This window comes from Mytilus galloprovincialis, chromosome 4, assembly GCF_965363235.1.
Source record: "Mytilus galloprovincialis chromosome 4, xbMytGall1.hap1.1, whole genome shotgun sequence".
Classification (NCBI taxonomy): Eukaryota; Metazoa; Mollusca; class Bivalvia; order Mytilida; family Mytilidae; genus Mytilus; species Mytilus galloprovincialis.
In genome coordinates this window covers 96105449-96228007 of record NC_134841.1, presented here as the reverse complement: position 1 = coordinate 96228007, position 122559 = coordinate 96105449, and the positions used below count along the sequence as shown (strand labels likewise).

The following is a 122559-nucleotide window of genomic DNA, read 5'->3' as shown; positions in this document are numbered from 1 at the left end:
TTACATACTGGTTCCCAGTTATGCTCTCTGTGTTCCATATCGCAGAGACAGAACTTGGGAATGTTACCAGTAAATAAACACGTGCATATTGTTTACATTGAAATCTGTGGTAACCTTTCATTCGAGGTAGGGGTAGTTAAGAAAATTAGTGTAAGTTTAAACTCTGAGAAGTTCAGGGCATATAAACGTTGAAAATATGCCGCACAGCCCTATATTTTGACCTTTGAAAAAAATTGTGGTGCATATGAACTTTCAATTCTAGGATAAGATTTTTTTCAAAACTTCATAGTAAAAGTGGTACAGTTTTAGCCGTAAAAGGAGTTCCTATGGGAAATTGCATTGTCAATATCTACAGAAATGCAACCTATATAGGGTGAAAAAGGGGAACATTCAGAATTAAACCAAATTTGCTTTATTTCACAGATTTTAAAGAAATTAACTCAAATAAGAAGTTTTATAAATATTTAATGAAGATTGATAGAATCCTGGGCCTTAAATATGATGACTCAGCATAAATTCACAGTTTACAGTATGCATAGTTTACTTAAAGTCCTGGATACAAAATTAAATCATAATATTTGCATATTTGTAATTTAAATTGTTAAGAAGTGCTTATATTTACTCTTCGCAGTCATTGAAACTCATAGATCCTTCCTGAATATTACTTATGGGGTATTTGTGTCCTTTCGATAACCTAAAGTAAGCCGCAACACCTAAATCTGCATTTTTGTCACCACGGCATAATAAATACAAGCTAGGAAAACAAAAATATCTCAAGAAAACTTACAATAGTGTGTTCTATCCTGAATATGTACTAAATATTCCAAATTGCTAGAAACAACAGAATGATTTAGGAAATTTGAGGCCCCAGGGGCAAAAAACATAGAAAATTGCCTACCCCCTGGGTCATAAAACAAATAATTTAACTTGTAAATGCTATGATTTTATGATTCTAAAGTTCTTGATATAGAAAACAATAACTTTGCTTGGAAGTTATGCAAAAATCAGATGTTAGCAGTCATCTATACAACATTTTAAGTGAATTTATATCTCAGACTGGTATCTGCATGCATACAACTATTGCAAATATGGCTTTGTTTGAACACTTCTATTATATATAGTAGCTAAATTGTGTCAGATATATGGTTACAGAGGATACTGTTGTGACAAGAATTCTAAATTGACCATTTGAGGCAGAAAATGTGTTCTTTAATTGACAAATAGGCATACAGTAAGATGTGGACTGGAGATAGAGGTTGGATTGGATACTTTATATAATCTTGAATGTTGTAATGATTGATTGCTAAACATTACATTTCTGATATTCTGATATGCTTTCAATATGTTATCAAAACAGTTTTTAACAGGTTCTAGGCATTTTTTATCAGAAAATATGCAAATAGGGTAAGCTGGCAATAATTAAAGTCTTGTTTTCAAATTCTTTAAAAAATTGAAACAGGGGAGGGGGCATAAAATGTATAGTAAAGAAAAACTTAGAGTATACACAGTGATTTCGTTAAGACTTTAATTCTGATAAATGAGTATTAATGTGAGAAAAACTGATTTTAGAGAGTTTTCTATTTGAATAAATGTCTGTATAGGTTGCACTTTGTAAATACAGCTGTTTCTCAAAACACGCCTCTTTTGGGGAGTAATAGAATATTCATAGAAAATTAATTTTGTTTACATACTGGTTCCCAGTTATGCTCTCTGTGTTCCATATCGCAGAGACAGAACTTGGGAATGTTACCAGTAAATAAACACGTGCATATTGTTTACATTGAAATCTGTGGTAACCTTTCATTCGAGGTAGGGGTAGTTAAGAAAATTAGTGTAAGTTTAAACTCTGAGAAGTTCAGGGCATATAAACGTTGAAAATATGCCGCACAGCCCTATATTTTGACCTTTGAAAAAAATTGTGGTGCATATGAACTTTCAATTCTAGGATAAGATTTTTTTCAAAACTTCATAGTAAAAGTGGTACAGTTTTAGCCGTAAAAGGAGTTCCTATGGGAAATTGCATTGTCAATATTTACAGAAATGCAACCTATAAGCAGGTGTTATTTCCTTGTATTCCAGTTAAGTATTTATTTATTTATAGAGACAAATTGTTTCATTTTTTAATTATCTCAAATAGGACGTTCCTAGAAAATACACTATGTAGTACCTCCCATACGGTCCTGTTTGAAATAATAGTGATCTTAGGGGTTGTGTCGGTTTATTTACTATGCTTAAGTCTGAATTATTATAGTGCTTAATCTGAATTAGTTTAAAACCTTCAAATGATTCCAATATCGAGTGTCACTGATGAGTCTTTTGTAGACGAAACGCACGTCTAGCGTAAATTCACAATTTAATCCTGGTATCTATGATGAGTTTATTTCTATCAATGGAATAGATTACCTCAGCTGTATTTGGCAAACTTTTAGGAATTTTTGGTCCTCAATGCTGTTCAACTTCGTACTTTTTAACATTTTTTTATTCGAGTGTCACCGAAGAGTCTTTTGTAGACGAAACGCGCGTCTGGCATAAATACAAAATTTAGTCCTGGTATCTATGATGAGTTTGTTTATATCAAATGTCTTTTATAACATACTATGCATTTGTGTTTCGTCTGTCCTGTCTCGCTATGCATTATCTCATGTTTGTTAATACATTGTCCTCTTGTACACCTATATGTGTCTGATGTTATGAATAAAATATTGTAAATCTTGTAATCAACAAATATTTCCGTCCAATTTTTCTCAGGTACTACTGAGCAGATTGACGTCATAGATTTTAGCAACTTCAGTGATGAGTTGCGATTCGTGAGAACTCTTTGTATCTGCCAGACACCTTCTTCCTGTTTGCCAATACTTTAATGTTGTTTTCGGTATGTTGAATGACTTTAGTATTGTGATTTCTGATACTTCAAATGCTTTAAAAAAAAACTTATTGCTTGCATTTAAAAACAAAAAGTTAAGACATTCAAGATAGTAACGATTTGGGTCTAAGTGTAGGCAGGTATAGCAATAGGGTCAACTAGTATGAAACTAATAGTGAATAGTGTTCTCTTTAAACAAACATATATCGCCGTAGTTATTAAGGTCTTTCAACTTGTCTATGATGCACATGTTTTTGAATGTTCACATGCTGCTGTATCACGATTTTTTACATTTTTACCTATTATGTGTTTGTTTTGTTCGCACATCGTTGTCAATATAATGGAATTTTATGCAACCGTCACACATGGGAGAGATTACGCAAGCTATAAAAGCAGGTTTTATCCATCGTTTTCTGCCTTTAAAAAATGCCTGTATCATCTCAGGAATATGACAGTTGTTATCCATTCGTTTAATGTGTTTGAGTTTATGATTTTGCCATTTGATTACGGACTTTCCGTTTGGAATTTTCTTCTGAGTTCGGTATTTTTGTTATTTTACGTTATGATGAAGCAATCAATAACAAACTGATCCAATCTTTCTACGAACTCTACCATTAGTTTCCGACACAACTTTAAATTTATAACAATAAACAACTCAAACCTACCAGAAAATCGCAGGGAAAAACTAACAATCAAATAACGTTGTAATTGACAGATTTTGGTAAATAAACGTTCAACCACAACTGTGTTTACAATGAAATGAGATGAATTTCTGATGTAGAAAATGGTGGATTAAACCTAATTTTATAGCTAGGTAGACCTCTCACTTATATGACAGTCGCATAAAATTCCATTATATTGATAACGATATGTGAACAACACCAACAGACATAAAAGGTAAAAAGGTAAAAATGTCAAATATTAGCAGTCAACATTGTGTTATAATCTTAATCATTAAAAAGAATAAAAATATGAAGCAAATAAGCACAAAATGGAATATGATAGACCAAACATATTAGCAAAAATTAATGAGAAGAATACACACATTTGCCATAGTACATTTTATACCACAATAACGAGATGTATAAGTACAGAGCCACGTCATTTTTGTAACAAAGAAACATAAAAAGGCATATAGACAAAGCACAAAGCAAAAATGAAAGACAAGCAACAAACAATTTTGAAAATAGACCATTACGGGATGTATAAGCAAAGAGCCACGCTACATGCATCGAAGTAACACCAAATTGCATACAGACAAAGCACATCAGCAAAAACGAAAGACAAGAATACGGGAATATCTCAAACAACAATGACAGGACGTACAAGGACCACAAGCATCTTAATCGCAACAAAAACTTAACAAAGTAGCACAAAAAGACATATATCAAATCTAACAACTTCGCCCATCGCTTTCCTATTTTTGAATTTTATCTATGTATGCCAAATCCACCCATAAACGACTGAAAGACTTTAAGAACTAAGACCAAATAGCTAGACCAATATTGATTATAACGTAGAATCGCGCGTTGGATGGCAGAATGTAAACGTCTCACATGTAGAGATATAATATTATATCACTTAATTTTCCGTTTAGAATAGTTTGAATAAAAATGACTAAATGAAGTAGTACACATGTTTTTATTTCAGTCATATTTAACCGGAACAATAATTTATAACAATAATAAATAATAACAACTATACAGTAACAACTATGCAATAACAATAAGACTAGAACTATTGAGCTTGTTTGACTAGAAAAGACGTTGTGGGCATCGTCTTCGTTCTCCGGAAGCCCACGATTTGGACTTTGATCTAAAATGGCGTACCTCTATAGTATAGTCTTCGTGTAACATTGGTATATAATTCCTTGGAAGACATAATTCCTGCAATAGAAAAACAGAATATACATGACCATGTGACCTGTATGGTAATAATTCAAACTTAGTATTGACATATAAAAATAAGCAGATGCAGTGTGATTGCCAATGAGACAGCTCTCCACAATGACACAGAAATTGTCCGGCAAAACAGATCGTGCCGTACGGACTTCAACCATGAGTAAAACCACTACCGCATGGTCAAATATAAAAGGTCCCGAATTGACAAATGTAGACAAATTAAAACGTAAAAACCAGAAGCTTATGTATATTAACCTTGAAACTCAGAGTTCTTTTTTATTGTGGGAAAAAAATAAACAATGTGTAACTTCCAAATAAAGGAAACATTAATACTGATGCAACATATAAAGCCCTTAATGCAATACATTATTTATGAAACTTCTAATTTCTAAACTGACATAAAAATAAAACATAAAAATAAATGGCTGACAGTATTTACCTTGTCGTTGTGGTAAAATTCTTTATAACCACCATCAAGAATGTACACTTCTGGGTAATATAACTGAGGATATCTTTCACCATTTAGCTGTCTATCGGTATTTCTGAGAAATCTACATCTGTAAAAAAAATATAATATTCCTTTTATGCTTTAAGTACAACAATGTTAAAAGTTCCAATACTTTTCTTATTTCTTTGTATTTGGACTACGATCGGCTCTTTATACACAAAAAACTAAATTTTAAGTTTCTCATTATTTAAAGGAAGGAAATTATTTTCGAAAATATTTCATAATGAATCTAACAAAATGGTGCTTTTTTAAAATGTATAAAGGGAAACGTTACCAGCTGTAGACTACAAAAATAATAACAATGTCCCGGTAACCATAATGTAAGCTATACTAAACTTTGACATATTTTATTTACAGAAAATTGCTTCCCGTATGTATTTTTTTCTTTTGATGTTTATGCCTTAATGCATTGCGTGACATTTCGTTGTAAAAATAGACATTTTATCTTCACACACAGTATCAGTATGTTATCGGTACGGGTATTAAACTTTGCAGTAAGCTCATAGTGCGTAAGTACTTACAACTTTGGTCCTCTTTCAGATGAGAATTCGCAGTGAAAAATGAGGATCTGTGGCCTGTCTGATAACTGGGCGTTGACAAACTCTGAGATCATTTCTCTGGTTGGCAAATTAATTGCTCCCTGAATAAGAATAAAGATGTATATGAATTAACTTATTCAGAATCGATATGTACTTTAAAGGGACTACATGAGCTCTCCACAAAGTAGGATTTACTCTTCAATCAAGTATTACGTTGCTAGCACTTTGTTTATTCGTACTGTCTACCCCATAATTTTATTTGTATTGGATTCGGTTTTATATGATTCATTTCTTTTAAATTGATAAAATATATGAGTTCCCGGTTTTACGTTTATATGCACAAGGTTTCTTTTCAAGTGTTATTGATTTCAAATTTTAAAATATTACATACATAAGCCCGAGGCGGTTAAAGATTGAATTTAAGATAGTGTCAACTTCAAAGAGATAAAGTTGCTAACAAGTTTTGCTATGTTATTTTTTCCTTTTTCCTTGTCTATATCATAAATAATAATATTTATTTTAAATGTTGACTTTTTAATTTTCAATTATGTAAAGTTGCCTTACCTGTATGTGTCCACCTTCGTATTCAAAGGGGTACCGACAATCAATAACGCAATAACTGTTTATAATGCCGTCATATTTTCCTACCAATATATTTTTCATCTGGAAAAAAATAAACAAATTGTTACATAATGCAAATTTTGAATATACCTTTTAGGTATATATTTTTGTGTGCTTGTTTGTGATTTACTTGACCTGAGAAATACATTTAAGCATCGTTTTCTCGTCAGTAGCATCAAAAAGCTTTGTGATGTAAGTATATATTTGAAACATTCAAAAACATTAAAAATAGCCTGCGTGAGTTATGGAAATAGCGTGCAAATGTTCCAAGTTAGCTGTAAACCAGGTGCTTTCTGGATTGTTATTCATACTACCCCCGGGTCAAAAGTTTGGGCAGTCAAAGATATATAAATATAAAGATTGATGTTACCAAGAGGTAGACAATAAGTAGAACCAAAACCTTTCTTAGTTAAACTTGTCCTAGGAAATTGTGTGTGCTTTTTTCGATATGTGTGTGTCTATTTAAACTTCAAGCGATACAACTATGGAAAATGAATGCTTACTGTTTCTGAGGAGATGCTCTTGAGATCAGAATGTTTTCCTTGAACAGTTGGTAGTGTATAGTGTCCTGTGCCATCGGCGATTAAGTCGTCTCTGTCTAAAGCTCTATTAACTGTGGTGTAGACATCCTCTGATGATACAAACTGTGGTTCATCCTGTTAATTTAAATTAAAAAATAGAAAACATTGGTCAAGAAACATTTAACTGTTGTAAAAGTGTTTCACTTGTACAAAAAAAAATGTATAACGAAATTTTGTATTGATACTTTTTTAGAATCTATCATTTTGTTAATGGTATTTTTGTGTTGCTTACATATACCCGACATCTGAATTTTCAAAATGCTGTAAATTGAAAAAGGATGCAATTAATAGTTAATCTTTTCAGAAAACTGCCGCTGTCGGTAAGAATATTATTGTCCTTGAAACCGACAAAAAGAGAAATAACACATTTAGTTGAGAAGTTGAACTTAAGTCAAAAGATATTTTGAGCATTCATCACATGGAAACTTACCCCAAAAGACAACGACTTTGTGAATGGTTTTCGTCCATCAAATTTAGGGCGTTTAAAGGTGTTGTCTTTAGCATCATATTCCCTTTCTCTTTTTATTGATGATGTATTAGATTGACAGCATGTGTCACTTTCGTGGAATAACTGAAAATAAAAAGAGGAATTTACATATCTGAATGATAAGAAACATCTACCTTGTCAATGTCGTTAATGGTGCAAATACATTTAGTTAATAAAACTAATAGAAAACAGGGGTATGGAATATCCATTCTTGACACAAAATCAGTCCATATACAGCAAAAACCACAACAAGCAAAGGATCAGCGCTTTTAATGCTGTTCTCATGCAGCATCTCAAATTTACAGTGAGGCCTTAACATTTCAAAACTGACTGCTTTACCTTATGTTAATTTCCTTTACTTATACTCTCTCAAAAACACAAATATCTGTCTTCAGTTTATAAAATGATATATATCTATAAACTTACATTTCTAACATCAGAGTTACTTGGATTGTCATCGATGTCGAACAGGTCATGTGAAGTTAGGGGACGTAACTCGCAATTCTGTAAAATAAAGATGTTGACATGAAATTTACATACAAATGTAATAAACTTTATTTCTTGAAGGGAAAAAATCAAATATATAAATAAAACCAAATTTAAACTGTTTTCCAAGCATTAAAACTGTTACTGATAATTCACTGATATCTCACTAAGGTTTGTTTGTTGTATTATTGAATCTGAATCTGAATTTGAATCTGCTTGATTACAACAAAGTGGTTTTTTTTAATAAAAAAAAAATAAGATAAAGCACGATATAAACTACATTTTTACAAGGTATGATAAAAAGAGTATCATGTTTTGTTGATTTTTATAGACAAATGTCAACATAAAGATCTAGATTGCGTTACTCGACCTTCTCTGTGAACGGCACAATTGAACCTTTTAATTATTTACATGTATATACTTTGAAAAGTAATCTCTTACCAGCTCTGAGGGGCTATCATATTCTTCAAAGTCCATGCCAAGGCCAGAATCATCATCAAAGGAAACACTGGTCAAAACCATTTCATTTAAATCCATTCTTTCAATTTTCTATACGACAAAAAAGGAAAAACTTAAGTATATATAAGAAAAAGGTAGATCGGAACGCGCGCGCTTGTTGCTGGTCCTATTATGAAGTTGTTATCCCCTATACTGTGTCATTTTAATTTGTGAAATTTTATTTGACAGCTTTTTAAAGTGAATTACAAGTTTGGTTCCTTCTTATAAACCGGTCCAGCAGGTCAACGACATGTGGATTGTCACCAATTGACATGGTCCGCGCGACACATGTTTTCACCACATCGTATTTCTATTGTAATCGGGGATTTCAATGATCTTATCAGTCCAACACGCTGACAATTTATTGTTTTATATTAGAATATGTTCTGTTCCAATATAGTTGTAAATTTATCAAATATTAAAAGAAGTAACATTTATATTAATTTAATGGCCGTGTCATAAATTTATATTCTTTTAATTAACTCAGAATGAGATAAAATCATTAAAATGATTTGTCTTGAAACTGCAAAAGTTAAACGGGTAATTTTTCTTAATTGACCGTTTTTCGGAAAACATTAAAAAAAATCTACAAATTCAGAAAGGTCTCAGGAGACGGATTTATATAAGTAAAGTTTTTCCAAACTTGTTTCCGAATCTCATATTTGAACTTTATGTAACATTGTAATATTGTATCTTGTAATTTTTCATTTATAAATACTGTTTAAACTGAAATGAAATGCGTTGAAATTATTTAAATAAAATGGAATATGATGTTTTTCTAAATTCGATCTTACCTCTTCTCTATACTATGAAACTATATACAAATGAAAACAGGAAAAATTGCATTTATACAATTCCATCGAATTATCTTGTAATTTTCACGCCTAAACCTGTGAATTATTCCTATTAACCAAATTTTATCTTAAAGTTATTTTGTCGCCAAAAGCGTCATAGAACGATTTCATAATTCGTTAATTGAATTTAACACGAATTGGCATATTATCTGTAAGTGCAATATGGTCATACAAATTATTTATATATGCAATTAAAATTATTAAAAGTGTCTCACCTACTATAAGTAAAAATTATCAGATTTTACACCAATTTTCTCCGAGTAGTCATTTTTGACAGCATAAATGATATTTATTTTAATTGGGAGTAATCATATAGTAATATCGATGGAAAGCGTTAATACATTTTAACAACTGATTTTCAATTAAAAGATAAATATAGCTATTAAATTTATATGAAATGATTTTTCATCATTGCTGTCAGCAGATATTGTTTTGTACTGTACCTTAAAAGTAAACGCATAATACACAATATCCATTACGCAATAAAGTGACAAAAAACATATTTTAACTAAGCATTAAATTTTTGATAAAAGGAATTTATAAGAAACATAAAAAAGAAAACTTACAATGTGACTTTTCCTCTGCAGTCAAAATATAATGATAATTTTTCCAAGCAAGTTGTTCATATATCATAGTTTCATAATTGGCACTAATTCGCTTGGATGTTGAGCGTACCATCAAATAAGAATTCACATGGATATGACAACAAATTTTTCACGGTTTTATATATTATTTATAGGAATATGATATTTAGTCAATGCCACTTTCTAATGTTAATAACTGTGAGCAATTCATTAGTTAACAATAATTATGGTTATAGGTTTATCACAATTAAGTAATTATTGATGTCATATGAGAGCGAGAGTGTTTAAGCTTGCTATTATCAGTTGTCTTTTCGACCGAACATTTTTTCACCTCCTTTGCTTTTACCAGTTGCCTTTGGAGCTGAACATTTCTTCACCTACGGACATCAGAGTCATTAAGCACACTTTTATTCATGCCCCTCACAAATAAATAGATTATTCAATATATAAGATAAGAAATATAAAATACAAAGTTACTGATAACTTTGAGGAAATTTCTTACTTTCAATCAGATTTTCATTTGAATCAACATAAAAGACAGAACTAAAGGAAACTAACGTTTTGAAAATATGTTATAAGTTAATGTTAAGAGTTTTCAAGATATTTTTTCATCTTCATCTACCGTATTTTTATTTAATGAATAGCATGTAACAAGAATTATTATAAGTCCCACAAAAGTCGAAAAAATCTTGCTGTATTTAGGACTATGTTACTAATCTCTGAATAGTCGAAGAGCTTAAAGCAATGTAAAGATGTAGATAAAGTCGACCAACTCTATTGGTTGCTTCGACTTGCGATAAATTTGTACAGAGATAATTTGAAAATAGAAAATCATTCATAAGACTAGTATTGTAGCTTTAAAATATGAATTGCAGAGCTCCTGTGCCGCTTTATCCCAGTGTATCGTCAATCAATTATCTGGCGTTCATTGTTCAGTGTAAACTTATAAGAATGAACGAATGAATATTTTTTTGTTAAAGACATGATAACATGTGTAAGCAACTACTGTATTTTGTGTTCTGTTGTTTGTCACTGTCTATTTCTTTTTAGCCATTGTGTTTGTCCGTTTATATTCGATTTATGTGTTTGAATGTCCCTTTGGTATCTTTCGCCTATCTTCTATATAAATACTTCATTGCTTTTCTCAATCTAAAATAAAAGGCACTGTTAAGTAACTGTGTACGGTCGAAACAACAGATGTCCTTTACTATCGCTGGTTTGGAAGACTCTTCTCTGAAAACATATATAGAAACTTAACCTAGACTGAGCTCCCTCTGTTCAATTTCTCATCAGACCCCTCTTTTAGTTCGAGTATAAGGAGATCTTAGTTCATGCCGAGTAGAAAGAAACACAAAGACAAAAACAAACGTAGTCAAACATTATCGTTTCTATCCAATACAGCTATTTCTGCGTTTGTTCATTAATTAAAAGAGTTAGGTAGGGATATGAATAGGATGATCTTTTAACCATTTGTTTTTTTTATTGTGTATTCAGTATTTAGTTACTAAATACATTCTAAGGTCCAGACCATCAATCATGTTAAAAGTATATGCACGAAATAAGGCTTGTTCAATTTTTTTATGCTACAACTTGTTTTTTTTCAAAATTTGAAGGATATATTAAACCTTTATCCAGACTCAAGTTGGTTAATGAAATTAAGATCGACACTAATTGTATAATTAATGTCACCATAGCCGAATTATTTCTACATGCAGTTTCAGACAAAAACTAGTAAAGTAACGCGTTCTTTCATGTTTCCATAAAATATTGAAATACACTTTATTACGGTTTGGTTTCATTTGAAAATTAAGATTTAAAGATTAAAATTTTAATTTACAAGAAGGCATTAACCCATGCCTGAGATCATCAAAATAATCATAACAGAAATAACATTAGTTATCTTGAGCAATAACTGAGCTAAAAAAAATTAATACTTATTATTAAACATAAAAGGATTTATCAGTATTTTGCACTATTATGATCATTTTGAGTTATATTTATCAAAAAAGGTGTAATTTAAAGTGATAATAGGTATGGATATTTATTTGTGTAACATATTAAACAAATAGTTATGTAAAGGATTTAGGAAAAAGTATATAGAAATATCATAATCTCAGAAATAACTCATTTATACATCGTATTATCAGGACTTAACATGAGTCAATTTAAAAAGAAAGACGGTAACTTTGCTAAACTTTATTTAATTTAAGTAACCTCCCTTCGCCGCCATTTTTCGTTCAGAATCACCCCATCCCCCTATTTCTCTTGCAATTTTTGTTTTCTTTCTTACGTATGTTATTTTGTAATATCAAAGGCTGCATCCAGTTCCATTATTTGTTTTTGTAATTATATTTTGTTTAAACTACAATGCTATATACCCTGCAAAATATTCTGCCGTCTAAAGGAAAATATATTAAATTGTTTTGTGTATTGAAATGTTCTGCATGCGTATTGTTTCGACTGAAATTGGAGATTTGCATATGTTCCCGGTCAGCTTTTGTCCTTTACATTTTATTTGACCAATACAGCAAATGTCCAGTGAAACAAGGTGATGTTTCGTAAATCAAAATTTGAACAGTCTGAAATGTTGTATATTCTTAATGAGGTGTTATAAAGCATAATCGAAACCTGTACTTAGCTTTTTCGGTTGAAAATTTATACTTAATTTTGATATTTAATACAAACTGGTGAAAAAAATCAGGTAAACAGAATTAAATTAACACATTTTACTCACATGACTTAAATATTTGAAAACCTCATTCAATCTAAAATAAAAGTGAGATCTTGAAATTAAAATGAAATAATTAATTAAACTGAAAGTAAGTTATTGTAATTTTAATATGACATGTATGGTTTCTATAACATGCAGGGTAAAGGATAGTCATTCATTCGAATAACGATTTATGGTAAGTTACTCTTATTTCTGGTTTCAAGACAATTTGATGTTTTCTTTTTGTTACAGACATTATTGGAAACTAAACTGTCCTCAGTATCGGCCAAGGTTACGGATTTGTTTGTGGACGACTAATAAGACTTTCCAAAAAGACTAAGTACTGTTTTCTTTTTTAAATAACCAATTACTTGTTTTCAAATTAAAAAAAATAACGTTTTGTTAATTTAGATAATTATGTATGTGAGAAATTAGATATTTTTTTTCTTTTAAGACTAGTGTCTTCAGTAACTGCATTATGTTTAAAAAAAAAACCTTACGTAATAACCTTCAATTTCAATATCCCCCCAAAAAAGACTAATTAGCGTAAAATTACTCTTTAGTTAAAACAACCATTGATTGTACAATAGAAGAGAGATTAAGGTGCAAGCTGTCGGTTATAAACAAATAAAAACTTTATCAAATTTCCAAAACAAACAGAATCTCGTTCTTTTCTTATAATCAGCTGCGCTTGTATATGCGCTTGGTATAACAATTGTGCACAAGAAGGTGTCGGCTGGGATTATAGGGACGCGGGCTCGTGCCAACACGCCAAATGAATACAAACAAGTCAATCAAGTATTTAGTTTTCATAGAAGTTGACCGATTACAACAATTATCAGTTTAAGTCATTCCAAAACATATCTGTCGACGGAACAAGACGTGGAACAAGTTTCTAATTTTACATGGTACAGTAATATATTTATTTATTTAACATTTCTATTTCAAAGCGAAGATTTTTTTACATTTTTAGTTATTTATTCTATTGAATTCATTGTGAATGAAGTCATGAAAATTATTTGGATTTTTTTTGGGTGTAAAACTCAGTTATCACAGTTTTTTTCCTACTGTAGGATATGGACACATTCAACTTTGCAGATGTCAGCTTCACTTATGATGATGAGAAAGATACAAGTCTTGAAGAGGTAAAATTTTAAACCTACATTAAAATCTTATATAATTTATTGTGATTAGGAAAAAAGTCTCAAATAGATCGGAAGTTAATTTATGTTTGTTTGATAATATTCGATTTTCCTATCTACGTTTTTGTTAGAAATCAAACATTTTTTTTTATAAGAAAAGATCGTTTAGCTGCCCGAAGGTTTTAATTGATATAATTATATGCTTAAGATCAAATATAAAATAAGATTCACTTAAGATTATCTACAGTCAGTGATACAAAAAAGTACAAACATAAAATTTGGTTAAAATTGTCATTTTACTATTTCACAAAGTTTACATGTGTATTGCAGTTGAAACTTAAAGTCGATATGGAAATATTTGTTACTTACGATCTTAATTGTTTTTCAATAAAAATATTTATTTATGTTTGCCTATTTTTTTGGTTAATGCTCATCGGAAGCTCGATAAGTTTAGATTTATATTTGTTTGTTAATTATCTTGTGTATTAACATTGTCTTTAATGATGTTATTATCATAATATTTACGGATTTAAACTGAGTGTTATAAAAATCTTTTGAAATTATCATCAATTCTTAAGTTGTCTCCCTTTTCTTTCTTATATCTTTTATTTGAAAAAGTAATTTTGATCTGGTAAATCCGAGTGAACCTGTACTCGGTGCAGATTAAATAATATTTAAGGGAAACGGAGGATGTTATAGTAAAATGTCATACATTGTTGATTTTTTACTTTTGCATCAAATTCTGAATTCCAGGCGATTATAAGTTATCTCGCTTTCTAAGAATATCATTATTCACTTAAAAATGGTGACATTAGAAATGTAGTCTACTAGATGTATCGTTAACTGTTAATTTCTGATTACTGAGGATAAAGTTGTACACTGAATGACTTTTTAGTTATTACTCTATTAAAAAATACTGAAGCAAGACATTTCTTACCACAGGGGCTTTGGGTTTTGGACCCTCTTTTTTATTTCAATTCTTCATTGTACTTATTTTATTGAGTAAATGTTTTTTTAACATCTCAACTTATTTTATCTTATTTATTGTGTATTGGCTCGTATCCATACGATATTATACTAACAGTGGTTCAGTCATTTTTGCTGTCTCTCTCTATTCTTCTTTAACAAATATATATAATTACAATGAGAATAGAGGGACAATGTAATAATTAAATGTCGTTGTTTTATCATTTGTATAAGAGCAAGGACTCTTTAGGTACAAAAAAATAAATTAAATTAAAGAATATTTTCTATAAAAAGTTAAATGCAAAAAAAAGGGGGGGGGGTCTATGTTTCTTACGAGAAACATTTTATACCATAAGTAAAGAAGGATGTTACTCTTTAATATTTTGTACAACCAAAAACAAAAACAAAAACCTTTTTAGAAAAATATTGGTATGTGATGATAATAATATTATAAAGACTATTCTTTTTTCAAGATTTTACATTTTGTCGTTGTTGCACGGTGTCTCAGTTGAAAAATGTATTTTCATGAATGTTAGTTTGAGACTGAAATTTGAAAATAGTTTTTAAATATTTTCAGCTTCGTGGTTCATTGCCAGTATTCTCACCACTAAGATTTACAGAGACCGATAAACGCATACGCACTCCACATGACACCCACTGTACCAAGAGACCAAGACACGCTGGTGGAATCCATAAATCTTTATCTTTTGGGGTTTGTATGACAGTTTGGCAATCTTTCCCATGCATTTTATGCCCCATTTATGGGCATTATGTTTTCTGGTCTGTGCGTCCTTCCGTCCGTCTGTACGTTCGTCCGTTTGTTCGTCCGTTCGTCCGTCCGTCCGTTCATTTGTCCCGTTTCAGGTTAAAGTTTTGGTTAAAGTTTTTGGTCGAGGAAGTTATTGATGAAGTTGAAGTCCGATCAACTTGGAACTTAGTAAACATGTTCCCTATGATATGATCTTTCAAATTTTAATGCCAAATTAAATATTTTATCCCATTTTCACGGTCCACTGAACATAGAAAATGATAGTGCAGATGGGGCATCCGTGTACTTGGGACACATTCTTGTTTTAATTTATTTTTTAAAGCACATTTAAAGTAAAAGATGCATATGGTTTTAAATTTGTATTTTGATAAATACTTTCCACAGAACAGAAATGGGGAAAAAATAGTTTTCAAATGACGTTTGTACAGCATTTTTAATAAAATACGAAAAGTTAACTTAATCCTCATTCAATGTTAAATATCACGAACACTACGGTGGCCTATAGTTGCTCAGTTCCACTTCATTTTTACTCTGGTGCTGTTTATCTCATTGGCAATCATAATACATTTCAATTTCCAACTAGTAACTTAAAACTATATCTATACTACCAATGGAAAAGACCGATTTCATTGAGCCGCATCTCCTCTGAAACCATACAAAGCAGGAAATAATTGTGATATGACGTATAAATGTAGAGTTTTGAACTTCCTAAATTTGTCTTTGAAAACAATCTTTTTTCGACAGAAAACGTCAATTGTTATCGATCTGTGTTTTATTCGCTTTGTCGAATACTCCATCGGCGTGTTGCCCGCGAAATTTAAAAACTCTTTGTTTCAACACTTGCCCAATTGTATCGGGATTTCGCAGGTATCTTCTATTATATTTTAAAGAATTGTTATATAACTACCTCATAAGTTTGCGATATTTTTATATTTTTGAAAATGTTTGTTTTGAAATAAACCAATAACGTCTCAATTATGTTTTCAGGACCATCCAGTTTATCAACCTTCACCCTCAAATGGTGTCAAGAATGCAGTTAGTCTGCTGATGGACGTCGACAATGTCATTGGTGACGGCACTGCTATATTCTCTTTACCTACAGTCAAGGGCAAGCACTCTGACCTGAAGAGTATTGACAGTAATACAGTATGTATCTTTTCTGTCCAATCAAAAAACATTATTATGTCAAACGTTTTAGACAAAAAAGCGCCCTTAGAATTTTTTACTTATTGATAAGGTGTGGAATTTTTGGCTCAATTTTGAAAACTGATAAAACATGAACAAATCAAACAAAACCACAAATATTGAACCACACGATAACACAACAACCCGGATGTGCCTTTGGATGTTTCGGAATGTTAAGCAGTTCCTGCTCCTCTTTTGACACCCGTCTTGTTGCGCATTACAAATAAACTAATGATGTATTGGATGATTAGCCGTGTTTTTAATCTTGCTGATTTTGATGTAGTCCACATTTTTATGTTGCAACAAATAAACATTGAACAAGACCATCAAATCGGTTTATAAAAAAGTTTTTGCTCTCTGTGTCACCTTTGTCCCATGAATATTTTGAACATGTTGATCATCTAAGATCCCGATGGATTTGATATTGATTGTTGTTTATTTTAAATTCAGAGGATACTAATTTAATTAAAAATCGGGATATGAGCACATAAACAATAAATTCAGTTTCTTTTCTGTAGAATAAACTGTCAGAAAACATGTAAAATTGGCAACATTTGGTTAATGTCATTTATTATTTTGCCGATTGAATAATATTTGTGGAATCAAACATAGTTGCTCAATTTTGATAAGATATACTAGTAGTCAGTTGTATATTTTGTATTAAATTTCTTTTTCATGTTTCTCAAAAATCAACTTATGATGTTATTACAAAAATCTGCTTGTTTAAATCCAGATAATATATTATGTATATTTTTGTAGCTTGTTGGTCTACAGAATGGATTGTATCAGGATACAGTCAGTGGTTACCAGATTATAGATTGCCGCTATCCATACGAGTACAATGGTGGCCATATAAAGGTTTGTCTTACTCATAATATCCAGTGGCCCATCTTAAGAGACGAGGCAAATCTTTGATAGTTCTTTTAATGTTTCAATATTAAGAATTTGTATTGCAAAGTTTATTATTTACCTATTGGAATTGTAAGCAAATCTTTATAACAAATACTGTGTTGTATTCGAATTCTGACTTAAACCCTGATAGTCTTTTGAAGAATTTTGGTAATTTCTTATTTTTAATAACTTTGTCTCACTTTTGTTCTGTGAAAACAGCTGTATTTTTTTCTTTATCATTATTATTTTTTTGTTTGAAAGTATTTTTATTATACATGCACTGTAAGATTAGACTGCGGGGATAGTTTTACTGTTTATTTGGTCAACAAACCAGTTTTCAAAAAAATGCCTTCAGCTGTTTGAATAAAAAAAAATAAATGCTAAGAACAAGTTCGATGAATGACATATTTATCGTACATGAAAATAACCAATTTGGAATTATTCGCTTCATTCAATTTTTATTTACTTTATTGACGATCAAGTATTTTGTATTTCTTGTAGATTTTTTGTAAGCTGTTAAATGTGTGAAAGTAAGAATCTCAAGTAAGCAAGTTTTTGAAGTCTTACGTCAAAAAATATTTTATCTAAAACATATTGATTAGATGACTGATCAATTATAGATTTGGAAGATTTAAATTTTGTTTACAGAAGAACTTAAGGGAAGATATTTAGGAAGGAGCAGGTTATTTTATCTAGTTGTCTATCTTTAGACAGAGGATTGGTCTTGGTGATCTTTTTTTTTTATTTTTAACAATTTTTGTATCTTCACTTTTAATTGATCCATTATCAGGATGTAAATTATCTCAGAAAGTTGAAAAAAGTCAACTAGAAAGTGCAGCTTCCATTATCAAAGCGTAGGACAGCATTATTTCATATCTGAAGGTTAAATACTTAAAAGGGTGGGGTTTAGAACTATTAAAAGTCAGGCACCACTCTATTTGTTATCGTATGTTAAAGCTCAATGTTTTTGTTTTAAATTGAGGATTTGATTTTGATGACAAATATTTGAAAGTTTCTTTTTATACCTTAAACAAATACACTGTTACTCCGGCACACGTTTATGTTAATGTCTTCAGTCAGGTACTTTATCAATTAATAGTTGTCTTATGCCATACTTTAAAAGTGTTTTGTTACAAAGATTTACATGAATGTGGTGTTGATGACAGATGTTTGACAGTCTCTTTTATTCATAACATTTTAGAGTTTCGGCGATTTAAAGCTCGATATATAGTATAAAATTTGTCTTTTGTTAAAAACTATTATTCTAGATTCTTTTTCTTTAGTTTGGTTGTTTTCTCGTTGATGTATACAAACCATCATATTGCTGTCTCCATGCAGCGATATTCATACAGATTATTTTAGAAACATGTGTCCAGTCTGCAGAACTCAGTACCATATTTTCTTTTTTTTAGGGAGCCCATAATATCTATAAAGAGGATGACATCTTACAACTCTTACAAGCATATCAACCAAATACACAACGAGACATACTCATTTTCCACTGTGAGTTTTCTTCAGAAAGAGCACCAAAATTGTAAGTACTCAAAAGTTGAAATAAATGTTCTCATCCATCGTTAGAATGAAATATAAATTGTGTCATTCAACATGTGAATGAAAATCTATAAAAATCTTTTTAATCATAAATTTAAATGCAATAGACAAAACAACCATACAACTAAAGCTGCTTTCAAAAGTAAACGGTGTTGGAAATCAATTTGTCGACGCCAAATTTGCATATAAAGCTGTTAGTGTCAAATGATGTATAACCCCTCGATTGATTGCCTAAAGCATAATTAACTGTTTAAAATTAAAAAGCACAGACTATCAATGTCAGTATGCATGTCACGAGTTTCTAAATGAAACCTTATCTACTTTGCTTTGTTACTGATACGTAAGGCTTGTGTGTATGATACAACCGTTAGATTTTGTATGTTTTATAATATCATTTCGATATGAATCATGGTGGGATGGTATGTTTCAAAAAATCAGAACGAGTTTTTCTGTGATGAATGAAGTTTTTTCACAACGCTTTTATTGAATTTGAGCTCAATCCTCCTATTATTACAACCAGGAAGAAAACGTTAACGAGAGGGATAAAATAGAATAGATTTATTTAATATATATTTTTTGTTGCTTAATGTCCACTGGCTATAATTTTAAAAAGCTGGATGTGAGCAGGGACTTTCTATACTAACAGAGATACGAAACTTAAGTTAATTGTTGGGTAGTAGCTTTAAACAGGCGGCTTAGTAATCAGTTAAAATCAATAGAGACGAGTCCCGTTAGTATAGAGAGTCCCTGATGTGAGGTATATAATTGATAAACCTGTCGTTTTGTATATTTTGTGTTTTCACCACTTTGTAGTTTTGTATTGCAAACTTTATAATTTAATTTGAAGATGCCGCTTTCTCCGGAACAAAGACCGAGAGCTGAACAGTGAAAAGTATCCATTTCTGACTTTCCCAGAGTTATATATTCTAGATGGGGGTTACAAGAGTTTCTACTACAACAATAAGGTATTTAAAAAAAATATGAGAACAATACCTTATAAATGTCATGCGTCCGAAGCGATTTTCTGGGTTTAACGTCATCAGGAATACTAATAAAGCAGAATAAAATAAAAAAAAAAATTGCGAAATCTATCTTAAGTCAACTTTGTCTGAAGGATTTAAAATTTTAGTTGCTAATGATTTCAAAAATCTAAGGACTCAGTACATTTTGGTCTTGGATTACACGAATTGATACCCAAAAATAACTGAAAGAAATCAAATTTAAGTATTTATCACGCGATGCATTTATTAACAGACGAATATCATTTGTTACAAAGTCTATCTTTGCTCAAGGATTTCTTTATCAAAAGTGTAACATTAATGGGAATTTGATATGTTGGACTTAGTTTTATATTTGATATATTTTGTAAGGCTTATACATGGTATTTTTGTCGTCTGCAGAAGTAGCCTAACGTTCTTTATTTTGTAAGCAAGTTAGTATGATGTACAGTATAATATCGGAATAAATCTTAGGATCGGAATCTAAATTTGTTAAAGTACCAATTTGTAAGGTTACATGTACAACAAAATTGATTTTAAATGGTTATACATTCACAAAAAAAAAAATACACATGGGATTGCCAGAAGTTGTTTTTTCTGCCGATACGTTTTTGTTTGCTGAAAACATTCTTGTATACTGCCACGGCCAAAGTGCTTAAATAACTTACTACTAATCACCGAAATATTTGATTTGCCGTAAATTAATTCTCTATGTTTAACATAGGTCACTATACAAGATTATATTTTTTCTCCCATTTCAGTCATACTGTGAACCAATCAACTACGTTCCTATGCTTCATCAGGACCATGCAGCAGACGTACGCCACTTCCGGTCTAAGTCCAAGTCTTGGACAGCTGGTGAGAAGAGGAAAAGTCCGCAACGGTTATTGTTCTAAAAACGTCTATGAAGCAGTTAATACCTCGACATTGCTAAATGAACATGTCCTTTGAATGGTTGTGTTATAGAAACAGCGAAAATGTTTCGAGTTTTAAGATGTGTAAAAAGTTTACAAATATTTATTTTATTTGAGTAGTTAAGTGTTTTAGTGCTGGTCACAACAAATTGAATGTTGTTTAAAGTTAGTGCTCTATATTTGTTCTTAATGCATATGCAATTTTTAAACTCTACAGACAAAAAGAGGAGTTTTCTTTGCTATATATTTTTTTATCTTGTATACATGTATGTTTCTGACATTTCTTTCTTTCTGTAAACAATTCAAAATATCACTTCAAGGTTTTTATGAATATTTACTGTTTTTGTAATATTTATATGAATAAAAATATTAAATAAAAAATTGCATTTACTTGTGTCCTTTTAAAATCCCATTTTAGAATGAGCTAACACACTTAGAAGACACATGTATATTTTAAGATAAGTTGCATCTTTAGAGGTTAACGTTTTGATTATTTCTACTAGAAAATAAAAGCAGGAAAAAAATACCACAAAGTAAAACAATATAGATATTGCAACGACAATTTTCTGACAAGTTGACAACACTTTCTGGGAGGAAAAAGTTTTTTATATAAAAACATTGAAAACTCGAACAAGATGCCGTAGAAAAAATATGGGTGGCGCTGTTTGTGGGCCTAAACATTTTTCATAGGGGTACTGTTTGTGTCAATAGAGTGACCTTTATCTGTCAGATGCAGGCGTTTGTCGTTCAACTGAATAGTAGCTTCAACATGACCTGACGACCACTCTGTTTAAAATCGGTAGTCATTGAATATTGTCGGAAATATTTTATGCATATACTATTGTAGCTTTCTGACATTTGACTATGAGCATACTGTTCAGGTCACCAAAGGGACCAGTGTGGAGATCCTTTTGTCATTAATCAATTATCATTTTACTAGCACAGAAGCCTCGCCTTGCTACTGTCTTGTCAAAATTTGCTTTTATATACAAATTGAAATTCTTTTATATTAAGGAATGTATCTCCCTCATTCACAGCTCTGACTTCTTGTGTTGGTTTTTCTTTACTTGGCACGGGTAAATTATGGTTTTCTAAGCTCTGCCACTTTTGTATGAGGTTTTGGATTTGAAAATAGTGTTTGACTCGAGCTTCATTACAGAGACATTACTTGCAATAAAATACATCTGGCACAGTAAAATTGGTACCATTTATATAATCATTATTACAAACTTAGGATGTATGATATGATTGAAAACGAGTCAACTATCCAACCATCCAGAGACCATGTGACGTTGATGGAAGCAGACAAAGGGTGAACAATATTGTCTTCGTTCATTTTTTGTACTTAAATTATGCCTTTAGTTTTCTCATTTGAATTGTTTTAAATTGTCATTTCGGCGCCTTCTATAGCTTACTATGCCGCGGTATAGGCTTTGTACATTGTTTAAGACCGTACGGTGACCTATAGCTGTTAATTCCTGTGTCATTTGGTCTCTTGTAGAGAGTTGTCTCATTAGCAATCATACCACATCTTCTTTTTTATATTCAATCATCCGAAAAACAAATATGATCAAAATTAACTAAAGACAACCACTGAAATACAGGCTCCTGACTGACTTAGTTCCAGTAATATATAGACTTAAGTTGTTAATTTCTCTGTCATTTGGTCCCTTTTGAAGAGTTGTTTCATTGGCAATCATACTACATCTTTTTTTTATATATATATCAGAGGCGATTATTGAAATTGATTGATTGTTATTCACATTTATGTTAGCCCAAATGGCTGACTGAGTATTAAAAAATGGTCATATCTAGTGCTCTCCAATCTGGAAGTTAAACCCAATGTGGGACGTCCTATCCACGTTAAATAAAAATGCAGGAAGTCTCTAATTGTTCCGAAAGTTGCCTATTAGAATCCTATAATTAGACTATTTACCGGATTTGTTATCACACAAGCAACACGACGGGTGCCACATGTGGAACAGGATCTGCTTACCCTTCCGGAGCACCTGAGATCACCCCTAGTTTTTGATGGGGTTCGTTTTTGTTTATTCTTTAGTTTTCTATGTTGTGTCATGTGTGCTGTTGTTTGTTTGTCTTTTTCATTTTTAGCCATGGCGTTGTCAGTTTGTTTTAGATTTACGAGTTTGATTGTCCCTTTGATATCTTTCGTCCCTCTTCTATAAGAAATCCCATTACACCCTTTTCTCTCATCTCTCTAATTTAACAAAAATAAAGGGCAAGTATTGCATGTACAAGGCAAAATACTGTTTATAACTGTTATCGTAAAAATGTCAAGGTTGAATAAAATATACTATTTTAATTAGATTGTTTTCTCACCATTCGATACCATCATTGATAAACTCTATCATCGATAGTGGCCACTGTTCCGCACAGTTTAATTAGTTACAATTTTGTATTAATATTTTGTAACAAAAAAACAAAAAATAGAATAAAAATGTTGAATCGTCAAAAATGATTCACTTCAAGAAACCTTTTCAGAAAATTAGCTATTCATTTTTCATTATTTTTTCATAATAACGACTTATGGCTCTTTTATCTAATTTTTCGACAGGCTACATAACAAATGGGGGGGATATGGGGTTGGACATCCTGTTACTCGGTCATGTATAAGCAACAAAAAGAAGTAAAATCATCAAACACATAGTATGTGCAATTTTGAGGAAAGCTTACTGTTTTTCGATCATTTTGACAGTACATTTCCCCCAAAATTGTACTGATTGAAATTAGGATTTTTCTTCTTATGTTGTTCTTGCTTGACCGCGTACAAGAATATCCAAGATAACCTGTTAAAAAATATTAAAAAAACTTCGGAGTGAAAAGTCGGTAAAATAAAAATGGTTAAAACAAACTGTTGATATGAGAATCTGTATAAGCTTGTTTTTCTTTTCAAAATGTCGTATACTAGTATTGGTTTTCATATACTTTATTGTCGCATAAAGATCAGTAATTTATGCATAATGTTAAGAACATTGAAAGAAGAATATTTTATTTCCTAAGCATTGCACTTTAAACATACTTAAAAATATGAATACAATGTAACTTTTAAAGTGAAGTTTTATAAGAATGAGTAATTTATCAGATACACAAAATCTCACAAGATATTACTGTACCTTTGGTGACATATAAATACAATTCTTTAGCACTGTACCTTTTACTTATAAAACTGTTTTGAATGGTATTTATTATAAATATAACCGTTAAGTGTAATTCACTTTATTATATATATTTGATATTGACACTTAAATAAAATTCAATGCTTTGTACACGAGGAACTTTGACAGTATTAAGAGGTAGTATAGGGCAGTAATTATCTGAGGAAGCCCATATTGAGGTTCTACTGGCTTTCAAATAAAATTAATTTACAATGGAGGCGAAGGTGTTTCAAAACTATTTTAAATTTATCTCATTGTAACATGTGTAATATCTCATCCGGTTAATTATCAAAATCTATTTTCGGAGAAAAAGCATGATGAAAAATACGATCGTACTTTATCTTAGAAAGGCGATACACCATTCATATACAGCTGATATTATTCTGAACGAATCCATGCATACACCTTCCGGGATACAGTCTCATTATGATAAATATATATATACTGTTAAGAAAATAATTTAAATTAAATAACTATGGCATCTAATCATCAACATCTAAGTCATATTTTCTCCTGGCCTTTTCGAAAATGTCATCCATATCATCATCATCACTGTCGTCATCAAGGTCAAGGTCCTTCATAGAAGGCGTCTGCGATTCTTCTTTTTTGGCAACATTCGAAAGTTTTCTTGTCTCTTCTGAAAAGAAATAATAATTTTAAAACTTATTTATTAATTAAACAAGTTATAGTCTTTAAGCAATTAGAAACTAGACTTATATCTGCTTTACTATGCCACATCAACACCAATCATTAATAACTTGCACATAACACACTATAGTATACCAAGGAAGTAAAGACTTGAATAGTATCAAAGCCACCGTGTCTTAAAGGAAACATCAAAATCACAAATATATGAAATTCTTAACCTTTCCTTAGATCACCAAGTTTTTGGTGTTATATTTTTTGGTTCAGTCTATGATGTGTTTTGTGTACTGTTGTTTGTCTTTTGATTGTATTTGTTTTTTGTCTTTGCATTGTCTGTTTGTTTTCGACTTATAAATAATTATGACTGAATATCCCTTTGACATCTTTCTTCTTTCCATTAAGATAAAACAAGTCCCTTGCAATAGCAAGAATCCTCTCATCAACCCACACACACAATATAAAATGTCCATGTCACTAGACCTCAGACCCCGGAATTAACAAATTAACAATATTCATAGAAGTAAGTCGCAATGTTACTTCTCAAATATCTGAAAGTGTCTTTATTGTTATCTTATAGTTCGTTTCAATGTATAGTGTATTGTCGTTTCTTTTTTGTTGTATTTCAGTGTTTCTGTTGTTTTAAAATTGAGAATGGAAATGGGGAATGTGCCAAAGAGACAACAACTCGACCATAGAGCAGACAATAGCAGAAGGTCACCAACAGGTCTTCAATGCAACGAGAAATTCTCGCACCCGGAGGCGTCCTTCAGCTGGCCCTTAAACAAATATATACTAGTTCAGTGATAATGAACACTGTTGTTTTCCTCTTATATTTGGTGTGTTTCCCTGGGTTTGAGTTTGTAACTCAGACTTGTTATCTCTCAATCGATTTATGACTTTTGAAAACCGGTATACTACTGTTGCTTTTATTTATGATGATTCTTTTTTTAATAACCCTTTTTCTAACGATTTGCCATAAAATCATTTAATCTGTAGCACGAAGAAAGAAGTTTTCTCTTTTGTGTCAAAAACCTGAAAATCCTTTTTAAGAGAAAGTTAGAGATTTTATCATAGTAAACAAGGAACCAGCTAAAGTACGCCACCGGGTGCGGGTGTTTCTCGCTGCATTGAAGACCCATTGTTTGACTTCGGCTGTTGTCTGCTCTATGGTCGGGTTGTTGTCTCTTTGAAACATTCCCCATTTCCATTCTCAATTTTACATATGAAGAGATTCAAAAACCAACCACAAACAGGTCTGCATATTTCAAAATGGTAATAGAATGTGCATTTTGATTATAAAGATTTATACATGTATCTAGCATTGTGATATAGTGTTTAACATGCCCTGATAGGTTTAAAACATACTTTTATTAACTTCAAGTTGTTTTTCTGCTGCCTTTATAACCTCTTTAACCATTCTCTTTCTCTCTTTCGTATTTCCTGAAAGTAATAAAAATATGGATGTCACTTAAAATAAAACATTGTTTATTATATATACAGGGAAACATGCATCTGAGCTGAATGATCTTTGGTATTCGCTGTACGTCCAGTGGTAAGTATTTCGTGCTTATTCCGGTTGATTAAAATGTAATGCTATGAATTATCTGCATGATGAAGCATGTAAAGAGGTAAGGACATGCTCTCTTGGCATTTGTTTCTTTCAAAGAATATAATTAAACAGTTGTTGAAATTTAAAGTAATTTACTTATTAAGAAGAGTGTTGAACATATGTAAATATCTACATTAACTAAAATATTGTCTTGAGCACTGCGATCGCAAATTTTAAAAACTTTAAAAAATTGCATCACAAGACTTTAATTGAAAAACAATAATAAAGTTGTACTTCAAATAATATAACTTTAATTCTAGGTATGCGTTTCCTTTTCATGTTTCTAGGGGGGGGGGGGGGCACTTGAAATTTCCTAAATCTATCAACATTTTAGTTTTGAGCAAACTTTATGAGTATTCATGATTTGATCTTATATTTACAAATATACGACATTATTTGAACAACAAGCTATGATACAGAGAATTATGTAGCGGAAGTTGACTGGGTCTGGAATTTTAAAATGTATAAATAAAATAAGTTTCGGGTAATGCGTTCATGAGACAGCAACCCTAAGACACAAAACACCGACTTGGAATGTCTACTGATTTAAAAATATTACAAACATACAAATAGAGACTTATAGCTGCTAATTTCCATGACATTTTAGTCTAACTGACAATCAAACCAAATCTTATTTTGAATAAGATAAAAATCAAAGCCTAAATAAATATCCATCTAATTTATGATTTTGTTTAGTTTTGTCAGCTTATTTTAACATTCAATAGAAGAAAGAAATAGAGTGGAATGTATTAAAATATTGTCCATTGAAATCTTTTGGAAACGGGGCATATTTTTATTTTATTTTTATTAAATACCTTCAGTTCAATTTAAACATGTACATATATATATATATATATTGTATATGTGAACATTATTTATTCATTAAAACAGCAAGATTATACCATGCGGGCTTCGTATATAATTTATTTTACATTTTATATAAAAGAGCATTCATTTGAATATAATTGATTGACTTTTGGATTAAGTTGTAAGAAAAGGGTAAACTAGATGATCTAAATAACTTAAAACCAGTTATAATAGTTCAACTGTAAATAACATCGTTAATTTGTTAATGCATAGATATATAAAACACGAAAGATGTGCTCAGTTGTGCCGAAAAAAGGCATAGCAACTCGCAAGAAAGTGATTGTAGCTATAACACATAAAAAAATACTAAAGCGTTATTTGGAAGAGAATGAGGCCAGAGTTTCCATATCGTTACTGAGGCAGAAATAGACAATTATTATTATTTGACTGTCCCATGAAGTAAACAAGATTATCTAAACTTGGGTTTTCTTAAACGAAAAATACAGCACAACACATTAAACAAAAATTCGAACATTTTACTTCATAAAATAATGTGGGACAATCAGAACTTTTCATGTGGGACAATCAGAACTTTTCATGTGGGACAATCAGAACTCTAAACTATTAAAAAGTGGGACAATCGGAAATAAACCAATAATCTCCTCTCCTGGATAATAATCTTTATTGATATGTGTATCTGAGCACCCTAATGTCATGCAGACATCCCAACTGTCTAGAAAAAATATATTAGATAGTTAGTTAGTTTGGCTGCCGTTAGCTTTAGATTAGTTTTTATATTAAATGCACACCAGTTGTAACACATCTATACCAAGATTAGTCTGTGATAAATGTATATTCCACGATATTATGTATTAATAAAGTTAGTTCTACCAGAATACCACAGTCCTAAAATAGTTCAAGTGTAGGTGAATAACAAGTAACTAATATTGGATAGAACTTTTATAACGTCTTATAATTGTAAACCATAATGCAATGTCAGAAGCGGCAGTTCAACAGCCGGTTCATCAATTCCGACCAATGTCGTTAAACATTCCCGTTACAAGTATAAGAACAAAATTGTTCTGACGATTGAAGGCCCTTTTTGGATTGTGTCTCCTGACGCCTCATGCCTAAAGCAAGTCAGAAAAAGACAATCAGACGTTGATGTGTGGTTGTACAGCCCCAACCAGTCACGAAATGCTTCAAAACTCAATGCAATATCGGACTATAGATTCATTTACAATTTACAATTGTCCCTAAACCGAATTATCGAAATACAAAAAAAAAAAATATGTTAGATTTTCTCATGTATACTGCTAAATGGGAGATTTAGACCATTAAAAAAAAGTCAACTATGATGGAATTTTAAAATTAATTTAAAATAAATTTTAAAGTTATTCTGAAAGACAATAATTGACCAAAATTGTCACTTAACGCATAGTGAGAAACAACCTAACCAAATGAAAATTTGAATCGCTTCAACACCCTTTAAGTGACGGTCTTGTCACAAACTGTCTTTAGGTGGCGCTGATTTGGTTCCAATCAAGAAATTATCTGTCTAGCTGAATAATGATTTAGTACATATTATAACTCCTTTTTAATTCAAGAGACAAAAAGTGCCTACATAAGTTTTTCATAAACACATATGAATAAATGCTTACTTGTAAAAGTATAAAAGATATAAGAAGTTCGAATAACAAACAACTGCATGTCTAAGTTTATTCCCAGACACACATATATTTGTTTAGAGAGCTACAAACAGAAATATTAAGAAAAAAGGTGAGTTCATAAGCTAAATGAGAGATACAAAATAGATGTATTTTTATATGTCCATACCAGAACCCTGTATACGTGTAGGTTGTCTCTCAATATCTATCAAAACAAATAATTATACATGATCTATAAACATAATGAAGTACAATAATACTTATTTCTTTAACTTGGATAATCAAACGAAAGTTTTATTACAAAACTTGTAATGCCACTTCACAGCAAATGTAAAAAGTGCATACAATTCATTTTGATCAATGACCCTGACTAATGTTGTTTGTGTACTTCCAATTTCTGTATAAAGGTTTTGTTTGAAGAATCACTTAAGTTCATTTATTACATGTAATTTCAGTTATAAGTTTTCCTGTTTTAGGTGAAAAATTCAAGTATAAAGAAGAAAATAAAAGTTTGTCCCTGAATGATTACAGAAAAAATTTTATAGCCCATTTAACGACCATGAGAGAGGTAAATTTGAACATTTCACTTTAGACGAATAAAAACACGTTTGGCTAACAATTTACAAATTGAATTTTATAAAAATGACATAATATGAAAACCAACAATTCCCGAGTTTCATGTTTCCTTTGTGCAGAGAATATTTATGAAATTGACAAATTTTAAATAAGTATCCATTATAAACATTTATCGTTGTTGCCTTGTTCAACACAGCTTACTTATTACGTACATCTTTAAAATAAAAAAATGTGTGAAACTATCGTAAAAAGTTTTACTACATTATTATAAACTTAATATGATATACATATATATGCTTTATTTTTGCAATCCTAAGGAAACATTAGATGTGTAATACAATCTTATTAATCTCTATCATACTCTATCGTGGATGTTGGAAAGCTCATCACACATTAAACATTAAAGTGCGCTAAGAGCAGAAAGGGCTCAAGTAAAATAAGAATAAAAACGTCTCCGGTAAACCTTTGATGGGGAAGACTCAACCATAATTTTAAACAAGCATACAGTTAAAGTGCATAATACACATGTTTAAATATTACGTTCCACTTAACAATTAACACGTATTATTATTTCATTTCCGACTTTACCTTTTTTGTCCGTCTCTTCTAGTACAACTGTATCGATGCCTTCCATTTTTGGTGTTTTCGGTCGTCTGCCAAGACCTTGACCTTTGTTGACATCGAAAATTTTATTGAATTTCTTTTTGTAAATATCCTGAATCATATCTTCTGTAATGAGGGATTTCGGTACTACTTTTTTCCTTTTAATAAATGTTCGTTGTTCTTGGTCTTCTTCGTTGTCTTCTGGTAATCCATATTCATCGCGATTCATCTTCTCGTGTTCAAGGACGCGAGAAGTGACGTACTGCGTATGAAAACGGTGGTATGCTTCGTCCTCGAATCGTTGTCGTAATTCATTTAGCTGTAATACTTGTCTTTCTTTCGTTTCTCGTTTTCTTCGGTCTTTTTCCAACAATTCTTCCCACTGTTGTTTCGCTTTATATACCTCATACTCGGCAAGTCTCTGGACGAACCTCTGTTCTCGGTGCTTTTTAGATTCACTGCCGTACGCATTGGACATATTTCTATATATACCGGCTTGTCTCCTATTCAGTACATACTCTTTCTCATACCAAGGAGGAATTTTGGACCGTTTTTGAACAACTTTATTGTTTTCCTTCGGTTTAGTCTGACCTTGTTCCATTTCCTGTAGCTTAGCTGCCATTTCGGCTTCACGAATAGACTCTTCACCAACATAGGCTTGCGAAATTTCCTCAGGTCCATTCGTTGATGGTTTATAAGTTAATTCGGCGGGCTCCGTATCCCAAGCACTTCTTTTTACCGTTTTACTTCGGAGAAACACAAATGATTGCGGCCGTTCTTTCTCTATAATCACATCTGTGTTTTTCTTCAAAATTTCCTTTGGTTTATGTTTAGGAGACGATGTTAATACCGTCTTTCGCTTTTTTGATCGCCCGTATAAATAAGAATAAAAGCTTTGAACTTGAGCACTAGGTTTATACTGTTTTAATGGGGGTGAGCTTGATTTGTCAGTGGCTTCGGGTGAAGTATTCCGTGATGGGGCATTCCACCGGAAAGTAAACTCTTTACTCCTCCCTCTGGACTCAGAACTAGTTCGCGAGTTTGTTGACATTTCTGTTTTTGGTGACATGGGTTGTCCATTCACTCTTTGGTTACTCCTTGGATTTTGAATTCTATATTCTGTTGTGTCAGTTCTTGGCGATGAAACTTTATTCCTGTCACTGGTCGCATGAACTCTATTTGAATTATTACTCCCAACAGACATTCTTTCTGCATCACTACTACAAAACAGGAGAAATTTTACCATTGTGTAGCGATGGATTGACAAATGACATACAATAAATTGAGAAGATTTAAATCCTTGTATTATCAGCTATTTAAATGCACATTTTATTTGCATTTATTAACTCTTAACTATAATGTTCAAAGGACTAAACGAAAAACCTGTTATTTCTTAATGATCATGGCAATATGGTAAAATGTTCGGTAGTCATAACATATGGACAAGATTTTCAGCATTAACAAAGGGATTTGTAAAGTAAATGGTGTCATTATGTTACGTAATTTCATTTTGGTATGCATTCAATTATCTAGAAAACTAAATTAACTTAAATGCATGTATACGCAAATTACAAAAAAGTGTGATCAAATAGTAACATCAGTTATCTTGCCAGGATAAATGACGAAAGTGCGCACCTCTGATTTATTTTAACTGTGAAACCATAAGATATCCACATTTAGCAAATTAGTTTCATCTCAAAACGCATCAGATACCAAATATACCAGGCTTTAATGTATATTGGGTACGCTAGACAAAACCTTATCAAAGATACAGGCTTATAGTTTTGTACGCTAGACATAACTCGCCAGTGCCTCTCGAATCAAAACGGTTGCAATGCCAAATAGAATACTACAAAGTTGAAGACCATTAATAAACGAAAATTCCAAAAATTGTGCCAAATACCGCTTAGACGATATATACCTGGGTGTAGAAAATATAAGCAGTTAGAATATTACAATATATTAGAATTATTCAATTTACAGAAAATAAACAAAGCAATGACATTCCATGTGACTACTTACTTTTTCCCTCTCGTTTGGCTTCTGTTACTTTGAGAAGTCACAACTGAAATAAAAATAAAAAAAAAACAACCTTATGTTTAAACTCTATGTTATTGAATTAATGGATATTTGATATATTTCTTTATATGCAAAGTTGTAAATCTCGGTTGTGCAACATAAAACTTATTATTCATTTCTATTGATGCAAATGTTTTTATTACATATCACCGGCTGCATGCAATAACTAAACGTTTATATATGAATATAATTGGCAAAAAAGTTACGGTACACGACCATTCACACAATGTTGGCAAATAATACTATGACATTTATGTTCAGATATAGTTTGTAAATTAGATGTCGATTCAAAATTAATATTTTTTTCTCTCAATGTTTAACATAATATCTTCTTTCAACACTTAAGACACGCATAATTTTCAAATATGTGCATTCAATGATGTAAGCGAATATAATCCACCATACAGCTTTCAACAATAAGCATACTCCACACCGAATGCCAAATGTGAAATAATTCAAACGAGATAACTTACGACCTGATTTATGACAAAACAAACACACCCAACAAATTTTTTGACAGAAATGAACCGACCACCACTGAAATAATGGCTCATGACTTGGGCCAGCTTAATATACTTGCTTAAATTGTACTTAAATTATCGAAGAGAGAACAATAACTTGAGAGAACACAAAGTATATCTTAAAGTTCCATTTCTGAATTATTAGTCAATTGAAGTGAAGCAATCGCAGCTTAAGGAAGTTCGCTTGTCATGTTTTTGGATTTTTGTCAGATTTTTGGAATCCTCTGGTTTTATCCATTTGAATGCCTTGAAAAAATTGCCCATTGACCCCCATTTTTCTGTTTATAAATCTTTTACATGTATAATCATAAGCCATCTGTAGGTTTTGATGATAAAGCTATGAAAAGTCAAGAGAGAATATTTTCCCGCCAAAATTTCAATGGCTAATATCTCGAAAACAAGCACATTGGCCTATATTTTTTTTGCTCTTTTGATTCCTTTATGAATTCGTTATAAATATAAACTAGTGTTTTAAAAAGTTAAATATTTTGAAACTGAGAAGCGAACTCCCTTAATTAACTATACATATATTTAATAAGTAACCAAATTCATTTATTTACCCTCCGGTTTATGTATCGAAGACACATGTTTCTCCTGTCTTCTCTCATTGTTTTTCTTGTTGTTATTGTGCGTTATATCACCATTTGGTTTTCCTACTAAACTTTTGTTGTTGTTAGCTGGTGGAAGGCGGTGGTGATTAATATCCCCATTCCCAACTAGACTGTTGTTTTTGCCTGTTGGTGGAAGACGTGTTATTGTTGTTGATTGTTTATTTTGCGGTGTCTTTACGTCCGCTCTGAAAAAGAGAGTAAAACCGTGAGAATACATATGATCACTTAAGTCAGAAATTTTATTCAATTTTTGAAAAATGTATTTGGTAACAAAATATTTAATTATACAAAAATATAGAAACTGTCTACAACCGTATCCTTTGGTGACAAACGAAACAACAAATACCAAGAAGAGAACCCAGAACTTAAACACGAATGTCATTCCATGATTAAAAGAACAGATATTCTCCCCGGGCACGTTATAGTTAAAATATGTTTTACAATTCCAAATCTCACACTTGTATACAACTGTAGTTTCAAAATCCAACCAACGCAGAACTGTAATACAAATAACATTCAAAGCAGTGTGCACAAATTGAATATATATTTAGAAAAATATTTGTGTGCGATAACAATATCAGAATCAGCGTCAATTAATATTTAAATTCAAATTCAGAATAGTAACTAAATAAGCTACTAGTTTAACTGTATGCAAAACAATAGAACATTATAAAAGAATTGAAGTAAAAACTTACAAATAATAAACAAACGGTTTAAACTCCGATGATCTATAGTCAGAAATACAAGTATGACTTCGTTGTAAAACAACCCCACTTCTATCACATCGTGACATTGCCTAATGTAATTCATGTAGATATCAAATGACAATAATTACTTGGAATTACACACAAAACGAAACGCATTTGACATGTTTGAGTCACATTGGATTTTTTGGAATTGTAATTTACATTGAAACATCCATGGTGATTCATAAACTATTATATCAATACGACATCCTTAAAAACGTATTAAGTAATTATTTACAAATGTTTCTTATGATTTAAAATAGTGGAGTGGTTCGAATGGTTCCCGTTCCCATTGATGAATGAAATAATTTACTATATCACCCTTAAATGACGTTTTAATCCATATTAATCCATAGATTTCAATGCATATAATAATTGAAGATTGATATTTTGACATATCAATCAAGAGTTTGAAAAGGAAAAGAACAATGCCAGGTATTACTTCACACGGGGAATTATAAGATGGTATACAATTTAAACGTCAGGATTCGACATAACTAGGCAAAATACAAGTCAAAACTAACTAACCGGAAACCTGTGAAACATTAAGAGATAGTTGTAATAAGTTTTTATTTTGTATATCAACTATTTAGTTTAGCACTTTGTCATTGTTTTTGCTATCACTTATTTGAAATATCTCAAGCACAATTGCCCATTGAAAAATTGGGATGCACCAGAATTTTCAATAATAATGTTTTGGTGTTGTAATTAAAACAGTTCTCATGGCTCGCTGAGTACACATTTTCATTCAAAAACCTCAATACAGTTCAATACCAGGATATTCCATCAATATATATAAAAAAAGAAGTAAATATATATACATATAAAATGAACAGATAGTGTGATTGAATTTTTCTTAACGTCCAGCGACAAATGTTTCAATGCATATCTAGATTTAATATACAAATTAGACATGTTCTGTAAAGTGGGAACAAAAAAGAAGGACGGTAACATTGTGCTGCCATTAACATGGGGTTAATTGTGAAGATCAGAAGTCTAACCTTGCAGTAGTTCACTTGTAAACATGTCCCAAGTACAATCATTGCAATGGTATTAATTTGCAAGGAGCTCGGTATTTTCCCAGCAAGATGGAATAAGATATGGACGTAGCTTCGTATTTATACATCCTGCGTAAACTGACACCCCTTTAAAAAATGTGGGACGGAAAAGTCTAATATGATCAGATTGGTTGGTAGATAAGGCGTGCAGTTTAGAGCATTGTTTTCGCAAATAAATATATCATGGGCATTTTCTTTAGTCTTTCGTGATTGTAACAAAGCACTGCTATTTGAGTATAGACAATTTGTTATATTTCCTACTTTGCAAATGTCGTACTTGACTTTCAGCCTATGTCGTTTGGACTTTAGCTGGCCTGGTAAAAACGAAGAATTCCAAAATAACTATATTTTATTACAACTGAAATCAACATCGGTGACCCCAAATTTGTTTTAGCCTAAAATATTGTAATAAGTATGATCTGTCTACATGCAAAACTTCAATGAATTATTATTATTAGTATAAATAGTGTGATTTCCCTTTAATAAAAGAAAGTTTGCAAAGCTGTTATATTTCCTATTTTGCAAATTCGGAACAATTTAAGATAAAGACGTTTTCATAATCTCATTCAATTAAAAATTCTAATATAATTAAAAACCAATTCTTCAGAGAACAATTGAAGGTCTTCCCACCTCGATAATAAGAATGCAATTTAAAAAAACGATGTGAGAAAATGTTACTCCGTGTTGATGTAATGTAGTTAATCAAACTGATAAAAAAAAAAAGATTAATAGGTTTATGCAGAAGACTTAATTGTTTTATAATGAACCAGAAGGGAAGAAAACTCCTATAAGGGTTAACCAAAACACTTCGACTGAAATAGGTTGAAGTTGCGCCTTATTGTAAACAGTAATTTGGCAAAAAAATCATATCATTAACTGTCACAGTTTCTTTTGAATAACGATAACAAGCAAAATCCAAAATTTATAACATGACCTTGACCTCAATTTCAAGGTCATAGGTCAGTGATCTCAAATCGGAAGGCCCGAGGTCAATCACTTGTATGGTTGTGGAGAAATACTGATTTCAAATACAAAAGGGGAGAAAACTCTTATAAGGGTTAACCAAAACTCTTCGACTTAAATAGGTTGAAGTTGCGCCTTTTTGTAAACAGTTATTTGGCAAACACATCATATCATTTACTGTCACAGTTTCTTTTGAGTAACGATAACAAGCAAAATTCAAAATTTATATTATATTACATGACCTTGACCTTTGACCTTTAGGCCTCTACGACTTATAATGTGTGAATTGATCCAACAAAACGCCTATCTTAAATTTTCAAAGGGAAACAACTCCCATAAGATGTCTTCCGATCACTCAAGTCAAAATTAATCAAATCATTCTTAAGAGTAGACGAACAATTTGGTGAAAACAGTTTGCTAATATCTTTTTCGGTTTTAGAGATATAGCGATAACAAGAAAAGGGGACGCTGGGAGATAACTTCTATAAGAATGAATGTTCGGTCACACAGGGTGAGTTTTGAAACCCTCATTACTGTACAACATCATTGGCCAAAAATCCATTCGATAAGTTGTAAGACAAAAAAAGCATCTCAGACGGCAGAAGAAAAAAATAATAATCAGAAGAAAAACAAAAGGTCTTTCCACGAAATGCACTGGAAGGTTCATTAGCTGTAGAATCGACTTTAGAATAGTCAAATGCATAGAGCTAAGCCAGATGATATTTTTTATGAATTGTAAGTGTTCAACACAGGCGAGAACGCTTGAATTTTAAAACTGACTTATGTGAACCAATATTGCTTTTACTTTTTGATGAGGCAACTCTTAAAAGTCAAAAGATTGATAACAATATCGCATAAAAAATTGATACAATACACCAAGTGCTTTGAAAATGCTTTAAACGGATTCAAACAGAATATGATGGATGTATAAATACTCAGCCACGTCCGTTTAATCCTATCACAGTAAATCTTGCTGGTAAGGTACACGCTTCTTGCACGTACATACCCATTCAAGGGTTCTACTGGGGAAATGTTAGTGGCCTGTGTTGGTATATAATTGCTTACATCCACTTTATTAAAACTTTGGTGGATTGTTGTCTCATAGGCAATCATACCTTATCTCCATATACATATTTTTTTTATATAAATCCCCATATTTATAACACCAAACTGTCTGTGAAATGATATGGGTGTGATTGTCAGAGCGTACTGCACTCTATATTAGTCCATGTACACAATAATGTCGACCTTAAATCATCAATATTCTAATATTGTATATTGCAAGGTATGGATACACGTCTGTCGACCCTAAATCATCAATATTCTAATATTGTATATTGCAAGGCATGGATACACGTCTCACCTTATTGAGAATCATTTGTATATATGTATTATCATTCCACAACCCTTTAATATATGTTTATTGCCAACATTAAATGCTTGTCCTTTGAAGACATTAAATTTTAATAGGGTCACAGTGTGAAGATATGAAGCATTGGAAAATCTACTTCTCTTTCAATAATATTTACCGACCACAAGTAACAAGTTTTGTTGGAAATAATTAAACGACTAAGGTTCAAGCTGTGAATTTATTGAATTTCTGAATATTTGCAATTTATTTACACTTTTTATAGCATTATCAATAGATGAAAAACTGAAACGGTACATAACGTCTGCGTTCAATTGAACCAACTATTATATATCACTTATGTTAGTTACCGAATGCGAATTTTGTTATGATTCAGCTTCTGGCATGAATTCTACAAAAATAAAGAACTGAGCATAAAAGTAGATAAGGGATATAATATGTCAATGAGACAGTAAACCGACACATTCTACTGTATTTACACAGCACGAGTAACAAAACTCGTAGTCAATATATCAGTGCCAATGAGATAACACTCCATCCAAAAAATAAAAAAATAAAAATACCGATGAATTGAACATGCAGGTACCATCAATCGTCCTTTATTTCAAATAAAATACCCTTACAACTGTTTATCATGCCCACTACTTGAGACAGACACACGGTCATGTGGTGTGGTTCACCTAGTTTTTGAACTCCCAACCGGCCTTCCTTTAATCCTTCACAGTCAATGCAATAACATACGGCACAGGGATAAATGTACCACTGTCGTTAAAAAGTAAAGTAAGGAGATGTGGTATGATTGCCAATGAGACCAATATCAACCCTGTAAACATCTTCCTGCCATCATAGATCTATGACCGAATCAACAATGTTGACAACCTATTTCGTATGGGAAGCCATCAAAGGCATCGGAATCTATTCAAAACCGTTGTAGTAAATGATACTATTTAAAGACTGTTTGTTCAGAGAACTTATTATACAACTCTTCAGATTTCTTCCACGTGCTCAAAATTGTTCTCTTATCCAAATTTTTGTTGATCAGAAGAGGTTTTTAAAATAGTCAAAATAATCATAAGATAAACAGTAAGATCTTTCCAGTTGGTAACGCATAGGTACAATCAAAATAATTTCGTTTTAAAGACGTGAACTTGAATGTACTTTCCTTATTAAAAAATCTTGCACGTTCGTTGAGAGATATTATTCTCAAATTTGTAGCTTCGAATTACAACCCCCTTGAATGTTTTGTCCTTTTATGCTTGACAAAAAAGTTCATATGTATACGCCAATAACAAAAAATTTAATTTGATTACTCATTTTCGTTTACGTCATAAACAAATTTAATGGGTAGTTATAATAACTTTGTGAATAAAAGTATTTCCAAAGGATGTGAACGCTCGACCATTGGCTAATAACGTGAGAAAACTGTAAAAGAAAAGACTTTTTTTCAAAATTAATTTGAAATAATTTGGGAAAATTGCGTACAAAATGATCAATCCAAGTAACGGGATGATGATTTTAAACCCATACTCAAATTTATCTCTTTATTTTCTTGACTGCTTTTCTGTGAATATCCCTATTTTGTTTTCTCTCTCTCGTTTTGTTTGAATGATCAGTGTCAAAACAGGTCACCCACTATGCCTGCTGGTTTGTCTTGGTAAAGATTTATTATATAATATAAGTATTAAAAATCTCATTTGTCTTCTCAATTTAAAGACCAACCGATATCTATATAACATTTAACCTTCATCTATTGTACATTATATAAGTAATATTCTTTTTCACAGTTATTTGGACAAGTTATATCAAACCAATCTATTTGAGAACAATATATAAATACTTAGAATTTTAAATACTGATATGCCAGAAACAACAAAGGGACAGGACGAATGTATTCTGCATTGAATCATTACTAAAGTGGTAAACATGTCAGACGTCCCCACAAACTGATTTACATATAAATGGTCCCCAAAATGCAGCCATTGACGATGCACAATAAAACGTTTACAATTTAAAAACACGGCAAAAAAAGCAAAATGTCACAGTGTTGGTTTATGTTCACCGTTTTGACTAAAATAAATTAAATCTGGCAACATAAGAAGTTACCATATAATTGAATTTTAAGTAAACCTATCCATGTTTTGTCTGGTTACGGTAGGAATAGAACTATGTGTGGGATGATGGGAACGAGACTAAAATAAACGACAATGGACGTACTTTATGCAACATGCATGAATATACAGATGTAATTTATGAGGGTCTGGAAGGGTCAATTCTGTATTATTGATCTTTTAGGCCAATTTTATCCATTCTTTATACTGTTTGCCCATTATCTTCTACTGTTATATTTTAGCATCTCGTTATTCTCTATCTTTTTGAGTAAAATTTTCTCTTTTCTTTATATTTTTTGACCATTTTACTCTTTTCTGTAAACCATAGCCATATCCTAATTCATTGGGCTCCAGAATAAACTACAGGTCTTCCGACTACAGAAAAGTTGTTTGATTGCAATTGTTGAACATTTCTAAGATTGTCAATTCTAAAAGAAAAGCACAAAAAGCATGGACAACAAAGGCGACAAGTCAGTGTTCCATTCTTTGGATAGTCTGGTTTTGGTAACAAATATTTTTAGGGCCGAGCTTATTTTTTATTGTAAAGTAAAATAAGCCAAGACCGTTTCCACGGTTAATAATAAATAGTAGAATTATTCTAATTATAGGGTTCAAGAAATCTCTAATAAAGGCCTGAATTTTAAATGTGTAATAATTTGACCGTTGCTATTTTCAACCATCCTCTGATTTTTAAATATGAATGTGCTAATTAATCTATGTATTGAATAATAAAACGCCTTTGTAAAGTACAAAAGCATAACAGGTTTATAAAACAGGTATTGATTTGTTTGTTAAACTCATTAAAAGCAACAAAGACAGGAAAATATAAAAGTACACACAACAATAATTCCTAATACATTTAATTCAAATTTATAATACTAAAATACACATGATTGGAAGAAAACAAATACTGGATATTAAAAATAAATGGAGTAATTCCAACGTTCAATGTGTTAAAGGGCTGTATTTTATGAAAAATAAGCGCATACCTTTCGTTATATCTTTACTTTAAATATTACAACTAGCAGAGTTTGAATGGACAACTTAAAAGTCGTTGAAAATATTTAATAGTTCAGCATTGATTGTATTATTCACCCAAATACTTGAACAGTCTGAAATGTAAAGAAAAAAAACTTAACAACACTTGGAATTTATGGTAAACCATGGGTTCTGAAAGCCCGATTCAAATGGTAACAATTTACACGCGAGCATGAAAAAATGCATGAGTGCAACGCGTTCAAATGGCTTTTATATCATCAGTGGTTTGTGTATGCGACTTATACACATCAGACAGAAACAGAACAAATACATTTCCCAGATTATATTCGAAAGTCGAGTCGTATGATATCTGACATACGAATTACTTCCATTTTAAGGAGGTAGACCTAGGTCAAGGGAAATAACTCTTAAAATCATCAGTACGTTTTTGTCAACCATTTTCAAAAATATATTCTAAGCTTCTAGGTTACATAGATTATTTTCAATCTGTTTCAGGTAAATGCTTAAAATACATTGATGAACTTGACTTTTACAAACGCTTAACTGATTTAAAGAGTTATCTCCCTGAACCAAGGTCTACCCCCTTAAAGAGCTGCAGACGTAGAAAATCGGGTAACGAATTCATTTTGAATTGTGTATAATGCATGCTACTAGGCAAAATGAATGGACAAATCATTTATAGAGAAAACAATATGAATATAACTTTATAAATATGTATGGGCCCGCAGTGATTTCCTGGCTTCACTTTGTACAGAAACACTCAAACAAAAAGTTGAATTGTAAGCAAAAGATTAAAATAAAAACCGAAGTTCTAAGTATAGATTCAGTTATGCGTCAACTAATAATTTACCTACTCTGTCTAATTCTGTTTTACGTCGTTCGAATAATGTTGACCATTGTAATTTATGTCGGACGTTCTTACAAGATACGATGTTTCATCCATTTCAAAATGTTATTTTTACTGACTATTTAATAAAGTGTTTGAAAATCAACGCAATGTTTAAAAGGCCATGATAAAAGGTAAAAGTATTAGGCCTTTTTGAATATATACATGTGTAATGACTAAAGATAATAAAGATCAGTCCGAATTTGGGTTAAGACCTAATGTATGCAAAGGTTTTGCAATGTTTAAAAAGGCCACGATAACAGTACACGGACGTATGAAACCGGTAACTACGGCCAAAATACAAACACCATAACACGGGCATATGAAACCGATAACTAGGGCCAACAAGAAAAACTGCATAACACGGGCATATGAAACCGATAACTAGGGCCAACAAGAAAAACTGCATAACACGGGCATATTAAACCAGTATCTAGGTCAAAAAGACAAAGTACATAACACGGGCAATTTAAACCAGTATCTAGGTCCAAAAAGACAAAGTACATAACACGGGCATATTAAACCAGTATCTAGGTCCAAAAGACAAAGTACATAACACGGGCATATGAAACCAACATCTCGGGCCAAAAGGCAATAATGATTTACAAAAAGTATGTAAGATGTCGTTTGTCCGTATCTAACCTATTTTCAGACCTAATAGACACATGACTTTAGACGGTGATTTTTAGGCAATCCGTTTATATACTGTGTATATATAATAAATGGATTCACAGTTACAATAATATTATATAATATAAAACTGACCTTCGTAGTGTTAACATCATTTACTGTTGTATACATCAAATAAAATGGTTTGTTCTTTGATTGAGTAGTTATTAATATTCCTTTTAAAAATTTAAAATCCGTCTTTCTCTTCTAAGGAAGATGTACAAAAACTATATATGTCCCTGCCATACATGCTTGTACACATATTTGGATATTTTACAATCACATTTTAAAACATGCCACATCAATGTCGACTTAACAAAATAAAAGGAAAAGCTATCTCAGTATCTGTCACAATACTAATAACTTGATTAAATGGACTGTTTTTGTTTACGTATTTGGTCACGGTATGTTGGTCTTTATTCGTTACTTATATTTATTAAATATTCCAAATTTATTACCGAGTTTCAAATAGCACTTGAAGAGTGTGAGAGTGGCAATGCACAGTACACTTCAGTAGCCGTTATCTCAATAGGAGATACTTTGGAAGTATGAAATACAAATTAATGTCCCTTGGGTTGTACAAACCACGGAGGATCGTCTAATAACTGTTTGCTTGTCCGAGATATATGTGATGTGAGTGTTTATTAAAACATTCAAATTGAACATGTAGATTATGATATATGAAACTTGTCAATAAAACGATCGACCGCTTGGTTTCTGTTATTAAAACCATTGTGCTATCTTATGCATATATCATCGCATGATTCATTGATTCTTTCAAGATTTTGTTTATAAAAACATAAAATAAAAACCTACAACGCTTACATATATTAAAAACTTCAACGCTTACATATATTAAAAACTTCAACGCTTACATATATTAAAAACTTCAACGCTTACATATATTAAAACCTACAACGCTTACATATATTAAAAACCTACAACGCTTACATATATTAAAAACCTACAACGCTTACATATATTAAAAACCTACAACGCTTACATATATTAAAAACCTACAACGCTTACATATATTAAAAACCTACAACGCTTACATATATTTAAGAGAATGCAAAACAAAGATTGACGACAAAACAAAAGAAACATAAATTAGGACAAAATCGACACACAAAACTAAAACCCCGCAAAAAAATAAACTACTTTTTTATTCTCAAATATTATAATTCATTTGCAATGATAATGTTTTCGATTTTACTAACTTTTAGCATATTTATTAATTTTTGCCAATGAGCCTTATCAACTGTTGACAGAGATGTATTGTTAGAGATAGATTATTTACTATTATACTGTTTCGCAACATGGAAGTCACATTAACAGTTTTTGGATTGATGATATGTTGATAAACCCTTAGCGTGCTGCTCATACATGGCATGTAATTAAATCATTGAACTTTCTTCTACCAGATTTTATCTGCTGCATTTAAAGTTATTCAAATAAAATCATTCTAAATATGAGGCTATTATTGATATACCTAGTATACAATAGTGTAAATCACTTCTCATCAATGTTAATATCAAAATTAACATAAGCTTATACGATCAAAATACCCGATAAAATGTTAAATAATGGTTTATATTTATCAAGACCAACTTAGTGCATATTTAATATAAATATATAATGATTTAGATTTGATATCTAGCTTTAAACTAGTGCTAATGCTCGTGGTTCTGGCATAAACATCAGATTCGCTGTAGTCAACGACCCGTTTTGAAGCCCCATATCTAATGTACAACATGGTTTGGAATATAAGTCGCTTAACAGAATAGCTAAAACCACCCAAGGTTATATATAAGTTGGCCTGATGGAGTTGGAATTTGTTGTAGGTAAATTGCATAATATATGAACTGAACCAGTGGCGGATCCAGAACTTTTCCTAAGGGGGGCCCGCTGACTGACCTAAGGGGGGGGCCCGCTCCAGTCATGCTTCAATGATTCCATATATAATCAACCAAATTTTTCCAACGAAAAGGGGGGGGGGGCGGGCCCCCTCTGGATCCGCCTACATTATGTCAAATTCAAGCAAACGAGATATACATTCTCTAATACTGTAAATCCACCATGAAAAATTGAAATAGAATACTTTTAAGAAATAATAAGTAAAACAAAAGATAAATGTTAAAATAGTTCGTTAACATTCTGTTTCCAATACCACAACACGAGGTACTCTTTATAAATTGAATTTTACAGTTTTTCTCATCATGATATGCTGTCTTACTCATGTTCCATTTACAGAGTGATTGAGCGCTCGTATCTTTTTGTCTAAACACGTCTTATTCTGTATATGAACCTGTTTCAGAAGTCTGGTTTTCAGTTGTTGTCATTGGTTTCTGTATATCATATACTTTTTCTCGCTTATTGTTCTGTACAATAATAAGACTGATGGATTTTTCCTTTGAATTTGTTTGTTTTACATTGTACATTTTGTTATGTCAGGGCCTTTCAAGCTTACAAGACGATATGTCTTTTGCTTATTGTTGAAGGCCGTAGTGTTACCATCAACTCGGTATCTGGTGGACAGTTGTCTCATTTGAAATCATGATACCACAACTTGTTATTTATATAACGTCTAATCTTATATATAAGAATTCTACACAGCAGGTACATAAAGATTAACAAACCATGTTTAATGAGTGATAATCTTACCCAAGCAACATTTAAGGTCAATACAAAGTGTTTATATTATTCGATTTATTGGTTTACTTTACATGCCGTCGTGTGTGTCCCCATCTTTAGTAACGTTTAAATTTATATCCTTCTTTTTTACATGAATAAGTTAGTTTTAGCTTGAAATTGATAAAAAAAAAAAAAGTTGGATGAAGCACAAAAACTAAATTGTTTTATGTAATTTTATTTCGAACGACTGATTCAACGTGGATTCATTGATATCCACATAAACTATGGTAACACATATTTCAGTAAACTTTTAGCTCATACAAATTATGTCTGATCTCTATCACAAAAATTATAAAAGCTGTCATGAATTATTTTATATTTGTTTTCACTTTCATAACCAAATACGTCGCTACGAAATTTCTCCTTTTTAAAAATAATCATTGTGATTAAGCGAAGTTATCATAATTATCCTCATTTTTATTAATAAACTTATTATTATTATTATTTATGATAACGGTATCAGTGTTTCGTATATTTTATCGGGTGTAGTTTTGTATAATTAATTAAAGTAAAAATATTTATTTTAATAGAAAAATGAAGTAATAGACTTATTTTATCAAATAGAAATTAGTCAAGTACTCACGTTTGTTTAAAAATTGGTGGGAGAGTCTCGGGTGTCATACTACAAATATGTTAACTTATTTGTGGTCGATTATGAAATTTAAAAGTCTATCATAGTGTGCGCTTGAACTATTCCTGAATATTGATAATTCAAATCGAAGGGCGAATTGATATTTAAATCCAGACTTTGTATAATGACAACGTTTTCTAAAATTGTTGGAAAGTAGCGAAGTAATTAAACAAGGTGGTAGATCTAAATTCGTTGTGTAAATAAAAGAATTTACTCAAGTTATAAATGACGCGGACAACTGTACTATAAGACTTCAATGAAGTCCTGTAACTCACAAAACTGGCGTAGGAAGTATTTGACAAAAAGATATTGGGGAAACCTAATCAAACAAAGTTTATATTAAACTAGTAATCAATTAGTAGTTAGTACTTGAGTTCTAGTAATATGATTGACAACATTTTTTTTAATTGTCCGTTGATAAATTTATAAGTCATTAAGAAACTGATGTTCCACAAGAGACCAAATGACACCAAATTCAACAGCTATCGATCTCAATACGACCTTCAACAATTAGCAAAGCCCATACCGCATAGTTAGCTATAAAAGGCCCCAAAATCATAAATATTCAACAATTAAAACGAGAAAACTAACGGCCTAATAAATCAGGCGTTATATATATGTACAAGAAAATGAACGAAAAACAAATATGTAACACAGCAACAAACGACAAATATGTTACACAGCAACAAAGTTAACGACAACCAAATTACAGCCTCCTGACTGCGGACAGGCACATAGATACAGAATGAGGCGGCGGTAAACACGTTAGCGGGATCCTAACCCTCCTTCTAACCTGTGACAGTGGTGTGACAGTACATTATAAGAACAAACTATACAAATCAGTTGAAACAGGCTCAACTACATCTATCAACTCACCAGATGGATACAAATAAAAATACATAACAAAAACATGTGGAGCTTTTCCATAAAATTATGTTGAAATGATAGTGAAATGTTTATGTAAAAGTTCAAGAAATCAAATATTTTTGATACTATTTAACAATAAGAGGAACATAGATCGTATATACATACATTTTGATTTTTTAAGGGTACTCATCCGATTCATTTCATCCAAAGAGAAGAATGTTTTACAGTACCCTTTAGCCTGGCTTTGATAGATTGTTTGTTAGTTATTTAGAATAGATATCGTTGTGAATTTGGAAGACTTAGCAGTATCGCGTTGCTTGCTAGAACATTTAAAAGATTTTTCAGGCTAGGACTTTTAATAGACTGTATCACTGATATTCAACACCGTCTCCTTATTTAATACTATCAAGATTTCTTTATTACTTAAGCTTTATCTTTTTGGTATGTGTTGCTTAAGCTTCAAGGAATCATGTGAAATATTTCACAATCTATAAGTATGTCTAAATGGAATTACAAATTCTCTCTATCAACTTGTTTATTATTCTCTATTTGTTTATTTGTTTGTTAGCGACTTCTATTTAAATCACAAAAGCAGCGGATTTATTTGGTTGTGAAGATCAACAATAAAATTATGTTCACCCTCGGCTAAACGAATGTTTATATGACTTATTTAACGGAATTTAAAGTCTACGTGAGATACTGTAGATATCTGACAACCTGTAAACTATTATACTTCCGCTTTGACTGAATATAACGGGATGTGTATGTACACATCAATCATACAGCAATACCACGACACAAGTAACCCCAAACACATCATTTAGTTTCTTACTCAGTTTCATACTTCGAGAGTTGTCTTATTGGCATTCATTCCACTTTTGTTTTTATTATATGCACTTAAAATGAATTTTGTCATGACATTTCACATTATTTGACATAAAACAATAATATGTCGGTTATTAAAATAAACAAACAAAAAATCATACCAAAATTTTAGAGAAAAAAATTATTTACACTGAATGGTCAATCAGACAAATAAACAAGCAGTTTGACACCAATTTAAATACAATAGTGTCCTAATTGGCCTAGCATGGTACTAGGACAAGAACATTTGGTGAGTGTTCAACGGATTTATCATATTAAAAATCATGCTTATCATTTTATACCAGTTAAGCAACCAAAAATCAATCATTAATGTTATACCACCAGTAAACGTAGAAGACAATCCCATCCTCACTCATTACAGTACACAAGAAGATACAGTCAAATGAGTTTATAAATATGCATACAGCCAGAAACCGAATTTTAACTTTTTACTAATATGTAACTTAAAAATTCAACATGTTTTAATTAAGTATCAAACTATTAAAAGAAAATCTTAATCACACCAAATATTTAAATCCCCAAATGTATATAATTAACATAAGAAAACGTTTAAATGAAATCAACCTTATTTATTTGACACTAAGGGCAAACATAAGACTGTTTTTATTTCGTTGTAACAGACACAATCATTCAAGGTTTCTAACATTTCATTAGAAGAGAGGGTCTATTCAAGGCATTTATAATTTTTTAATTAATTTTACACATATTAAGAGGAAAAGTGTCGTCTCTAATTTGTACGTGAGATGAATGTATAACTGCATGTGTATAAAACCAATGTAAAACATTATTTAATTCATATAAGGATGGGTAAACAAATCACTGATTGTACAGTCAAGCAGTTATTGCCTTTTGTAATCTATATATATATAAAAAATTATATATATAATTTTATAGTTGAAAATCCTAGCCAAAATTATAGGAAAGATGTCGTTACCCTCCAACCCCCAACTACACCGTACCAATATGTTGACGGAATAAGCAAAGCTATACATAAAGTCGTCAGTAAAAGTCAAGAAAAACACATTCAGAAGTGGGCCTTTTTTAGCATTACGATTGCTATCACTTTTAAAATGTGGTCATTCAAAAATTAAGAAATTTGATAATTATTTACTTCATTTGTATAAAACAAAATCTTTTATTTTTTAAATACGAGGTTTTAATAAGAAATAATCATGAGTACACATCTTTATCTATTCATTATATATTCTCAAATTGTATGATGGAAAAGATATTCTAAAAGTTTATATCATGTTGTGTAAGGTTAAAACCCATTTCTTCTGAACTGTATATCATTAATAAATATAATACAAGACAAGACAAGACAAATACTTTATTAAAGTCTCACCACTTGTTATATATAAAATATACAGCTTTTTAAAACACAAATTAACCACAAGAGCCACTCTATAAAGAGTTATGAGAGACTATAAAACAATTTTTCTTAAATTATAATACAAATACAAGTCAACTATCATGAATATAAAATACATTTTCGCTTTATTAAAATTTCATAGCAGATTTTGGCAGTATAAAATACCATATTTTCATTTGTAAAAAGAAATCTAAATTTCTCATTATCAGACATATGTAAATAGTACATAAATGTCTAGAAATTTAGATGTAATGATCGACAACTAATTGACTAAATACATGTATAGAGGTGAGACTTAAATAAAATATTGTCTTTTCTTGTCTTGTCTTGTATATAAACCAGTTCACCCACAGACATGTACCCTTTACCCATTTATAATTCAAAACATTTGTATGGCATATAACATATAGATTCTGTGCACGATTCACTACAGCAACATATACTATAGATGCAGAAAAATTTAATTTAATACAGAACATTTACCTTTTAGACATCATTTTGTACTGAGTACACTAAAAAAGAAGATGTGGTATGATTGTCAATGAGACAATTATCCACCAATGATTGATGAAGTGCATGTAAGAAATTACAGACAACATCGTTTAACAATGAGGAAACCCCATACGGTATAGTTGGCTATAACTATCAAGATCCGAATTTCCCGGAGTATAAAAACAAAAGGATAAATTGTGATTGATTTCGACGCACGCTTCTTAAAATCTATTATCAAAAACCAATTGATGAATATTCATTTAAACAAATAAAGTAAAATAATAACTATGCAGCTTAGTGTCTAAACCATTCGAATGAAAAATAACTACCAGTATGCCGTTCTGCCAGTTTTGTTTTAGATTTTAAATTCTACTTAGTTACATTAGCGACAAGTGTTTTTCTGTTAGAATATGGAAGTTAGTAAATAGATAATTTGACACACAAATTTTAAAACTTACTTCGATCTGATGTCTCTCTCATTACCGCCAGACATAAACTGGACTTTCCTTATTAATGGTAAACTTAAAGCAGCCATTCAGAATAGTCCATAACTATCACAATTCAATTCAATTCAATATTTTACATATGTACACTCAAAATCATAATTTCATTGTTTCAGTTGAAAAACATGTAGGCCACTATTGACATATTGCCATAATAAATAGTATTGTATTTATTGTTAATCCCACTTAAATGAAAGGTTATTAAAACGAATGTTGTTGATTAATGAATTTCGCTTGTGTTGATCTTAATCTGCTTCGTTTGAAAAGTTAATCCAAAATTATATAACTTTATGCTTGAATTAGTTTATATTTTAGTTTATACAAACTGTGATTTGTTAATAAAGAATCACTGATGGATCAAACTCATCATTTAAATACGTTTTATACTAGTAGTCCGATTCAGGGGGTTGTATCACAGAAGTGTGTTTAAAACACTTTTGAACCTATGACCTCTGCATTTAATTTCTATTTTACATGACCAAGAAATAGTAAAACTTAATACCACGACACTTGTGATGACTGAAACATTGAAAATCAAAATCAATACCAATAAAACATAAAACAATTTTTCGATCCAGAATGGATATATATTTGATATTATTATTTAAATTGAACATCTAAATTATATAGATTTTCCCATAAACATTCTTAAATGCAGTCAATTGAAGCAATTTGTTAACTTTTTATGTAGATACGTAAATCCACTTGACGTTTTAAACGCAGATATTCTTTTCCTATTGGTTACAATGGCAAATACTATAATACCAGCTATATGTAATATCTTCCTTGGATCACAAGATAATATTATATAATATGCTTGTTTAAATATAGGATATAACAATTTCTCATATACTAGTAGTTAGTGACAGTATAATGAATTGACTGTCATACTTTCAAAATTCTATTTTTTTTCTGGAAGAGAACGATTTTAATGACTTCAGAAGAGCAGTGGATGATTGTAATAGTACATTACAATGCAAATATCTGGAAATGTATGTATACATCAAGGTTTTTAAAACACAATCATGTATTCTGCCACTGTATACAGAAACACACCAACCCTTTTACAACTTATACACTTCTAATTATGAAGTATGAAAATACCAGAAAATAATCAGCCAATATATCTTTATCAGACTACATTAAAAGGTATGTAAACATCATTTTGTAGTTTATGGACCTATGGACACAGATTTATTGTATACCTATACATTTTCCACATACAAATCTTAAGAATATTCCCCCCTCAACCGGGCTTAAATTTATTTGTAGGGTTTGTTTTCAGAACATTTACAAATCCACCTCACCCTTCACACTTACAGGTTTGCTGATACTAACTCGGTATTTGTCTTACAAAATGGAAGTCGTTTCATAAAAATCACCAATATGAACAATGTTAGTCGAAAAATAAGTGATATATGATGGTATCTATCAAATTCTGACTAGTCTTGGATAATTTTAGAAAACATAGAGCGTGTTTTTATCTATAAATTTACTGTTTGCAAAAGTATGAATTATTCGAAATACTATATAGGCCTGGTACGTTTGATTTCTACGTTGTCATTGAAAGACCTTTCATATATAGCTTTGTGGTATAGGTTATGCTTAGTGTTTAGACACATGACACCACATATTATTATTTTATCTTGACATGTTTGTTCAGAATTTTGTAGATTGTTCAAGACCGCATGTTTACTTTTGATTTGCTAACATATAAATGTTTACAAAATTTTGAATTTTTTGAAATACTAAGGCTTTTCTACCCCAGGCATAGATTACCTTAGCTGTATTTGGAAACACTTGAGTTTTGGATATCTATGCTCTTCAACTTCGTACTTTATTTATTTAAAACTTTTTTTTGATTCGAGCGTCACTGATGAGTCTTTTGCAGACGAAACGCGCGTCTGGCGTGTATATAAAATTTAGTCCTGGTATCTATGATGAGTTTATGTACCCTTTTATTATACAAAATAAAGTAATTCGGTTAAATATTTTTTGTTTTGGAATAATTAATGGTTAGTGTTTTGCATTGTTTTTGTATTGTCATGATTTATGACGTAACAATTGTTCTATTTTGCTTTTCCTTTTGTACTTTTGAAAAGATATGTAGTAATTCTTTAAGTCAGTTCAATGATTTGGGTCTGTAAAAAACACGTTTTATATAATAAGGAGATATGATATGTTTGTCAATGAGACAACTAACCACCAGAGACTAAATTTTAAAGTACTTCAATTTCGCTGCATTTAAAATCATGGATTTTAGTTTTATCGATTCTTGCCGAAACTCTTAATATATCAACTAAGTTGCCAAGTAAGATTACGTGCATTCCCCTTGAAACATTTAATTTTTCCCTGAGTATCTTTAAACCATTGCAAGGATTATCGAAAATAACTCAAATATGACGTGAAGCATCCAAGTATCAAAACATTACCCAAAAGACGCTTATTATTAAATAAAAACAACCAATAAGTTTAAAGGCTCTATATATTTTTTATGGTCTTTAAATACTCATAGGGTGAAAAGGGTACTCGTATAGGTTGAGTGTCACGCTGTCTGCATGTTTAAAAATCATTGCAGCAAATCATTTAGGGCTTCGTGGTTAATCTGTTGCTATTAGTAATGACCAACCTTTATCCCTGCGGTCCTAATTGTCTCTTGCAGAACTGTTTGTATTAATTGTTAATAGTTTCGGCTCGTCCTGAATATGTATGAAATAGTTGTCACTAGACGTTTAGCAAGGAAAAGCCAATCTACCAATGGTCATTTAATAATATTTTTAGTGTTTCCCCCTTAATAACTCTGTCAAGTTAGATTTTGCGTGTTGGTAACATCAGCGTTGTAATCAAATACATTTTTGCGACTGTCATATAAGTGAGAGGTTTAGCGCTATAAATTCAGGTTCAATTTACCATTTTTTACATTTAAAAATGCCTGTACTAAGTCAGGAATATGACAGTTGTTGTCCATTCGTTTGATGTGTTTTATCCTTTGATTTAGCCATTTGATTAGGGACTTTCCGTTTTGAATTTTCATCGGAGTTCAGTATTCTTGTGATTTTAGTTTTTAATTATTGTTGATGTATGTCGACGGACGTAAACCCATCTCAATTATCCAACTTTCATAGAATTATTGTAAAACTCTACATAATAACAGTTCTATTATATAGCTGATTATGTTGATTAGTATAATATTGGTTTCTTTGTTCAATATTTCACAAGTTCAGAGACATTAACATGTTTAATCCTATGATTTTAAGATCAAAGCATTGACCCGACAAACCATAGCCTTAGTCCAGAACCTAAACGGTAATTTTACATATAAAATAGTGGAGCAACTCGACTTAAACCCAATACAAACTTCCTTTAACATATCAAGTAGCAATTACTTTTCAGAACCAAAACGGCCATTTACATAGAAAATGGTGGAGCAACTCGACATAAACCCAATAGCAACCACCTTAAACATATCAAGTTGCAATTTCTTTTCCCAGTTTTGCCCTATTTCAGAAATTAATAAGCATTACAGAATCTAACCAAATAGAAATATTATGAAGTCTCTAATAAAAGAGAAAGATACAAAAGGGATATTCATAATTAAAGAAATAATAATTGATTCCACATACCTCCTAAGCGGACGAATTGTTTCATAACAAAATGTTTTGTGTTTTTGGATGTAGGGTAAAACTTCGAATGTGTCTAAAAGTCCAAAAGAATTCCAAGATGAAAGTGTCGGTCTGTAAATAGTCGCCATTTTTGTCACGTTATGATAATGACTGTGGCTTCAACATGATAGTACAAATCTAAAACTTCAAAAACAAGTATTTCGTGATAATTAGTACCACGATAGAATGTCACAAAAAAACTAAATTGACCGCTATAATTAGTTCACCCAATTTTGTAGATAAGTGGAAGACTTTAAAGACCTTCAGATTCTACTGGGAATATTTGAACGTCCCTATGACTTGCATTGTTCAAAACCTTTTCATATAATCATAAATGAAAAAAAAAATTCTTGTTTGTTCTTATAACTATCATTATGAAAATAAAACAAGAATCAAATCTGAAATGAATTATAAACTATTATTATATATATAATCGCAAAGAAATATCTTGAAAAAAATACTGGCGAAATTAAATATTGCCAAATAATCAACGGTAGTGATTCAAAATGCAGAATTTCTAACGATATTAACGAGAACAAATGATTGTCTATTTTTATGAAATCCATATTGCTAAAGTAAAAAGGGAAAGCATACAATGATTGTTTTTCCGAAGAAAACATATACTAGTCAATCGTATAATTAACAGCTGTTTGTGTCCCCCGCTTCTGTTTTGACCAAGTCGTACCTAAGCAACATCTGCTTGTCTAATATACAGCCGGTTGTCATGCAGGTCTATCTTGAACACATTTGAAGCAAATAAATAAACAAAAAATTAAATCCAGTCAGAATAAATAAAAGTAAAACGCCTTATGTTTACTCAGAGTGTATTTTTTCATAGTTTGTTTTGTTGTTAATGAAGTACTCCAAACGGATTATTTATAAATTTTAAAATCTAAAACACACCTTAACTTTGGTTAAATCTTTTTAATTGAGAAAGTCTTGACATTTTTATAAAATGGTTTATGATTTACTCCTACTTATTGACAAATAATGAGAAAATCAATCCAAAATTAGATGCCGCGACATATTCAAAAATCTATGATACTTCATTAGTTCCTAACCATGAAGATATATTATGAGGTAACTCCATAATAATGATTGAAAGTCATAAATTTTTCAAATTTGTTTTAAGTGGTTTAATTTTTTAGGAACAATATTGAAAAACGACATTGTTTGACAATTTTAGATCTTAATATAACCAGGAAGAATTTACACTACACTTCTACACAATGTTTTCAAACAAACGTTTTTCTTTTTTTTTGAAATGGTCGTTTGAAAAATCTGATTGCTTTATTTGCTTCAACTCACATAAAGCCTTTTCTCTAATGAGAAAGGTAACTATGGTAGATATACTTCCTTGGGTTGTGAAGAGTTGATTTAAGGTTTACATTTTTCTCCTTTGGCAATGACGTTTATCGACAGATTACAATCATGTATTCCCATGGGAGCCAATTGTGACCCTTTAATAGCAGATTGGTTTTTATACTGTTATAAACTGAGTGTATGACCAAACGATTTATGAATTTAGACATGCAAACTCCATAAAGTCCTGTCTAAATTCCATTTAATTGATAATTCCAACAATTCTTATCGTTATATTGCCTCTATTTTTTCGTTAATTAAAAGAGTTTACTAAAAAGGGAACTTACTTTAACAGATCAACTATTAACAACAACTGTTCTTTCCTAGATTTTGATATTACAGTTTTACATCAGAAAACTCTACTAAAAGAATTACGACACAACGGATGAGTTTTCTTTTCCTATTGTTGATGGTCCTTTAAAAAGATAACAAGGGTAACATCACAAAAATACTGAACTCCGAGGAAAATTCAAAACGGAAAGTTCCTAATCAAATCGCAAAATCAAAAGCTCAAACACATCAAACGAATAAATAACAACTGTCATATTCCTGACTTGGTACAGGCATTTTCCTATGTAGCTAGCTAAACCTTTCACTTGCATGACAGTCGAATCAAATTCCATTATATTAACAACGATGCGGTCTTTACTGGGTATTTATTCCACATCAAATAACTTGACTTATGATTCCACTTTCTCTACTTTAAATCTTGAATTAGAGTGCGCTGAAAAACGTTGCACGATTAACTTGGGAAACGGTATCAAATCGTGATGACGATAGGAAGGAAAATGAACTCAGGAACCGTGGAAACGCAGCTTGAGTTGCCGACTCATTAATTAGATATAGGAAGATGTGGTGTGAGTGCAAATGAGACAACTCTCCATCATTAAGTCCGTTTTCAGAGACAAAAAGGCTGTGCTTGGAAACGTCTATCATCTCTTCTCGACAATTATGTTGTTGTTCCTTCGAACAAAGCTTCGAATAATAGTGTCTTTATATCTAAATCGTACTACTACGAGTGTCTTTTAAAACAATAAGAATACTTGACCACTCATGTAATCTCAGGTGTCAGTATTCACCTCAGAAACTTACAAAACCTTTAAATAGACTTATTAAGAAGGGATATAATTACGATACTGTTGTCAAGTCATTAAAGATTGCATATTTTGGCGTTAATATTGAGTCACTGATAAGGTCTTTGCATCGAAACACATTATTTTTTTAAAAACAGTTGTTGGCATGACACGGGTTATGTTCTTCTCATATATGTTATGATGGTATGATACTAAACCCCTAACGGGAAGGATTGTGCCTGATGTTCATATGATGAAATCATAATCTTTCAGTCAGTTTAATTGAAGTCTGGAGCTGGCATGTCAGTTAACTGCTAGTAGTCTGTTGTTATTTATGTATTATTGTCATTTTGTTTATTTTCTTTGGTTACATCTTCTGACATCAGACTCGGATTTCTCTTGAACTGAATTTTAATGTGCGTATTGTTATGCGTTTACTTTACTACATTGGTTAGAGGTATAGGGGGAGGGTTGAGATCTCACAAACATGTTTAACCCCGCCGCATTTTTGCGCCTGTCCCAAGTCAGGAGCCTCTGGCCTTTGTTAGTCTTGTATTATTTTAATTTTAGTTTCTTGTGTACAATTTGGAAATTAGTATGGCGTTCATTATCACTGGACTAGTATATATTTGTTTAGGGGCCAGCTGAGGGACGCCTCCGGGTGCGGGAGTTTCTCGCTACATTGAAGACCTGTTGGTGACCCTCTGCTGTTGTTTTTTATTTGGTCGGGTTGTTGTCTCTTTGACACATTCCCCATTTCCATTCTCAATTTTATCACATACAAAAACGTATCTTTTGACAAGGATGCTATTTTGGCGAATTATAAGTCCTTTACGGACTCAATGAATATAACATTGAACAGTAAATCGTAGGACTTACCTTGCTTGTATTGGATATATAAGCTTCACGAAATTCCGTACAAGCAATGGTACATTGCCGTCTCATCAGTATGTTAGACTAAACAAATATCCTTTACATTGAGAACGATTCTGTCCGCAGTGGAAGAGGGTCTTCAGAACTACTCTGAAACTGTTTACTCGCGTAGTGGTATTAACATATGTGGATTCTAAAAACTATACAGAACTTCTGGAACTTCTTGATAATTTTAAGTCTTGATCGTTCGCTAAAACTAGTTGTATTAAAACTTATGTTTTTTAATCTTGTATACCACATGAAATTGAAAAATCGTCGAAAAGAAATATTCCACAAAACTTTTCAACATGAAAATGGTAACATACGCTATACATTTATTACTTTGGGATACCGAACGACATATTTTGTAACAAGTGAACAAAAAGGCATAACAAGCTACGCAGAGGAGTAAGTGATCAGTAGGATGGAGTTTCTCATTTACAACATATTTGTTGAATTTGGAGGTAAACCTTTTCAACAAATTGTCGGTATTCCGATGGTAACGGACTATTCGCCTCTACTTTTCGACCCATTCTTATTTTTATATGAGTTGGAGTTCCTTCAGACACTTGTCAATAACCAGAGGATCACAGAAGTCAGATCATTTAATTTTACATTCAGTTATATTGATGATGTCTGTCTTCTAACAATCCAAACTTTTCTAAATGGGTTCCATTAATATATTCTCCAGAACTAGACATTTAAGAAACAACAGACACGACTTCCTCTGGCCCTTTTTTAGATAAAGATCTCGAATTTGACATAAGCTTTCATTTCAGTACTATAATCTATTCAAGAGCTTGCAGCTGCTCCTCAGACTATTATAACGTCACTAATGTCTGAGCAGACAGTTGATAAATAAAGGCAACAGTACTATACTGGTGTTTAAAAGTCAAACATCGATTGAGAAAATACAAATCCGGGTTACAAACCAAAACCGAGGGAAACACATCAAATACAAGAGAAATGGTGTTGATTTATATATCATAATTACTTTTATTTTCTGAATAACGTTATTGTATTTGTATTGTTTATTTGTGTATTTCTCTGTCCTGATTGTTCTTGTATTTATTTGTACTGTATTCCTGTCATTTAATGATTTCATTTTAGTGTTACATTTAACATTGCAATAGAAGCGCGAGGTTCGGCTTGGCACAAAACCAGGTTCAACCCACCATTTGGTTCTTAAAATGTCCTGTACCAAGTAAGGAAAATATCAATTGTTATCTTATAGTTTGTTTCTGTGTGTGTCACATTGTTATCTTATAGTTCGTTTCTGTGTGTGTTCCATTGTCGTTTTAGTTTCTGTGTGTGTTACATTGTCGTTTTGGTTTCTGTGTGTGTTACATTGTCGTTTTGGTTTCTGTGTGTGTAACATTGTCGTTTTGGTTTCTGTGTGTGTAACATTGTCGTTTTGGTTTCTGTGTGTGTTACATTGTCGTTTTGGTTTCTGTGTGTGTTACATTGTCGTTTTGGTTTCTGTGTGTGTTACATTGTCGTTTGATTTCTCTGTGTGTTACATTGTCGTTTGGTTTTTCTCTTATAGGTAAGGTGTTTCCCTCGATTTTAGTTTGTAACCCGGATTTGTTTTCTCTCTATCGGTTTATGACTTTTGAACAGCGGTATACTACTGTTGCATTTATTTATTGTATACTTTCATTCGTCTTTGTAAATTATTGCTTTTATTTTTTACTTTTTTTTGGCAATATCCATTTGACGTGGATCGATACTTGAACATCCCGTCATTGTGTTATTGCAATTTGGTAATTTTTGTATTTTTGTCTTTCTTGCTAATTTTACTATTTCTACATGAAAACGTCCTATGTCCATTTATGTTTTTTTTTTTTCAATAAATCAGATGCCGTGAAATGGTCATGAAAACCAAATTTAAGGGACAAATCAGCTCATTTGAGACGAATGTCACCCCACATAAAATTACTTTTTTTTAAAACTTAGATAAATCTACATATTAGTTTTCAAACTATCGACTTACCGTTGCTTAAGCTTGACAAGCGAAAGCAATCTATTTACAGATAATAGTTAAAAATTTAAATATACAAATAAAACGATTTAGTTTGGTATCTTTTTTCCCCGTTTAAATATTATTCTTCTATCTCATCTTTGGAAAGACGATAGATTTAAAAGCATTTTATAATATTCAAGAGATTTATTTTAAGGAACAAGCAGGAACGGAAAACCGGAAGCTAATATAGCGTAGTCTTGCATTCAAAAGAGGGAACCATATATATCATGTGATAAATTAAGAATGTGTAGTTTAAGTAAATCTCATAATGTGAAACAAATAAAAATTTATGTAACATACTGACTATGTTTGAAGTCCATATTAGACATTTCAAAGGTATGTAAAATTGAAACAAATTGTACACATATGAACCACTTCATTTTAGTCTCATGTAAATATGCTTCCCTAGATTTTGTTTAAATAGGATATATATTTACATTTTCACATAATACTTGAAGTGATATTACCAAGTGAGATATACGCAAGTTCATTTAATATCAAATATAGAAACGTAGATAAATAAATTTTCTATGTACGATTATTTTTGTTACGACAATAAAGAAGTTACAAAAATAATTTAAAGCAATTAAGAACAAACAAAAGTGCATACGCAAGTTGTTATAGTCTTTGTTAAGACCAGGAATTCTATAGTGTACTTAAAGTGCTTGGATTAACGTTCAAATTGAAATGTTGTCAATAAGAAAAATCTAATATATGAATCTTGTGTGATGACACTGTTTTTATATATCATAATAATAACTTTGAATATGAAATACGACTCTTAATTGAAGTGAATTTGCCATGTTCGTCCGAAATGAAACTTGTCTCCTCTGCAAACTAAAATAGTTTAATGCACAAAGTATATTGATAGATGTCACACATTGTCTTTAAATTATATTTAGTATTATTCCGACTTTGGTGATATGTGCAATTTGCGTCTACTACAAAATATGAGGACTGGTAAAGATTGAATTTGACCTTTAATACCATTCTCGTAATGACTCATAAAAGACTGATAGTATGGCTAGTATGATGTCAAGAAAGCAAAACAATCTCTCAAGCGGGCGTTGGATTGTAAGTTTACAATGTTTACACCGATCTGTAAGGATATTGCTGTTATGCGGAAGTTACCAGAATCAAAATACTAGTGATCAACCCTCATACATTGAACTTCAATATTACTGAAACCAGCTGACATCACAATAAAACTATTCCTCTACCAAGGACATTATATACTTATAATGAACAACATGTATAAACCTAACTGAACCACACCGGTTACAATATAATTTTGAGAATGCTTTCATTATCACTGAACTAGTATACATAGTTGTTTAGGGGCCAGCTGAAGGACTCCTCCGGGTGCGGGAGTTTCTCGCTGCATTGAAGACCCATTGGTGGCTGTTGTCTGCTCTATGGTTGGTTGTTGTCTGCTCTATGGTTGGTTGTTGTCTCTTTGACACATGCCCCATTTTATCAATGAATGTCTATAAAATTATCGATAGTACATATGACCGAAGATTGGGGAACAACAAAATACACTTTGTACACAATGAACCAGTCATACAAGACTAAAACAGATATAGTTTAATTAAACACTTAGTGATAAAACGACGTTTATGCAATTATTCACGATTCTTTTCTATCTTTGTATGCTAGATTTAAACAAAAAAGAGCGTACTTCAACTGGACTAGATTTAGAATATGAAAACCGAATGAGATACATTTGATTTTTAGTTTGAGTGCAGTTAGGAAATTTAAGTAACCAAAGTCCAAAGAACATGCATGGAGTTTGTTTGATGTAGCTTTGTTATAACTCTCGAATCAACAGTATTAAGTTAAGCAAATCTCACTATTTAAAATAAAGCAAGATTTATGTCCCTTATCGTCATGCGGTATAAGAGTTAAAGGTACGGACAATTCTTTCTAGTGTCATGTAAACATGTTTTATTGGATTTTATTTAAATATGGCGTATATATTTACACTTTGACGATGTACGAAAACACATAATGTATATTAGTAATATTTGCAAAGATATATATACGAATGCACTTATTATAATATATGCACAATAGTCAAAAGTACGAAACTTATTGTAATAGAAATTCCAAAAAGTATCTAAACAAATAAGACACATGTGCATGTAAGTGTTCAAAATTGAAGTATGTCGTTGTAAAACTATAAATTGTATGTTAATTTAAGTGCTTGTCTCCGTTCAAACTCGTAATTTTCAATTTAAAATTTAATGTAAGCGTATTTTGTAAAGACGTTGTTATTTATATTATATCCTTGTTTGTGAAATCCGAATCTACATTCAATCGAAACTTCAGTTTTCGTCCAAAATGAAACGTGTCTTTACTGCACATTCGATTAACCAAATATAGATACATTATCTCAAACACATCTAGTTGGTAAATGATGATTGACAATAGATCAAATCCATTTTGCACTAACATGAGATGAGATGTCAACGTTTTGTTTAGTTGATTGTTATCTCTTTGAAATTCACTCGCAAAACGTTTATATATATTTATAAATCAATGTCATCATGATTGTGACATGACAGCAATAAAGGGTGGAGGAATTTAACTTATCACTGAAAACATAGTGTTGAGAAGGGACACATTTTGATTATTTTCACCTTCGTACCACTTCAAAATTATTACTAGGCTTCTGTTACTCATAAAGAAGTTAAACATTCACCCGATGATGATTCCAAATGGACGTGCTGTAGATAGGTGAACTTTGTTCACGTAATATATTTTATGTAGTACTTTCCAGAGACAATCTTAGTTTAAAAATGCTATAAAACCCAAAACATCTCCGAGTTAATGTACACACCAAGTCTGGAAGATTACTGATATCATCATCATATTTACATGCAGTTCCTAATATGTTATATATATTTTTAATTATTTTAGACTTAGTAACTTTTTTTTTATTGCCTTGGAGATATTATTCTCTTTATACTATTATTGTTACCTATATACCTCGTAAACATGTCTAATTGACGTTTAGTAATAAACTGTCAGTAACACTGGAAATAAGTGAAGCTGATTTTATAGGAGTTATTTCATAGGCGTTATAATTTGTTATACGAAGAATGTAACCAAAAGGTTAACAAACTCTTGGAAATGTTTATGGACGCCATATCACAGGTTGGTTAACGTAATGGAGTACACTATTATGTGTGAATAAACTCATCATTGACACCAGGATTGAAATTTTATATTTACGCCAGACGCGCGTTTCGTCTACAAAAGACTCATCAGTGACGATCGAATAGATAAATGTTAAAAATGCTAAATGAAGTACGAAATTGAAGAGCATTGAGGACCAACAATTCCTAAACGTTTTGCCAAATACAGCTAAGGTAATTTATTCCTGATGTAGAAAAGCCTTAGTATTTCAAAAATTCAAAGTTTTGTTAACACTTAATCTAAAAGTATGAACATATCAATGATAACTTAAGTTAACACAGAAGTGCTGACTACTAGGCTGGTGATACGCCCGGTTTTCCACGAGATTACCACAGATTTGTTCCAATTTTCGTAATCCGACCACCGTCTCCTTTTTCATCACCAAGAGACTTATCCCTTGATTCGCAATACAATTAGCAACATGACGGTTGTGTTTTCTTTTCTTTTTGGAGCACATAAGATCACCACCAGGTTTTGGTCCGGTTCATGATGCTTAGTGTAGTTTTTATATTTTGTTGTGTTGACATTTTTGTTTTTTCTTCGTGTGTCATATTTGCTATGCTGTTTTCAGAATCCCTTTGCCTTATGCGTTTTGAGTGCAGACGGTACGAGCGTCTGGCGTACGAAATTGTACACATTGTATCTTTGATGAGCTTTTACATTTATTGTCAACACCCTTTAAGAATATTCCATTATTAGAAACACATACCAAATCGCTAACAGTGATCATCATTTATATCAATAAGAATATCATGTTATGGGAAATATATTTGGCTCTTTTTGGTCTTGTGTTTTACTCAATTTCTATTCATCAGTTCTATATATTTAAGAGGAAATAATCCAGCAAATATAACTTGTGTGTTTTTCTAATCGTAGCCTGTGTCAATGTCTGTATGATTATTATGTGATAGACTTTGTTTTACCCGAGTGTGTATTTACCTTTAGATTTTTCGCAAATATGATTGTTGGAAAATTTCTGTATGTTTTTGTTTTCAATTTTAATTTTTGCACAAAATATAACTAGGTACTGTGTACCTCACACAGCTTAGTACTATATTTTTAGTCTTATATATTCTTTAGGTCTCTTTTATTTGTTTCTATGTCGTTTATTTTAAAGAAAGGGAGTTGCTTTCTCAGTTCTTATGTTATATAAGAAGGATTAACATACCTTTGCTGATAATTTAAGCCAGTCACATCCACGTCTACAGAATTTGTTTCATGTTCATTTTCTTTTTCAGGTTTAACTTTATTTGATTTGTCAGGAGACAAACCTCGTTTTGAATTGTTCTGTAATTTCAGTGCACTTGCTGGTTCTTGCTTTCTAGAATTTCCCAATGCATACTCCGTTTTAATTTGAGGTAGGTTTTTAGTTGAAACTCCTTGCTTTGCTGGTGATATTGATCTTGTTTTTTCTTCATTTTTAGTCGTTTCTTTGCTTTTTCGTTTCTCGCCAGAGGTTTCGTTCTGATTAATTAAAACGTGATTTTTAACTACTGGACGTGACGGTGGTTTAAGCTGTTGTAAACTGCTTAAAGAAATAGATTTTGATTTTTTTACGTTATTATCTCCTAGCGTTTGAATCGCTTTAACGTTTTTGTCAAATGCTGGTGACATTTGCGATCTAGTAGATTTAGTATCCTTAACAGAATTTTGTGATGAAACAACTTCATAATCAATATTTCCATTTGCATAGTATTTGAAATCAGGTGCTTCCCCGTTTAATTGTTTTTGTAATTGTGGATTTGAGGCTATCAACACTTCCGAGGTTGGAATGTCACTTGATCTTGGAGATATCAACACGTCCGACGAAGGGTTATCGCTTCCTTTTGCGTGAAAAGTAAACGTTCCTTGATAACCTGAGTTGGAATTGTTCACACTTGTGTCAATATTTTCTTCATTTACATTGTCTCCATTAAATCGACGATATTTCTCTCCGTTTTTATATAAATCTCCCGTCTCTTGATCTTTAACAATCTCCATGAATTTATTTGCGTATTTGTACAGTCAATGTGTCCATTCGTATTAGAAACGTTTATAATACTATTCGCTATTAAAAAAGAATACTCTACATCTTGTATTATTTCAAACTTATTGAAAACATGAATACAAAATATTTCTTATCAGCTTTTGCCATTTTAACCGTACTTTAGTTACTGGATATTTATTCATGTGTGCATAGTAAATGTTTTAAAGTTCTTAGTTTGTTTTAAAATAATTACGGTTGTAAAGCTTGGACTAGTTTTGAAGATCATTAAATCTATAGGAAACCCTTTTTCATGGCATATTATACTTTACCACTTACAAAAAGGTTTGACGTTGTGCTTAACCATAATGATATTGAAATAGTTACTGTTTAGACATTTAACAAATAGAATCTTTTCAATTTTGTTTTAATTGGAATGTAGTGTTTAAATGTCTAACCTTCACATACTAGTAATTGGTATACACTAATCGGTTATATCGGACGTTTCTCTATAAGAAAATTGAAAGGTGTTACATGTTGATATGTGATAGGAAAATGGACTTCTTAATTTCTATCCTTGTTTAGTGTCAGGGATACTAATTGTCGCCATTTCGGCAGGTCCAAATGATTTTAAAAACCGATAAACTCACGGAAAGTAGTTGCGTTATGGAAATCAATACATATCGTTTTACTATAATCTAACAGTATAGTGAATCTAGTTTCAATAGCGTCTTCATTTATAATGAATTGTCATCAACATCGATATCTTAACTTTTCGTATAGGGAGAATAGTAAGGAAGGCTATAAGTTATGTAATGAGAAATTTCAAGATGGCAGTATGAAGAAAGTTACATTTTTTTGATGTTGATAATATTAATAATTGCCCTTTAATATCAACACATTATTATTAGCTATTGAAAAAATATATAAACTACAGTTACACAATAACTTCCTGTTAGAAAATAATGCAATAAAATATTGACCAACCATACAATGTTTTAAAATCATTAAATTTTATTCTGTCCACTATCGATTTTTTTCATATTGACATTTTGAAAATGTGCTAAACATTATTTCCTTGATGGTTAGTTAAGTTTAATGTGGTTCACTATAAAGAACACTGAAATACTTTTAATATGAGTGTAGTTAACAAAAAAAAAAACGCTGCTGAAAACATACCAAAAGGAAACTTACAAAGTTGTTTAAAATCACACAGGTTCCAGGTAAATTATGTATTATCAAACAAGTAGTTAACACTTCTGTGCTGACATGAGGGTAAATTATAAATTAACTGTTACAAAAAACTGAGATGTTCAAAATACTTATGGTTTTCTAATCCAGGAATATTTTACGTCTGATGTATTTTGCAAATTCTTTTAGAATTGTTTTCTTAATGTTATTCAACGCTGTACTTTATTTGACATTTTAACCTTTTTATTGAGCATTGCTGATGAGTTTTTTGTAGAGGAAACACGTGTCTGGCATACACAAATAAAATCATAAGCTTCGTTTGTTGGTATATATTTATATTCAATGACTGAATTTTTTTCTCTTTAATGCCAACATATCAGTAATTGTTTAAGAAAACAATGTCAAAAGTAAAATAACACAATGACATTCTTTTAACGAACAAAGCAGTACACTATTAACCAATTAAAAAAGTTTAGAACTAATTAATTATGAAATGTCATTATGAATATGAACTGTAACATATTTTGTTTTCTGGCCATAATCATATCAAATTACAATTTTTATAACAACACACAAAATTCTCAAGGAAGTTAAGATTTGTATCGTCTTTCAATTACAAAATAAAGCATCTATGTGAATGGTGTCGGTCGAGACAAGTTTATACGCAGATTGAAAAGTTAGGTAAATTTACACCACATTTGTCTTCAGAAGTAATGCAATGCGATAATGTTACAAATAACATTATTAGTTTATATATAAACTCATCATAGATACCAGGATTGAAATTTTATATTTACGCCAGACGCGCGTTTCGTCTGAAAAAAAAAGACTCATCAGTGACGCTCGAAACATCAAAAATGTTCAAAAAGGCCAAATAAAGTTCGAAGTTGAAGAGCATTGAGGACAAAAAATTTCTAAAGGTTTTGCCAAATGCAGCTAAGGTAATCTATTCCTGTGGTAGAAAAGCCTTAGTATTTCAAAAATTCAAAGTTTTGTTAACAGTTAATGATAAGTCAAGTCAACACTTCTACTACTGGGCTAGTGATAACCTCGGGGAATTAAAACTTCACCAGCAGTGGCATCGACCCAGTGGTTGTAAATGAATTCATCATAGATACCAGGGTTGAAACGTTATATTTATGCCAGACGCGTTTTTCGTCTAAAACAAAATGCACCAGTGACGCTCGAATCATCAAAAAATGTTAAAAAGGCCAAATATACTATGCAGACTTTCGATTCAACAATGCTTCATCACCCTAGTTAGTGAATCAGGGTTTATCAGTCATACTAGCACTTTTAAGTTTTATTCCAAATTCATATTTCGAATCGCAATTGACAACGCCCTGGAAAAAAACCCAAAACAAATGAAAGACAGAAAAAAAAGTAAAGTAAAAAAAAAAGAATAATCAGGACGAAAGCAACATAACATTGGTGTTTTCAGATATCCTAAAGTGATGTTAAGCTGCTATTGGTAAGTACAAGTTCCAATATCACAAAATACCAAGTCATGTTGAATTTTAAATAAAAAGGTGTATTTTGATTGCCAACGAGACAACTCTTTTCCAGAGACGAAATGATTATTGCAGTTATTGTTGATTCGTAGTTATCCTTTCCTTTTTATCCATCCAAAACCCATACAGTATTGTCAGCTCTAAAAGACCTCGAAATGACAAATGTAAAACAATTCAAGCGAGAAAACAAACGGTCTGATTTATATACAATAGAATAGATGAAAAATAAATACAGTTCGGTTATTTTATCAACTTATAAAGGTTTTGAATGTTTTTTTTGTGTCAAACATACATTTTGGTCGAGACAAAACTTTGGAAGGTTTGTTTTAATTATAGAAAATCGTTCTATACAAACTAAAATATATCTCAAGTCCTACAACAAACTACCTTATAAAAAATATTACATTATTGCATTTTATTTTCTAACATTCATGTTTGTCAAAACTGATCACTGGTTCAATTTATAAATATTTCTTGGAAGGCATAAACAAAGAATAAATGCAACATTAACCAAGCCCACAATAAAATAAAAGACGTTGATCAACATAACGTCTTCTACGAGGTTCATTTAAATTAACAGCATACTTGGTTTTAAATGTCTTTAACAAACAAAAAATACATTCATCAATGACATTCTACATTCAAAACAAATAACTGACATGAGTAAAACCTTCGTGAAGGTAAAATGATACATATATATATTCAAAGAAAGATAACTTTACAATGTGACTGAAACAGACTGAAACATCCCTACTAACAGGTATCATCTGTTTACAAATAATTCTGTTTATTATACTGACTGTATTCCTATAACAAATTCTTCAGTCTATTTGTTGATTCATGTCACATGGTAAACATTTCAAATTAGCTGATTGATCTTAATCCTTTTGAGAATACTAACATTAAAGCTTGTGTCACAATTTGATAATACAGTTAGAAATATATCTTTAAAAGAGATACACGAACAAAATGGTCTCGTATAAAACAGAGCGATTGTGATCTTATAGATATAAAAAGACTGTTTAAATAATTGTTGACGTAATTAACAAGCAGAATCGTTGGCTTGAAAACTTGGTTAAGTTTAATATCTTTAACAGTCATAGGACAAGAGTGAGTTTCCACTAAAAAAATGTCCAATTATTGCAACTAAAATCTATATTTGAAAATAAATAATTATCAAGTAAACACATGACTGATTTATATCAAATATATACCATAAGATGTAGAAATGTGTTAAGCTTAACTGTTTATGTGGCCATGATTGTATTCATTAAATTGAGAATGGAAATGGGAATTGTGTCAAAGAGACAACAACCCGACCATATAGCGGAAACGAGCCAAAGGCCACCAATGGCTCATTTCAATTTTCTGACAAGGTGAATATTAAAGTCATAAGAAATTTCAAATTTAAAAAAATATGCATATGTTTTTTATAACTTAATGGATAGCTTTCATTATACAACTTATGTACATATATACTTTTCTGAGGAAAATTCTTTAATTTGTCCACATTTAGAAGAAGTTTACTTATTTTTAATTGCTTCCTTCCAGGAAACAATTCGCCGACATATTTTTCGTATTCATAGTGACCTGAGTGTAACCCTCCTCTTAAAAATCCGGTGATCGCAATACGCATGGATCTGCAATTAAAATTAACAATTATATGATTGTACATGTTAAACACGTGCTCAATACCCATGCCTTTTTTATTTGTTTACTATAAGGTGCCAATCGGTAAACTTTGGCTTCAAAACACGGCATTTAGTGAGCAGCCATATTTGTTAAATCATAAGAGAAAAAGAGAAAAAAAAATGACGATTATACGATATACTTGCGTAAAAAATGAAAAAATCGTACACAGAGGACTAAGTTTATGATGCATACATGCATTGGTTCAAGAATTGGATAAACATTATTTTTCACCACTCACTCGTTTCTTTAACTTTGACTTTAACAAAAAAAAATTATACAGTGTTTAGTTTTGTTATTGCTTGAAAGACATATTCTTTTCATATTTTTTTATTTAAACTGTTTAACTTGTACATAATTAACAACTGTCAGACGTGTTATCATAGTTAGTTATCAAAGGTATCAGATTTATAATTTAATACGCCAGACGCATGTCTTGTCCACATAAGACACATCAGTTACGCTAAGATCAAAATAGTTATAAAGCCAAACAAGTACATAAGTTGCTTTTGGATTTTTTCATCTTGTTATAGAAGAGAGGATTTTATTGATTTTGTTTACATCTTTGTGAATATTATCAATACCGCGCTGTTATTTTACCAAAACGACACTTTTTGAACGTCACTCTTTGGATATAGTGATGGCAGAGATCACTCATTTGTTTTTCTAGAACAGTCGTAGCAATCTTGTTAGTTTTAAAAATAGTTTTAAAATTACATTTCTAGAATATGGCTTTTAATTTTGGTTTGTTACAGGAAGAACGTACCATTGCATAGGGAAATTTATGTTGTCCTATCATAAATGTAATCTGTTACAAGCATATCAATGCATAATAAAACAAATATTTTCTTGATTAAATACAGCCAAACATTTAGCTTAATAAATAATTATTAAATGCATTACTGTGAAACTTTTTAAAATCTTTACAAGCCTGATGTTATCTTATTGTCATTATTGCTCTTTCTCCGCTATAGCGTTTTATACGTTTTTAATTTAAAGACATCACTTCGGTTTTACTTTTGCAAAAAGTAGCCCTTTTATAGTTTCATTTAGTGTTCATATTTTGTTAATCCTGGTCATAGAAGATACGGTAGGTTGGTAATATATATAAAATAATGTGATTTTAATTTTGAAACTGACTTTATCAGCAAGAATATCATTATATTTTTAGAACATCATAAATGAGTCTTTAGTAGGTGAAACGCGCATCTTGCATAAAACAAAAATAATCCTTGCATATTTGTTGATTTTATATGGAATCTCAGAAAAATGATTTGGAACCTACCTGCGAACAGTCAACGATTCTGTAATAAGGAGTGCCCTAAATCATATTCATGCTTTAATTCACATCCGTAAAGATCGGAATACCGATGGTTTGTTTTATTTCTCCAAATATATGGAACAATTTAACAAAAGTCTATGTTAACTTTTCTTTTTTAAGATGAAGATGCCTGTCACGTATTCAATTCCTCATTTTAAAAGTTTTAGTTTTTGTAGGTTACGCATGGCGACGTTTCCGTAAAATTTGATTGTTTCAGTGAATAATCCCTGTTATATAAATAATGTGAACGTTTTGATGAATTGTCTTTAACAAAACTTTAAATTTTTCGAAATACTGACGATTTATACTTCAGAAATAGATTACCTGAGCTCTATTTGACAAAACCTTTCTGAATTTTGGGTCCTGAATGATTTTCAACCTTGTTTTATTAGCTTCTCATTTTGTTTATTTGAGATTAACTAATGAGTTTTGTGTAGATAAAACGAGCATTTGGCATACACTTATATAAGCCTTGTATCTTTGGTTAGTTTTTTTAAGAAGGTATAAGAAAATACAGGACTGTGTATATTATCTTATAGGTAATCAGTTATTGGTTTCTTGATAATTCTCTGCTATTCCTTTGTTTGATATGTTTAAGGAGGTAGACCTAGGTTAAGAGAAATAACTCTTAAAATCATCAGTACGTTTGTGTCAGCTATTTTCATAAATATGTTCTAAGCTTCTTGGATATATAGATTATATCTAATCTGTTTCAGGTAAATGCTTAAAATTCATTGACGAAACTTGACTTTTACAAACGCATAATTGATTTAAAGAGTTATCTCCCTGAACCAAGGTCTACCCCCTTTACACCCCAGTCCCACTCGACCACGATCGCACTACGCTCACCACGATCTTAAATAAAATCAGATCGTGGTGATGTCACGGTATGAGCGGCATGAAAATGTACATTTTCGTTGCTTTCACGATGCTACTACGTCCTCATTACGCTTCTACAACGATCCCGCTACGATTATACAACGTTCTCACCACGCTTATTCTGCGACCTCACTACGCTTATCAAGACCTTTCTACGCTCTTCACGTTCTCACTACGACCATACCACGATTTATGCGATTGCAACACGATCTTATCACGCTTCTACTGCGATTATAGCACGCTCGTCCCACGACTTTACTTCGATCATACCACGCTCATACCGCGATTTTACTACGCTCTCCAACAATAATGTCAGCACCGAACTCCATATAAATACTGTTTCATTCCTTCTATTTCTCTGAAGTCATACTGCAAGGTCGAATACTTGTCACCAGTAGCTAAATGTCTTAAAGTGATGGCAACTTTAAGACCAGGTGATAGGATTCTTCTAAATAGCGTATCCGTCTTCTTAATTCTTGGATCAACTAGGTTAAGAAGTTCATCAAACATCACTGGAGGCATTCTTAAAAAAATAAAGAAGGAAGGTTCATCCTCAATTCTTAACTCGTTCATCAACTGATCATAATGACCAAACTGGAGTCTCCTATCCGTTGCTAACCAAGGACGAATCCAAAAGGACCTACGCCGTCTAAGTGTTCTTCGAATCCTTCTTCTTCGCTCTCTCAATAACAACATCATGGCTTGGTCGTTAAGATTTTGTATCTGAGTAATTGATTGAAGAAGCATTACTACATGTACACGGTCTTGTGTTTCCATGGTTCAATTGAAATTGATGTTTCAAACAAAAACTGGAGCTTTTATACATGTATGTGACAATAACAATGAGCATGACAAGAACTCGAAATAGTCGTAGTACGAACGTAGACAGGTCGTAAGAAGAGCGTGATGAGGACGGCATGAGCGTGCTAGAATCGTACTATGGTCTTGAACAGCGTGGTGTAAACGTGGTATGGTCGTAGTGGGAGCGTAGTTGGGTCGCGGTGAAAACGTGATGATAGTAGAGAGGTCATGATAACGTCGCTGTGAGATCGATTCGTAGTCTCCCCGAATAGAATCACGCTCTCGCTACGATGGTACAGCGACCTTTGCGATCTTACCACGACCTTACTGTGCTCTCACTACGCTTCTACTACGACCTGATTTCGCCCCGACCGCACCACGCTTGTTTTGAACCTTATCAAAGTTGGCAACGCTCATCACGATCTCCAAGACCTTACCACGACCGTATTACGACCTCACTGCGATATACACGATCACACTACGCTCGTCAAAATTTGCATTTTTTTTTCACAAATAGTAGTGCGATCGTGGCCTAGTTGGACTGGGGTATTAAGTTTGATTTTGTATTTTCTGCTTTGATTTTTCCATGAAGTTCTGTTTTTTTGTTGTTTTACATTAAAACTGATATGGGTAGTATCCAAAGCCTTAATATCCATTTCTACCTTAAAAAAGTATTTGTTTTTTATTATCTTTGTCCCGGGTTTGAATAAAATGTGACAAACATTATCAATAACTATTTAACTAGTACGTTATAAACATCATTCGTATCAATAACGGAAGTATCTTTGAATAGTTAATTTTGCTTGGTTAATGGCAAAAACAACATTTTAGTATGAATGATGAGACTTCCCACAGGTTATAATTAGTGGATATTTACAGACAACCCAAATGCACGTCGATTGTGTATTTTTTTGTGACAGTAAATAATATTAATTAAGGTGACCTGAAGTTTTAAACAATTCTGATTTGACGATATCAACAAACTTGGACATGATAAAATATATGCATAATCAAGAGTTAAGTTTCTTCCGGATGGAACAGCTGTTCGTGAATATCTAATCAAATAGATTATCTCTTCGAAAACGTCCTCAATATGGTGTCAGTATTGAATGATATGCATATAAGTTTTATTCGACTGTCATAAAAGTAAAAGGTTTAGCTAGATATATAACCAGTTTTTATCCAACATTTTCTACACAAGGAAATGTATGTACCGAGTCAGGAATATGACTATTGTTTTTCAATATTTTGTTTGATGTGTTTGAGCTTTTGATTTAGCCATTTCAAAAAGAACTGTCCTTTTTAAATTTTCTATCAGTGCGGTATATTTGTTATTTTACTTTCATTTAATACTGACATTTATTTTAACAGAGGAATTAGTAAGTCGAAAAGATAAAAGTAATATACTGCTGTTCAAAACAGCGTTAAAGTGTTAATATTATATCGGCGTTCAGTCATTTTATCGTTTGGTTATTGTTGTGTATCACCAAAGTCGATCAGTCACACAATAAGTACTTTCAATATCGTACTCACTATTATAGGCAGTACAATTTAGATCATCTTAAAGTCCTACTTGTATGCTGGCATAAGGTTGTCAAATACCTTTAAAACCAGGTATCAGTAATGAGAATGTCACTGGTTTTATTAAAAATAAAACATTGTTGGAAGTTGTCGTTGAAGTTGAAGATATTTTTAAGTTTAACATAGTAGGGTTAAATATCAACAAAATGCTTGTTTTTTTGTAATGCAACGAGGAGTTTTGTTTCACACAAAAATCATTTGTCAATCATTTATGTTTTGTAACGGTACCATTGTTTGAGGAAAATTGCGTATCGTATTGTTTTGATAAATTCTACTCTTTTTTTTATATAGCAGTTCAAATTTGACCATGATATACAATATCTTACACATTTTCACAGTTTATGGGCGATTAAGAACCGTCATAGGAAAACCGTCAAACGAATAAAAAAAGCAAAAACCAAAGAACACAAACAATGACATATAACAGTATAGCATCAACAATGAGCCAAACAGATACCACCAGGCCCTGTATATACCACACAGTCGTAAGGTAAGGTTAATGACTACAGTGCTAATATTAAGAGACGAAAGACTATTATTTTGAGAAATCAAATCCGTAAGAAACACCCATTAATTTAGTAATATGGGTATACAGATTTCCGAGGTACAAATTCATTAAGCTATGTAAAGAATTGAGACCAAAAGGAACACATGACAAATAGATCCCAAATATGCAGACAGTTTTTGAAAAAAGTGAAATAGCAAAAATATCGTTGCCTTTATAATGTTCGTACATACGCACAAAGCAACAAAAAGTAAATTTGATCAACTATTTCGAAAGCCATATTACAAAACCAGTACAGTCAAGTGGTTTTTAGATTTCTTATTTTGCATACTTTAATAGTCCTTTAGCTTAGGAATAAGATGATGTCGTTAATATCGCTCCGCTATTGTAAGTAAATCTAAGAAAAGAATCGTTCAGGTCTTATGACTGGCACAGCAACAAACTTTTAGAAAGTGTGAATAAATAGTAAAATAACAAAAACACCTAGCTCCGAGGAAAATTCAAAACGGAAAGTCCGTAATCAAATGGCAAATCAAAAGCTCAAACACACTTAAAAGAAATGGATCAAAGGTAATATTTCTGAATTTGTACATGCATTAATCTATTTAGAAAATTGTGGATTAAACCAGGTTTCATAGCTAGATAAACCTCTCACTTGTATGACAGTCGCATAAAATTCCATTATAGTGACAACAATGTGTGAACAAAACTAACAGATATAATAGGCAAAAATGATCACAAATAGGGACACAGCAGTTAACATAGCAATTTTACGCCTGTCCCATGCCTCTGGCCTTTGTTAGTCTTGTATGATTTTTAATTTTAGTTTCTTGTGTATAATTCGGAGTTTAGTATGACGTCCATTATCACTGTACAAGTATACATATTTTTAAGGGGCCAGCTGAAGGACACCTCTGAGTGCGGGAGTTTCTCGCTACATTGAAGACCCCTTGTTGGCTTCCGTTGTTTTGACAAAACCCTGGTTCATCAACATTCTGGTCAGACATTGGGGACGTTTTACTAAGTATGAGTAGCATCTACACGTTCTTGGATACCAAATGATTTGGAAAATGTAAATCCCATATGCAGGTGATTTTAATATATTTGCAATAAGGTCTCGTGTGTCTTGGACTCTGATACTGAGATAACAGCTTACGTCAAATTTAAGGTATAAGTCTAAAGATGAAACAGAGGAAGCCGTGTCTGTTTTTTTTTTATTAAAATTTCGAGTTCTGGATGATATATTAATTGAACGCAATCAGAGAAGTTTGGATTGTTTATAAAAACGAACATCATTAATATATCTAAATGTAAATTTCAATGATCTGGCTTGTTTTGACTTTTTGTGTGTAGTTTGTTTCAAACTAGAAAAGGGAAAACCCGAAACAAAGAAAACAAACATTCTTATGAATGCAATCTTTCTGTACAATTAAACAACGACAAACAACATAACAAAAAAAACGTTTTCAACATAAAAAAAATAAGCAGGTTGAGGCTGTCATTTTGTTTGAATAATAGTCGTTTTGTACAAAATATGGCTTCTATAGATAAATAAAATTAACTTTGTTCATTCTGACTCACCCACGTAGCTTTAATGTAATGAAATTCATATTCTCGTTCCTAAAACTACATCATTTTCTACAAAACCTATGTTCTAAATGAAGTAGTAAATTCTTTTTTATGCCATCATAAGGAGGAATGACAACATATCAACTGAATATAAAACATTCTGTGGAATGTTGGGGCCATTTAAATAATCTAATCATTACTTTCAAGAGCAGAGTTCTTCGTTATATTACGTTGACGAATTACTACATTATTTAAAAGAAATAAAATTAATCAGCAGATATGAAGGAAACCTTAAAACGACTAAAACATTAAAATGTGACACAAAGGAGCAATAACATTAAAGTGACCTCTCAATGTTAGGAAGATTAAGCCTGTTGCTTATGCTAGTACTAAAATACATCTGTTGTAATGTATTATTGTATTTACAAGATACGATAGACGAGAACTGTTTTATTTGGAGAATTATTGTAGACTCTACATGAATAGGATTATTTAGGCATTAAACTCCAACGCTAATGGTGTTTATTATCGTATAGTAAATTACCTGTGGCGAAGTCGACTTTTATTTTTACAAAAATATCTTTATATACTGTCTGTAAAATGGACAACCAGTTAAAAAATTAAAATACAACAAAATGTAAGAAAATTTTCCATAAGTTATCCAATAAAAAAACATATTGTTTTGCAATGTTCTTTGTATTAATTGAATCAAATATGGATTCATTCTTTAGATCGCTGAATCGAGTTTGATTGATTGTTGTTTGCTTACATTACTGTTCGTATTGAGGACGTAAACGCATTCACAATAAATACTATACAAACTTTGAGGGTTGTGCAAATTGATGAAGATTTTCTTTAGACTTTTACTGGAAAAGAGACTTTGTTGGTATGAAGGAAGAAATTTTGACTTCTATTATGTCACCTTCTATCTATGGAGGATATGCCTTGATTGAGGTTTCGAAGCGTGCATACAGCGTGGTATATTATCATTTCTGGTTGGCGTACTGACCCTGGTAAGACGGACTGCGTATTATTACAACCCTAACAACCAAGCGAACATGTTACTAATGTTTGTTTCTGTGTATTGCCAGATCGACGAATTAGAGGAAATCATATTTCTATAACAATTCAAACTCTATGCTTTAGCTTAGAATGATAAATATGCATTGTGAAATTTCCATTTCTATCTAGCAACATTCCAACAGCGCTTGTAAATGAAGTATATATCTCATAATTGATACGATATCCTAGAGATTGCATTCCTTATAATGATTTCCTTGATCAAGGGCTGCTGTTTATGAGGGAAGCTATTAAAACAAAAGTTTCAAGTGTTGACGTTGAAGTCATACCTTCAAAAATGTTCCGGACGCAATCACGAGTTGCCTGAGTAAATCTGTTTCAGTAGATGACGGATATGTTCCAATTGTCGTAAACATAATTGCTTTTTTTCCTGACCTACCGAGGTATACTTATCACCGAATTGATATGTTCATCAGCAGCTAAAAATCTATGTAACAAGATGGAGGAGCAGTATCTGGATACCCTTGCATACTTCACACCTGTTTAAGTTGATGTTTATTATTTCACTATATTGTGTTCTGCAGACAAATTGTACTATTTGTCCGTTTTTTTAATTTTTGTCATGGCATTGTCACTTCGTTTTCGACCCATAAGTTTGAGTAACCCTTATTTATCTTTCGCCTCTCTATTTTAAAGTATACATAAATTTGCTGTGCATGTTTGAAATAAAACTGGTTTTAAAATTCCGGTGACAGTTGTAATGTTTTGACTCTCCATACAAAAGTTCCGACCAATTTTAAAAACGTTCCCTTATTAAATTAAATGGCATTTCGTAATAGTTAATTTTTTTTTAAAAATTCAACCCATAAACAATCTCCTTTTGTTAGAAGTAACAACTTGAACTGTGATAGTATTTTTAAAGCCTTAAATTTTCTTTACGTCAACATATATGTATTTATTTGTAAAAGTTAATCGACTGGTTTTGAATCTTACGTGTACGACTTACACCCTTCTTAAAGAAAACTTTTTGCTGTATTGTTATCAAATAAGATTATAACCAAAAGCAGAAAAACTGAAATATACACAAGGCAACTTTTTTTTAAATATTTTTTTATGAAAAGCCATGTCTCTCTTTTTCTGCATTCGGCTGAACATTTCACACGGTAACCGTGTTACTAAAATGTACGACAAAAGAGGCGACTTCTTAATTATCCCTTTTTAGGCTTATATTCCTTCGGTTGGAGTTTTCGATATTTTTTTCTCGTCTTGTTCGCTATGCCTGTATCTAAAAAGCGTTTTAAATTTCAATGATTGTCATTAATGTAAACCTGATAAATAATAAAGCCAGGGACTTTATTGCTAATTTCTCTTAGACAAACAAAGATGTCGTGTGACTTCACCTTTATAAATACACTGATTAATACATACAATTGTTTACAATTATGATGTTAATGAAATCAAAAAACGAGGAAAGAAATATAATAGTACAGTTGATGGTGAAAAATTCATAAGTGGTCTTCCGGACCCTGTTTCTCGTCTACAATTGTGAACATATAATTTTGACTGTCATTTACCAGTTAAAGACGGGAAAATAGAAACAATTATTTTTGAAAAAAAAACTTTGAACTGGATTCAAACTTTTTGATCAAAAGAAGCTTTTGTCTAAGTTTGATAATTCATCAAAGTTTTTAAAGCTTTAAACATTATGAGAACGACGCTGACGATAACATATATAGAAATGTTAAACAACAATACCGAATTCCAAGGCAAACACAAAAAGTAAAAAAAAAAAAATAAATAAAAAATTCAAACGCTATCAATCAACGGAACAAGAGTGGAAAAACCTGCCACATCCCTGATTTGATACATGCATTTTTCGAAGAAAATGAAGTGCTTGATTGAGTTTTTTTTCACCGTTTGCTAAATCTCCCACTTGATGGACGTTATATTGACAATATTGGTAAGCAACCAAAACAGCCATAATATTTAAAAAAGAAAGGAGAAAGATACCAGAGGGACAGTCAAACTCATAGATCGAAAATAGATTTACTGTTTTTTGGTGTTTTTTGCTCCACGTAAGTGAACAGTATTATTAAGAAAGTTAAACGATTTTTTACAGATATATTAATCTTTCCGTATTTTCTCTAAAATTTCATAATACAACGGTCGTTAAAATTGTGTACGCCAGACACGCATATCGTCTCTTAATGCTCATCAGATACACTTGCATAAAAAAAGTTGAATAGGCCAAACAAAATTCGAAGATGACGAATATCAACGACCAGCAATTTTGAAAGGTTTAGCCAAATACAGCTAAGATTATCTATTCCTGGGATAGGAAAACTCAGATCTTACACAATCCGATTGCAAGATCGTTATTTACTCTTCCACGATCATATTCCTCCAAATATATACTAAATCATGTTCTAAATAGTTGTTTTATCTGGTTCTGACTTGCTTTATATTGTAATATTCTAATAGATAATCTAACACAATCCGATTACAATACTTTAATATAATCTTTCGCGATCGTATTTCTCGAATATCAGTTGTTCATGTTTTTTGACAAATTACTTGCTGAAAAACTGCGTGTTCTGGTTCTGGCTTGTTTTATCTTGTGAGCTGTACATTTTGTATATATATGCAATGCAGCATAAGTCCTCCCAAAAGCAACATTATGACTAAATGTCAGCGGTATATGGTATTAAATATTTTAATGATTTTCAAATTAATATATGGTTGAAGGTTTTTAGTTTAATACTATTTCGTTTTAAATTGAGGTGTTCCTGTTCGCTATTAGTATGACTTATACATAGATAAGAATAAGAATAACTAGTCATTCTACAGTTCTTACTTTATGAAGAGTTTGACGGTTGGTGAACAGGACACGACGGACGTTTTTTTGCAGTTTGTACGGGTGTGGTTTTATGGTACTATATAGAGTTTGGAATTCAAATGTCTTAGCACAAAGGTTCTCGCAATTACGACGATTTGAAGTCAAATTTGTATTTATACAATTGCTTCTTCGTTTATGGTGTCCTATACCGACTCAGACCATGATAAATTGAGACATTCCACTAGCAAGGAGAATATATTTAGTAATGAATTGTCAACTGATGGTGCAGAATCGTTATTTTCAACAGTGTTAACAAAACGCATAAAGGAACAAAAAGTTTATTTGATCAATTATTTCGGACGACATTTCATTAATTAAATCAACTTATGTTTCGATTCCATATTTTGTATATAATAAAATGCATACTTTGATGATGATGGAAGTTTTTAACGACATTGACTGGCTATACTCGCTCGGTCGGTATACTTTGGCAGCTCTTTGGTTGAGGATAAACATGATGCTGCTTATATCATGTCACTATTGCCAATGAAGAATCGTTAGAAACTTTATCACTGCCACATCTAAAAACTTTCAGAAAGTGTGAATTCCATCAAAAGAATTTGTTTATTGGATAAGTCAAAACAGTGAATTAGAAGGCAGTATAGGGCGGTCACAGAACAGGTCCGGAAAATGCGTCTATTGTTTTAAACCATAAAATTTCGACAGATTTTGTATATTTATTGGAGTCTTTCAACAACAGTAACCATACTCTCAAAGGAACAGGCAAAGTTACAGTAAAGACCAGATTTCATAAGACTCTACAACAAGTGCAGTTGAGTATAATTTTGACTGTATTATCAATTATGGAATTATGTCTGGAGATCAAGTTATAAACACATTTAAAAGAAAATAACGGGTTTTACAGGCAAATAGAAAAACAAGAAGCTTAATTTGACTTTTCATAATTAAGCTCGAAATTTATATGAGTGCCGGACGAAGTCACGCATTGTTTAAACGTTCAAACTTATACAATGACTAATATTTTACGATATATTTGGATAAACAATTAACATAATCCCTTACTTAAAAAAAATGTTTCTTTTAAAGCAAAAAAATCATTTACATTTTATCGACAATCTAACATATTAATGTTTCAAATATATCATGGTTTACTTATATGTGCTAATTGTTGGTCCAAAATATAAAAAATAATAATGATTTGCATAGGGTAATGCGTCACCCTTTGTGTTTTTATTTAAAAAAATGGACATTTTATTTTGATTTACTTTAAAAGTGCACAATAGTATTAAAGGATGTCGAAATATTTTGACCGACATATTTATATCTTCGGATTACTTAATTCCGCCCTTTTGGTAATACAAATGCGGTTTTCACAGATTCAGAAGATGAATGTATTTTATTGCATTCACGATCTGATACCAGATATTTCATAATCCGATCACAATATCTTTACGTAGTCTTTCACGATCATATTTCTCAATGTACCGAATTTCAGGTGTGTACTGTTTCTTTGACGAACAACTTTTTCTTAATAGCTATTATGAGGGACTTAACATCAGGTATAAACGAGGAGGAAGTGATACACTGAATATAGCATAATGTGTTATGTTGATTTATAGCCTGATGTCAAAGGTGCAAGTAACTAATGGTATGTGGAGATATTTTGTACGAGTGAAACATCAAGATAGCTAATTTTCTGTGGAAAAACATGTTTCTGCGGTATGCTCATTGTTGAAGGACGTACGGTGACCTATAGTTGTTACAGCCATATCTACATGTAGCTAAAGACTGTCACTTTACAAGTTTAATTCAATAATATAAAGTGATAGTGATACAAGTAATACAACACGTGCGAATGTGTACTTTAGGTAGGAATAATGTTAAATAACACCTTACACGTGATGAAAGCACATGTTTGTATTATCCTCTACAGTACCATGCGATGAAAGATTAAACTTAAAAATTAAATGCTTTTAATTGACTTGAGGCCCATCTTATTTCGAAAATTAATTAATTGGTCTATGAATGGCATTTGCAGTCTATAATGTGGTCATTTTTATAAATTTCCTGTTTACAAAACTTTGAATTTTTCGAAAAACTAAGGATTTTCTTGACCCAGGCATAAATTATCTTAGCCGTATTTGGCACAACTTTTTTGAATTTTGGATCCTCAATGCTCTTCAACTTCGTACTTGTTTGGCTTTATAAATATTTTGATATGAGCGTCACTGATGAGTCTTATGTAGATGAAACGCGTGTCTGGCGTACTAAATTATAATCCTGGTACCTTTGATAACTACCACATCGTCATCTCTTTTTATATGTTCACTTGATATACGCACAATTTTTTATGACTCTATTTTTCTTTGTTATGTAACTTTTACCGGTTGGGAAGCATTGTTGAATTACTTTTTGAGACGATATAACACCTGAAACCCTTGGACACAAACAAATCAATTGTCAAATATTATTCAAAAAGGTATATATCATTTATTAAACATAAGAACAGTCAAACAAATTGTCGGCTTAAGATAAGTATATATCCTGTAAGAATCCCTGATAGTTTTACAATGGCTTAAGATAAGTGTATGTCCTGTAAGAATCCCTGATAGTTTTACAATGGCTTAAGATAAGTATATGTCCTGTAAGAATCCCTGATAGTTTTACAATGGCTTAAGATAAGTATATGTCCTGTAAGAATCCCTGATAGTTTTACAATCTAATGTTTATATTATGTGGATTGTGGTAACGACTGTCCATGATGAATATGTGCCGGAAATGTACAATATGTAGGGAATTTTAAATGTTTCTATATATATATCTTGCACAAAGTAAAACTTTGTGACAAATGATTTATAGTTATTCATGAATGATATCGTTTCAATGACTGGAATTAAACTCAAGCTACTCAGACATCTTCGACAGCAGCGTCTGTCCTGTGTCTAGAACCTATGACCTCTTGACCAATGATAAACAACACCTTTCACATGATGAAAGCACCTCTTTGTTTTTTCCTTTACAGATACATATTCTAATGCGTTTGATAAAACTGTAATGCTTTTTATTTACATGCAGTATATCTTGTTTCTCAAATTAATTGGTCCCTTGAGGATAATTTTCCAATTTGCAATCATGCCTCGTTACCTCTTTTTATATATTTTTTACTTGATATAATCACAATATTTTATTATTGTAATTTCCTTTGTAAGGAATGTCGTTTACCGTTTGTGAAGCATTGTTAAATGACTTTTTCGGACAAAATCATTTTCGATGTTTTGAATTCTTTTACATAACATATTTTATACAATGAGGAAGAATAATTTGAAAATATAGCAAAAATGAGGAGGAAAAAAGGGTTTTATATACAAATGGAGATTGGACATCCTTATTTTTATTTGATGCAAAGTCAAGCAATAAAGATTATACTGTTCTGTGTTTAGAAACTATGACACCCTGACCAAATATAAGAGTTCATTACAGACATATGTACACGGTTCACGTTTTCATAATATGTTTTTCAATTCTGAGTTGGAATTAAAGCTATAATTCGTTATAGTAATACGAGTAATATAGCCACGTGCAATATCAAATATTATGTAGGAAGTGTAAAACAAAATCCTCCACGTGATGAAAGCACATGTTTATATATCCCTTTACAGTTACATACGATGTTAGATAAAACTTAAGACTTACATGATTCGAAGGCACTTTAGTCCTATCTTATTTCTATAATGAACTACTTAATGATTATATATGGATAATTTTCTCAGTTGAAATCACATCTCACCTCTTAATTTAGTTTACGTACGTGATATAAAGCCTAAAATTTTGTGTTTTAATTTTCTTTGTAAAGGATAACTTTTAACGTTGGTGAGACTTCAGGCTAACTTACACCTGTATACATAGGACAAGAACATACTTGGATCACTTTTTTTCATGCGGCATTTTATATAAAATGAGGGAGAAATATGTGAAAGTTGTTACAAAGCGGAGGAAAAACAAGATTTTCAAGTACAGATGGAGCTTTGAATCCTTAGTTTTATTGTATTAATAACATTATACACAACAAATGTATTGTAAATTGAATAACATTCAAAAAAGGTTTTATTTGATGCAAAGTCATGATGTTTACGATATTTATTTAATTTATTTGCAACATGTTAGGGTCTTACTTCATAGGGCAAAATTGCTTTGGTGCTCCCAACCTGGTATGTATATTTTGCTTTCCAATCTTTTATTGGTACTTAGTGAAATATAATTCATAAAAGCATTCCGAACAAAAAACCCAATTTATATGACGTGTGCATATACATTATGAGACAAAACATTTGATTATTATAACCTAATGTCAGTGTACACGTAATACTTCATGTTATTCATATCAAAAAAGAAGATATGGTATGACTGCCAACGGGACAACTCTTCACAAGAGATTAAATGACAAAGCAATTGTAAGTTTTGTTTCGTCTTGTCATTATACAATCTCCTACATTTTACTGATTTATATAAACATATTGCTTATTTCACTATTAGATCATTGACATATGGTCTCTCAGGGTATCGGGTATGCATAGTAAAGCATAGTGTAAAAAGGTCTACGTCTACGAGTATTAACTTATATAATTTATGATAGCACTCGTTTGATCCAAAATAAACTTCACGTATTCTATAAAGAGACAGGGTAATAACTTTTTAATATCTCCTTCACAATGGTTTTATTGTTTACCGTCATTTTTGTATTTTGTTTTTATATGATTGACTTTTGATGAAATTGATTTAAGTAAATATATAACAGGTCTAACAATCAAATTTATCCAAGTCATATAAACACTCCTACATGATAGGATTTCAAGAGAAAAAGACGACATATTCATTTATATATGTTTGCATTGTTATATATATATTGTTTTAAATCCTTTGTCAAAATACATAGCAGCTAGTTCGGGATCAATTTTTATATGCTTTATAAATATATGCGATAATTTGACGTCTATATATCAGTTGGATATTTCAGTTCGTTCGTAACCTGCTCACTGACGTATACCTCATTCGGCAAATTAACAATCTGATGTATGGTAGCGAAAATTGTCGAGGTTTGCCGACCGACGTATACATATATCACATAACTAACAATTGTATAATAACATGGTTCAAGTGGAACATCGTAAGTCTACTCGGACCAATATTCATTCATATGCACGCATAAAACATAAAATATTATATAAATTGTAATGGCTCTGGTTATTTTTTTACTACGTTTCATATATAAAATTGTTATCAAATTCATGGTTTTCAAAAGTAAAATCACAAAACCGCTGAATCACGGGGAAAATTCAAAACGAAAGTCCGTAATCAATTGGCAAAATTCAGAATTCATTTTAGCCAATAAATTCCTTGCTGTGGATTAAAGCAAAAGTTTGATGACTTTTCACAGAAATACACTTTTTAAAATAAATCAATAACGTTTGCTTACATTACGTTAAATCACTTAAGAGAGATATTTAAATGTATGCAACGTATCACTAGTCTCAACTGTAAAATCTAACATGACTGAACTACTTGGCAAGTCTTTTTTTAAAAACAGGAAAATTTAAAAGCTCTGAATAGATAAATGTCGATTGGTACAAATATATAAAGTTCTTATCGCAAAGACATACACTAAAATAATTTCAACAAGCCTTGTTTTTAAAAAGCATAGAGAAGAAACATGCATATTGTATCTAGAATTCTGATTAAAAAACATCATGTAAAGATACCAGCTTGTATAATATCTGTTGCAAGAGAAAAATCTGTCAATATTCAAGATTTAAAGCAATGTAAAGGGTTTTTCAACGTTTAATTTGGATAAATGAAATATTCACATTTGATTTATTTCTTGTTTCCTGTCATCAAAAACATACAAAAAGCCTTAAACGTTTAATGTAAATCTGTAATACAAAACATGCAGATCTATACAAATACAATTATTTTTGTTGAACCTTGAACGGACTCGTCTTGAAGTATTTTATGTATTGTCACAAAATAATATGTTACAAAATGGATAGCATTTACAGGCTGACAGAATTCTTCTCGTAAGTATATAATAGTCTGGTCTGGGTAATGTTAAGAAATTAGCATGACAGCATAGTTAAAGATTGTGTTTTTCGTATCCAACATGCAGAGGGAATGTAAATGTTAAAGAAAAATTTCTAGTTATCAAATTACAGCAATTATCTCACTGCTAAATCAATAAATGTAAAATTGTGAAAAATGTCATCCAATATCTAACTTATCTTGCACCAATTGATTAAAGACAATTTTACTTCGATCAGTAGTATGTCACAAAATATTAAACATCACCGTCTTTCGATTGGCTTTTGTCACAGTCCTAAATATTGTCGAGGGGTTGGCAATAAGTGTCACTTTTAGAAGAGTACATCTTACCTCTCTTGCAAGTGAAAAGTCATAAAAACGGTCATAATACCTCAAGCGTTTCTGTGCTGTATCGAGTAAGGACTGAGTACCTCTATTACTTCTGTCCTGTATCGAGTAAGGACTGAGTAACTCTATTGCTTCTGTCCTGTATCGAGTAAGGACTGAGTACCTCTATTATTTCTGTGCTGTATCGAATAAGGACTGAGTACATTTATTGTTTCTGTGCTGTATCGAGTAAGGACTGAGTACCTCTATTATTTCTGTGCTGTATCGAGTAAGGACTGAGTACCGCTATTGTTTCTGTGCTGTATCGAGTAAGGACTGAGTACCGCTATTGTTTCTGTGCTGTATCGAACAAGGATTGAGTACCGCTATTCTTTCTGTGCTGTATCGAGTAAGGATTGAGTATCTCTATTTTTTCAGTTCTGTATCGAATAAGGACTGAGTACCTCTATTGTTTCTGTGCTATATTGAATAAGGACTGAGTACCCTTATTGGTTCTGTGTTGTATCGAGTAAGTACTGAACTCCTCTTTCGATTCTGTGCTGTATCGAGTAAAGACTGAGTACCTCTATTGCTTCTGTGATATATCGAGTATGGACTGAGTTCCTCTACTGCTTCTGCGTTATATCGAGTAAGGACATAATAACTCTATTACTTCTATGCTGTATCGAGTTAAGACTGAGTACCCTTGTCGATGATGTGCTGTAACAAATAAGGACTGAGTACATCTATTGGCTCTGTGCTGTATTGAGTAAGGACTTAGTACTCTTTTTGATTCTGCGTTGTATTGATTAAAGACTTGAGTTTCTCTATCGATTCTGTGTTGTATCAAATAAGAACAAAGTACCTCCATAGCTTCTGTGATGTATCGAGTATGGACTGAGTTCATCTTTTGCTTCTGTGTTTTATCGAGCAAGGCCAGAATACTTATATAGCTTATGTGATGTATCGAGTAAGGACTGAGTTTCTTTACTGATCTGCGTGGCATCGAGTAAGGTTATAGTATCTCTATTGCTTCTGTGCTGTGTCGAGTAAGAACATAGTGCCTCTATTGCTTTTGTATAGTATAGAGTAAAGAAAGATTATCTTTATTGTTTCTGTTTGATAGCAATTAAGGTCATAGTTCCTTTATAGCTTATATGTTGAATCGAGTAAGGACTGGGTAAGTCTATTGATTCTGTGTTGCATCGAGTAAGGACGGAGTATCTCTATAGATTTAGTGTTGCACCAAGTAAGGATTGAGTTATGTATATTGCTTCTACGTTGTATTAAAAAAGGACCAAGTACCTCTTTCGATTCTGTGTTGTATCGAGTAAGAACAGAGTACTTTTAAAGCTTCTGTGTTGTATCAAGTAAAGTCTGAGTACCGTTGTTGCTTCTTGATGTATCGAGCAAGGACTGGGTTCTTCTATTGATTCTGTGTTGTACCGAATAAGGACTGGGTAACTATATTGCTTCTGTGCTGTATCGAGTAAGGACTAAGTAAGCAGCAGTTCTGTGTTTAATGAGTTATCATTGATGTTCATAATTATAAATGTACTGTTAACAAAACTTTGAATTTTTGAAATACTAAGGCTTCTCTACCTCAGGAACAGATTACCTTAGATGTGTTTGACAAGACGTTCAGGAAATTTTGGTCCTCAATGCTTTTCAACTTCGTACTGTATTTGGCATTTCAACATTTTGTTATTCGAGCGTCACCGATAAGTCTTTTGTAGACGAAACGCGCGTCTGGCGTAAATATAACATTTCAATCCTTGTATCTATGATATGTTTATTTGTATATATATTGCTTCTGCGTTGTATCACATTATAATAAAATAGTAATAACATTTTAACTCTTTAGCTTCTGTGTTGTTCCGAGTAAGGACTGAGTATTATATTGTTCTACGCTTTATATAGTAAGAACGCAGTATCTATATAGCTTCTGTGTTATACCGAGTAAGGACCTATGAGTGACTATTTTGTTTCTGCGTTGTATCGTATCAAGTAAGGAAATATTACCTCTATAACAAGTTAGTTAGAATATACACAATAATCGTATAAAGTACAATGATATAAACTTGACAATGAAAAGCTAATTAAATATAGAGATGATATATAATGATAGAAACTTAATATATAACGGTGGGTAAAGTTGGTGTAATTTCTGTAAAAAAATTTTAAAAAATGTGCTTCATATATGTAAAACAAAAAAATCTTTTCAAACCCAAGGGGAATCCTCAAAGGTGTCTATTGTGAGCCATTTAAAATATGTGACCTACTTCCTCTTTTTCAATTGACAGCTCTTATTAATTGTCAACCCTTCAACCATGTATGTAAATCAAGCAACAATCAATCAATCTGTACCAAAGACAATAGTTACACAAAATGTTAACTTCATATGATCAAAAAGAGGGGAAATAAACGGTTTAAAAATTATAATGAAGAAGATAACCGATGTTAATCAATTGTTGGTGTTTAACGACACTTTCAGAAAGTTTTGCTACATCTCTGATGCCAGTTCTTATTTGTGAGCTATCCTACTATCGATATACAACGACGATCCATACCTGTAGAAAGTTGGTGGAAGCCATAGACACCACTGATTTTGGGACAATTCAAATGAAAGAGGTTTGATGTGATGAAGCTCTTTTATATGAATTTGATGTGTCTATTCTAATATTAACAATGATCACGTATCTGTTTTAAAGTTAGTGAAATACGGTACTCAAAACAGTTTATTGCAATTATTGAAATTGTGAACCAAAGGTTACTGAAATGACACACACATAATTAATAATATATCACAAAATCTAAACAGGCCAGCGAACTACAACGATGTACAGAAAATTGACAAAACTGTACAGACATGGCTAAATTGATAATCTTTACTAGAACGTGATGTCAAATTTAAAAAAAAAGATTTATATTTTAACCCACTTTTGTGGATTCGTTTATTTTTAGTGGATTCGACATTTTTAGTTTGTTGATTTGTAATTATCTTGTTTACTTTCTAAACTGTCATTAATCATAAAACAGCCAAGTCACAACTACGAAAAATATCAAGCTAAAATAATCATCCGTAATTCCGCATAAAAAGGCTGCCCTTTGCTACGCCAGTTATTAAATACTCATCTACCGGAAACATCCTGACAGCCATATCTGTTACAACTGCTTATCTATTATTATACTTTAGAATCTGTATTTTGACATCTAATGAACCATTTCTGGCAAGCCTCTTTTGACTTCTTCACTTCAGTACCTCGATCTGTTCCTTTTCTATCGACAGAGCGGGACAACAAGTTTAGCGATATTCATTAGAAGCCCTCATCTTGCTTAATTCCTATGTAATCAGACATACACCACTCAATCAGAAAATCAAATCGTTATAATTAAATATACTTTAGTAGCAACACGAAAATTAGTAGACTTAAATAGGAACGTCAAAACATATGCTGTGTCGCCAACAGTTCTAATTAGACCACCTTCATTTGTAATTACCTCCCTTGATTATGGCTCTCTAATGATCGAGGTAATTTTTACTTTCTACAATTATGTAGATAACACCTCTATCAGTCTTCTCCATCAGTAATCAAATTTTCTTGACGCATACAGTTACATAAATAACGGCGAGTAAGGCAACAATTGTCTTAGCTATCAAGTTAAATCATACATGTACTAATAGCAATGATGAAAATTTATTTTTCTTTGTCAGTTATATAGAGAGTTTTAATATCATAATTGCTCAGTTCGACCGAACGAACATCCTCAATTCAAGCATTAAATTTTACCCGTAAGTAATTATAGGACATATTTTCTGCTGAATGCAAACATTGAAATTTAAATTTTCAAATTAATTAAATGTAGAGAACAAAACTTGACAACTTAATTGAACTTCATTGAAAAAATGATTGAGTTTTATTGTAGATTTATGATACTACAGTATCTAGGAACACTATCTTTCTTTTTAATCTTTTGTTGTAAAACATGTTCAAAGCAGTTGCAATATGTATTTCAGGGATGATCTGTCATTTTTTACGAGTTTTCATCATATACACTGGGAAAATGAAGTCTTCATTTATAAACGTACACCAAAAATATAAAAACACACCAGCCAAGTGAATTAATGAGAATAATGATGAAAATAGTAAATACATTTATTTTTCACAGACTTCTTTTTGATATTAAGTACAATTTATAGCTACTTTTTTTTAAGAAACACTCTTAACCATACCTGAATATATATATATATATATATATATATATATATATATATATATATATATATATATATATATATATATTTTGATAAATAAAAAGTCCTTGGTACAGAAAATATAATTTAAAAGTAAAAAACACAAAAAATCACATCATAAATCGAACATTGTTTCTGTTAGCGCTTTCACCGCATCTCCAGCGGTTCATCAGACAGAATTGTTATCGTTAATAGTAACGACTTGTGACGTTACGTTATATACGCTGGAGATGCGGTGAAAGCGCTAACAGAAACAATGTTCGATTTATGATGTGATTTTTTGTGTTTTTTACTTTTAAATTATATATATATAAATATATATATATATATATATATATATATATATATATATATATATATATATATATATACATATATCTTATTGAAGTGCATATTCGCAATATGATTTTTTTTCTAAATACATTAAAGCAATCTATCAGTCTCTACACAATCTTAAAACAGCAAACATGGCAAACATTAAAAGTGTATTATTTTTATACTTTTATATCAAAATGTCTCATGTTACTCTTCAAACCAAATTCTTGGGAAAATCGGATAAAGTCACTTTTCCTTTTGTCATTCCGTCTTCTCTTGAAGGTGGTTTGCTCCTTCCTATGGATAGACCATTCTCAAGTGGATTGCTTTATTTGTGTTTGCAGTATACCCCGTCAAAGATTTATTTTACATCTATGACCATAACACTCAACTTACAATAGATATATCTATATAACGAACTGGTCAATAGTTATCAAAGGTACCAGGATTATAATTTAATACGCCAGACACGCTACTAACTTGCTTCATTGATATAGTCACAATGATGAAGGTCATTGTTGACTGCATAAGACATACAATGACCTGAAAATTCATAAGTCATTAGCAATAAAACATTTCTGAAACTCTGATCGCTGTGCTCTAAAGAAAAATCATCCTGAACTTTTGATCATTGCACTTTATATTCAATAAATTTTAAATGTATATTGTGCTATATTTGAATTAATTTTTTAAATTGTATACAAGTTGCATACTTTTAACTTATCGGTGTATTAATTATTGGAATCATTTAAACTAGTTCAAGCATATATATGACAATTTGGATTCAGATTAAGTTAGTGTAGGGTGTACATCTATAAACACTCAGTTAGTCTCAATTGTACAAATGGTTATCGCATTTGAAATTTTGTGTTCTAGGAAAATAAATTGTCGTGTCCTTACGAAGGATTTTTGTAAAAAGATTCGATAAGAATGTTATTTTGACACACTATTAATTAGGTGATTATGAATGTGAAAACTATTTACAATTCGATAAATATAAACTATTTTTCACTAAACAAGCTGGTTTCATCAGACATGCATTTGTATAGATATCTGTTTTCAACTTATATCAAGTAGACCCTATTACACATATAGCACCGCCTGGTTGTTCTTGGTGAGTCAAAATGCGTTGTTAAATCTCATTCAAAGATGCCACAATATAAACGAAACGAGGTTTGTGGTTACGACAATTGGAAGGTAGATATTGAATACCGGTTAACCAACTCACGATTGCGTCCGCAAAAGTATCTTAGAATTGTTTTTTAACGAAAGTGTTTTTATATTTATTTCATTAAGGATTTAAATGTGTATCCTATATTGGTGAACTTTCTAGAAATAACAATCTTTATCTTCTTCATCTTCTATAAAAACTCTTTTACATAAAAATTTAATCGTTGCTTTACTGGGCGATACAAGGAAAACGTATGTAAACCAGAAAGCACAATGATGAGCGTTTACAAATATTGCAATAGAATGGCACGATTGGTGCGATTTGTGAAAAAATAACAACTTGTTGAATTTCTATAAACAAAGGAAGTAATTTAATCGATTTGAGATTTTTCTTTGTTGTTCATATCAAATCATATTTATGTCAAAATAAACATATGCATGATTTTGTTTTTGATAATCTTGAGGATTTCTCATTATTCTGTAATTAATTTGAATTTCTATTCGTTGTTTTCTATATTTTTATATTGTTCAGCCACCTTTATCTTGAAAGAATCTGAATTTTCTTATTTGTAATTTGAAACATTCATCGCAATTTATTTCAATTTGATTTGACGGGTTTGGTACATCTATGAATATTAAATTCAATTTTCCTTAATGGGAGCGCTGACTGTATTGGAATATTAGGTAATGTATTTGATAATATCTAAGAGCCTCGAATTAGAGCAGACATCATAATTGTTCTTTCTCAATTTCACATTTCAGAAGCATCATAACAATCAGAACCAATGTTAACATCAGAAAGATAAATGGATAAAAGAAAGATGTCTTTTGATAAATAAATGAAAACGTTAGTGCATTATACTTTAAGCCTGTAAAGACATTATGGTAGTCATTCTTTCGCTAGATTCAGCATCCGTCGTTCTTGTAACTGCAATTATATTTTGTTTTGTTTGTAATAATTGAGCACTGACAGTGAGTAATGATGTCAGAAGATTAACATATTATCAACTGCAGACATTGCACAGTAGTGAAGAACTTTTAACTCAAGTTAATAACGAATAATCGAGAATTATAAAAAAAAATAATACTTGCTGTTATTGCGTTTTCAAAACACGGAAGAGCTATATTAACACGAATATGAATATATAACTTATCTTTTAACCAGATAAAACTCAACTATATCGAGAAAAAGCTTCAATAGTTTCCTAAAATAAGCAAGATATTTAAAATGAAAATAATTTGTTTATCTACCCAAATGTTGATTGGGACGAATGACACTACATCTTGATTCCTTTTATACCTTGAATTACTTACAGGAGTTGTGGATTAAAAAATAAACATAATAATGGTAAAAAAGTTACTTTTTTAAAGACTTCTAAAAGTGATAACATTCAACCAGCAGTGGCAAAAAATAGTTTTTCCAGAAAGGTATTGCAATCATGTAGACAATTATATTTTCCATTTCTGTGAATGTTTCGTGGACTGTTGTTTTCACTTGCTGTATTTTTCGACTTTTGACCATTGTGTCGAACCACCGACCTTGGCAGGTAGTACTAACTATCTTAGATAATTTAGATTTGAATATAAAATACCGGTTAAGTGCGGGGTTCGAACTCGCAACCTCGGTATCGACAGGTTAGTAATACAATAAATGACGTATCTCTGACCAATAAAAGACCTCTCTGCCACCTAGGTCCTGCCATATTATGAAAATTATTTCGGTGCTTAAATTTTTATTGCGGTAAATTTTGATATAAAGATTTGGTTTTGAAGTTTGGTTGTACCTGTAGAAAACTTATTTTAAACGGGATAGCACATCCTCATTTTTAAGGAAATGTTGTTAACCGTGCCCGGAAATTAGGAATGATCCATGTAAACTTGTCGCTCCTTTAAATAAACTTATTCTAAAAGGTTACATATTCAACACTGTAATAAGATCATTGAATATTGTTTTTATTGATTTTGTTATCAGTAAGTTAAAGGCAAACTAAATATTACTAGTATGTTATATGCATATACTTATTCATGGATCTACAATCTGTCGATACCTGTAACTTGGCATTGCATAAGGTCATGTTTTTCTCTGGCTGTTTATGACGTCTTTCCACTAAATCCATTGGATGTTGGATGTGTAAGGATTGATAGTTTAGTCTTAGTTGCATGATTTTTTTATTAGTTGTTAGTGGCTTTGAACTAGCTGTCAGATAACTGAGTGTACTCTCAGATCTGTTCATTGTGTCTTTTTGTGTCGGGATGTATAAGTACCGGGCCACGTCCACTTGTATTTTTGTCCATCTGATGAATTTAGCCTTTTTCAACTGATTTTTATAGTTCTTTCTTATGTTGCACTGTCATACCACTGTCCCAGGTTAGGGGGTGGGATCCCGCTAACATGTTTAACCCCGCCACATTATTTATGTATGTGCCTGTCCCAAGTCAGGAGCCTGTAATTCAGTGGTTGTCGTTTGTTTATGTGTTACATATTTGTTTTTCGTTTATTATTTTTAAACAAATAAGGCCGTTAGTTTTCTCGTTTTAATTGTTTTACATTGTCTTATCGGGCCTTTTATAGCTGACTATGCGGTATGGGCTTTGCTTATTGTTGAAGGCCGTACGGTGACCTATAGTTGTTAATGTCTGTGTCATTTTGGTCTCTCGTGGATAGTTGTCTAATTGGCAATCATACCACATCTTCTTTTTTATATTGAAATTATCATGAAATTTAACACCTACAGAAGCGACAATGACTTAATTTGTATCTGAGAGACAATAGAAGCTTAAATTCAAATTAAACTTCGTTTTGGTTGTGAATGTTCTTATTTTAAAATGTTTAGGAATAAGAATCCGAATTTATAAAAATAATCAACATAAATTGTGATTTTTAGTAATTTTGAGACATTCATGAATTATTGAAATATAAAAATAAAATACAAAACCATAATTAGTTAGAAAGCAAGAGTACAAATTTACCCTGTTATATTGTATAGTTAAATTAAATATAGAAAATTGCTTTTTAATAATAACGCTGGTGCGAAATAAAATCCATGGACAAAAATTTTATCTTAAATGACACACAACATAAGACAGTGGTCACTTTAAAGTGCTTATATTATAGAACATATTCGATTCACTGTAGGAAATATTATTATTAAATTATTGTTAGTTCCGTGCTTTATTAGCTGTAAATAAACAACAGAATTAACTTCTATAAACTATTAAGTTCACTGTATGATGTTACATTCCTCATTGTACATCGATTTTTATTTACAAGAAAATATTCCTTATAAGTATGGTAGAGAAAACTATATACACGTCAATTTAAAGCAACACTGATGAGGTGTTTGTGGTAACTATTTCTACTCTTTTGCACACATCAGACTACATTAGTGTATATCAAACTGAACATATTTACAACCACAAATGCAGTGCTGAGTAAAAAAAAAACTATTTCTGAAAAGTTAATATCTTAATTTCCGATTGATCCTCTTAGACAAACATGTTGTTCTCTTTGCCATCCGAGACATAAATCTTTAACAGCATGTTCAATAATTTTATAAAGTCTTATACTGAATGAGTTAAAATGAATATAAGAAAACAATGAACATGAATTTTTATGAAACGGTATGTGTGTTTAAATGCAAAAAAAGATATTTTATGTATAGAAAAGTTGTTAAATGATGAAGTATATTTAGATTTAAAACATAACAAAAGTGGAAATTTATATTAAAGTAAAAATGAAAGAAATATCACCAGTCATTTGGAAGGTGAAACATTGAGATATATACAACATGTCAAATTCTTTATCTTCCCGAGTCATAATCAAGTTGGTAATGAATTTTACAGAAATAAGATTTGCCATCACAGCCAAATTTCCAAAAAAAAAATAATATATTAAGATATTGAGTCATTTGAAAATGCTCTGCTTTTCATTTGTATTCAAATAATGTATATATCACTGCATGTTCGTATGAGAGATGAGTCACTCGGAACAAGATTTTTACGGAAATTGAAAACGTTGGTCCGAAATGCGATGCAGTTAAATCAAGTTTGTTACCCGGGATTGTTTTCGCTTAAACGAAAAATGTCTATCGAACAGAGGTATACTACGGGTACCTTTATTTGACATACTTGATATTGCAAACCTGACTCGAAAAGGTTTTTAAATCGACCGACAATATCAAACAGCTATTGTACTATAGTATAGATGTGTTACTTCTTCTAAACCTTCTCATCGGTTATAAATACATAAACAGGTTATAGAATATTAAACTTGCAACCATTTGTTTTTTTATTTATTTGTTCAAGATTATTGAATAGTAACATCGGCTTTTCAGCAAACGATGGTGTTGAATCTTTATGATGGTTTTTTTAGAGATATTATGATAGCTTGTTGCCTATTAAAGTCATTTTTCACCAGGCTGATAATAATAATCTGATGAAGAATATTCGGTATCCGAAATATTTGTTGAATTTTGAATATTTTGTTTCATATTTTTCAATTTTGTTTAGGTGTTATGGTGAATAGCTAATGTATTGTCATTGCTTTTACATTTGCTGAACATAACAGGATACAAATAAATTCTGTACTATGGTAGTTTAAGGGTGCATCGCTCGCCCATTGACAAACAAACAACATCTAAACTGAAGAAAATTATATTAATTACAGAAAAACGTCGCTAATGAAATCATTGACCACCTTTTGACTTAACCGATAATTGGATTTTCTTGTTCTGTCGCATTGCAATTGGATTAATTTACAATGATGTTAGAAACCATCTAACATAGCAGAAATAACAGATATCGTGATAAACCCTTCGGAAACAACGCGTTGACCAGATTATAAAAGACTTATGTTGGTGAAGAAAACAAATCACGTATGCTAAATTTGCTGTATTCCAAAGTGCTTTTTGTATCTGTTTAACTTCAACAAGAACTAGCACAGCAAATCGTTAGAAGGCAAAAGGCATATAAATACATAAAAATAATATCTCTTTTGCAATAAGATACAGTCAAGAATGCATTAATAGTGCTTAAAATTTTCGAATAATACAATATTTTCATAATACAGTCACAAATAAGATTTAAAAGCAAATAACTTGATTATCTGTTTATTTTGAGAGTAAGAAGTTTCAACGAATGCCACTACAAACTTCGGGGAAAATTCAAAAAGAAAAGTCTCTAATCAAAAGGAAAAATCAAAAGCTCAAACACATCAAACGAATGGATAACAACTGTCATATTCGGGACTCATGTCGAAACATGGTGGATTTAACCTGGTTTTATAGCTAGCTAAACATCTCACTTATTTGACAGGTGCATAAAAGTCCATATATTGATAACGATGTGGGAACAAATCAAACAGACACAACAGATAAAATGTGCCAATAGTAGGTGTACAGAAGTCAACATTGTGCTACAATCTTTATCAATTATATGTACCTACGAGGAAGAATTTTGATAATATTTTAAGGAATTTGTGGTAACGAAATCCCTGACTTAATAACATACAAGTTATACATATCAGTTGCAATCATTGAAATTTAAAACATCACCACAGACCCTGACACGGCGGACGTGTTGAGATATATACACCACCAAGAGAACAAATTAATTACCTTACCGTCTCAAGAATTGAAAAAACAATATATCGTGGAACGAAAAATGGTCCCTTTGTCGTAAATATTTAAGTTAAGTTGTTTATGTGAAAATGTAATATTTAATCTCGAAACGATTAATTTTTCTTGGTTATTCTAAATTCGTCAAAAGCCAGTTCCCCTTGTTTAATTAAACAATATAATCACGATAACGATAATTGTTTTTGATTAAATTGAATAAAGACGAATTTTTAGTGGTTTGTCAAAATCAAACAATAAGGTGATGCGGTATGCTTGTCAATGTGACATCTATCCACTAAGTCCAAATGACGTAGACAACCGTAGATGTACATGAAAGCAACCGTTACTTAACTAATAGAATACATCGTCATGCATACGTATGTTATTGTAGAGGTTCAATGGGTGTATACTAAAGAATGATTTGCGATCCACTTAATGATTTAACTTAAGCTGGTTACGACCAGCATGTCTGTCTGAAAACTAAAAATAAAAATATTCTAACAGCACTTGTTAAAAATACCCTAAGCCCTTCTCACACTTAAAATTAGCCGATAATCAAATTATTTGTTTCGAAATTTGATTTGTGGCTGTATTATGAGAGTACTTTTTAGTTTTTAAATTTTAAGCACGATTTACATTTGAATTATGCATTCTTGATTTCTAATCTGCAGCAAGATTTAAGGCAATAATTATTAAATAAAATGTCGTTCTAGTTATTTTTGTCCCGTTTCTTCTGACTATGATAATGTGAGTCTCATTGTTTAAATAAAATTTCGTTTGTAATTAGGTCTTTCGCTAATAATTTTCTCGCGTTAAAATACATTCATTCTGTGTTTTTCAGGAAACAACATCCTTTTAAGTTAAAACTATGCACCTGCACATTTTCAGACAGGAAATGAGGGCTTTGGGTGTAGTTTCTTTAATCGAAGGGTAAATGAATGAACATTAAACTAAATCCATATGATTACAAAAAACGCCAATGCATTACTATCGGTGTTAAGACATCGTTATTAACTAAGTTTAAACAATGTAGGTTTGATAACCTTTGGTATTAATGATTATTAAAAGACACAATCTTTTGCAAGGAAATAAGTTATTTTAGGTTCAGTTTAGAGTATTTTTGTAATAGTGTAGCTTTTACCAACCGTTTGTGTTGAAGGTAGCGTAGAAATACTTCTTGACAACTACTCAAAATGGGAAAAACTCGTTTTAGATAATTATATATTTTCGCCTTGTAAACCCTGATGGCATGTTAAAAAAGGAAGCAATTCCTTTTTAAATTCGATCATATTTGTATGGAAAAAAACCCTCATATTTGCATTCATTTTAATAATATTTCGTATAAACATTTCCGTTTCAGTATTGCTTTTCAACAGAAGCTGTCTATCTATCGCTTGTAAATTGGTAAGTCAGGATATGTGTTCCAACAAATTTACAAAAGCCATACCTTGAAGTATTATTAGACATCCTACTTTTTTAATGATGCTGTTACAATATGATCCATATACATTCATTGATCTTTTCAGGTGATCAATTTAGCACAGTAGCTGTACATTGTCTTATTAATACTAACATTGATTTTGTTTTTGATAAATTAAAACATAGTTTTACATGCATTGCATAACACATGTCATAACTTATGATCCTACATTCTTTTGATAACATATACTTAAGTTTCATCCAAGCAAAAGGTCAGACTATTTTGAAACTAAATCATAATGTTGATGTGTACGAACTGATACTTACGTCAGGGAGAACATGATTTATGTTCTAAATTGTAAGCGGCATTGAACTCAATAATTTTCAATAACTGTGTGTTCTATTAAATTGGTCATTTTGTGATTTGGTTTTATGCTAGCATTTTATTTTTATTATGCTTCGTACTATTCGATTAAGATGGCCCTTTAACAAGTTTTTTTGAAAGTTTATTCCTATGGTGATATATTTTACCTTTGTCCCAGTTAAGAAGATACTCAAACTGTCTGTTATGATATAGCCAAAAGTACTGACAGTGGCATCAAACACCTATAATCAATATTTCATCCCAACAGAATTTAAGACCATAATTTCAACTTTGTTATTGTCCCCTTTCCATTCCCGGCCCATCATATGACGTTTGAATATGGTGGGTTCCGTGCACATGGGTAGTTAAATGGTTACAATGACATGTTGTTGTTTATAATTGCTGAAATCTGTTAGGGATAGTTGTTGAATTGGCAGTCAATTAAGGAATAACAGTACTGTAGTTGAAGAGTTGCCACCGTCAATTGTAGATTTGACGGTGCAGTTTTACTGGCGACGCGTAGTAGGGACAGTAAAACGGAGATTTGCGACCGTCAAATCACAAATTGACGGTGGCAACTCTTCAACTACAGTACTGTTATTCCGATTCTAATGCATTACAAAAAGAAATAATACGATTAAACTTGATAAAATGTCTAAATTTGACAAATAAAAAAAAATCTGCGAAGTTTTATAAATGATTTAGGCGCAAAGACGTTATGAGTAAACGTGACGTTATACAAATGAAAACTTACAAACTGGAAGATATTATGGTACCTGTACGATTCAAATTCGGATAAAATTACATTAAAACTGCGAATTCGAGGTAGGTGTTGTTTTATTTTAGATTATATAGCAGTATTCGAACATTTGTTGATTCAATCAATTCAAAATGGCGGTCCCTATTTAGTTACGCCTGGTCAACTGTGGATTTGACGGCAACTTTTAGCCAACGAAAAAAGTTGTTACATAAAAATTGCATTAGAAATACCTATCTCCTTATTCTAAATCCGATGTAAGTTTAGCGATCACCGTCACAAATTGGTTCACTGTGATGAAATGTCTGCTCATCACGTTTTTGCAGTGTGCAATTTTTCTAATATTAGAACAATCATCTGTAAAGTTTAAGAATAAAATCTGTCCCTAATTTCGACTTCTGAAATTAGTATAGATTTCTACCTCAGGCATAAATTACCTTAGCTGTATTTGGCAAAACTTTTAGGAATTTTGGTCCATAATGCTCTTCAACTTCGTAATTTATTTGACCTATTTAACTGTTTTGGATTTGAGCGTCACTGATGAGTCTTTTGTAGACGAAATGTGCGTCTGGCGTTTATACAAAATTTAGTCCTGGTATCTATGATGAGTTTATTTTCCATGTTGGATGATGTTCGCATGTTCGTACCTGGCCATTTTTTGAGTTCATGGGTTTCTCTCAGGGTTTTACTTTAATTTGTACCTTTTTTGTGAATCTGTAAGAAACATCGTTCACTTCTGTTGTCTTTAATTTGATTAAACGAATTCAAAAGCAATATTTGCCCTTTTTATCAGGATATTTAGACGTTTTAAACAAACCAATCATTTCGTTCCCTATTGCTACCTGGTAGATATTTCAAACGACGCGATGATCCCTTGGTTACTCTTTACGATGTGTATATTTCCCAGCCTGTTATTGTATCCTAGTTTTTGGTGTATTGTGGATGTCAATGAACGTTGCATGCATATACTAATAAATGTTTAATTATGATGTCAGGGATGTTATTACCTCAAAATAATGAACCTTTTACCATTTATTTCTTGAATACAAAAATCCGAGGGAAAAATAAAAAATGTGACATAAATTCATTTTAAAAAATATGAGTAAAAATGCAAAAAAAAAAAAAAATGTACAATTCATATTGGAAAATAATAAAATGTCTTCATACAAATTTAATAACACAAAAAGTTAATTTACAAGTTGAAATGAGCTGCAAAATGCATAATGTTGAACATGGCCTTAATTTTGTCATCAGTAACAACAACCATCATTTTAAAAGCTTTGTATGAACAGTACATGTGTTATTGAACGGAGACTGTTTGGTAGCCACACACGCGCCAACCCGACGAACATCCGCAAATCAAACACTCGATGCTTAACACAACCATTATAATGTCATCTTTTTGATAAGACGTAAAAGAGATTAATTAAGGTTAATAAATTCACATCTATATACACCGAATTTATTTCAGTTTTTAGATCTAGCTGTTATATAATTGTTTGAGATGAGATTAATTGAGATGAACAAATGCAAAAATATTTAATGTACAATTCATATTGGAAATTTTTTTAAAAAATGTGAAATAAATTCATTTTCAAAAATATGAGTACCGATAATAGAAAAAAAAACCGATGTCAGTATAGTATTAACAATTTTATTATTTATGAATATCGATATTCTTTATTGTTTAAATTACCATAAATATGACGTTTCTAGCTATAATTTTTTTATTCAATTAGTTGTAAAAACACTGAACTTATTTGCACTCGTGACTATGAAAATATTAACAACAGGTGACATGTGTCTGTATTGATAATTGTTACACTTTCTGTGGGAGTGTTATATGATAATAAGAATTTTTGATGTTGTGTAAACTGATATTGTAGTACAATCAAAAGTAAAGATATACCTGTAGTTGTGTTTGGAATATAAATATTGTCGAAAACAGATTAAAAGAATGTTCATATGTTTTAAAAAATTGATATTTTGAGAATTTTTGAAACTTATTTGGTTGAAAATTGAAAGCCAGTATGATAATAACAAGAGGGTGTCAGGGTTACAGCAAACTGATTTTGTTTAACATATATTTGCGTCCTGGTATTTTTCAATATCAAAAGGACCATAACTCCTGAACGGAAAAAAGTGAGAATCGTAAATATTGACCTGGCCTCCATTTTGTCATCAGTAACAACATGTTAAAATTTTAAAAGCTTTAATTAAACGGTTAAAGCACGTACACGTCTGGAAACACCATTTTTCAATCTTTTAAGAACCATAACTCATGAACATTGAAAGTGAAAATCGTCAATGTTGAACATGGCCTTAATTTTGTCATCAGTAACAACAACCAAAATGTTAAAAGCTGTATGAACAGTACATGAGTGATTGAACGGAGACTGTTTGGTAGCCACACATGCGCCAACCCGACGAACATTCGCAAATCAAACACTCGATGCTTAACACAACAATTATAATGTTATCTTTTTGATCAGACGTTATAAAGATAGGTTAATATGTATGCTAACATTGCCTAGGTAAATGTTAAAATTGTTTGTATGCACATTGAACGACAAATTTATGTGACGTATAAAATTTTCTGACGTCAGACACACAAATCAATGAATATGTTTGTAGATGTTTTTGTGTTCTGTTAAATTTTTCCTTTAAAATTGTTATACGATGATGACTGATGTACCCATATTCTGACTATTTTATTTATAGTGTCTGTTTAGTTAACGCATCAATGTAAATATAACGGAATTTGATGAGAGGGTTAGCGCTATAAAACCAGGTTTAATCCACCATTTTCTACATTTGAAAATGCCTGTACCAAGTCCGGAATATGACAGTTCTTGTCCATTCGTTTTTGATGCGTTTTGTTATTTAATTTTGCCATGTGATTATGGACTTTCCGTTTTGATTTTCCTCTAAGTTCAGTATTTTTGTGATTTTACTTTTTAATAAATTCACATCTATATACACCGAATTTATTTCAGTTTTTAGATCTAGCTGTTATATAATTGTTTGAGATGAGATTAATTGAGATGAACAAATGCAAAAATATTTTATGTACAATTCATATTGGAAAATAATAAAATGTCTTCATACAAATTTAATAACACAAAAAGTTGAGTTACAAGTAGAAATGAGCTGCAAAATGCATGATACGAAATACTACAAAATTTATTTTGAAATCTTCGTCCTCAAATCAAACAATCACTTAATTCGAAACATTACAAAAAGTCGTACACCTTGCTATATAAGATAAAGGATACTACAGATACAGTTAAGTCGGCTTCATATCTTGACTTACATCTAGAAATTGACAATGAGGGTCGGTTGAAAACAAAACTTTAAGACAAAAGAGATAATTTCAGCTTTCCAATTGTGAACTTTCCATTTCTAAGTAGCAACATTCCAGCTGCACCTGCAGCACCTGCATACGGGGTATACATCTCCCAATTGATACGATATTCCCGTGCTTGCATTTCCTATCATGATTTTCTTGATAGAGGTTTGCTACTCACAAGGAAGCTATTAAACCAAGAGTTCCAAATGGTGAAGTTGAAATCATTCCTTCGTAAATTTTACGGACCCCATCACGAGTTGGTTGACCGTTATGGAATAACCGTTTCACAAATGATATCGGATATGTTCCTTACGTCGTAACTACAATCCCCTTCCCTTTCACGAATATGACCTACCGAATTAGACTATTTACCGGATTTGTAATCACATAAGCAACACGACGGGTGCCACATGTGGAGCAGGATCTGCTTACCCTTCTGGAGCACCTGAGATCACCCCTAGTTTTTGGTGGGGTTCGTTTTGTTTATTCTTTAGTTTTCTATGTTGTGTCATGTGTACTATTGTTTTTCTGTTTGTCTTTTTCATTATTAGCCATGGCGTTGTCAGTTTGTTTTTGATTTATGAGTTTGACTGTCCCTTTGGTATCTTTCGTCCCTCTTTTTTAACACAAATCGTAATCGTTTGACTAGTATTTTACTTTGCGTCGATAAAACGTCTATATTGCAATCGTTTATATTTTTGGAATATTGGAATCAAGGTAGAGTATATATAGTACAGTAAACACAAGCTACAATATGACTGTTACATAACGACTCTCTCGTTCATTCTTCAGCATGGAATTTTGGAATAATATCATATGAGACCAATACCAATCATCGTATAAACTAAACATTAACAACCCGTAAAACAGTAAATTCGATAGCATAAGACCACTAGGTGATCAAAGTAGTATAACAAAAAGGGAAAACAATGAAGTGAATACAAATATACACAACATAAACACATATAATCTATTATCCAATAGATATAGGAAGATGTGGTATGAGTGCCGATGAGACAACTCTCCACCCAAATTACAATTTTTTCAAGGTACGGACTGCAACACGGAGCCTATGCTCACACCGAACAGCAAGCTATAAAGGATCCCAAAAATTATTAATGTAAAACCATTCAAACGGAAAAACCAACGATCGAATCTATATAAAAAAAGACAAGACTACTTTGTATTATTAGTGAAGTAGACAATCACTATTTTTCTTTTAGAAATCGGTACATTCCGATGACATTTTTTAAAAAAGGACGGGAAAAAAAATTGATTCTTGCATTTTTTTTGCTCAGACAACGAGGACATTTTTCAGTCTTCAATTAAAAGCTACAATCTTTTGAATATAGTATAAGTTGTGAAATGTAAACGCTATACGGAGATGAGGTCAGAAACATTAATTTCATAATTTCAAAATGGCATATGTTTCAATGTTTTGTTTTTTTCTTTTGTTTTTCAATATCATACAAACTGGAATGATTGCCTCGATAGAAAATACATCTTCATTGCTGACTTTAAGAAGAACTACAAATTATACCAGAACAGACAGTTTTGATTGTCAGTGGATACATGTTTACATCATCGAATGTTCTGAGAGTAGTCTGGTGTGTTTGATTTTTAATACGAATCATGGTAGTTTGCTGATGAAAGTAAGTAGATCATTTCAATCTTTTTCTACACCAATTACTGCGGTGGACCTTTTTCCAAACCCCAAACTTGTACCCTTTTCTGCTTAAATGAGATATCATTTCATCCAAACTTATAGAAGTTAAACGTCTACTGTTCTTTTAATGTTTGATTTCAATTCAGTTTAACAATATGTACAATTCAAAACTGAAGGAGCTTTCGTACACTAAACACGACATATACTTGGTTTGCACGTGACTTTCTCATTGTTCCATTCGGCCAATGAGCTTCAACTACATACTTTAAGAAGTTCTTTTTTTCATTTGAACATCACATATGTGTCTTTTGAAGACGAAATGCGCGTCTAATGTACAGAATCTTAATCGTGTTAACTATTTTATCAATACTGCAAATATAGTCGCATTCTATTCTTCATCTACGGTAGATGCTTTCAATTAATCAATAAATTTCGAAACATTACTAATTGTTAAATAAACTTTCATAAAAACCTTCATATATGATTAACAAATTATTTAGTGCATTTAAAATGCTCTGGTTTATCTAAACTGAATTGACGAATTTTCCTTTTCAACCTGTCAATTAATAGTAATATAAATAAAGAGGTTTAGTATGGTTGCCATTGAGATAACTATTTTTACCAAATATGAAAGAACGAGTATGTAAACAAATTTTAAGCATATTATTGGGCAGATCTTAGTGCAATTATTGCCTATATCTACAACTTCGGGTCGTGCACTTTGTTTCCACCTTGGTTGCTATTTTGGTATATTCAATGGTAAACACTACATTAAAATATAAAAATATAACTCCAACAACCCAACCCGTTTGACCAAACATTGAACCTTAAATTATCTTTTTCTGTATTTTATATAGTATTTGTCAATAAATTGTTGAAGATACTTCAACATTTCCATTGATGAACACAATTAACAGCCCACTAATTGACGGATTTCAAAATTTTATCACAAGTATTTGTCCATATATAATCTTAAGGCGGAAAATGAAAAAAAAATATTATTCATAATTAATATGTTAACTCTTTAGTCCGATATGAATAGATATGTAGAAATATCTAGATATGGAAGGATATTGTAAACATATAATATTTTTCGTCAGATTCTATTCTATTTGATATAAATATGAATTCTATAAATGCGGAAAGTTAAACAAAAAGGTTCATTTAAAACAAAATTCAGTGTTGTTGATCGTTGGTGACCTTGCAATGTCCATGATTTTGATTAAAACCTATTTTTGTTTGGGCTTTTTTTCATAAAAACTCTGGTTAGATACTGAAAACATTTTGAACTAATTTTAGCCATGGCGTTCTCAGTATATTTTCAACTTATGAGATTGAATGTCCTTTTGGTATTCAAATCGCAACTTGTACACGACATACTTATTGGTATCTCTTTGTCAACATCTATTATTTATATTAATATGGTCAACATATGATCTTGAACTCTGTAAAAATGTCGATCATGTAAGTCATAAACATGTTTAAAAAGGGCCATGTTCAGTTGCCCTTTCTTATCTTTTGTGAGAATTTCTTTCGCCGATTTATTTCGAGTTTTTCGTTGGCCATCTTATTACGATTTTTTTTGCCGCAGACCAAGGTACACGGTATTGGATAACAGTTACATAGTTTAGTCAATAGTAAATAACATACCAATATGGGATTGTAAGTCCATTTACTCGGCAAAAAACAAATCATACAGACCGGGGAAAATAATATGATTTCAACTTGAAAAAAGCTTATAGGAATTTTTATTTTCAATGCTCTTCAAATTCGTACTTTATTTGGTCTATTAAACTTTTTTTTTATTCCAGCTGCACTGATGAGTCTTTTTTTTTCAAAATGAGTCAAAGTTTTGACACAACGTTTTAAAGTCGTAATCATCAATTCTGTAAAAATTAAAATTATAGTGATTTTTTTGTAACACATTAAAGCAATAGAAGTGTACCGCTGTTCAACAGTCATTGGTCGGTTGAGAGAAAAACAGTTATCGTCCCTTGATTTTCGTTGTTCACGAATATAGTCCCTAGTGTGGACAGTGTGTTACTTGTCATTTTTTTTTATACCCCTTCCAAATTTATTTATTTATGTTTTATGCCTCAAGTAGCAAGAAGGGGGATAAAACTACACTGTAAAAACATTTGATTCATGAATTATAATGTAAAGTAGTGATTTGGTCCAGTTGAAAAAGGTCAAAAATTAGCATTTCGGAAGCTGTCAAAAGATTTCAAGACCCCCTGCACATAAAATTGTCCATATTTTGAGTTAGAGCTGATGAAGTTTTCTATAATTTTGATATAATTTGTCTTAAAAGTAGTACAACACACTGTAAAAAATATTATGGAGAAAGCGCAGGTTGGATTTTTTTATTTCCATTTATTGTCTAAAAGAAATGCACTACGAAATGACTATGTACTGGGACCATCTCTTTTAAAGTGACACTAAAAGAAGCCGTTAGTTTTTTAATTACTTTATTATCGTGAACATGTTTAAAAATGAATTATATGCTTGCCCAACAATGTTTATATGTGAATTTGAGTAATCTAGAAACAAAAGATATACATGTCTGATTTCCATTTTATTCATTTTTTTTTTACTATATCATACTTTATTTATAGTTTTGACATTTGTTAGTGGACATATCAAATACCAGTGCCTTATCCCGGTCTCGTTAATCGTTAGTAGTATATAATCAGTTAGGTTAATGCTTGTTAGTTTATTCAACTTAATATATATATATTTATAAATTATAGTATATCCAACTAATACATTATCCATAAAGAATGATCCATAAATCTGAAAAACACAGAAATTTGGAATTTTGGAAAAAGCAAAAATAAAAAAAAAAATAAATATTTACAACATTCATAATACAGCTTACAGGATTTATTTATTCAAATATTTGCGTACAGGCAATACTAGAGGGACGTAAGATACCAAAGGGACAGTCAAACTCATAAATCTAAAATAAACTGACAACGCCATGACTAAAAATGAAAAAAGATAAACAGACAAACAATAGTACACATGACACAACATAGAAAACTAAAGAATAAACAACACAAACCCCACCAAAAACTAGGAGTGATCTCAGGTGCTCCGGAAGGGAAAGCAGATCCTGCTCCACATGTGGCATCCATCTTGTTGCTTATGTGATAACAAATCCGGTAAATAGTCTAATTCGGTAGGTCACATTCATGAAAGGGAAGGGGATAACTTAGAGGAACATAAATGTAGTTATAAACACAGACAAAACATCTAGCATACATATAAACCATCATATAACAGTATCAAATCATTACACGTGGTGATGTAGATAAGGTGAAGAAATGTACATGAAAGTATTTCCGGTACACAATGTACCGAGTTTGTGTATAATAAAAATTATTCTTCTAAAATTGGAAGTCAGGGTTCCCAGCAGATATTGGGTATATGAAAAGGGTTTCATTTAAAAAAATATATATTCTTTTCTAGTGCAACAGATTCTTTGAGGTAGTTTTTAAGTCCTGTAAAAATTACCTTATTTTCACAGTTTCGTTCTGTAAATATAGAATTTTGTACGGAGTATTATTAAGTTTTTTATGAATGTATTACCTAAATTTTCTAAATTTTCAAATAAAATAATATCTATATTAAAAGGAATTAATATTTGTGTTTGGTTATAAATCCAATCACCAAGTTCAATCCATAAATCTGAAATTTTATGGAATGTCCAAAATATGTGCACAATATCTTCAATAGCTTAATTACAAAAAGTACATTTATATGATTGTTTTATCTTAATTTTAGATAAAAATGTCTTTGTGCCTATGGTTCTGTGCACTATTCTGTTTTGGAACCAATGAAGTTTAGAGCTTTTTGTGGTGGAGAAAGACATAGTATGCACTTTTTTCCAATCAAATTGTTTCTTTAATCTTAAAGACCATTTATCTTCACAACTAAGTCTTGTGCTACTTTTTTCTAAGAAAACATTATAAATATCTTTTTATTCATATTTGACATTTTAGTATTTATTACCAGAGCTCATTCCACAATTAGATCGCATTAAGCATATAAACAAGCGACAAGGAGAAGGGGTAAACTTCTAATTTACATTCTACAGAACTATAGACTATATACATACTTTAAACGACAATTTTTTTTATATTTCTTCCTGTGTGACGTTTACATTCTGACGTTTAGCGAGCGATTCTGCGACAGAATCAATGTTAACCTAACCATTCGTTAAAATGTTTCAATTGTTTAGGGTAAGATTTAACATACATAAATAATATATATATATAAAAAGAAAGCATTAAATGAGGTTGTTAAATTTGATGTATGCCTTTCTGTGCATTTTTGTTAAATATTTGTTTGTTTCTTGTGGAACTTGTACATCCTGTCTTTTTGTTATTGTTTATGATATTCTCGTATTCTTTCATTTTTCTTAAAGTGCTTTGTCTGTGTGCCTTTTAGTGTTACCTCGATACATATGGAGTGGCTCTGTACTTACACATCCCGCATTGTGTTACTAATATTCTGTTATTAGACTATGGAAAATTTGTGTATTCTTGTCTTTAATTTTTGCTAATATGATTGGTCTCCATGACATATTGTGATTCTTTGTTACATATTTGTTTGTTTTTAGTGAATAAGATTATAACCACAGTGTACAAGCGGACAGTGACACAAAACGGAAGTTGCTGATCTGTCCGACGGCGATCGGCTCGTTGTTTTTCAAAAAAATATAGAATATCAACACAAAGTGTCCCATAATGGATTGTTCAGCAGCTCAAGGTAAGTGAATAACTACAATGATGTATTTTTGACCATTTAAAGCTTATTTTATGCTTTTAGCATCAACCGTCTTTTTAAAATAACTCCTGATCATGAAGAGGGGTCAAAATTTTGCGATTTTTCGAGTCATAAATCTTAACAAAACTCCGAAAATTCAAACATTTTCAAGATTTTTTATCGATACATAGTTGAATAATCATATTCCGCATACACACACAAAAGTTTGGTTCATTTTTTTTTATTATATTGTCACAATTGAATCTTTTCTATTCAAAGTGTACTGTCCGCCTCGTTGCCACCGTATGTTTTCATACTGTCCGATTCGTTGGTCATATTCATGATCGATATCTTAAGCAAAAGTAAGATTGAAACATGCAATTTATCCACATTCATGACCGATTTCCTAGGAAATATCAACATTTATAAAATGTTACTGATTATTACATATAAAAAGCATTGTTAATGCATGCACATGAAAATTTAATATACGTTTCTCTAGTTTGTTTTAGGAAAATGGGGCACGTAGGTGATTTTTATGGTATATTTATTCATACATTCATGTGGAACATTGTTATTTTTATCACTTAAAAACATAAATAGGGGTAATAACTTTTCATGAAAAATACAACCATGCAACAAAAGTTATTTCTAGGCCTTTCATAGCTGACTATGCGGTATGGGCTTTGCTCATTGTTGAAGGCCGTACGGTGACCTATAGTTGTTCAGTTCTGTGTCATTTAATTTGTTCTCTTGTTTAGAGTTGTCTCATTGGCAATTACACCAAATCTTCTTTTTTTATATTTATAAACGTTTGACACAGAAAATCAAAACAATAGTTTTTTACACCCAGTTTGCGTCTTATTTCACCAATAATCAAACAAATCTCATGGCTTGGAATTCAAGTCAAAAAGAATCAATTGAAAAGTTACGGTGTACTTGAATGGTCCATGAGTTTGTTTTCCTATTGCCTTAGTAGAGGTAAGAATACTTATATACACACATTTAACATGAAGTATGCGGTGAAGCCTTTCTTGTTAATTTTTATATCATAACTTGCATTTATTCTGTATGAGTTATTATTCAATTCTTATATGTACAAATCATCGATTAAATAAATTAATATGAATACATTCACGTTACTTAATACATGTATTTGTAATCGCTTAGGCAGTTGCGGATCCAGGCGGTCGGGGGTCCGGGGTTGGGAACCCTAGTTACTTTTTTTTTAATCTTTCATCTGGGTATGAATTCTCTCTTAACAATTTCTGGATCCGCTCCTGAATTATATTTTTGTAAGTTTAAAAAACACGAATATCAGTGAAATTAACAAATATGGAAAATATGGGGCAAAAAATACCCGTCCCCATGTACCTACGATTACATCTATGTTATAGTATACATTATGATCGAAATGTTAAAGTCTGATCACGGATGCGTATTTTCCTTTTGAAATGTCTGTGAAGAAAAGGACACGATAATTTTAAATTATTACATGGCATTTTCCATATCGACCCTGGTATCAGCCCTAGACTTCCATATCAAGCCAGAGGGCTTTAGCCCGAGGGCTTGATATGGGTCGAAGGCTGAAACCAGGGCCGATATGTAAAATGACATGTCATGATCTATTTATCACATATTTCCAAGTTTACTGGGGCTGATATGGATTTTCAAAAGCTAATATCGATTCTCAAGGGCTGATATCGATTTTCAAAGGCTGATATCGATTTCAAGGGCTGATATCAATTTTCAGGGGCTGATATGGATTTTCGAGAAGAGTGACCAATGTCCCCCTTTAATTGACACGAGATCCAAGCTGAATATATAATCTATAAATATTTTCCATATATAATCATAGACAGTATCTGTGTTGAATAAAGTTTAAATGTGGATAAATTGCATGTTTCAATCTTACTTTTGCTTAAGATATCGATCATGAATATGACCAACGAATCGGACAGTATGAAAACATACGGTGGCAACGAGGCGGACAGTACACTTTGAATAGAAAAGATTCAATTGTGACAATATAATAAAAAAAAATGAACCAAACTTTTGTGTGTGTATGCGGAATATGATTATTCAACTATGTATCGATTAAAAATCTTGAAAGTGTTTGAATTTTCGGAGTTTTGTTAAGATTTATGACTCGAAAAATCGCAAAATTTTGACCCCTCTTCATGATCAGGAGTTATTTTAAAAAGACGGTTGATGCTAAAAGCATAAAATAAGCTTTAAATGGTCAAAAATACATCATTGTAGTTATTCACTTACCTTGAGCTGCTGAACAATCCATTATGGGACACTTTGTGTTGATATTCTATATTTTTTTGAAAAACAACGAGCCGATCGCCGTCGGACAGATCAGCAACTTCCGTTTTGTGTCACTGTCCGCTTGTACACTGTGATAACACAATGTTGACTGCTGTACCCCTATTTTTGACATGTTTACCTATTATGTCGTTTAGTTAATGCATCGTTGTCAATATGATGGAATTCGATGCGACTGTCATACAAGTGAGAGGTTTAGCTAGCTACAGAACTAGGTTCAATCAACCATTTTCTTAAAAAGAAAATGCCTGAACCAATTCAGGAATATGACAGTTGTTATCCTTTCGTTAGGTGTGTTTGAGCTTTTGATTTTGCCAAATGATTAGCGATTTTGCGTTTTTAATTTTCCTCGGAGTTCAGTTTTTTTGTGATTTTACTTTTTTTCAAACTCATAATTCAAATCATTCCATAAACGCATCTCTTCCCAATATGTCATAATATACCGTCACGCACAAATAACGTAGTGCTCAACGTAATTATCTTCCCTGTAAATGTATGGTATGACCTTTGATGGCATAAACAAAACTGAATCCGGTTAAAGGATAATTTCGAAACTAAAATACTCACCTAACTGTAACTTAAACATTGTAATAAACATTTTGTTTCCATATTTGGAACATGAAGGCTTAACCTTTTGTTAACTCTATAATAAAACAAAACCCGATGAAGTCCCCGTTTACTGTTCGGATAACCTGGCTCTGTTATTAAAACACGTCAAATACCATGCTTATCTCGCTTAACTGATCTTTGTCGGGTTTGGTAATATGTGGTTACAGCCATGACACTGAAAAGGGATAAAATGAAATTATCTGAAATGCCACACTTTTATCAAGTACTATACACAATGATAGCTACGGACTTCCGGTGAATATAATCACAGTGACAGCAGTTCTTACCTTAACATATTATAATGATTCATTACTTTACAAAGAAACCTTCAACCTTTTTAATTACTTGGTGGAAACAAGCTGACCTCAGAGGAGGTTAAACCGAAGACATTATTTGTTTGTGCTTTCCTCCAAAAAACATCGATAGGCGATGAACAAAGCCTAGGCTGTAATGAAAAACAAGAACATTTCGTGGGATGAATGTCGTTTTGTCTATTTCTTTTACACCTTAAGGCGTTTTTTGAATTTTTTATCAGAAAAATGCGACAAATTGTCATGGAAAATTACTGCATAGTCTGTTTGATTTCTACTTAATCGGTGCATGCTCTTCAACTTCGTGTGTGATTTTCACTTCCAACTAAATTTCTATAGTTTCACGAGTAGTTAAATGTTTACTGATGACCATTACGATTATTTTATCAGCACATTTGAAACCACTATAAAGAAACATATCTGTCAATTTCTGATTCAATTGATACATTGGTTCTTGAAAACAATTTTCTTAGAGATAAGCAAATCAGAAATGTGATGATAAAATGGTGGCAATGTTTGAATATGAATTGGCACCAATTGAAAACACATGAAATATTAACAAGTATGAAGCAGCTCTGTCAGGTCTGATTTTACTATGTTCAGTAACTATGAGAAAATCAAATTGGGAAAAGTCATCAGAATGAGAATACATTCCAAGGGATTGAAAATCTCAGGTAGTCCAAAAAGGGGACAAATACAATGACAGTAAAACAAAAAAGTTGTGACTGGTAACTCATAGTCAAATGTAAAAGACAGCAAACAAAAAAAAGCATTAATAATCCACGATGTAGAGAAAACAAAAATCGTCAGAACAAGAATTCCTCTAAAAAATGATAGAATAATTCGTTGAGGTTTCCTAATTTCCTATAAAATGTAAATATTATTGTCATTATAGTATGGTATTGCAAACACAATCACATACAACCAACAATATCAGTTCGGGCATTCGTTTAATGAGTTTTAGCTTTTGATTTCGCATTTGATCAGGGACTTTCTGTGATTTTACGTTTTTCATTTCAGAATGAAACCTTTTTAGCGAATGGGTTTGTATTTTTGTCCATTTGATGAGTTAAGCCTTTTTCAACTGATTTTTATAGTTCGTTCTTATGTTGTACTGTTATACCACTGTCCCAGGTAAGGGGAGGGTTGGAATCCCGCTAACATGTTTAACCCCGCCACATTATTTATGTATGTGCCTGTCCCAAGTCAGGAGCCTGTAATTCAGTGGTTAATTGTCGTTTGTTTATGTGTTACATTTTTGTTTTTCGTTCATTTGTTTTTACATAAATAAGGCCGTTAGTTTTCTCGTTTGAATTGTTTTACATTGTTATATCGGGGCCTTCTATAGCTGACTATGCGGTATGGGCTTTGCTCATTGTTGAAGGCCGTACGGTGACCTATAGTTGTTAATGTCTGTGTCATTTTGGTCTTTTGTGGATAGTTGTCTAATTGGCAATCATACCACATCTTCTTTTTTTATATTAAAACTTAGTATTCGTTCTTTGCTAGTATGATAATGGGCTAAATGTGTCAAATAACTACATCCAACGTTGTTACATCAAAATTATTGTACATAAAACGTTTGAACAAAAATATCAAACTCATTTTTTTTTTTTTTTTTTTATTACTTACAGATGGTGGTATTCTGCTTTTCTGCTGTCATATTCTCTTGACTGCTCATCTTTCTTCATATTTGAATCCCTGTCGCTCTCTGCCGGGTGCTTTGATGTCTTCAGATGGTTCCAACCTTCACCAGATGTTTCGACCCTGTACCATTACATCCTCCGGTTGGCGGGTCAGTAGAGGTGGCCAAACCTCTACTCATCAGCACTCGGCTTCCAGCTCAGATCATCTCGGCGATGCCATAACCAGCAAGATGAACGCTCTGCTGCTTCACCTAGCTGTCTTACTGCTGTCTTTCTTGCCTTTCCAACTATTCCCATTGCCTGTAGCATCCTCCATACTGACTGTGCAGGAAAACCTCTGCAGCCTACTTCTACTGGGAACAGCCATGCTTTCCAACCTCTCTCTCTACATGTTGTCATCAGCTCTGTATACTTTTCCTTCTTCCGCTGGTATGCCTCTTCACATCTCTCTTCCCAAGGAACTGTCAGTTCTATTGCAACTATCATCTTTGAAGGCTGTGACCACACTACAATGTCTGGGCGTAGGGTTGTCTGTACGCATTCTGGAAACACAAGCTTCTTTCCAATGTCAGCTCTCATGTTCCAATCACTGCCCTTGTCCAAGATGAAGTGCTGTTGAGACTTTGTTGCATGTCCAGTATCTCCCTCTCTAACGAATCTGATCTGTTTTGCCTCTGTTTTTGATGGTCTCTTCTTTTTTCTCTCTATATCAAGGATTTCTGCTAGATGTTTTAGGACCTTGTCGTGTCGCCATCGATACCTTCCCTGTGTCAGAGCAACCTTGCAGCCTGAAAGTATATGTGCCATAGTACCTCGTTCACCACATAACTTGCAGCTTGGTTCTTCTATCAGCCCCACTGGTGTAAGTTTGAAGGGGAAGGAAGTGTATCGTACACAGACCTAAGCATGAATGAGATTCTGAATGGTTCCATCCTCCATAACTCTGCCCATGTGATCTTTCTTTCTGGCAAGTTCCACTTCATCCATGCACCTTGACGGCTTAGCTCCACTGCTTTTGCCCTTCTTTGTTCTTCTTCTACTGTTCTTATTTCTGACTGTACCATGCTACTCTTCTCTTTTGGTGTTGCCTTTGACCACTGTTGGAAATGTGTCATTCCTAAGCCTTGTCTACCAGTACAGGTGTTGCCAACTATGTCTTTGTGGTGAAGAATACTTTCTGCTTGATCGACTGCAGTTCTTGCTGACCATTTACGTCCAGTACGTGTCTGTATTCCTGCCTCACTGATCTTGCTATCCTTCGAGTCTCTGAGAGTCATAACAAGTCTGCTCTTTGATACCTTGTATTCCTCCAAAGTTGATGTTAAAGGTAGCTGTAGTTGTGATGATCTACTGTAAAGGCCTATGGCTGTAAAGCTTGGTGGTACTCCTAGCCATCTTCTTAGGTGGCTGTTTATCTTTCTTTCTATAGATTCGACTGTTGTTGCTGTCATTTCATAGATCATGAGAAGCCATGTCAGTCTCGGTAACAGCCCATGTTGGTATATCCAAGCCTTAAACTTCCCAGGCAATCCACTCTTATCTACCTTCTTCAGCCATTCTACAACCTGACTTTGTACTGTCTTCACACTGGTATTGTCTTTAAGGGTATCATCAAACCATTTTCCAAGGCACTTTATAGGGTTGTCTACTATTGTTGGTATTTCGTCCCCTTGGATCTTAAGCTGGAACTTTGTTGTTATCTTCCCCTTTTTCAGTATCATTGATCTTGATTTCCTTGGTTTAAATTTCATCCTTGCCCAAGTGACTACTTCTTCCAGTGCTGTCAGTATCCATCTTGCTTGAATATGGGATGATGTTGTTACTGTAAGGTCATCCATGAACCCTCTTGTTGCTGGTAGAAAAATCCCTGAATCTGTCTTTGGACCTCTTGTTTCTCTTTCTGCTGCCTTCATGATGATATTCATACCCATAATGAATAGTATTGGTGAGATGGTACAACCAGTTACTATTCCTTTCTCTAATTTCTGCCATGCTGTGGTCTTGTTATCTACAGTAAATCGCAGCAGTATTCCATCAAAATACGTTAAGACTATTTTCTTGATGTGTTCTGGAATGTGGTAGTGATCCATTGCCATCTCTATCAATTTGTGTGGTACTGATCCATACGCATTTGCCAGATCTAACCAGACTACTGCCAAGTTCTTCTTTCCTGTCTTTGCCTCATGTATGAGTTGGCTAAGGACACTTGTATGTTCTACACATCCTGAAAACCCTGCAATACCTCCTTTCTGCATAGATGTATCAATGTAGCTGTTCTCTACCATATACTTTGTCATCCTGTTTGCCAATACAGAGAAGTAGATTTTTCCCTCGACGCTCAACAATGAAATTGTCCTAAACTGTGAGATATCTTTTGAATCCTTTTCTTTTGGTACAAAGCATCCTTCTGCTTTCTGCCAGCTCTCAGGAATGGTTCCCTTTTTCCATAGTATTCGGAATAGCTGCCACAGTTTTCTAAGTATCTTTGGGCATTTCTTGTAGACTTTGTATGGTACACCACTGTACCCAGGTGCTGATCCTGTTCTTGCCTTTTTTACCACCTCACAAACTTCCTTCCATGTTGGTTCCTTTGTTTCAAATTCTATCGTTGGTTGTTTTTCTTCTTCAACTCTTGGGCAATATCCCAAAGGTGTCTCTCTTTCTTTGTCTGAGTGTGTTTCATGCAGATACTTCTCTACTTCTTCCTTACTACAATGCAGATGCCCTGTTCTTTCTCCACCCAACAGTGTTTTCGTGTAGTTGTATGGATTCTTAATGAAGTTTGCTCTATTTTTCGCTTTCTTCTTATTGCTATTCTTGAGTTGTTCTGCCCTTCTAGTTCTTCTCAATTCCTCTCTGACATTGTCTGTAATGCAAGCTATTCCCAACTTCTCTAACTCATTGCTTTTCTTGAACCTTCTGTTAAGGTCTTTGAGCTCCTTCCTTAGCTGTTTAATCTTCTGTTCTCTCCTGTTTGGCGTCTGCTTGATGTTACTCCTTTCCTTTTTCTCCTCAACACCAAATCTCTCCTTCCCGATGTTATATACTAGTGTAGTCAGTGTTTCTATTCTCCTCTCAACACATCCTTGGAGTGATGTTTCTAGAATTACCCCTAAATCATCGTTCAGATTCCTCCATTGGGCTTCGCTGTTCATCTTTGGCCATGCTATCCGTTCTTTCTGATGTGATGTCTCTTGCCTTTGCTGTGCAATAGGCTCCTCATCATTCAAGCTTTGACTGCTGTCGTGGAATGTGACTGATGCTGAGAGATTCCTTGCGCTATGGTTTGTGTCCTGGCTAGGATTCTCCTGCGTCTCACCAGATAAATCTGTGCGCTGCTCTGTAACAATTCCTCGACTGCATCCAGACCTTGACTGGTGGATCTTTAAGCCTCTTTGGTTCTTGCAGATCTTTCCACAATGGCATTTAGCTTCTGCCTTCTCTCCTGTCAAAGTTGTTTGCACCATCTGTGTCGTTGTCCGTTTTCGTTTCCTAGTCGTTGCCGTTTGATCTGTTTGGTTGAGCCTCTCATCCTCCCCCCTCTCGGGAGACTCTGGGGGTATACTTCTTTATTCTGTGTAGTAGCTGTCTTTGGTGTTCCCTCACGGAAACCACACTAAGGGTAGCTGACCCCAAAGGTAAATTAAAAAAGAGAACGTCCATTATATTAATCCGATCAAAATAAAACACTTGACTACATCAATCAACCATTGGAGCACATGCTAAAACAACTGTCAAATTCCTGACTTTAAACGGGAATAAGTGTTTTAGGCCGTTAGTTTTCTCGTTTGAATAGTTTTATATTGTCTTATCGGGGCCTTTTATAGCTGACTATGCGGTATGGGCTTTGTTCATTGTTGAAGGCTGTACGGTGACCTATAGTTGTTAATGTTTGTGTCATGTTGGTCTTTTGTGGATAGTTGTCTCATTGGCAATCATACCACATCTTCTTTTTTATATTTAGTTTATAGGAGAAAAAGCAGTATCTTCATTACCTGCCTTAATGTTGACCTTTCGTGTACACAATGCATGTTAAGGTAACCAACTTAATTGTGATGTGATCGAATTGAAGGGTACAATATATTTTGTTTTGTTTATGAATAACCGCAGTATTTATATTTACAATTTAAATTCTGAAAGACATTGAAACATTTTAAATTTTCTGAAGGGCATCCAAATGTTCATAGACTCTAAGAAAATTATTGGTGGGCATGTATACCATGAACAAACTCCTTTGAACCATGGTCATGTTACCTTATGATTTCAATTTTAAAACAGAACAATGATGTTCTAGTATCACGTATAACCGTGTTCCAGGTTTTTATCTTGAAAGTGCTAAAGTTAGAAAATTTAGTATTATCACCTATTGAAGAATAGTACTATCGTTATTCCTATATGACATCATTTCAACCTACTATCATCTGAAAACAAAACTTTACGACAAAAGAGATCATTTCAGCTTTCCAATTGTGAACTTTCCATTTCTAAGTAGCAACATTCCAGCAGCACCTGCATACGGGGTATATATTTCCCAATTGATACGATATTCCCGTGCTTGCATTTCCTATCATGATTTTCTTGATAGAGGATTGCTGCTCACAAGGAAGCTATTAAACCAAGAGTTCCAAATGGTGAAGTTGAAACCATCCCTTCGTAAATTTTACGGACGCCATCACGAGTTGGTTGACCATTATGGAATAACCGTTTCACAAATTATATCGGATATGTTCCTTACGTCGTAACTACAATCCCCTTCCCTTTAATGAATGTGACCTACCGAATTAGACTATTTACAGGATTTGTTATCACATAAGCAACACGACGGGTGCCACATGTGGAGCAGGATCTGCTTACGCTTCCGGAGCGCCTGAGATCACCCCTAGTTTTTGGTGGGGGTTCGTGTTGTTTATTCTTTAGTTTTCTATGTTGTGTCATGTGTACTATTATTGTCTGTTTATCTTTTTTCATTTTTAGCCATGGCGTTGTCAGTTTATTTTAGATTTATGAGTTTGACTGTCCCTTTGGTATCTTTCGTCCCTCTTGAATATTTACAGATGAATAACTGGTTTATAACCTCCGATTTTTTTTTATCACGGACGGAGAACATATCAATCTTTTAGTTCAGAAATTTTCGTGTCTGCCCTTCCATTATGTGAATCAAAAAAAAATTCCCAAAAACAGGTAACGATTGTATCGAAAAAAGAAAAATCGAGTGCACCTTTTTATGTTGGGGCATGTTTGGGGTGTATATTTGTCTTTAAAACGTACAAAGCAAGAGTATTTTATATAGCATCTCGCTTCAGATTCTATCATTATTATATATCAAAGCTACAGGTTGACTTTATTACGTTAAAAAATGACAGTACGAAAAGATGAAATATATGGGTCAAGTGAGATACCTATCTAATGAATCACAAAAACAGAGTAGGTGTGTTCCAATAGCTATTTTTTCTAAAAGTACTTGACGACAGTCTTTTAATTTGGATGATGAAAATGGATATCTTCGAAAAAATATGATTTTCTTGTGTGTGATAACTAGGGTTGATAATCTTCAACCACTGAAAATGTTTAGTCTGCCCTTCCACGAAATATTTAATTAGAATTTTTTTAAATGCTTAAGAATTTTCAAAAATTCCATTTGACATCCGAACAGACAATATTTTTAAGTTGAATAAATGCAGACAAGATCATTAAGGCAGCAACCATTTGATTTTCTGGGGGGGGGGGGGGGGGGGGGCTATGGTTTTTTTTCTGTGCAAACTTTTTTTTTTCGCCATCGGCGAAGAACAATCTATTTTTTTTAGCGACAAACCGAAAACAATTTTTTTCTTTCAATTTTAGCATTACATATAGTGGCAGCTGAGGGTGAAACAAACAATATTTTTTTTTCTCAGGGTCCAAAACAAATTATTTTTTTCACCAAAACCTGGAAACAAACTTTTTTTTCCAAAAAAACCCATAGCCCCCCCCCCCTTCTGAAAATCAAATGGTTGCTGCCTAACTAATGCTCATTAGTTAGTAGATACATTTGTCTTTTAAAATATAACTGACATATAACGATCGATCGTAATGGTGCTATGTGAATAAATTTATCAGTTTTCAAGAGCAAAATTGGCAGAGCGTCATCCCTACAATGGCTTCCATTTCTACGATTGTGAGCATGAACTGGCGTAATGGGGAGATAATTTTGAAGAAGTAGAATCCTGACTGTATGAATAACATTTCTGTATATATACAAATTGACAACGTTCTGCCTTGTGATACGCTTTTCGTACAATACTATTTTAAGGATCTACTTTGCTGGAGCTCACCTTCACTAGTTTATTCGAATGATATTTTCAAAATATTTCTGTTATTTTATTTGCACGACAAAATGAAAGACGATATAATATCAATGGGTGTACATGCAATTTTTTGGCATTTTCAAAAATGTGTATTTATTATATGTCATTAAAAGGAATCCCAGAAACAAAACAAAAATCTTTTGTCGAGCAGTTGAAGGTTGTGCACCGCATTTTTTTCATTATGCTTGTAAGGTGTCATTTTATCGCGCTTTTGTAGCATGTTTTCCCTTCCTGCTCATTTGCATGTCTTTTGGCTAATTCATTTTAAAAATTAATCCCTCTACTGTAAAAAAGATACATATGGTAATCTTTGCATTTGAAGCACGTCTTATTTTCTTCTACCTATAGGATAAAACTCTCATATTAATATGTGTATACCAACACGATTAATCATTTGATACAAAAAGATAGTTATATAAATACGGATATTTCTTAGAATTGAGGGTCATCCTTTAAAAGTTACGGTCATCATTTACAAATTACGGTCATCTTAAAAGCAGTTACGGTCAGCCTTGTTATGAATCGCTGATTCTGTTACGGTCATCTCGATTGTGATTTACGGTCATCTTGGCGATTTTTTCAAATCGAATTTCCCTTTTCATGCACATTTCTCAGAAGTAATTAGTGATTTCCGAGTGTTTCTTTTATAAATTTACATCGTTTCAATGTATGATTTGTAAAGAAAATGATATAGAAACACTTTAACAGACAATACAGAAACTGACCTAATTTTTCATCCGACATCTTGGGATGACCGTGAATGCAGTTACGGTCATCAGCTTTACCCCAGTGGATATTTAAATTCAGTCCTGTTTAATTTTCCAAAACTCTGCATGAGGTTATAAGGAAGGTTGACCTAGACTAAGACATTTAAAAAGTATCCTAAAATCCTAATAAAAAATTTTTAGGATACGGTCGTAAGTTTTTGAGTTTTTAAAAATGTCACATAGGACTGCCAGCAAATATTTTCCCGAAAACATAACATATTTTACCTTCATAAATTGCTAAATTCAATAGTTTACTAAAACATTTCAAACTCGGTAGAAACGTGGAAGCAGGTTTTTCTCGAGTACCTGAGGTAAAACAAAAATCTTAAAAATCATCATTTTAATTTCATCCAAGCATGCTGTAAATACTACAGAACGAGCAACGCATGGTCTATTAAGAATAACAATATCATATCCGCTTACGATCACATGTCTCTCTGCCGATTAGTTTAACTGTTATAACAGAACAATTTTTTTTCTTTAAAAAAAACCGGTGAAGTTATTACAGATAATTGCTGCAAACTTTGTTTTCACTTTACTTCATCCATTCTTTGCCTTATTCCGGTTTGATTTTGCTGTCCGAATTTTAATCAATGTCATTTTTCGTCTCATACATTATAAATAAAGGCAAGTATTGAAAAAAGCTATATAAAACGTAACCAGTTGTTTCGGAATAGAAAGTTGATATTCCAGTTATGTCAAAGAACATCTCGTCCGTTTTAAATAAAAAGGTCACTTTCAGATCTAGTTGATAGACATTCCGTATCCACTTCACAAACAGTACACAATGGTCTTGAAGTATAGATTCTAGGTACTGGGTTGTTTGTCCTCTTGATTATATGTTATTGTGTTTATTTCTTTGCTGTCGTACTAGTATATTTTCAACCTTAATTTTTTTATTTTGGAAATATCCTTTTGGCGAGGCCCGGTATTTATACACTCTGACATTGTGTTTTTGTGCAGGGGAAATTGTTTTGTAGTCTTCTCTTTCTTTCTGCTTACATGTAGGTGCTTGGTCTATTCAGTGTGTATATGCAATTTTATTTTACTTTTTTGTTTTCGTATGGATTAAGATTGTAACATAACGTTGACGGTTTGTTACCATTTTAATGTCTGTTTGTTTTGTTCATTATAATGTCATTATAATGAATTTGTTTGCGACTTTCGTAAAATGATAGGTTTTGTTAGCTATAAAACCAGAGTTAATTCCCATTTTCTACATTAGGAACTATAGATTAAACAAGTTTGCATAAAAAAATACAATATTAGCTGGTTTAAATCTAAAAGCTCCCTCAAAAATTGTTAAATTTATCATTCTGTACAGTGTGGTCAAGACAACTATCTTTTTAAGTAAGCAGATTATTGAACAAAGGGTCTTAAAGCTTACGTTTAAACTTAACCTGTACCGATCATGTCTGTTTGTTTTGTTCACAAATCGTTGTAATTATAATGGAATTTGATGCGACTGTGATACAAGTGAATTTAGCGCGCTATACAACCAGGTTTCATCCACTATTTTCTACATAAGAAAATGTCTGTAGCAAGTCAAAAATATGACAGTGTTTATCCATTCGTTTGATTTGTTGGAGCCAATAATTTTGCCTTTTGGTTACGGACTTTCCGTTTAAAGAAGTAGCTCCGGTAAGGGCCGATTTTTGCTCAAATTTCAGGTTCATCTGATGAAAGATTATGGACACTTTTTTAACACTAAAGTGTCTACTTCAGTCGATTCAATTAGTTTATGTGAAAGATTTGATCTGATTTATTC

At 31.9% G+C, this 122559-nt stretch overlaps 5 protein-coding genes across 14 annotated transcripts; 1 reads left to right on the top strand and 4 right to left on the bottom strand.

Annotated features, from left to right (window-relative positions):
* Nucleotides 1-4485: 4485 nt before the first annotated feature.
* LOC143073504 (M-phase inducer phosphatase 1-like) lies at nt 4486-10022 on the bottom strand. 2 transcript variants are annotated; one of them, XM_076249102.1, is made up of 9 exons: nt 9905-10022; nt 8428-8535; nt 7927-8004; nt 7444-7584; nt 6936-7088; nt 6376-6474; nt 5794-5912; nt 5204-5321; nt 4486-4749 (listed from the first exon to the last, which is right to left on the bottom strand). In XM_076249102.1, exons 2-9 carry the CDS (start codon nt 8521-8523, stop codon nt 4618-4620), a joined length of 936 nt encoding a protein of 311 aa, XP_076105217.1. In that variant the 5' UTR covers nt 8524-8535; nt 9905-10022; the 3' UTR covers nt 4486-4617. The 2 variants fall into 2 exon arrangements, with proteins under 2 accessions (XP_076105217.1, XP_076105218.1); XM_076249103.1 differs by lacking the exon at nt 9905-10022 and adding an exon at nt 8692-8859.
* A 3321-nt stretch (nt 10023-13343) lies between these two features.
* LOC143073503 (M-phase inducer phosphatase-like) lies at nt 13344-21438 on the top strand. The gene is made up of 8 exons (XM_076249101.1): nt 13344-13540; nt 13706-13777; nt 15318-15452; nt 16497-16655; nt 17454-17552; nt 18998-19119; nt 19984-20101; nt 20896-21438. Exons 1-8 carry the CDS (start codon nt 13538-13540, stop codon nt 21028-21030), a joined length of 843 nt encoding a protein of 280 aa, XP_076105216.1. The 5' UTR covers nt 13344-13537; the 3' UTR covers nt 21031-21438.
* A 1915-nt stretch (nt 21439-23353) lies between these two features.
* LOC143073502 (uncharacterized) lies at nt 23354-63827 on the bottom strand. 9 transcript variants are annotated; one of them, XM_076249092.1, is made up of 7 exons: nt 62986-63827; nt 33292-33527; nt 32154-32196; nt 30117-31348; nt 29122-29157; nt 26235-26309; nt 23354-24861 (listed from the first exon to the last, which is right to left on the bottom strand). In XM_076249092.1, the coding sequence occupies exons 1-7, from the start codon at nt 63795-63797 to the stop codon at nt 24707-24709; spliced, it is 2589 nt and encodes an 862-aa protein (XP_076105207.1). In that variant the 5' UTR covers nt 63798-63827; the 3' UTR covers nt 23354-24706. The 9 variants fall into 9 exon arrangements, with proteins under 9 accessions (XP_076105207.1, XP_076105206.1, XP_076105210.1 ...); XM_076249091.1 differs by having other exon boundaries at nt 30117-31351; nt 62986-63825; XM_076249095.1 differs by lacking the exon at nt 62986-63827 and adding an exon at nt 53208-53350 and having other exon boundaries at nt 30117-31351.
* Nucleotides 63828-113851: 50024 nt separating this feature from the next.
* LOC143073791 (uncharacterized) lies at nt 113852-114487 on the bottom strand. The gene has a single exon (XM_076249549.1). The coding sequence runs from the start codon at nt 114485-114487 to the stop codon at nt 113852-113854; it is 636 nt and encodes a 211-aa protein (XP_076105664.1).
* A 41-nt stretch (nt 114488-114528) lies between these two features.
* Nucleotides 114529-117147, bottom strand: LOC143073790 (uncharacterized). The gene has a single exon (XM_076249548.1). The coding sequence runs from the start codon at nt 117145-117147 to the stop codon at nt 114529-114531; it is 2619 nt and encodes an 872-aa protein (XP_076105663.1).
* Between the last annotated feature and the right edge of the window lie 5412 nt (nt 117148-122559).

Bases quoted from the DNA above. Each gene is read 5' to 3' on its own strand.
- LOC143073504 (XM_076249102.1), bottom strand. From the start codon at position 8,523: ATGGATTTAAATGAAATGGTTTTGACCAGTGTTTCCTTTGATGATGAT. The intron at 7,089-7,443 runs GTAAGTTTCCAT...TTAAATTAACAG, and splicing joins CAAAGTCGTTGTCTTTTGGG to GATGAACCACAGTTTGTATC. The intron at 5,322-5,793 runs GTAAGTACTTAC...TTTTTTTTACAG, and splicing joins TCTGAAAGAGGACCAAAGTT to ATGTAGATTTCTCAGAAATA.
- LOC143073502 (XM_076249091.1), bottom strand. From the start codon at position 63,797: ATGGAGATTGTTAAAGATCAAGAGACGGGAGATTTATATAAAAACGGA. The intron at 31,352-32,153 runs GTAAGTAGTCAC...CCTGTTTTGTAG, and splicing joins AGCCAAACGAGAGGGAAAAA to TAGTGATGCAGAAAGAATGT. The intron at 24,862-26,234 runs GTATGTTTTAAA...ATTTCTTTTCAG, and splicing joins ACAACTTGAAGTTAATAAAA to AAGAGACAAGAAAACTTTCG.
- LOC143073503 (XM_076249101.1), top strand. The intron at 13,778-15,317 runs GTAAAATTTTAA...AAATATTTTCAG, and splicing joins AAGATACAAGTCTTGAAGAG to CTTCGTGGTTCATTGCCAGT. The intron at 17,553-18,997 runs GTTTGTCTTACT...TCTTTTTTTTAG, and splicing joins ACAATGGTGGCCATATAAAG to GGAGCCCATAATATCTATAA.
- LOC143073791 (XM_076249549.1), bottom strand. From the start codon at position 114,487: ATGGCACATATACTTTCAGGCTGCAAGGTTGCTCTGACACAGGGAAGG.
- LOC143073790 (XM_076249548.1), bottom strand. From the start codon at position 117,147: ATGGTGCAAACAACTTTGACAGGAGAGAAGGCAGAAGCTAAATGCCAT.